The following is a 144,179-nucleotide window of genomic DNA, read 5'->3' on the forward strand; positions in this document are numbered from 1 at the left end:
TTTTCAAATAAATAAATAGTCATATGTGTGTGTGCACATAGTATGCTGTGAGAATGATGGAGAAATTCACTTGATTGTGGTTCTAGAATTTGCCTTAGTTATCTTTGAGGAAAATGAGGCCAACGGGTGAGCATGCACCAGTACTAAAATGGCAAGCTCACTTCTAGTGCAACGTCTCTGGCTCTATGCTTGGGGTAGAATTGTATTCCACTAGGGGTAGAATTGTATTCCACTAGAACACGCATTCATACTCTCTATCCTTCAGTTCTGTTTTTATTTAATGAAAGTCTTTGCTAAGGCTAAGATAATAAAATAAATCTGTCTCTCTTGCTGCAACTTTTAGGGTGAGCTACTTTAAAAATACCATTATTTAGAACCTATGATTAATCATGAAATGTGTTAATTAAATTTCATAGAAAGATATGGTAAAGAATGAGATGATAGATATGAAACACAAAATTCTTAAGAAAATTATTAGTATAGCAGGTTTCTGTATACATCTGGGTAACTCTCTTTTCCTGATTTTAAACTTTATGTATATGAATAATTAAGAAATTGTGATTTGTTAGATTTATTTGTAGAGAGAAAAAGTGGTGTTCAATTTTAAGTATTAAAAATGCTCACAATGTAAAGCCAAATAAAGAGGAAGGATTAATCTTGTATGAGATAGCAAGAGTGTCTGGAAGAATTTATAGTTTACTTCATCTTTGCTGATGTGAAAACAAGACTGAAACACCAGACTATCAGCAGGCTGCCCACACACTAGCATGAGAGAGAGAGAGCTTTGGGGTAAACAGACCCTGGCCGATCGCTAGCTGTCTGGATTTGGGAAGGTATTTGTCTTTTCTGAGCCTCATTTTTCTCTGCTGTAAAAAGGGAATAGTACTGTCTAATCCACACTTAAGTCACATAACAAATTGCTTAGCTATTAGTGGGTGCTGAAATGTTGGCTGTGGGTGCTCTGGGTCCCACATCTGTGGTAGAAAGCACTCAGCAGAATGAGAAGAAAAACAATAGAACTGTTCCTTCAGAGAATACTACATTTAAACCAGAGAAAACCTCTTCTAATCCACTTTGTTACCCAGAAGACTACTGTCCACAGTAGCCTCTCTCAGAGAGAACATTTGGTTGTGAAATTTCCTTAAGCAAACCCTTACATAGAAAAAAAAAAAAAATAAGGAATCTATTTTACTCCTGCTGAATATACATTAAAATTTACCCTCTTTTATTTTGCTTATATTATACATATGGCTTTACTTTCTGTTAAAATAATAACTATTGGGAAGTCAGAAGCATGCTTTGTGAAACATTATTTTGTATTAAATGTTCTCTGATAAAAATGCTTACTCTCAGGAAGAAAACTAGATCTAATTCAAGAGATAAAAGGCAGATCTCTGACAGACAATGGCCATTTAGACAGTATAACTTATTTCAGTCTTTCACATGAGGGTGGTCTTTGAAACATCAAAGCCTGACAAAACCCTAAGAGGCAATTTTTAGATAAAATGTATGTCTGACAGAATGATTGATTTTGGTATATTTAATTATATAAATACATGTTATTTCTTCTAAAATGGGAATTTTCAGTTCTAAGAAAGTCTCTTCCCCCGACCCCACCCTACCCTCTTTTATGTGATTTTTTTCTATAATAGCATTTCTGTAATTTAATCAAGTTGCAGTGATTTCTTGAACAGAAAGAAACAGGCCAGGACAAGTAAATTTATAATTTGGTTCTTATTCTATCACTCATTAATTTTTATTTGATTGTCCTTACCCCTCCTCAGATTCCAGCAGATGGGTAGGCTGCACAGGGGGGCAGAGTTTGGAATTTGCAGATGCTGGGTGTTTGTGGGAGCTGCTGAAGGATGTAGCTCTTACAAAACCTATTGTGCTCGGACCCAGGAGAACAACCAAACCAAGCCGCATCCTAACTCACCTCTGGGCATCATTTGTGTACTTACTGGGGAATATGAAAAAGAAAAAAAAAAGGCTTTTGAATTTTTTCCTCATCATTAGAGTGGTTCAAGTTACTATTTTTAAAAGCAGTTTATATAAATCTTTGAGTAGCTACAATATAACTTTTCTTTTAGGAAAAATGGCAAGCATTCTCTTACTTAGATAGGCATAGCTGCAGGGTTATTGGTAACTCTCTGTTCCAAGCTTCTGTAATAGATGACAAGAAAGGGGCTCAGAGGGCTGAGTGACTTGGGCAAGAGCAGGAGCTTAGCCAGTGGCAGAGCTCACACTCAGATCTGGAAGCCTCACTTTAGGGCTCTTTCCTATGAACCACTGCCTCTCAGAGTGGGGCATTTTACAGGAAAATGTATATTATTTGGAGAAAAAATGTAAGGTCTGATGAGTTTTGGACAAAAGATATTATTCTGGAGTTAGAGTAGTACAACAAAGTCTTGGCTCTGGTCTTTTCTTAAAAAGTCAGCTCTGTCATTCATTGTTCTTAAAAGCCTCAGTTCCATTCCTAGCACAGGCCAGGTCTGTGCTAGGTCTTGAAAAGTCAAAGACGAGTAAGACATATTGAGGTTGGCAAGGAGCTTATAATTCAACACTCATCTCTAACTACCCTTCCTCCTACACTGAGGCGGAAAAAGAGATATTAAAACCTTTAATTATATTTGTTTCCTAAAGAGTAATAAAAATAGTAGATTTAAGAAAATTTTAGCATAAAGATCAAAGTAGCCCATTTAAATGACTTATAAATCAATATACTTACATTGGAGATGTATATACAATTTTTTTTACTAATAGGGATGTGTGACCAAAAATGTTTGGAGATACCGTACATTAAGAGCAATAGATAAGCATAATATATTTGGAGACTGGTGTGGGGAAGATATTTTTCATTAACTGGTTTTAATATTATAAAGTACTGATTCTCAGATTAAGAGGGAGAACTCCCATAGTAGGGCATATCGTATATATTTTTTAAGGGAAGTATACAATTTGGAAAAAGTAGTATTTTGTCCTGTTGCTTCAACCTATTTTTGAAATTTATACTTAATATTTAATATAATTATGGGATTGGATGGTGAGAACTTGTGTTTATTACTAAGAGTTGTTGAACAAAACTAATAAGAAAGAACTATTAAGTGAGACTTAGAGGAAGAAAGATGAAGTTTGGAATCAATCATTAAGTATTTCACATCTTTGCTGGCAACCTTGGTCAAGTCCTTAAAGCTGAGGTGAACTCAGTTTCTTCCACTGTAAAGTGGATATAACAGAAACAGTTATATAGCAGTAACAGAGAATTAAAGTAAAATAGTATCTCAGCATGTCCATACAGTGTCTGATAGAGCTAGAAGAGGCAATAAATATTAGAATTCTTCTTTTGAAATGAGACATCTTTAAGGGTTAAATACACATCTTAATGTTAAACATTGGCTCCTAAAGATTAAAATTCCATATGAACCCTTCAGTTCTTTATGAGTGATTTTTGCGCTGCCTCAAGTTATTAACTGTGACTGTTGACATTTTGCTAAGATCTTCACATTTGTTCCATAAAGAGTACACAAAGACATAAGGCAGCATTGTGGTGACACATGAAATTCTATTATGGATTTAGAAACACGCTGTGATATTAGTAAAACAAGGAAGAGAAAAGGCAAGTCAGAGCATGAAAAGAAATTAATTGTACAACATCCTTGCCTTCTACACCGGGACTTGAAATATTCATATTTTCAAAGAACTCTCTGACAAGCAGGGCTGAATGGCAAGATGGCTAACGTGCCAGAGGATAAATTACTTAATGAGGGCAAAGATGAGAAAGGATCTTTAAAGACTCCCAGAACATACTGAGTAAATTAGATAATTGTGGAACAAACATAGTTAATTGAGCTAAAAACAGCAGGTGAAATTCAGCTTTTGATAGTGTGAAGAAGGGCGCACTCACACTAAAGAATAGGACATAAATTACTTACACCTTGTACATTTCTAATTGATTGTCAAACCTCTCAGGGAAGTGAACTAGCAGATACTGTGGGTCAGTTAAAGAAGCAGCTTTCTTGGTTCATGAAACCTTCCATAGGTTAAAAAAGCATGTTCTTATTGAGAGCATTACTTTAGTTCTTAAAAAAATATATATTTGCATTCAATGTAGAACATTGCAAGGAAGAATGGAAAGTCGAACTGGGGTGGAGGTAGTGGGAAGACACATAGATAGCATTTGTTGGTTACCTAACGTGTGCCAAGAATTGGGTTACCATAGTAAATTGCACTATTTTTACCAATTTTTGCCATCCTTTGTATCCAAGCCCTTTACTCTCTGGTTTTGCAGTTTCTCCTACCAGAGGTGGGTGTAGTCCGTGTTCCATTCATGTCAGGCTTGCCATGTGGCTTGCTTCAGGTGGTAGCAGACAATGTGAAGACATGCTTAACCGTGCTTGCGCATAAAATGCGCACGTCTCCTGTGTGTGTTTCTGCCACTGATGTCAGATCATGCTGGGGAAGGGCAGGGGGAGCCACTAAGGAGGATGACTGCTCTTTGTAAGCCAGGGAAACTCTGTAGTATAATGATGATTAGCTTTGTGTGTCGACTTGACTGGGCCGCAGGACATCCACATATTTGGTAAGACATTATTTTGGGTGTGTCTGTAATGGTGTTTTTGGAGGAGATTAATATTTGAATTGGTAGACTAAGTACAGGGGATTGCCCTTCCTAATGTGGGTGGGCCTTGTCCAATCTATTGAAGACAAGAATGGAACAAAAAGGTCAGACTTCTTGGGAGTAAGAAGGATCTCTTCCTACCTGACTACATGAGCTGGAACATCAGTCTTTTCCTTCCTTTGGACTCGATTTGAAGCATCAGCTCTTTTTGGGCCTGAAGTCTGCCAGATTTTGGATTGGAACCTACATCTAAGTCTCTAGTTTGCTGACTTCAGACCTGGGGACTTCTCAACTTTCCTAATTGTATGAGCCAATTCCTCATAGAAAATCTCTTGATAGATAGATAGAAAGGTAGATGAGAAATAGATAGATAGAAAGAGAGATATCTCATATTGGTTCTGCTTCTCTGTAGAACCTAATGCAGTAGTTTTTTGTTACATGGCAATTTGTTACATTAGCATTGAGTTGACACAGTTACAATATTTATATGTTGTTATGTCACTTAATTGCCATGATTATGCCTTGTGGCAGAAGTCTTCCCTCCTTTTTTACAGATGTGAAAACTCAGGTTCCAAGTGGTTCAATGACTACTCCAATGTCATATGGTAAGGTCATAACACATGGGGGCTTTGGGATTTAAACCCAGGTCTTTCTAGTTTCAACACCTCTGTTCTTTTCAATATGCTGCTATGTTTTCCAGTATCCAGGAGAGATCACAGAGGATGTTAGAAAGTCTGCTATGGTACAACAATTCTTCTTGAAGAATTGCTCTAGGCTAGGTTCAGTATCAAGCTGGGCATCACTCACTCTCAGATGCTCCAGATGTGGGACCAGTAGCCTAGGCCAACCCAGTGACTACCCCCATTGGTCTCAGAAATCCTAGATGAGCACCTAGCACCAGAGCAACCTTCTACCTAAATGATACACAAGAATAATCTCTCCTTCATTCCTATCACTGTCTATTCTCTATATTCATGACATCACTGAAAGGATCACATGTTTTCATTTATATCCAAGTGACTTTTGGAGAGTTGCTATTAGGAAAAATGAATGTTTCAGGCTACTTAGTATAATCCAAAGAGCTCCCTTCCACAAATCTGGAAAAGAAGAATACTAACCTATTTCAGAGAATCCTGACATTTTATATCCTGTTCATTATCAGCCTATATTCTACTCTAGACTAATTAGAGACAATGTCAGCAAAAGTGTGAGTCTCTCAGTAGACGAAATCCATTAACTTTCTTTGTCTTTTATACTTTGCTTATATTTGGCCTAACAAATTAGGTTGCTTAATTCTAGATTTAAGAAAAGTGTCTCTTCTTCAGCTTAAGACTCCTCCCATATTTGATAGTTTTTTTTTTGTTTGTTTGTTTTTGTTTTTTTTTGTCAGGGGTTAAGGCACAAGATGCTGGCAACATGTATTAAACCATAAAATTAAAAGTAAAGTCTTGGTTTTAATGTTTGGTGATGGCATTAATTTAATGGGACAGTCTTGTATTGTTGAAGCTCATGTTTTCTATTTTGACACTTAGTGTTTTCTTTCTCTCAAAGGTTTTCTCTATGTCCAGATATATTTCTCTATCTCCTTTAAGTATGCAGAAATCGGTTATGGAAGAAGACAGGTAGAATGTGCTTGATTCTATCAGGTATGTGAGAATAAATAGCTCATAATTTATAAACGGAACTATGAGATCATTGATTTTTGCACTGTGCTCCACTGGAGTTTAGTTAAGTGTGATTTTTAGTCAGTACAAGCACATATAAAGTAGACCTCTTTCTCAGAGATATTATTTAAAAAGTCTTGTCAAGAATTTATAGCAACTTTTTGATCACCACTTTATTTTTTAATTTTTTTATTGTTTTGCCTTTCTGTTTGTTTATAAGCACAATATATGTTTATCATAGAAAGCTAGAAGACAAACTGTATAAAGAATAAAAATTGCTCGTATATTCATAATTTAGACTGAAAAACTGATATTTTAATTATTTTCCTTGTATCTTTTTTCTATAAACATATATTTATATACATTCCAACCAAAAATTTATATCTTGCTTTTTCCTTTGAGGGCATTTTCTGAGCATTTTCCAATGTCTTTATAAACTCTTTGAAAAGATTTATTTATTATTTTTTGATCTTCAATTTTGCCTTCTTGGGGGATGATTCTCAAAGCTTATCCATCTATTTATATTTTTATTTTTTTATTGAATTTATTGGGTGACATTGGTCAAGAAAATTATATAGGTTTCAGGCGTACAATTCTATAACATGTACTTTTATAGCATATGTTGTGTGTCCACCACTCAAAGCCTCCTTCCATCGCTACTTATTTCCTCTTTACCCTCTTCTACCTCTCACCACCCCCTTGCTCTCTGGTAAAAGCTTATCGATTTGATTTCAAGCTACCTCCTTGCTGAACATTTTGACCTGGACAGTATTATACTTACTTAAATTCAACAGTCCTTAAACTCTCCTTACTTATTCTTCTAGAATATTTTCCTTGTAATATACCATTTTCTCTGTTAATGGTGCTTAAAATCACTTGTTAATGTAGCCTGCCAATTTTGAGTCTTCTTGCATTTCTTTCTCTCCAGTTACTGTTTCTAATCAGTCACTACACTCCAGCTGTGTGATCTTGGCAATGTCATTCACATCTTTTTCTTCCTTCTCAATCCCACTTGCACAATTCTGTAACGAAGGCATGTAGCAGAGCGGTGTGTGTTCCATTACTGCAGACACTACTTCCTTCTTCCAGGCCACTGTCCTAATATAGGCTACCGTGGCCCTCTTCTGGATTATTATATTTTTAACCAGACTCCAGCTGAAGCCAAGGAAGACTCAACACCCTTGCAGAATTTAGAATATCAATGCTGAAGGAAGCTTTGATCTAGAAAGGAAAATAAGGTCTAGAGAGATTGAGTAATTTTCTCAATGTCAAATAAGTGAAAGTGGCACTAGCACCAATTTGTCCTCGTATTCTAGAATTCTTTCAATTTTGTCCATATTTTCCAGAGTCTTCTTATTTTTTAAAGATTTTATTTATTTATTTTTAGAGAAAGGGGAAGGGAGGGAGAAAAAAAGGAAGAGAAACATCAATGTGCAGGGTATAAATCATTCAGTTGCCTCTCCCACACCCCCAACTGGGGATCCGGCCTGCAACCCAGGCATGTGCCCTGACTAGGAATCGAACCAGTGACCATTTGGTTTGCAGGCCAGCAGTCAATCCACTGAGCCACCCTCGTCAGGGCTCCTGAGCTTTCTTAATGTGTATCAAATAAACACCAAAAATCTTTAGCTAGCTGTTTGAGGTCTTCCATAACCTGACTCCCAGTTCACACTTACAGCTTACCTTTCCTTGTCCCTTGAACACCCATCATTATACCATATTGCTACTGCTGTTCTCCATGTATGAAGGACATCACTGACTACACACATCTCTACTAAGGGGGACTCCAGCCCGCAAAGTCTCCCAGTTTGCCATGGATGGAAGAATGAGTCATTCCAGACACCATTTGCCTGTCAAGGAAAGAGGAAGGCAATTCTCTCTGAAGAAAACCCTTAGCCCCTGTGCTCAGTGACTTTTGTTGAGAGGATTAAAAGTGAGAGACAGGTAGCAAGAATGTGTAGGTAATCTAATTACATCAGGAATTTAAGCTTACAAAGAATAGGTGTTTATAGAAGACAATGCTGGGGTCCGAGTTCAGCAAGCATTATGGCATGAGGTGGGATTTGGGTCAGAGTCCAGGCATTTTCTAAATTTCTTTCTCAGTCATGAGCTCTTTATTTGGTATAAGATTATCAGAGCTTGAGGGTGAGACAAAGTATGCTTCAAGGAGTAGAACTTACTTCTAGGCCTGATTTTCCCTGGGGGCCCCCGGAGTTATTACTGCATCCTGCCTATCAACTGCATTACCAGTGTTCCCACCAAGGCTTACCGGTCCTCTCCCAGGCCCCAGCTTGCATGGGACTATAGTTCCCAATACCACTCAAAGCGGCCCTCAACACTCTACCATTTGAAAGCCGCTTATGAGTCAAAGTCAAGGTATAACCCGACCTCTTCAGTCACATCGTTCTTAAAGACTCCTGTTGAAATGATCTTTCATCTTTTTTCTAAACTCGAAAGCATTTGAACTTATGTTGTTATCACTTCATATTAATACATAATTTATATAAAATCATAGATTTCAATATCCCTATTAAGTTCTATGCTCTTTAAGGGCAAGAAAAAAGAGTTCTTAGTCTTCATTTCACTTGAAGCATGTAGAGCACAGCCTTCTGTGTAGTTCAGGATTATGAAATCTGTTTTTTGAATGAATAAGTCATCTGTTTAGATAGAGATAGTAATTATAATTATACTCACAAAAAGTTTAATAGTATGAAAATTTTAACAAAATGGCTAAATTAATTTTGATATTCCATGTTAGAGTATACACATCAATTTACCTCTCCAACCTTATTTATCACTATAGTTTTGACTTATCCATTATGCCAGCAAGCCCGAATTAATGGCCCTCACTATGACCTCCTCCTGTCAGTCCTACTGTGTTCGGCTCACTGTTGTTACTTCCTTCTTTTGGATGGGTGTGGCTTCAGTCTCTGCTTTAGGTCCTAGCCCTGCCCTTCCTGTCTCCAGTTGCTTCTTCCTTGTGAAATTTCCCACAGTTCTGCTCTCAACCCAGATGCAAGTACAGCTCCTTCTTCTGAACTCCCAGAGCATTATATCTTTGCTTCTTTAATAAGTTGATGGCTTATATTATATTACTCAGCCATAAAAAAGGAGGGACTTTTACCCTTGGTGACAACATGGATGGACCTGGAGAACACTATGCTAAATGAAACAAGCCAGTCAGAGAAAGGCAAACATGGAACGATTCCACTCAATGTGGAATCTAATGAACAAACCAAACTAACAGGCAAAATAGAGACAGGCTCCTAGAGACCAGACTGACAACTCTGGCTTAGTGGGCATGGGCTGGGGTTGCAGAGTGGAAGGATCCAGCGAAAAAGAAAAAAGGACAATAGAAGTGCACAACAGTATGATGATTGCAGGGGTGAGGACTGTGGGTAGGGGGCATAGAGGTGGAAGAGTTCTAAGGAGGATAAATGGTAATAGAAAACAATACAAAGAATAAACTTAAAAATATTTTGTCCTGACTCTCCTGATTTTCAAATATTTCTAAATTTGTATGCATGAATTTAAAAATGTAAATATCCAAATAATTTTCAGTTAACTGACTAAACTCTAAGTTCCTTGAGGTAATATTCATAGTTGCTCCATTTTTACAGCTCTCCAATAGTGGTAGTGCTAACATTGAACGTTGGCCATAATACAAAGCAAATATTTGTAGTATAAATAAGTGTATCAGATATCTTGTAATATTTTTCTTAGACACTTCTTTTACAGCTTTCTTGTATGTATTTGTATCAGCTCAACTAGCCGTCAATACATTTCAAAGATGGTCTCTCAGAGTTGAAAAGTAAGAAGTTACTCATGCTCCATAATTCTTCATAGAAGAAAGGATTTCAGAAGTGTCAGTGTTGTTAGCTACTGCTCTTGTTTTTTTTCCTGAATGACTGCTTTATATTGTCCCATTTACCACCAGGACATCATAGCAGAACAAAAAGATTCTAAGAAATATAACTATCAAGCCATTGGATATTTTAAGTTTTTGGGGGGAGTAGGCTATAATTATTTTGCTTTGCAGTAGACTAATCATAATGTGCTTTTATAATTTGCATATTTATATAATATATCATTGATTTGTATTATAGGTTATATTATATTTTAATTTGTATTCTGTTCTAGATTACAAGTTCCTTTTGCGCAACAATATTTATTTCAGCTCATGTCAGTTCAGCTTCTCTAGGAAGCAGAAGCTAAAACTGTAAGAAGTACAAGAGATTTATTGGGGGTTATAACTATGAAAGATAAAAGGGAGACATAGCAGGAGTAGACAGGAAGAGCCTTCAGATTGGGGGGTAGTGTTTGTACAGCAAATGCTTTGACTGGAGAGTGTGAAGTGGGGAGGATTGTGGTGCAGCTCCAGGAAACCTTGTCTAAATCAATGGAAGCTCTGCTATAACCATGGTTCATAGAGAAGGTCCACCTTGGGCAGAAATGGCTGGGCCCCTCATGTGCCTGTGCTCAGTCATTGGCTGGAACTGAATGCTCTGGTGGATGCCCTAGGTGTGTACCAGGGTGCTGCCAGCCACCTGCACTTCCTGTAGCAAGTTATGTCTTGAGGGGAAAGCTCAGTGGCTCCCTCCATGTTTAGTGCTACGTTAACCATGACAGAACATATGGACCTGGAGAGAGTAGAACTTTAAGAGCATGAGTGTATAAATTGCAAACACGTAGTTTTCTCCAGTGTTTCTATGAATGCACATGCTATGGCCCATTTGTAGATGAACAAGTCTTTCTGCGAATAGGTGTTGCCCAAAGTCAGAGACTTAGCACAAGCTATGACTGCATTTTTCCTAGCATTTCCAAGTGCCTTTAAAATTTGCTCACAAATCATTGACTTTAATGACTAAATAATTTTCTGCACTTAGAGAGTGCTTATTTTTCCTTGGATTTAAGCTATGGCTAAATTTAAACACACTCTCATATGAAAAAGTTGTTAATAACAGCTCCAACTTGCTGGCATGACTGTTGTGTACACTTTACACATGAGTGCACATATTCACCCTTCACCCTATAAACCAGTATTATCTAGATTTTATAGGCAAGGAAGCTGAAGCTCATCATAGGGAAAACTCTCAAGTTAGGTCACCCTCTAATTTTTTTCCATTGGCCAAGATGCTTCACCTGATGGTTTTCACACAACTCACTATATACAGAGGTTAAAACTTAAGGTCCATGGAAGAAACAAAGTGGGGCGGGAGCTAAGTTTTATTGAGTCTTCCTTTCCTATGTCACTGTGTCATTTCAAATATTTGAAGTTGGAAGTGATGATCTCTTTAATTCCTATCACATAAAATTTAATTGGAGAATATTAGCAAGGTTTTATTTGATATCATGCTAATTAGAATAGTTAATGTGTAATAAATGAAACAAATATGTTTTATTCATTTTTGTTGAAAGAAATAGCTATATGCTTTTCTTCCAGTTGGATAAGGGCTTTGGACATTTATCTCTTCCTTTAATAATTTAATATATTTGTGTCCACTGATAGGCCCTTAAATTCATATCAAAAGAAGCATTTCATAAGAATCTACAAGTGTGTGGTGTTAAACAGAGTTTGTACTTAAGTAAATTAAGGGTACTGTTTAGAGATTATTAAGTGCAATTTTGTCCCATCAAGTCAGGAAATCACTCTACATTCCTAATATTCTGTCCAAAAAATGATGTTTTGAAACAGATTTTGGCTTTTTTGGTGACAGAGACAGTTTAAAAATTACAGATTACTGGTAAATTCTTAATATTTTTATTTTGAAATATTTAAACTTTAACAGTGTATTACATAAAGAACACCTGTATATCCATCACACTGCTCTATCAAATTCTAACATTATGGCTTTCTTGCATCCCATGTTTCTTAAATTAGTATGTATGCAGTTGAAGCACTTCTTGTAACTATCCCAAATATGATTCTCTTCCCTCACTTTTTAAGGGGTGACTTCTGTCATGATGTGTGTGTTTATCATTCTCATTCACATGTGTATACTTTGCTCCATTTATATATATTCACAAACTCTTAAGTCATATATATTGCTGCTTTGCATGTTTTCAAAGTTTTTGGATATGGATATAAACAGCATCAAACTACATATTATGTTTTGGAGTTATATCTATTTTGATACATGATACATAATAAATGCTTTAGAGGTCATTCATTTTAGCAATTATGTAATATATTATTGAATGAATACTGAATATACTGCATGGTAAGAATCCATTCTCCTTGATAGGTAAAAGGTTGTTTCTAATTTTCGCCATTACAAATAATGTTAGTATTATCATCATCTTTTATGGTCCTTGGTCAGTGGTAGGAGAGTTTCTCTAGGATGTACACCAAGAATGGAGCTGCTGGTTTGAGGTGTATGTGTATCTTCAACTTTTACTAGAAATACCAGTTTTACTTCAAAGTGGTTGTTGCATCATGCAGGGCCTGAGTTACTGTTTTCTTGTCTTGTTATTAAAAAAATGGAGTTTTTAGATGTTTTCACTTTTTCTAATATAATGGATATAAACTAGCATAATATTTTCTTAAATTTTATTTTCCCGATTACTAGAACAATTGAACAAGTTTTACATTTTTATTAACCACTTACATTTTATCTTCTGTGAATTGTCTGTTGATATCCTTTGCCTACTTTTCTATTTGGTTGTTTGCCTTTCTTTTTACACATTTGAAGAAATTCTATAAATATACTATGCCTTTGTTATTTATTTCATTACAAATATGAATTAAAAATGAAAAAAAAATCAGTCTATTGCTGTCCTGGAACTTTGATTACAGATCCCTTTCTTGAAAGAATAGCTTTTACTGTTAAGTAACTAAATTGATCATTTTCCCTTTATAGTATGTGCTTTTGTTGTTTTTAATAAACTCTATTTACTCTGAGGCAAAAAATTATATTTTTTCTAAATTCTTGAATTAATTTTTGGAGTAAAGTGAGTGGGACTCTAATTTTTTTTTCACATGGATAATTATTTGTCCAGTGTAGCATTTAGAATAGCTTTCTGTTACTCCACTATGATGGTTAATTTCATATGTCAACTTCGATAGGCCACACTGCACAGATATTTAGTCAAATGGTATTCTAGAGATTTCGGTGAAAGTATTTTTTAAGTATGAGATTAACATTTAAATCAGTAGAATGTGAGTAAAGCAGCACACACTCTATAATGTAAATGGGCCTCATCCATTCACCCCAAGGCCTTCCTCAGAGGAAGGACTCCTGCCAGCAGTCTGCCTTCAGCCATGAACTGTGGTATCTCCAGCCCACGGGTCTACCCTGCCAATTTTGGACTGGTGACATTCCACAATCATTTCACCTAATTCCTTAAAATCAGTCTGTCTTCCTCTTTCTCTCTCTGTTTCTCTGTTCTGTTTCTTCTGTGGAGAACTTTGACTAATACAAATACACCCTATGCTTTGTATACTATTTATTTACGCACAGCTAGAAATCAAGTTTTGGTGAATTATTGGATCTTTTGCTCACTCTCTATTCTGTTTCATTTGTCCATTATTCTGCTCCTTTCCAAATTAATTGTTATCTAATATGTGGTAGGGTAATTCTTGCTATTTAATTCTCCTTCAAAATTGATGCTGACCTCTTGTTCTTCTAGGCAAATTTTATGACTTGCTTGACAATTTTATTAAACACCAAGCTCAGATTTTTATTGATATCACTTAAACTTTATTGATTAATATGGTGAGAATAAAGTTTTTGTGCTATTGAGTCTTTTTATTCACGAGCAGTGTATCTTTCTACTAATTCAAATTTTCTATTATATTCTTAATAATCTTCAATAATTGTCTCCATCTTTTCCCACTGTTTTTGTTTTCTCTTGGTTGCTTTTTTTTACGATTTACTCATATGTATCCTATTATATATTATTATTACTATTAATGGAGCCTTTCTTATTAATTTTAATGGGTTATTACTCTTGTGTTGCTATCTTTATCTTCTATCTATCTATCTATCTATCTATCTATCTATCTATCTAATCTTTTGCCTACCTATGTTACCTAGAACTATGTCAATACTATGACATCAGCTTTTGGGAAAAGGAAAGACTTTGTTCTAACCTCAGCTGGTGAGGAGAGAGGAAGCAAGGCTCAAATCTGTCCTCAACCAAAAGTTTTTGAGTTACATTTAAAGAAATGGGAGAATTTATGCATATTTCAGCATAATTACATTATTTCAACATAACGAGGGCTCTGTGTGCAGGCACTAAGCGATCACAGACTTTCATGTGTCCAATGTCTGAAGTGTAAGGGGTTGGGTTAGTATGTAATCCCCAGTAGATTTCCTCCCGGTGATACTGAAAAGTTACTGCAGGGAGAATTCGTTCTTTGATGTGCATGCCCAACTGCACAATTTGTGGCCTTATTCTGCTATCTCTGAAAAACAACTCAGCATCTTATTAGAAACTGGACCAGGTGTTTTTGGACTGGTTCTGCAGCTACACCAACCTACCCATTTATTTTAGTAGGGGAATCAGTTGACTTAACTGGGAAGACAGTTGCCTGGAACAAAGAGTGCATTTCCTAGTTGCACTTGAAACTGGTGGCGGAAATTTGATTAAGTTCTGGCCAATGGTATATAAATGAATATGTTCCATGAGGCTTTGCAGAAGTGCCTTTCAAGGAGGGGTCATATCCTTTTCTTGTTCCTCCTTCCTGTTGACTAGGATGAGAACGTGGCGACTAAAGCATTAGTCAGGTGGCTTGAAGGTCCTGTTCAAATTCACTTAATACACTCCCTGGTTCTTGGAGTTTCAGGACAGGATGGCAAAAACTGGAAGTTCTCTGGTTTTCAAAAGAATTATAGTTGTTTCCTTTTAACAAAAACCCAAAACCTTAAGACTGAGATAACCATTTTCATTCATTTTTAAAAACATGCTATTGAAATTCATGTGCTATTATTTATTTAGTATTTTGAATACATGCTCATAAGTGAGAAAGATATAAGTTTTTTTCCTGCACTGTTACTATCCAGTTGTGGTATGCAGGTTATATTGGCATTCCAAAAAGAGGTAAGTGGTTGCTCACTTTTTCTGGTCACTGAGACAATTTCTATAAGATTGACATTATCATTTATTTCAAGTTCTGGTCAGAATGGCCATCATAAACAAATCAATAAACAAGTTCTAGAGAGGTTGTGGAGAAAAGGGAACACTAGTACACTGTTGGTGGGAATGCAGCCTGGTGCAGCCACTGTGGGAAACAGTATGGAATTTCCTCAAAACACTAAAGATATAACTGCCTTTCAATCCAGTGGTCCCACTGCTGGGACTATATTCTAAGAATCTTGAATCACCAATTCAAAAGACCCTATGCACTTCAATGTTCATAGCAGCATTATTTACAATAGCCAAGTGCTGGAAACAATCTAAGTGTCCATCAATAAATGAGCAGATCAAAAAATTGTGGTACATTTACACAATAGAAAGAAGGACTCCTACCCTTCGTGACAGCATAGATGGAACTGGAGAGCATCATGCTAAGAGAAATAAGCCAGGTGGTGAAAGATAAATACCATATGATCTCACATATAAGTGGAACCTAATCAACAAAACAAACAAATGAGCAAAGTAGAAGCAGAGACATGGAAATAGAGAACAAACTGAGAGTGAGCAGACTGGTGAGGGGAAGGGGGTGCTGGGGGAAAGAAGGGGAAGGGGCAAGTCAAGGATCAGAAACAGAGGACTCATGGGCACGGACAATGGGGGGATTGACTGTGGGAGCAGGGAGGGGGCACAAGGAAGGAGAGTAATGGGGAAAAAGGCAGGATAACTGTAACTAAACAACAATAAAAAATTTTTTAAAAAGTTCTGGTAAAACCACCAACATAATCGTCTAAGTCTGCTGTCTTTATGTGGGAAAGTTTTGCTTACTAATTCAGTTTCTTTAATGGTTATGTTTTTATCTCAGATTTCCTCACTTTTTATATCTACTTTCCCTCACCTTCAGCGAGTCTATCCTGCCTTTCCTGGACTTGCCAGCCTCATTAACCTGTATCATTTTTTTTCCATCCAGAATTCAAAATGCAGTTTTCCTGGTTGTTTGGAGCTGCCTCTCTGCTGTGCCTAAGAGGAGACAGGACCAAACAGACCCCCTCTGTCCCTTTTCCACCTGGTATCTTTAGTCTCACCAAGATTGGCACTCTTTGTAGGGCAGATATGAGACTTCTTTACCAGAAGGCCAGTCCAGTTATTTTGGAGTTTTTCATTGGGTCCCACAGGGGCAGCTCACTGAGGTCAGAGGTCCTTTAAAACACAGGGGAGGGCATCCCTGCTGACACTTCCTTTTCTTATAACCGGTCCTCAGATTCTCCATTCCCATGCCTGGACATGCCTGTCCTCTTCTTATCTCAAAATACCCCTTTCCCAAGTAAAATATCTGGTTCCTTGGATCATTTTTCCTATTCGGTGAATCTTGCTGTGTGTATTGCATATGGGAGTGGAAAGGTTTCAGTCCCGTGGGGTGGGTGAAGTAACTTCTGCAATTTAACATTTCCTTTTTGTAGTTCCTGATTATGATCTATGAATGGTGGACTCTTAAACTGTAGACCTAATAAAGGAGGCTTATCTTCCAAAAGTAAATTGTAATGTTGGTGAAGGGGTTGTTTGTTTTACATTTTTGTTTTTGTTTTTCCTAAGAAGGTAATCAATATTAAAGCTTTAGACTTGCTCCCGGAGACAAGAGGAGTGTTTGGCTTCTATTAAACTAATGAGGGGTATTTGTTTTCTTTCCTGCTTATGAGAAGCCAACTTGCTTTACAAAAGAGCTTCAATAACTTCCAGTGACTGTTCTCTACCCCCCTGGAAAGAGTAGTCCTTATCAAACTATGAGAGTCAGCAGTCCACTTACATGGGGAGAGAAAGATGGGGGGACTTGCAGTTCCTTCCATCTTACAGTTTTAAAAATAAGAGTGTGACTTCTGTTCTTCAAATTTCCATAAAGCATAAGGAATATAATGGTGATAATCATAATAATGATAAATATGTGTTCAGCTGTTCCAGTCTTGTGCCAAGAACTTTATAGGCATTGCTTTATGTAAGCCTTACAACAATCTTATTAGTTACAATTATTGTCTCCATTTTATAGTTGAGAAAACTGGTTTAGATCACTAAGAAGCCTATTCAAGATCACACAGCTGTAAGTGGTGGGACCAAATTGAGTCCCAGGTCTAATTCCAGAGACCACATTCTTGGCCCCCAAGGCAAGAAGTTCTTATACAGCAAATAACTTAAAATTTCTTGCCAGAGAGAAATTCCTCCTTACAATTAAAATGCATGTTTCTTGAAAGAGGAAACCACCTGAACTGAGCGGCTCCAATATCATCACCAAGGAGGCACCCTGTCTGCGTGACCACTGCTACCACATGCTACTGTAGCTGAGGGAGCCCTGTTTTCTCTGTAAAGTTCCACCACTGACAAAGGCTGGGGTGAAAAGACATTTGCTTTGTTCAATGCCAAGGGAGAACATAAAGAAAGCAAACCAGGAAACACACCAAGCACAGAAACTGTTCAGCATTGGTTCTATGATCCTACTGTTGTCTGTTTTCTCTCAGGGCTAGGGATTCTGGCCCCATCCCACCCTCTGCAAGGAGCTCAGAGGACCGGGGCATCATTTTGCCCATCTAATCAGGGAATGAGTTTCCAGCTTCAGCAGGCAGCAGGACAGGAGCTGGCATCTTGCTTCCCTCCTCCCATAAGGTTACTCCTGCCCCAACCATTTTGCTCCTGCTTAAGACAGCTGGCTCTGCTGTTTACCAGTGTCTCTCACCAAGTTGATCTTCCAGTCTGAGGAGCCTCCTCTTTTTCTAGGAGTTGGCAATACTCTGGTGATCAACACAAGAATGCAATGTTCTTCCAGGTACAGGCATATGCCTTGAGCCTGAAGGCCAATGGCAGTAACATCTCCAAACTCAATAGCACAAACAGAAGTGGCAGGAACTGGGTGGATTCACTTACTTTGCTATTTGTCACATAAGGTAAAGCAGTAATAGGAGGAAATTCACAGCAAATTGTTTGTTTGACAAGTAAATTGTGTTGTAGAGAGTTGAATGCATTACTTGGCCATGTGCCCCAGTAGAAGCCAGTGCACTCAGTTCCTCTGGGTGAGCTCTACTTGTCTACTCCCTCTGGTCCCTCTCCACTAATTAGCATGGGGCCCAACCCCACCGATTGTGAAAAGAGATGGAGCTTGAGAAGTAGAAAAAGATAGGTATGGAATTTCTAATAGTGTTTGTGCTTATTCTGAAAAAAGACTGCATGCTATAACTTATTCCTGACCTTCCTCATTTCTGACCCTGACATCTCTTGCTACTTTGACACTCACCACGCACAGCTGAAAAATGAAACCTCTTTCTCAGGGCAATTGTCCCACGTATACATTTTTTGACATATTTATTGTGGGTTCAGACTTGGGCATTAGATTATTTCCTAGTGGTGGTTTTTATTTGTGGTTATAATGTTGCTAAAATTATTATATTATAGCATTTATCTCCCCAAGACACTCATGACTTTAGAACTCCATTACCCTCCATTGAGTTGCATTATTACTTTTAGATCATCAGTATTGTATATGATAAAAAAAATCTTATTTTCTAGAGACTGAGGTTCTGAGAGAATGAGTAACTTACAAAGTCGAGTCTGCTGTTTGTCATCAGAGAATGGCCTTTTTCTTCATTTCTTTCTTTCCTTTAATATCCAGACTCTTTGGAGTTAAGAATTTAGCCATGGATCATAGAGTAAAAGGAATCGAGAAAGTTCAGAAGTCCATTAGGAAAGTGTATGTGTTAGTTAGGAACAAGAGTGTGAGGTTAGGAACCCTGTCTGTAGAGAACAATGCTTCCCAGGTCATGATTGTTGTTTTTTCTTTTTCTTGGATCTCAAGAAATTCTTAAGAAGCTCCAGCTTTTTCTCACACTTGAGTTTTGGTTTATTGTAATTACCCAGATTGCTGAGTGTCAGGAAGAACTTGCTCCAGGCAGTCACTGGGAAGAAGAAAGGCATCTGGAATGGATCTGGTCCCAATGTATACTTTGGAGCCAACCTACAGCTTGGAGCAGACATGCCACCCAATATAAAGACCTGCTTGCAAGAAAAATTGATGCTTACATTCTAAAAACCTGGGCTTGGGGCACTTTGTTATACAGTATTACTGCAACACTAGCTAATTGATACATCACCCTTCTCATTATACTTTCTCCACCTCTGGTTCTGCCTCCGTTTCTCTGGATCACTTAGGATCTGTCTTTCTCTGGATTACGAGAAAGATTCTAACATCTCATTTCTCTTCAGGACCTCTGTCTTGAAGCTGGTAAACAATACAGTCTCTTTTAGGATGTAAAATATTGTGAACCTTAAGATAATGGAAACTGAGTGTGCTCTGTGTGTAATCTAAGATGTCAAGCTATAAAGCTAAGTGGTTAGACCTGTTCTCTGAGAAGCCATTTTTTTCCTACTGTTTCCTGTTTTTTGGAAAAGCAGAAATAATGGCTGTTTAATCTCAGGATGATTGCACAATGAACAGGCAGGCTACTTGGTGGTTCAGTGGAGTGCTGACTCTCTCTCTGTCCCTCTGGTGAGCTAAACACTCCCGATATAGCAGGATTCATTTGATTAGATCTTGCTAAAAAGAGTTATTGAGTAGCTATCGAAATCTATATGTGGCACTTTATAATTTTCACGTTAGAACTTCTCCACTATTAAGAATGTAAGGAATGTGTTAAAGATAATCTGGCTTAATCCACATGTCTCTACTATGAATTACCTAAGTGGCCTAGAAACACTGTGATGGAAAAAAAAACAAACAGTAATTTGAATAACTTTCATGATACCTTTGGCCAAGAAATTATGAGGAACAATTCCATTCTCAGTAGGTACTTGCATGACTATATTAGATTATGGAAAGAGAAAGCCATGAAAAAAAGTAGTATTTAAATATCACATTTCTCCCTAGAGGACCCCATACTGAGAACTCAGGCCTGCATCTCAGCTTCTGGTTTCCCTCTGCTTCTTTTTTTCATCCACAATTTACTAGTTCTTCTTGGTCTATCCTAAGTCCCACAGTCCCCCTTCTTTCCTGACACACTTGACTTTTTTCATTTAAAGTATTCAGGTACTAGACCCATGGGAGCAGCATTCTTATTTCAATGTGCTCTCAAACCCATCTACAGCTATATGTGTATTCTCAATGGAGGCTAAAAGTAAAATCGCAATCACATATGATGAGGTCTGTCCATAAAGTATCTAGCCATTTAATATGAAAAATAGAGACATTTATTGAAGATACAAGATACAAGAAACATTGTCCTATGTACGTGAAGGGGACAATAATGGTCCCCTTCAAAGTAGGCACCTTGGGACCTCACACAGTTCTTCCAAGTGCAGCATGATGTCCCTTTTGCTCTGGTAGTGAAGCCATGGAACAAATTTTGCCACAACATGTTTCATGCCAAGATTCTGAGTCAAAATCTCAGGCACAGTAGTTTCTGGAATCCCCGGATCAGCTTCTAGTTCTGGTACTGTCCATTGCCAATCGTTGTTGATTGCAGCCTGTGCATGTTCAACATTCTCAGGTGTTCTGTTTGTTGCAGGCCTTCCAGAACATGACCGCTTTCAACAGATTCTCAACCATCTTTGAAGCATTTGTTCCACAGTTTTATTTGTGCTGCACTCATTGCATTGTCCCCAAAAGCCTTCTGAATCACCTGAATAGTTTCTGCAGAGGAATATTCAAGCTTAACACAAAATTTGATGCAGATTCATTGCTCTGCTTGCTCAGTCATTTTGAATACGATGGCCACACAGTACACATGCTCATTCAACTGCATCTACTGCCCCCATTGACTAGTACAGTGAAGTCATCATTGTTCACACATGCACATTCCTGTCCACTCTCCTTGGCTGCCACGTTACATCAATGTTGTACAAACAGTTCTCATTATGTTAATGATGGCTGAATTTTTTCCAGACAGACTTCCTATATCTCCCTGCCCTACACACGTCCATGTACAGACACACACATGTAAGAAAAGGTCCTTAAAGACTGCACATGCAGCTGCAAAGCTTGTATCCAGTTAACTGTACTCGGCCCTAGATCCTCATGCCCAGGAGGAGAACCTTTTATCTATAGTTGTATAGGCTTGTGTTAGTGACATTCTCAAATTATTCCATATCTGTAGGACTTGTCCCCTTGACAAGACAAGCTCCTTGAGGAAAATCCTTAAAAAGGACATTTTAAAAATAACTACCAGAGTTAGACACAGAATGATAAAAACAAAATGAGCATGTCCTGATTAGTTCACTTTCTCAGTCACCCCATCTTATGGTCACTGGATACCCACACAGAGGCTCTGCTCCAGTGCCACATCCTTCGGCTCCTGTGGGAAGCCTACTTGAAGGGTCATTGGGAAGGTACACAACACATTTTTCTCCAAAGAATAATTAGTATGCCTCTTATTTCAGTTATCAAAAAATAGAAAAGAAAACTCTGTCATTGGCTCATAGAAGTAAAGTATGTGTGTGTGCGCGTGCGTGTGCAAGCATGCATGGGTTCTTTGTTTTAAGACAGAAATGCTCAGAATGACAAGATCAAATACTCCTACCACTTTAGCACTATTCCTGACAGCAGTAATGATCTGGACTAGTGGATGGCAGAAGGATCCTGGCATTGACTGACGTTAAAGTCCTGTTCCTGCCCCACATATAGGGAGGCAGACTGGGTGAGGACAAGCCCCTGTGCTGAGCCAGCAGTGCTGGCGCAATGGGTTGCATCCTTGCTTTTCTGCTGCCTCTTTCATGTGCTTGTGAGGCCCTGACTAAGCATTCCCTCACTGGGGAACAACTTTACCTTCCTGCCGGTGTTGTTGTGAGCACTAAGTGGGTTCACACACCTAAACCCTGAGAGTGGTGCCTGCACAGTGTAAATACTCAGTTCAGTCTTAAATATTGCTTATCGTCTCTTATCACTGTGAAATGTGGCACTGATTTTTTTTTGCTGCTTCTGAGAGATTTCTCTCAAACACTGAGTTCTTTGCTCATGTGATCTGATGGCAGAATCATTTGAGGTACATCACTTTAGGCCTCATAGTTAAGGAAAAGATGTCAGACTCTACCTTTGACAGTCAATCAAAGGGGCAGTGCCAGAGAAGGAGAGGTGGTATAACTCCGAGGTGTGCCATGGGTCAGGTAAATTCATCGAAGGAGCCATGCAAATGCTCCTCTCCTGGCCACACTGACACTCATTTCTTAACAGGGGAAGCACACAACGTAATGGCACCACCTTGTCACAGACCAAAATCCCATGGCTACTTTTCAGTGACACCTCCCTCCCTTTACTTTTCTTCTCACTGCCATGTGAGCTGTCAGGGTCCACCAGAGTGGGCGGGTACGTGCCTGGGACACAGCCTCGTCTCATTCCCCACAGACTTCTCCTGACTCTCTGTTAAGTGACCTCTAAGTCAATATGCTGACCCCTGTCGGTGTACCTATGGCCTTGCTATGCCTGTGCCATTTGAAATTGTTGAAGCAGGGCAGGGGGTTACCCATGATGGTGATTACTTACACCTCAGCTGGCTGCCTCTTTAACACAGGTTAGGGATGAAGGTCCCAGAGTTCCTGACTCTTAGCCTCTGCAGCCCTGCAGGTTCTATAGCTTTCTGTTTTTAACCCCCATCTGCAGGTTCTGTCCTAGGCTCCTGTTTGTCAGCTCTCCTTCCCTGTCTCTGTGCCTCCTTCCCTGGCATCTGCAAATACTTTGAATGCCAACACTGTCAGACAGTTGGATGTACCAGTGAATAAATTCCCATCCTATGGAGCTTATATTCCAGTCTTTAGGATAAAACCAGACTAAGGAAATTTTACTACGTTTATAATTTTTCTGAAGTATAGTTTTAAAATTACAAAGTAATTCATGCTTGTTATGGACTGAATGTTTATGTCCTCCTAAAACTCAAATGTTGAAGCCCTACCCACCCCGCCAGGAAGATGGTATTGGAAACGGGGCCTTTGGAGGTAATTGAGTTAGATAAGAGTGGGACCCTCATAGTAGGATTAGTGCCCTTATAAGAAGCAACAATGCAAACCTTGTCAGCTCTCCCCCTTACATGCAAATGGAAGAGGGTGTATGAGCACACAGGGATTGGTGGCCACCCACAAACCAAGAGAAGAAGCTTGGGAATGATAGTTCATTTGTTATCACCGTGACCTGAACTTCCTTGCCTCTAGAATAATATTTAATAAATTTCTGTTCTTTGTTTTGTATAAAAGTGAGCGCCTACTAATGCAATGCTCACTGTAAAACATTCAGTAAAAGAGAAAGTGTAAAGTAAAGATCCCAAATGGAGGGTCTGCAGATAACATCAAGCCTGCAGATGTATTTGTGTCTGGCTCACTTGCTATTTTCTTTAACAGTTTTATTGAGATATCATTCACATAACATACAATTTACCCATTTATATGTACAATTCAGTGACAATTAGTACATTTAAAGAGTTATTCACCCATGAACACAATAGATTTTAGAGCATTTTCATTACTTCAGAAAGAAACTATACCCATTAGTGATACCTTCCACTTCCTCCCAGTTCTCCCATCCTCTGGCAACCACTAATCTGCTTTCTGTCTCTAGAGATTTGCCTGTTCTGAACATTTCATACAAGTGGACTTATGCAATATGTGATCTTTTGAGATGTCTTTCATTTACTGTAATGTTATGAAGTTTCATTCATGTGGTAGCATGCGTTAGAACTTCATTCTTTTTTATTACTGAATAGTATTCATTTATCAGTTGATGGACATTTGGAAAGTTTCTACTTTTTGGCTATTGTAAACATTTGTATATAAGTTTTTTATGTTGATGTTTGTTTTCATTTCTCTTGGGTACATTCCTAGGAGTGGAATTGCTTGACCCCATGGTAACTCTATGTTTAACCATTTTAGGAACTGCCAGACTGTTTTCCACAGCAATATATGAGGGTCCAATTTCTCCACATCTTCTCCAGCACCTGTGATTGTCTGTCTTTTTTATTTTAGCCATCCTAACGGGTATAAAATGGTATCTCATTGAAGTTTCAATTAGTTTTTCCCTGAGGGTTGATGATGTCTTTTCATGCATTCATTGTCATTAGTATTTCTTCTTTGAAACAATGTCTATTAAGATCATTTTACATTTTTAATTGTATAATTTATCATTTTAATATTTTCTTTAAAATTAGCTATTACTTAAAGATCAGAAGAGTTTACATATATACCTGTATTTCAGATGTCTGTGTGAAGATAACTCCACATCTCGTTTTTCTGGGCTCCAATTAAGGATTTCATGGACTAGTTTTTATTATGAAAATTTGAAGCAATTATCTATCTACTTATTAAGTTTAGGAAAAACCTATGTGCATTGAGGTAACCTAAATCCGTTAAATTAACATTCATAACTTTAAGTAAATGGGGTGTGTATTTGGTAAACCAATGCTTCTGTAGACTTTGTTGTTTTTTTTTAGAAGAAATATATTTTATATCAGCTTGATTCACTTGGTTTTCTTGCCTGCCTAGCCCTGCAGGTATTTATGATTTCAACCCCTGGGACCCCATCTGCCTGATAAAACTACTGTTCAAGTTTTCATGTATATTCTTTCTGCTTGTGTCTATGCATAATTAGGCCAAAACATTTGGTAGTTCCAAGACAGCCTTCACTTTGAGCAGATTGATCTACAAGGGCAGAAATTGTTTTAGGGTAATACCTGCATGTTAGTGGGGAAAAACAGTAATGGGTTTGTTTAGTGGCCATGAGAAGAAAAGAGTCAGGGCTCAGCTGGAAAAAGGAACTTGAGACCAGGAAGAGACAAAAATTTCTCTGCGTAGTAAATTAGGTTACTTTCACCATTTCTAGACCTGCATGGGAGCGAGTGTGGGATCTGTAATGAAGAAAGCGCTGGGTGTGAAACAGGAGATGTGAGAGAAGGCCCAGGCAGTAAAGGGCTGGCGAGGAGAACTCATGGGACGTGGAGAAGGAAGGTTCCATGTCAAAGCGCACCCTGTGAATTCAGCGAGAGTGAGTGATGCCTACTACTCATTCTCACATGGTTACAGCTACTAAGCTGAAGTGACCCTTCGTTGTTCACAAGTATTCAATTAAAATGTACTGCACAAAATAGCTTTTTTTAGGTGGCGATAGAGGGAATGAAGAAGGGGGACCGCCCACGCTTGTGATCAAGTGATGGGGGAAGAGGATAGAGATGTGCTTGGGTGAGAGTTAAGAAAGAACTGAGCAGAAAATTGGAATTAGAGGTCATAGGGAACCTCTAAGGGAATGTAAATTTTTTCTCCCTTTGAAATGTTCTTTTTCCCCAACCTTGAAAAAGTTGAGTGATTCTGGCTAGAGTTTTTAGGTTTGAATATTTAAAGAAAAAGAATAAAGACAGGAGGACTTGGGACATCAAGGTAAAACTTAGATTAGATTGGACTATCCATACTATTTTGCAAGCTATTTTTTAAAATTAATATTCAATCTTTTATATATTCAATAAATATTTATCAAACAACTGCTACATGCCACACTCTTTACAGGTACCAAGGATAAAGTAGTAAGTGAAGCAAACAAATGGCCTTCTACATAAATTTACAGTCAGAATAAATAAATAAGCCACAACTTTTAAATAGTTGTCAAGTGTTGTATTGTATGGCTGTATTACAATTCAATTAACCAATTATCCATTGATAGTCATTTAAGTCCTCTCCCCTCAACTTTTATGTATTAAAAAGACCACTGCAATAAATAGAGAGAGAGAGTTTAAAGCATGCCCCGGGTGCAGGATCTCACCACTTGTGTTCCTCTTCTGCATGTTACTTTGCGCCCCATTCAGTATCTGGTTGGGCTAGCTGGGCCTCTTTTTTGCACCTCTGCCTGTTTTCCTTAAAGTCCATGGAGCTTGTGCTGAACTCCGTGTGCAGATGGAGCTCTGATTCCTGCTTGGCCTGCCCTGGCACTGACTACTGGCCCTCCAGGCACTTTGCCTTGTTGAATATGTTTCAAAATAGCTTTTTGATGCTCTGTTCCAACCCCCTACTAAAACCTTTTCCCCCTGCTTGCTAGCATGACCAAGAGATCAGGACTAGACATTGGGTTTGTGATCTGACACTGTGTTTCTAGCACTGATAACCACTGCAATCCTTTATCAACCCAAACTTTTTTTATTAATAATTTTTGTTTTGAAATATTCTCAAACTTACCAAAAAGATGAAAGTACAGTAAAAGAACTTTGTTTTTGCCAAAGCATTTGAGGGTAAGTTGCCAACCTGATGCTTCATTATCTCCAGATATCTTAGCATATAAATCCCACTGACAAGAACATTCTCACAGATTGACATGATACAACCATCAAATTCAGGAAATTAACATCCACACATTGTTAATATTTAATCCTGAGATCCCATTCAAATTCCTTCAGTTGTTCCAATAATGTATTTGTAGTTAGAAGTATTCAGTTCAGACACTTATGATGCATTTAATTGTTTCTTTAGCCTCCTTCAGTCTGGAAGAGTTTCTCCGTCTTTCCTTGAGTTTTATGACTTTAAGGTTTAAAGATTATAGGTCAGTTATTTTGTAAAGTGCCCCTGAATTTGGGTTTGTCCTTTCCTTTTTAATGATTAGACTGAGGCACCTTTGACAGGGCTACCTCAGAAGTGATACTGTGTTCCCATTACCTCCTGCCAGGTGGCACATGATTTCAATTTGTCTAATGTCTGATGATGTTTGTTATGATCACTTGATTAAGGCTGTATCTGTCAAGCTTCTCTACACTAAAATTATTTATTTCCTCTTGCAATTAATAAGTAATTCTTGCAAAAGTAGTTTGAGACTCTGAAATACTGTTTTGTATCAAACTTTCTATTTATTGATTTGTTTATATACTTTTGAACTCAGGGATTCCTATTTTATTTAATGAGTTATGATCCATCACTTTTATTATGTATTTCAATACTCAGATTGTCCCAGGTGAAGTCAATGGGAGCCCCTTTGTGCTCAGAGCCCATACTCCTAACCCTGGTCCATGTTGCCCTCCACTCTCAGCCTTACAATTTCCCTACATAGTTGGTAAATTCTTCTATTATCAACTTGTTAGCTAGCAGTGGTTTTGTCACCACTGAAAATTTACTGATTTTCATTCCAGAAAACTTGGGTAAATTACTGAAATTAAGCACTGAATTTCAGAGTATCAATTTTTTTTGGCTCAAGTCGATGTTTATCCCTGAATATTTTTATAGTATACACATTAAATTATTTTAAAAATACGTAACATACTTTAGCCACTGAGTGTTAATATCCCTTAATTAAATGCAGTCCGCTATGAAATAATCAGGTTTTCATCTGTTGTTTCCCAGAGTTGGACATATTTACAACATTTATGTACAAGTTGCAGTGCAGTTAACTCAAAGAAGTATTTGAGTGTCTTGATAAAATAACATGTTCATGAAATAGAGTTAAAATAAGAAAGTAGAAATAGTAACCATTATAAGAGGAGAGTAAATAAGCTCATACCCCTGGCATTGAGCAACCACTAATCTGTTCTTTGTGTCTATGAATTCATTAATTTTTTTTTAGATTCCACATATAAGTGATATCATCCAGTATTTGTCTTCTCTGTTTGGATTTTTACTGAGAATACTATCCTCAAAGTCCATCCATGTTGTCACAACTGGCAGGATTTTATTTTTTTTTAAAATTTAATCTGTATTGTATTTTTTCCATTACTATTTAGTCCCTTTATACCCTCCTCCTCCCAGCAACCACCACACTGCTGTCCATGAGTCTTTGTTCCTTTCTGCTCAATCTCTCTACCCTCTAATCCCCCTAACTGTCACCTTAATCTCCATCTAGGAGTCTGTCCTCATTACCCTTGTTAGTTCAGTTTGTTCATTAGATTCCACATATGCGTGAAATCAAATGATATTTGTCTTACTGTGACTGGCTTATTTCACTTAGCATAATGCTTTCCAGGTCCATCCATACTGTCACAAAGGATAAAATTTTCTTTTTTTCCATAGCTGAGTCGTATTCCATCATGTAAATGTCTCATAGTTGTTTTATCCACTCATCTACTGATGGACGCCTGGGCTGCTTCCATATCTTGGTGTTTGTAAATAATGCTGCAGTGAACTAGGGGTGTTTATATTCTTTTGAATTAATATTTTGGGTTTCTTTGGATATATTCCCAGGAGTGGGAGAGCTGGGTTGAAAGGTATATCTATTTTTAATTTTTTGAGGTGTTTCTATACTGCTTTCCACAGTGGCTGTACCAATCTGCATTCCCATTAACAGTACAAAAGTGTTCCCCTTTCTCCACATCCTTGCCAGCAGTTGTGTGTTGATTTATTTTTATTATTTTTTTGAAGATTATATTTATTTATTTTTTTATGAGAAAAGAGAAGGAAGGGAGAAAGACAGGGAGAGGAACTCAATGTATGTTTTCCTTTTGCACGCCCTCTACTGGGGACCTGGCCTGAAACCCAGGCATGTGCCCTGACTTGGAATTGAACCGGTACTCTTTGGTTTGCAGGCTAGCACTCAATCCACTGAGCCACACCAGCCAGGGCTGTTGACTTATTGATGATGGCCATTCTGTAGGTGTGAGATGATAGCTCATTGTTGTTTTAATTTGCATTTCTCTGATGATTAGTGACATTGAGCATCTGTTCATGTCTATTGGCCATCTGTATGTCCTCCTTGGAGATGTGTCTATTCAGATCCTTTGTCTTTTAATTGGGTTGTTTTTTCGGTATTGAGTTTTGTAAGTTTTTTATAAATTTTGTCTATTTATCCCTTATCTGATGTATCAGTGAATAAGTTCTCCCATTCTGTAGGTTGTCTTTTTTATTTTTTTGATGATTTACCTTGCTGTGCAAAACTTTTTCAGTTTGATGTACTCCCATTTATTTATTTTTTCTTTTGTTTCCCTTGTCTGGGGAGATTCATCCAATAAAATATTGCTATGTACAATGTCTGAGATTTTGCTGCCTATGTTTTCTTCTAGGATTTTTGTGGTTTCAGATCTGACATTTATGTCTTTGATCCATTTTGAATTTAATGTTGTGTGTGGTGTAAGAAGGTGGTCTTTTAATTTTTTTGCATGTATCTGTCCAATTTTCCAATGCTATTTATTGAGTAAACTATCTTTAGCCCATTGTATGTGCTTGCTTTCTTTGTCAAATATTAATTGACTATAACGGTGCGGGTTTATTTCTGGACTCTCTATTCTGTTCTGCTGATCTGTTTGTCTGTTTTATGCCACTACCATGCTGCTTTGATTACTATGGCCTTATAGTACAGTTAGATATTAGGTAGTATGATTCCTCCAACTTTGTTCTTTCTCAGGATCTCTGTTGCTATGCAGGGCCTTTTGTGGTTCCAAATAAATTTTTGAAGGATTTGTTCTAGTTCTGTGAAATATATCACTGGAATCTTGATAGGAATTGTGTTGAACCAATAGATTGCTTTGGGTAGTATGGACATTTCAATGATGTTAATTCTTCCTGTCCATGAACACAGTATGTGCCTCCACTTATTTGTATCTTCTTCAATTTCTTTCTTCAGTGTCTTCCAATTTTCTGAGTACAGGTCTTTTACATCCTGGGTTACGTTGATTCCTAGGTATTTAATTTTTTTCATAGCAATTGTGAATGAGATTGTTTTCTTAATTTCTTTTTCTGTTAGTTCATTATTGGCATATAAAAATGCAACTGATTTCTGAGTATTAATTTTGTACTCTGTTACTTTGCTGAATTCATTTATCAGTTCTAGTAGTTTCTTGGAGGAATCTTTGGGGTCCTATATGTACAATATCTTGTCATGTGCAAATAAAGACAGTTTTACTTCTTCCTTTCCAATCTGATGCCTTTTATTTCTTCTTCTCATCTGATTGCTGTGCTTAGGACTTTCAGTGCGATGTTGAATAAGAGAGGTGAAAATGGACATCCCTGACTTGTTCCTGATCTTAAGGGGAATGCTTGTAGTTTTTGCCCATTGAATATGATTCTGGCAGTAGGTTTGTTATATATTGCCTTTGTTATGTTTGGTACTTTTTCTCTAATCCCACTTTCCTGAAAGGTTTGATCTTAAATGGATGCTGGATTTTATCAAATGCTTTTCTGCATCTATTGATGTGATCATGTGTTTTTTACCCTTCATTTTGTTTATGTGGCAAATCACACTTATTGATTTGTGAATATTGTACCAACCTTGCATTCCCAGAATAAATTCTACTTGATCATGGGGTATGATCTTTCTGATGCATTGCTGTATTCAGTTTGCTAATATTTTGTTGAGTATTTTAGTGTCCATGTTCATCAGGGATATTGGCCTATAATTTTCTTTCTTTGTAGTGTCTGTCTGGTTTTGGAATTAGGATAATGCTGGCTTCACCAAATGAGTTTGGTAGTCTTCCCTCCTGTTGAATTTTATGAAACAGTTTGAGAAGGAGAGGTGTTCGTTCTTGGAATGTTTGGTAAAATTCACCCTTGAAGCTATCCAGTCCAGGGCTTTTGTTTGTTGGGAGTTTTTAAATCACTGCTTCAATTTCAGTAGATGTAGTCTGACTATTCAGATTATCTGATTCTTCCTAATTTAGTTTTGGAAGATTCTAAGTTTCTAAGAATTTATCCATTTCGTCCAGGTTGTCCTGTTTGTTCGCATATTTTTGTTCATAATATTTTCTTAAAATCCTTTGTATTTCTTTGGTGTCAGTTGTTATTTCACCTCTTTCATTTCTGATATTATTTATTTGGGTCCTCTCTCTTTTTTTCTGATGAGTCTGGATAAAGGTTTGTCAATCTTGCTTATCTTTTCAAAGACTGAGCTCTTGGTTTCATTTTTGTATTTTTCTTAGATGCTACTTCATTTATTTCTGCTATGATCTTTATTATTTTCTTCCTTCTACTCACTTTGGGCTTTGTTTGCTATTCTTTTTCAAGTTCCTTTAAGTGTAAATTTAGATTGTATATTTGAGCTTTATATTTTGCTTTCGTTTTTTGAGATAGGCCTGTAGTGCTATGAATTTCCCTCTTAGCATTGCTTTGCCAGTGTCCCACAGATTTTTGGTACGTTGTGTCCTCATTTTCATTTGTTTCAAGGTCTTTTGATTTTTTCCTTGATCTCCTTGTTGACCTGTTCATTGTTTAGTAACATGCTATTTAGCTTCCATGTCCGTGTGTGTTTTTCAGTGTTCTTCTTATGATTCATTTCTAGTTTCATAGCATTATGGTCAGAGAAGATGCTTGATATGATTTCAATCTTAAATTTATTGAGACTTTTTTGTGTCCTAACATGTGGTCTATCCTAGAAAATGTTCCATGTGCACCTGAAAAGTGTGTATATTCTGCTGCTTTGGGGTGAAATGGTCTGAAGATATCAGTTAAACCCATTTGATCTGGTGTGTCGTTTAAATCTGTTGACCCCTTGGTATTTTCTGCCTGGAAGATCTTTCCACTGAAGTCAATGGGGTGTTAAAATCCCCAACTATGAATGTATTTTTATTGATCTCTCTCTTTATATACATCAAGATATGCTTTACATATTTATGTGCTTCTATGTTGGGTGTGTAAATGTTTTCTAGGGCTATATCCTCTTGTTGGATTGTTCCCTTTATCATTATGTAGTGTCCTTCTATGTCTCTTACTATAGCCTTGGTTTTAATGACTATTTTATAGGATATAAATACTACTACCCCAGTTTTTTTCTTTTCCATTTGCATGAAATGTCTTTTTCCAACCCTTTACTTTTATTATCCATTTATATTTCTATCTGAGATGGTTCTTTTGGATGCAGCATGTATATGGGTCTTGGTTTCTTATCTATTCAGTTACCCTCTGTCTTTTGGTCAGACCATTTAAGCCATTTACATTTAAAGTGATTATTGATAGATATGTGTGTAATGCCATTTTATTGTTAGACTATTTTCCTCTGTTATTTTTTCTTTCTCTTTTTCTCCTTCTTCTTAAAGCAAGCCCTTCAACATTTGTTGCAATATTTTGTGTTAACAAACTCTTTTAGGTTGTTTTGTCTGTGAAACTCCTTATTTCTCTTTAATTTTATATGATAGCCTGGCTGGGAAAAGTAGCCTTGGTTGTAGGTCCTTATTTTTAATCATTTAGACTATTTCATGCCACTCCCTTCTGGGGTGAAATGTTTCTGTGGAATAATCAGATGCCAATCTAATTGGTGCTCTCTTGTAGGTAACTACTTGCTTTTCTCTTGTGACTTTTATGATTTTCTCCTTGTCTTTAAGTCTTGTCATCTTAATTATTATGTGTCTTGGTGTAGGCATCTTGGGTCCAACTTGTTTGGGACTCTCTGAGCTTTCTGGACTTGTGTGACATTTTCCTTCACCAGATTAGGGAAGTTTTTGATTATTATTTCTTCAAATAGGTTCTCTATCCCTTGCTTGCTCTCTTCTCTTTTTGGTATTCCCATAATGTGGATGTTGTTACATTTCGTGTTGTCCAAAATATTTCTTAGGCTCTCCTCATTTTTAGGCTGGCACTCAATCCACTGAGCCACCCCAGCCAGGGAAGCTCTCCTCATTTTTAAAATTCTTTTTTCATTTTGCTGCTCTGCCTGCATATTTTTCCTACCTTTTCTTCCAAATCACTGATTTGATCCTATGCTTCATATAACCTACTGTTTATTCCTTCCAGTGTATTCTTTATTTTAGATATTGCATTCTTTATTTCTAATTGGTCCCTTTTTATGGTTTCTATGTCTTTTTTCATGCTGTTGAATATCGGTATAATCATTACTCTAAACTCTCTGTCTGATAAATTTCTTGCCTCCATTTCATCTAGCTCTTCTTTTGAAGAATTCTCTTGTTCTTTCATTTGGGGTCTGTTTCTTTGTCTCTCCATTTTGGCTGCTTCTTTCTATTTGCTTCTGCGTATTAGGTAGGTCTGCAAAGACTCTGGTTTAGGTCTTTTTCAGACACTGCTTGTGACTGGCCCTGGTCAACTTGTTTGGAGCTATCAGTGATCCACAGTATGAGGCTCCCTTTGCTGGACCTTTTGGGTGCAGAAAGACTGCATTTTATTCTTATTTAGGGCTAAATAATAATCCACTTGTAAACATATATACCATATTTTCTTTTTAAACATTTTTTTATTTCTTACTTTTATTTATTTATTTTTCAACTTGCTCTTTCTCCAAGATCTCTTCTGGAGTTGTGGAGGCCAAAATCTTTAGCACTTTTTCATTAGATTTATCATCTTTCTCTGAGACCACATTGTTCTTGCTGAGTTCTAAGACTTTGGAGAAATACCAGCAGAGATCAGTTAGCCTCCCTGGAGGTGCTGCAGTAACTACATTTATAGCTTCAGCTGTCAAATCTGCCAGAGCATTTTGTTTGGAACCAGGTTTCACATGGGCGGCACTAGTGACATAACCTTTTGGACCAACTGCCATAGGACCTAAGGGGTCTCTCTATCTCCTTGCTCCAGCTTTCTTCAGCATATCAGCACCCTCAGAGAGATGGGTGGAGCTCCTGCATGAGGTCCTGCCCTCAGCAGACTCAGCTGGCAGCCAAGCCAGAGCATCCTATACCACACCTTCTTTGTTCACTCATCTGTACGTGGACACTTAGGTTGTTTCCATGTCTAGGCTATTATAAATAATACTGCAATAAACATGGGGGTTCAGATGTTTTTTTCAAGACAGTGATTTCATTTCTTTTGAGTAAATACCTAGAAGTGGAATTGCTTGATCATATGATAAGTCTATTTTTAATTTCTGAGGAAACTCTACACTCTTTTCCACAGTGGTTGTACCAATTTACATGCCCACCAACGGTGCATTAGAAATTCACTTTTCTCCACATCCTTGCTAACACTTATGTTTGTCTTTCTAGTGATAGCCATCCTAAATGGTGTGAGATAAATCTCATCTGGTTTTGATTTACATTTCCCTGATGATTAGTGATGTACCTATTAATCATTTGAATATACAAGGTGGGACAAAATTAATTGTTAGTATAGAAAATAATACAATAATTAGATTTTGCATCCCTGCACAACTAAAAGAGGGATAATAACAAATTTAAAAGCAAAGAAAACCAGAACTGCCAGAAAACTGAACTGTATTGAAGTCCATCAAAGGAGAATTTAAAGAAGAAACATTCACCCAGACTGGTAGGAGGGGTAGAGATGGGCAGACGGGGTAGAGAGGATGTGTGGCAAGGCAGTGGCTGGAGGACTGGGCAGAATAGATGGTGGTTGGTGGTCCCACATTTACATGCAAATAAACTGGGAAGGACAACTGGGGAGCTCTTGGGAAACACTCTGTTTTGTTCCAGGAACTGTAGTCCCTCCAAAAGGCAAGCGGGCCACAAGACTGGAACTAATCAAGGAGGCCTTGGGAAAACAGGCCACTGAGGAGACAAAACCTGTCCCCCTGCCCCTCCCAACATAACAGGTGTGCCGAGGCAAAGAAATATGGTGCAAATGAAAGAACAGATCAAAACTCCAAAAATAGAACTACGGGATGAGAACTACGGGAAAAGTTAGCAACCTATCAGATGCACCGTTCAAAACACTAGTAATCTGGGTACACACTGAATTGGTTGAGTATAGTCACAAAATCAAGGAAATAGTAAAGGCTATGTAAGTGAAATAAAGAAAAATACACAGGGAACCAACAGTAAAGGGAAGGAAACCGGTATTCAAATTAATGATTTGGAGCAGAAGGAAGAGATAAACATTCAGCCAGACAGAATGAAGAAACAAGAATTCAAAAAAAAAATGAGGAGAGTCTTAGGAACCTCTGGGACAACTTTAAACGTTCCAACATTGGAATTGCAGGGGTGCCCAAAGGAGAAGAGGAAGAGCAAACAATTGAAAACTTATTTGAAAGAATAATGAAGGAGAACTTCCCCTATCTGGCAAAGGAAATAGACTTCCAGGAAGTACAGGAAGCTCAGAGAGTCCCAAAGAAGTTGTACCCAAGGAAGCACATACAAGGTACATCATAATTACATTACCCAAGATTAAAGATAAGGAGAGAAAAGCAGCAAGAGAAAAGGAGACAGTTACTTACAAAGGAGTTCCCATAAGACAGTCAGCTCATTTCTCAAAAGAAACCTTGCAGGCAAGAAGGGGCTGGAAAGAAGTATTCAAAGTCATGAAAGGCACCTACATCCAAGATGACTCTATCCAGCAAAACTATCATTTAGAATGGAAGGGCAGATAAAGTGCTTCCCAGATAAGGTAAAGTTAAAGTCTGAGTTCCTCATCACCAAGCCTTTGTTATATGAAATGTTAAAGAGACTTATTGAAGAAAAAGAGGATCAAAAACTATGAACAGTAAAATGACAACAGACTCACAACTATCAACAACTGATCCTAAAAAAAAAAAAATAGGCAAACTAAGCAAACAATTAGAACAGCAACAGAATCACAGAAATGGAGATCACATGGATGGTTATCGGTGGGGAGGGGTGGGGGAGAGAATTGGGGAGAGGTCCAGGGAATAAGAAGCATAAATAGTAGGTACAAAATAGACAAGATGAGGTTAAGAATAGTATAGGAAATGGAGAAGCCAAAGAACTTATATGTATGACCCATGGACATGAACTAAGGGGAGGGGGAAATGCTGTGGAAGGGAGGGTGCAGGGTGAAGAATAAAGGGGAGAAAAAATGGAACTGTAACAGCATAATCAAGAAAATATACTTTTATAAAGAAAATAATACAATAATAATAATATGTGAATGGTTTTATGCACTCACAACTGTAAACCTACTTTTGCCCCACCCTGCATTCTTTAGAATTTTTATTTTTAACAATTTCCATATGATGCTGATACTGCTGTCCAGGAACCATACTTTGAGAACCACTGCTCTAAACAAATTGCCTATTTCATATACCTAAAACTCACTATCCTTCTTTTTTCTTCCTCTTATTATTATTTAACCACTGTCCCTTTCTCTGGACACTACTCCTCACTATCTTCATCTATCAAAATTCAATACTCCTCCTTCATAGCTTATTTCAAATATGTTTCATCAATAAATTGCCTGCTCTTCCTCTTAACCACCTGGGCTCCATCATTCCGTGAGCCCCCATTACTGCTCTGACAATAAAATCCTTTTTCTTTTTATTCTATGAGACAATACACTGCTTGATAAAAAGGGACCAAACCATAATCCTTTAAAATCCATTTAAATTGGTTCTCCAGGAGCTTATAGCATGTCTCTCAAGTGCCTTCAGGTATACAATTATATCTGTGGTACAGTTTGGCTGTTTCTTCTACCTTCATTTGTATAAAATCTAATATTAACTATGGAGACGCCCAGCATGTACATTTCCCAGGTTTTCTCATACTGGGAGCCAGGCTCATATTTGACCTATTATATCAAAAGTGTGCTGTTTGTTCAATGGTTTGTGTAACCCAAATATTTTCTTTAGCATTGTGCTTAGTCTTCTAAAACAGATTGTGACAAGGAAGGGAATTAAATACTACCAAGCTTAAATTTATTAAAAATACTTATGTTAATACTTTGGATATTCAAAATGAATGCCCAACATTTTAAAGTATAGATGAAATACATTTTAAATATTGATTGTATTTTAAACTGCAATGACAATCTCAAAGTTTTTTAATATTGAAATATATCTCCCTGATATATAACATAATAAAAAAAAGCAAGGAATGGCTCTTAAATAGTCCAAATTTACTTAGAAACACTGGGTGCTAAAATCTGATATTTTTTGAGAGAGTTCCGTCCTATTCTTTCTGTAACTGATTCTACCCTTTCCTCAGTCCACTCGTTCTTTTTGGACATTTCTCTCTATCAGCTATTAAATCCAGGGGCTAAATTCACAGAGATTTCATTTGTCATGGTAGCATGTGGCTTTGGGCAGTTCGTTGAGCAGACATCTAATTACCAGAGCAATCTAATAAGTTCATGGCTGCCTGAGGCATTCACTGGAGAGGGGCTTTGGAGACTTATCATCTGAAAGCCTTGTCTGTGTGTCACCTGCCTAGACACAGAAAGTCCTGTACTCACACAATTTCCCCAAAGAAGGGTAAACATGGGGGTTTCCTTGGAGATAGCTTTTCCCAGAGTTTAAATGCTTGCTTTTCCCACCCTTGTCCAAAGAGACAAATTGCCAGAATGTTACACAGGGCTAGCTTCTTGGTTATCTACTAAGAAAAAAATGTCCCTAGATTGTAACTGTGGGAAAATATTAGAAATAATATATTTTAAACTCTGCTTGAAGTTCTGTCACCCATATTGTTAATTTCTTTAAGGCAGGCAAACTATACATTTTATTTGGAAATTAGCTATACATTTTTTTAAGGAAGAAAAGTGAATTGTTTGAAGTTGTTTTATATTTTACTTGCAGAAAGATTAACAGATTAATAATCTTTATTAGTTAATTACCCCTCTCATCAAATCATCCCAAATGGCGTGTTTTTGTTCTTTGACAGAAACTGGAGTTGGTTTACTACACGTATAGCCTTTTGGTTCTGTGACCTAATAAAACTTTTCTCAGAGCCTGGAAGTGCAATTCTGAATGCCTTGGATGCCTTCTCAGTGCAAAAACACTATTTCTACCTATATTGGTGCCAGATATTTTTAAACTCCTTTGTCTATTCTTCAATGAGTTAGGACTAGTATATGGAAAGTAAATGAGAAAACAACACAGTCATATCTAGGAAGATTTTAAAAGTTGTTTCATATACTATATAGAGTTTGTCTAAAAAATAATGGAAACAATCTACACATAAAAGTGATTAATTGAATTATGATAAAGAATGTGATTTGAAAGGAAAAAGAGGTTCTAAAAAGATCAAATCTCAAAAGTCAGAAAAATATACTGTGGAATACTTAATAGAACTGATCATTGTCTAGGACTTAAACTTTCCAAGTTACACAGTTCCCAAGACAACGTTCACATTAGAATTTGAAAGTGGTTGGAATGGACCACTAGGAAAAGAGGCTGAAGGAAGAAAAAATTAAATGAAACTCCTTGTCCAAAACAACCAATGTAAGTTACTTATCCACAGAGAAGAAATAACTTCACTAAAAGCTATGTAGAGAAGTATTGATAAAAGATAGGGATGACCAGTTACTGGGTCAGTGTTGTCTGGATGCTAAGGCCTTTGGGTGATAAGGTAACTCAGAACCATTTCATGTGGCTGGTGGGGACAAGGAGGCAGGTGGGAATGGAACGGTGTGAAAGGCGATGTGACACCATGTGGGCTGTGTATATGTTATACTGGGTTGTGTTTTTCCTGTGCATGAAGCGATTCTCTGGTGATGCTCTACTTAAATGGATCCTTTTTGGCCTTTTCACAGTGGCAGCTTGATGGGAATAGCCTTACCAGTTACACTGCGTTCTTTTCTCTGCTGAGGTCACTCCAAGGCTCTATTAGCTATTTATGCATCATTTTGTACCAGAAACTTGTTCCACTGGAAGCTAAGTAAACAGAAATGAAACAGAAACATTCTGCTTTTTAAGGAGCAGAGCAAATATTAAATGCCACTGCTGGGATCAAAATTAAAATTCCAAGAACAGTTAAGCTCTGGGTACCTTCTGGATATCTTCAGGATTTCCTCAGCTTTGCAGTCTTTTGTTGGTTTGTTTGAAATTTGTCCATCACAATCATTAAAGGAATTACGATAATAAATTCTAATATGAGGCTTCTCTCCCCTATCTAATTTTTAAAACTATTTATTGGGTATTTATAAGAATACTTTACATAATTTTAGACTAATTTTCATAATCAGTGAATATTGAATTTGAATTGGTGGCAGCATTGAGTAGTGAAAAAAGTATGGATTTAGGAGCCAACATTCAGAATGTGGTTTTGTTCATGAGACCCATGTGACCTTGGGCAAGGTGACTAAACTGCTTGACCTGCAGCTTCCTTATTTGTAAAGTTGAGAGAATCACATCTCACAGAGTGATTCAGCTCACAGAATGGTCTCTCAGATGAAATGCACAGGACATGGATGGTCAACATTTAACATCATGCCTGGTTCATAAATAGCTTGAAATCAATATTAGTTTTCTTTTCCCTTGTATTAGTAGCAAAAGCTAAATGATTAAATATTTTCAACTTTGCTGTTGAGAGCTTTTTTAGTTGGTTTCTGTGTACTTTTGACATGCATTCATCATCATGTTTTGTTTTTTTAATTTTTGAGCACTTTCTTAATTTTCGATGTTCTAAGATGCTGCAGGTTTTATTTCTTGCCTTAGTCCAGGAATCAGCCATTTCCTCAAGGAGCCTTTGGTACTAGAAACCAAGATATGGTATTAGATGTGTTCACATTGATTATTCTTATTGTTATTAATATACTTTATCTTTTATAGCAGTTTCAGGTTTACAGAAAAATTGAAAAAGTAGTTCAGAGAGTACCCACATATCCCACAATTTTCCCCTCTTTTTAACAGATTAGCATGGTATTTTCATTATGATTAATGAACCTTTGTTGATATATTATTAACTAAAGTCCATACTTAATTTAGATTTTCTTAGTTTTTACTTAATGACTTTTTCTGTTCCAGGACTCCACATTACATTTAGTTGTCATGTGTCCTTGGAGTCTTCATGGTTGTGACAGTTTTTCAGACTTTCATTGTTTTTGATGACCCTAACGGTTTTTGAAGAATTTTGTAGGATGCCTCCCTAGTGAAATTTGGCAGTTTTCTCATGATTAGACTGGGGTTATGGATTTGGGTGTGTAATATTTAGAGTACAGTGTTATGCTCATGACATCATATCAAGGGTACATGCTGTGATCTTGGCTTATCAGTATTGATATTTACACAATCACTTGGCTGAGGTGGTATTTGTTGGGTTTCTCCACCGTCAAGTTACTCTTTGGTTCTCCCTGTCCATCCAGTGCCCTTGGGAAGGAAGTCACATGTGCAGTGCACAGGTCAGCAGCGGACGGTGTGCACTCCCCTGCGCTAAGGGCAGAGTAACTACATAAATTATTTGAAATTCTTTGCATGGGCTCTCTAATCATTTTTTTTTTGTTCGTTTGTTTTCTGATAGCTCTTTTTCAAAGCTAGAAGTGAAGTGTGTGTTTATATTGAACAAATTCTAATTAAGCAAATATATAGTCTTTGACTAGTTAAATATTTAGAACAATTAATAATAGAGAAGCATACTTTTAATCTACCTTACTTCTCAGTTATTAAATCTGTGGTAACATAGTAAGCTTGACTCTTTTTACTACTGGAATCCTCATTTCTTAAATATCACCATTTCAGCTGAATTATGTCATAAATATCACTAATAATTCCAACTTGTTTTAATTTTTAATGTATCTCCTAATTTCTACATGGTGAAACATTGTTGAATTTTCAGATGGTTGACCATAGAAAATTAGGCTCTGATCTTATTTCAAAGAATAATTGGCTTCTATAAACACAAGGCAAACTAGACATGCTGTGAAGAGCACACTTCCTACAATAATTACTAGGCTGTTTCCCAGTAAATGGCAAAGGTGTGTGGCATCCTATTTAGTATGAAAATACATGGAAGATGAGAGGAGTTTAAGGTTAAAAGGAAAACATAATGCTCCCTGGGGTTTTAATCACTAATTACAGGTCTATAAATAACCATTTCTTGGATTCTGAAGGCATTTGGTCTCCTGGATGATTTAGGTTGGCATATGGGCCTGCCATACTTTTTTTAAATTTTTTTTCCTTCTTTCATTTTTGAACAGCTTACAATGGCTGGAGAGGTCAGACATGAAGACAGGTGGTGAAAATGTTCATAGAGGAAAATACAAAGAGTAATTTTCTGGACTTGCCAGCAGTTCTGTGTAGTGACCTAAAAGGAGTTGACCCAGCACTATATTAGATTCTGCAAGATGGTATACCACAACATGCTGTTTACAGACCCTCATTTTCTGAATATCTATTGTGTTTTCACTGAAAAGATTTATACAGGGGTGTTGCAGCACCTGGTTCATGTAATGTATAAGAAAACCACAGATAGATGATGAGTTAATACTCAGTGAAAACAACCCCAAACCAGGGAGACATATAGCTATTTTCTCTTGTTTGGAACCAAAAATTTCTCAGCATTTAAAAGTCAGCAAGATTTTAATACATCTGTGATAACAAACATAGTTGGTTCTTTTGAGAAAGGTGATATTTTAAAATTGAATTTGCATAATCTAAATAAAGCCTTGTATAGTTAATATCCAATATTTGTACTCCTTGTTTTATATATCATTATTCTGTGTAATTTAAGGTTATGTCTATTTTTAGGGCTCTGCTGGCTCTAGGATTGTTATCTATTTCCTACTATTTAAAGGAAAATTAACACCCAGATGTTAGTTCTATCAGCTATTTTAATAGATTCTAAATTCATGTAAAACATAATTAGATTGGTGTCAAGGCTCTTCCAAAAGAATCAGAAAATCTCATCTTGTACTTCAAAGGCATAGGTGGTTGTTTGTGAGTTAAAAGTTCAACCCCAATCAGAAAATAATACAGTTCTTTTACTTTATGAAGTTCAATTCTCCTCTCAAGCTACTCAATGTTTTACAAATATTATTTTATATTTTTGAAGGTACTCCAGAGTTTAATATTTTTGTTTTTATATTATTTATTAGAATAGGATCTCAAGGCACTGAGAGGTTTAAATCAATGGATTTGCCATAGACCAAGCATTTTGAATTTTAATCTCGGACTCGTTCTACCAGGATCTTATGCTAAGTTTCTGAAAACTTACAATAATATAAATAGGACAATAATCTTCCCTAACATTCTCTTTGCTTCTTTCTCCCAACACACTCTGGACTTCCAGTTCTACAAAAGACACCATGGAAAATATGTCGATTAAGCAAAGCTAAGTATGGTAGACCTTCTATGGTAAAGGAGAAGCCCATTTTAAGAATATTAGCAGTGTCTGAGCAGAGAAAATCAGGAAAACATTTATAGGGTTTAAGACCCTGGGCTGTCTAATTTTTAAGGGGGGGTCTTATAAGGTAAGGAACTCGTGATGAGTCAGAGTTTATGGCACAACTTCACATAGTTTGGCTAGGTAGATGTGTAAAGGCTATAATGTTGAGCCTGTTAGTCTAGATGAGAAATCTATTTATTTGATTCCACAGTCTTACCTTTTAAGGAGCAAGTATTTTGTCAAACAATAGCTCAGTTATTTCATGTTTGTTCTAATTACTGTTTAACATAGAGGAAGGACAATATGCCTGGTCCCAGGATTGTTTATCACAGGGACAGATATTACGTTGTTTTCAGTCCCCAATATACACCATCCAAGCACTCAGCAAGGGCAGTGGGCTTCCCTTCTTTCATCCCTGCTGCTGCTACTCTAGTTTAATCACCAGCACCTCTCACCCCTCACCTGCAATGCCTCAATAACTCCAAATTTTAACTGCTTTTTAAAAAAATTGTCTCAAATCCATTCTCTAAACAGTGGCCAACTAGTCACTTTGTCACCCACTTGAAATCTTCCAGAAGTTTGACATTGTACTTGTCAAGGGAGCGGCATGAGCTGTCTGTCACCAGAAGTAGAAGTCTGAGCATGCATCTGGGCATCAGGGTCACCTGGGAAAACAACACAGTCATGCACTGGAAAGCAGCATTTTACTCACACAGGGAAGAGACAGAGCAATATCAGCTGCAGTGGTGGGTGCTGGTCCCCCTTAGCCAGCAAGTTCCTCTTGGCATCTGACACAGAGCAATTGGCCTGCAGGCACCCTTCTTGTGCTGTAGCAGAAGGACCCTGTCCCCTCCCCACAGGAGACAGATAATAGTAGTAGGATTGCCAGATGCCAAATGACACACAGAGACACCTAAGCAAAACAAAGGAATGCACACTGAGTCTGAAACAGGGAAACATGTTCCCACACAAGGTGATAAGCCCAGCATAGGTTGTGAAGTGCTAAGGACTCCAGTTTTTGGTAAGGAAGAGTTACAGGCACAAGGCCCTTCTTAGGTGGCTAGAGGGGGTTGAAAGGCTGCATGCGTGAGACTGCCTTTCCCAGGAGCACTCAGAATAAAACAAAATGTCTTGCATTGACATAGAAAGCACCTGCTGTTCTTTCTGATTGCAACTTGTACTGTTCTCCTCCTAGATCTATTACTGTGTTCTGGCCACAGGGACCTTTAGTGCGGTTCTGCCTTGGGGCCTATGGACTATTTCTTCAAGCTTGTCTGGTAGGGCTCTGCCCCCAGTCTTGGGTTAGTTGTCTCTTTTTTATAATTGAGATCTCATCTCAAATATCGTTTCATCAGAGAAAACTTCCTTGACTCCTGAATCCAAAGTAGTCCCCTTTGTCCCCATGTATTATGTGATCTAATTCTACTCTCTTCATATGATTTACCATTGTTCAAAATTATTTTGTTCACTTAGTCATTTATTTATTGATTTCTGCTTTCCTTCCTATGGCATGTAGGCAGGAATCTCTTTCTTGTTTAGGAAGCTTTCCATATTATAATGTTCCCGGTTCCTAGAACATTGCCTTGTACATAGTGGATATTTAAAAATATTTGTTTAATTGTATTTATGGAGATTTAGAGAAACAGTCTCCTACGTTGTGGGTGCAAGTATAAATTGCTGCGGTTCAGCAATGGTTATTAATGTTAGAAATGTGCATTCCCTTTGATGCAGTATTTCTACATCCAAGGTATTTATCCTACAGGCATGTCTGGAAATGTGAAAATCAGGTATATGACAAAATATTCCTTGGGCAGAAAAGAGTTAACACAGCAGGTCTGAAGCTGCTGATTTAGAAGGGCTTGCTGACAACACCAGCCCTCGGTTGGCATCTGAAAACTTGGCTGGTAAATGGTTCCCTGAGCTGTTATGAAACTTCTAAGTGATAAGGATGCTTTACCCACTTGGGGAGCTGAACAACTGCTTTCCTCCTGGAAATTTAGAATTTTGGTAGTTGGCAGGCAGGGAGGATCTATATGGCCAGTTTGCAATGAAAACCTTGGCAGTGAGTCTCTCATGGGTTTCTCTGGGCAAAAGCATTGCTCATATGACTGTATTTTGTACTGCTGAAGGAATGAACACACTCTGGATGTCCTCTCATAGGAGGAAGAGAAAGTAGGAATCTATGGATTTCTCTAGACTTCTGTCTGCCTTGCTAATCCTATTATGTATCCTTTAGCTGAGAGAAATCTTAGCTGTGAGCACAATTATATTGTGAGACCCAAGGGCCCTTGTGATTATCTTGGGGACTTGTGAAATATTCATTATAAATGATCTTTGCAGCAATATATTAAAGCAAGCAAAAGGTCTGTGAATAGGGGAATAGTTTTGGCAGACACATAAAAAGGAATATTCTGGAGAGCTTGTGTATGAGGCAATCCTATATTCTGGTAAGGAAATATTGACAAAATATCTTAAGAGAAAAACTAGGATGTGAAGTGGTTTGTATAACTTGTATGCTGCTGTGTGGGCACGTACATACATATCTACATTTGTAACGGTACAGAATATCACCGGAAATGTGTTCGAAAATCTGATCATGGTGGATACCTCTGAGGAGAGGAACTTGGTGGCCAAGGGGAGAAACATAGGGAGAGTTTTCATTATCCTGCATGATCCAAAAAGTGGGGCACTACTCACTGTAGTTATTTAGTTTAACTTAATTAAAATTAAATAAAATAAAAATTCCATTCCTCAGTTGTACTGGCCACATTTCAAGGCTTAATGTCCACATGAGGATAGTGGCGCCTTAACTGGAAAGCACAGGTATAGAACATTTCTACTATAGCCAAATCATGCTTTAGATAGCACTGATCTTTTATTTATTTATTTTTTGACCATTTAATACTTATAATAGATACATGTTTTATTTTTCAAAAAATTTGCTAAACAAAATATTAGTTGAATGAATACAGAATAAAAAGTTTTCTACTAAGATTTCTCAGAGCTAAAGGATACATAATATTTTGAGAATCTCAATTAAGATCAAGTCACCCATTGTTGTAGAAGTTCACATCTAGTTAGGTAGTTTCAATTCTAGGTATCCATTTCTGAAAGCAAATCTTCAACCTAGAGGCTTGAAGCCAATTCCAGATCTTGGAAACCCTATCAATTTAACCAAGGAGGATGCCAAGGAGCACAGAGTGGGATTATTGGATTTTCCCCATCACCAGCTCCAGCACTTAGGCCGTAGGCATTTGGCTAGCTCCAACATACTATTAGGCAGACTAAAACAGACCTCCTTGCTGATTTCTTCATCCTTCAGTGAATATCTTTTGTAATTTTATGTCCAAAAAGAAATTATAATCAATTTTATATGCTTGAATTTAGAGGTGTCAGTAATGGTACTATTAGCACTTTTACAGTTTAGTTCAGTATTTAATTCCTAGCCAATAATAAATGACATTTGCCTTTGAGGTCCTTAGGGTCTGGTATGGGGTATGAAGAAGGGAACAGATTGTGTTGATATAATAGCATGAAATGATGCCAGTGTAAAGGTTTGCTCAAGGTGCAATGGGACATGGAGGAAGACTGTCTGATCCAGCCATGAAGACTGTGAAAGACATTGCAAACACAGAGGGTGAGAAGAGTGCTTTAGGCAGAGGGATATAACCTTGGCGAAGGCAAGATAGTGTGAAAGCGCATGGCTGGATGAGAGTCTGGTGGGATTTGAGTGCTGGAACCCAAAACTACAGGTGGAGGCCAGAATAAGAGGTGACAAGAAAGGCAGATAAGGGTTAAGTGGACAGAAGTCTTACGCTGAGTGTTAAGTAGAACGGATTATATCTGCTAGGGATCTGGAAACATGAAAATTTTTTTTTTTTTTTTTTTTTGGTGGGGGCGGGTGTCAAATTTGTGTAGATTTCCCTAACTGCATGTTGAAGGATGGACTTAGAGAGACAAAACCAGGCAAGGTTACCTGTGAGGGGATTGCTGTCACAGTCCAGATGAAAACTGATAAGGGCCTTTTTTATTAATGTCTTCCTATTAGCATTTCTCTATTCCTCATCTCACTTATTTCTACTTCCTAACATGTGCTTCTTGAGATTCTCTTTTAAATTGACTCCTTGAACCCGAATCCTTGTCTCAGGGTCTGCTGCTGGAAGAACGCTACCCAGAGGACCAGTGAGCTAAGAACTGGAAGTCTCCCAGTGTCCTCCATATGGAAGGCATTGCTAACTCTTGTAAAAGCTGTTTTGGTGAGGCTGTGGCAGCGGAATCCCAATCGCAAGGGATGATGGAGTGTTTTAAGGTGAGAAAGAAGGCAAATGCATATACATGAAGCTTTCAAAATGTCTTGCAAGTGATACTGGGAGAGCTAGAAGGAGACACAGGTTAAGGGTCGGATTTTCCCAGAATTTAAGAGTTTTTAAAAAAGAAACATGTCAGATAATATTGCAATCCTATCCCCCACACAACTGCTTCTCAAATAATCTTACAGGGGCTGAAAGACACCAATGTAGTTAAAGAAGGACAGGAAGATAGAAAAGAGTTGGATATTGATATTATGATTTGAGCCCTTGGATCTAGTTACGCTTGAAGCTTCTAGATTCCCCGCCCCTGCAGCTGGACATTTAAGTGAGGAAATTCTCCATTATGCTTGAGTAGGATTGTGTTAGGTTTATTTGCTGTGAGTAATACAAACCTTTCTTCTTTAGGGCTAATTGGACTAGTTTCTGATTTTAACACACGAGTGCACACATACACACACACAAACCATAGACTCTCTCTCTTTTTCTCAAAAGTGCTGAAAGGGAAGGGTCAAGTTGAGGAACCTGTATAAAGGACCAATGGACAAAGACAACGGGGTGGGGAAGGATTGAATGTGGGAGGTGGGGTAGGCAGAGCAGGGGAGAGTAATGGGGGAAAAATGGGGACAACTGTAATTGAACAACAATTAAAAAAAAATATTTTTTTAAAGTGCTTAGAGGAAGAAAGAGCCAGCAGGGAGAAAGTAGTATAAGACAGGAACCAAAAGTGGATAGTTGATGAAACAAGGCCCTTCAAAATGTGGTGGATGATGAAACCCAGAATTTGAATGAAATGATTACTCATAAGTGTTTTTAATTTTACCACATTTTAGAATAAAAATTTTAAAACATGCAGTAACATTAAAAAATTGTGAAGTTAGCAGTCATGTATCTATGGCCTATATTCTATAATTACTATTTTTCTACATTTTCTATTTTTGTTTTGTCACATATCTCAGTTACCCACCTTTCTATTCATCTTTCAAAGAATCTTGTATTTTATGCATTTCAAAAGAAGTTGCAGATATTAGTACTCTTCATCCCTACAAATTTAGCAGGCACATCATTAACTTGATTTCAAATTTGTTTAGTTATATGTACCTAATATATAGAGAAAATTATCTACAATACTTCCATGATTCTAATTAGCTATCTCTTTTGTCTTTTAAAATTCCAGCACTATCATTATTTTTGTGCTGTTATCACTTGATAGGACATTTTTTCAGATATATTTTAAGGAGTGATCCATTAGAAAAATTTCTGCAAAATATAAACTACGCTTACTCAAGTAGGTTTCTAACATGTTGCATTATAGAGGAGTCAGAAGTCATGTATAAGAAGATGAGGTTAGACACATGTCTACTGTGGTCTTGAAAATCAATTGCATACCACTGGCTCTTCTATTTGTATTGCTACATTGCCTACGGCTTGCAGGTGACCATGGCTGAATTTCAATTAATAGCCTTTCCAATAGCATGTTGGGCCTGGAAGGAGAGCATTAAGAGTCATAACAAGGCCTGGTAGAATATTTTTGGAGAAAATATAGATTTTTTTCATACTGATAAGTATTTGCTGCAGATAAATATTTTTGTACAGGAATCTACCTTGGTTCTTGTCCTAGTCCTTCACTGTATCTAAGTCCTTTGTTCTCCTGATATTATAAATGTTTGCTCTCTGAGTTTAATTTCTGGATGTATGTATATTTTTTGGTCTGGCATTTGATAAATTGCTGAATCCTCTTGGTTGCTCAATAATCCATCACTGCCACCTCCTCTCCCTGACCTCACAAGGATTCTTTCAACAGTGGCCTAATGTGGCTCTGTCAATGACATGCAGGAGACTAGGTTACAGGCTGGCAGTAGGGGGCTAAAAAGAAACTACAGCGCTGGTTTATGCACTTTGCTCACATTTATGTGATTTGTTTAGTTAAGTCATATGTGTTCTGTGACACAACAAAAACGTTCTGTGGATTGACAATATTCAGGGTGGGGCAAAACTAGACTTATAGCTGTAAATGCTTGAAATTGATTTTATTCTTATTAGTTATTAATTATTATATTATTTTCCATACAAAAAACTGTACACCTACTTTTGCCCTACCCTGTGTCAATAGCTTTTCTAGAGAAGGGCCCAGAAAAGACTCTTTCAGATCTGAAGGAGCCTCTCTTCTTGGTCCTCAGCTGTGCCCTGGATTCTAGTTTCTCCTCTGTGGAGCTTGTACTGACCCACGTTACCTTGCTCTCCCAAACCATCAGAGTCACCCTTTCTGCTGTCTACTTCCTGTCAGTTCTTAATGATGCACAGATATCACTTTCTTTAAAATTGAAAAAATCCTTTTTGATTGCATATTTTTGGGGGGAACCATTTACCTCTCATCCCCCCTTGTCCCACAACTGACCCACACTTGGCATTTCACCCTCTTTCTCTCTTTCACTCCTTAGATCACTGCAGTATGATTTCACGTCTCACCCTCCAACGATAGAGTTATTTTCCCCAAAGTTGCTAAGTTAATGGATATTTTCAGTCCTAAACCTACTTAATTTCCTTTGCAATGTAATAGCTAATACTTATTGAGTATTTACTGTGTGTTAGGCCTTAATGGAACTGCTCACTTCAAATCAACTTATATGGCAAGTACTATTTTTATCTTTATTTGTAACCCAAGGAAACTATTGCAAAAGAGATTGGGAAAGGCCCTCAAGCTCACTGAATCCTAATTGGTGGAGCCAGGATCCCAAGCCAGGCAAATGAGCCCAGAGCCGCTGAGGGGATGTCTCATCTTCTGATCTATGGACGTGCTCTTGATTTTATTTTCTTCTTTCATGCTGCCTAGTTTTTTCCACCTTGTGCCACTATCCTGGTTTACAAGACACTCATCTCACTAGGAGTAGTTAAAATGCTTCCTGGCTAGCCACTCTGCTTCCAGGCTTGCCCTGCCCAGCCTATTTTCTGGACCACAGGGTGCAATCACAGCGATTTCTCTGCTTAAGTCCCTCAGTGGCTTACTGGGCTTTAACCAAAAACACAAATCCCTTTATATGGCCTAAAAGGAGCTTCAGATCTGAATCCTGTCAAATTAACCTCAGTTTCACCTTTGGTGACTATTCATTTGCTCTGAGGACCTGAATGTACTAACTGAAGGCCCCTCATGCTCTCTCCTGCTTCAGGTCTTTTTTCTGGTTCTCTTTTTCACTCTTCCTGGAAAGTGGAGTGAAGCGGGGCTCTCAGCCCCTTCAGTTTGGTCTCATTTTAGACATTGCGATGAGGAGCCCCACCCTGGTCCCTATCTACGAGTTACCTGGCCCTTTTGGGCCCCACAGCTCACTCCCTGTACTTCAAGCTTAGGGCTTTGCATTCTGTTTTCTAATTACTCACTGATGGTTGCCTTTGCCAGGAGGGTGTGTCTTGCTCATCAAGCCCAGGGGCTGACAAATGGTAGGTGCTCATTATATGTTTATTGAATGACGAAATGAATGTCAATGAATGAATGTATTTTAGAAACTTTGAATAATACTAAAAGATAGATCCCTAAATGTATTTTAGTAGGCTTCATGATGCTACTTTCTTAATTATGAAATGGGAGTGTCACAGTTATCATAGTTTATATACTTTTTTTGGTGAGGGCACAAAACTTATGTAGCACAAATTCTGTCTCTCAAGATCTACAGGAACTTCTTGTTATTAAAAAGGAACAACAGAAATAAACATTTTGTAGACATTTATGTCCTTCATGTTCTTATTTTCTGATATCATGGGTTTTATTTTTTTAGAGAAATGAATTGGTTAAAGATGAAAAATTAAGTAGTTGGCAATGTGGTTATTTTGTCTGTATAATAGCAAACATGATCCTATGGCTTTCAGTTGGTAATTCACAGGGAAAATGACAGTAGAGTCAGAATAATGAAATGGTGCATTTTATGCATAGAACAATGTATCAAAAGTAAGAAAATTGTCTAAGTGCTTATGAAAAGACATTATTCTGTGTACTATTTTTACTTTGCTTGAAGAACTGTAGCAAACATAAAGGCATTCTTATCTATTGGCTTTAGGCATGTAGCTCTTGATGCACCTTTTCCATCCTCCAGCAGATTTTTCCCCCTAAAATGCATGAGTTCAAGGCTGCTTTGCTGTCTTTTGGTTGTTTACATTGATCACTTCTAACTGTTCTAGGACTCTTATGGCCCTTGTATCTTCTTATGACTTTTATAATGTACATTTGATTTCTTGAATGGCCAGTAAAAGCCTCATTTGATCATGAAACTCACGGACCAAAAAGAGTCACATGGCTCCACACATGGGGAAACCTGGAAGTTCCTGGAAGATGGAGAACTGGACATGCTTGGCAAACTATGCTAACTACAGTAATGTGTCTCTGATGTCTTCATTTCTACAATAATTTAACTTTCAAAAATGCTTTTTAACAACCTCTGAGCATTTCCAAGAATAATCCTCATTAATACCATGCCATATTCCAAGCAAACCTGTTTATCTTATCCTCACACTCTTTGAGCAACACTTCTACACAAAGGCACAGTCTCTGTGCTGCCCATCGTCCCGTTCCTATCGCTGTTTGTCTCCTGCAATGACACTGCTACGTTGCCTGCAGCTGGGATCTGGGACTTGGTTTTTCATTTCTGGTCTTTAAGACCTCACTTCTGCATCATACGCGCTTCCTTCACTCTCCAAGCATCTGAAAAAGATGGGAAAGGGCCATTTACAGGATTATATTTAGACACGTGTAAAGGAACTTCTGGATCACAGAATTTTAAATTGGTTGCACTACTTAAAGGGAATGCTTCTTGAGCCTGGCTCTCCGTACCTAAGGGTTCTAATTAGAAGACAGTCAGCGCCAGTGGAGCACGGAGGTATGGCACTGTAATTAGAACGGGGCCTCACTCCAGAGGCTCGCCACGGTCAGGGACCACCCACGCGACACAGCAGCCCCGCAGGGCGCTCGACTTGTCGGTCTGTTTTCTTGTTTGTTTGTTTATTCATGAATGTATGGCTGTATCCTTCCTTTCATTAGCAAGAATGTTAAGATTTTTTTATGTGGTTATTTTACTTATTTATTTATTTATGTTTAGCACCATTCAACACTGAGAGTGAAAAAATGGACTTACAGTTGGCAATTTGGTTACTTGCACTCCAGCTGTGAATGGCGATTGACTAATTACAGGGGCTTTTTCAAAAGGATCCTAAAGTACTGGGTGCTAGGCAAACCATGACTTTAGACAGTTTTGTACGCGTTTGATTACAGGCACAATGCTCAAAATGGGAAGGGGGAAAGCCGGTTTTTCAAAATTTTTCATGTTACTTTGGGGATCTTTCTTAAAATACAATAGTCTTCTCAAAATCCTTCCCATTTTTTTAATAGTCATGACATGAGTTTAAAAAAGGCTTAATATTTTCCTCTACATACAAGTTTGCCAAAATTTATCTTTGCTTTCATCAATAATCAATTATATCACCTATGAGTGCAGAGAGCCAGTGAAAGAAAAGAAAAAAACAACTCCATTAAGAGATTGCTATGGATAAGATCCTCACTGGGACTCATTTCCTTTTCTTTTTTCTGACAGAAACTGGAAATAAATGTGGAGCACGGAACAGAGTATAGCAGTGACAGCAGTGTGCCTGCTGCCTACCGAAAGTTAAATTCTGTCTCAGGAATGATAATGACCAGCTCCGAAGCAGACACATTCTCTAACTCTGTCCTGATTACTAACTAATCAGTTGCTAAAGGCATTTAAACCATTCACCCTGTGTCAGCCATGAAATTACAAAGGGATGCTTAAGATTTAAAGGGATACTGAGTCCTTCTCCCTAACCTGCACCCCCCAACACTTCCAAAGGTTAAATGCAGTATTAAAATAATGCCCTGTTAGGCGATATGTGTGTGTGCATGCATGCATGTGTGCCTGTGTGTGATAATTTGGTTTATTCTTACTGATGCAGAACTCAACAGTGTGTGGTTTTCTGAAAGTTCCGAGGTTTTTACATTGTATTTTTTCCATTACTATCTACCCTCCCTATATGATCTTCTCCACCCACCTCCTACCCATACCCCCTGCCATCATCACGCTGTTGTCCCTGTCTGTGAGTTCTTTCTCTTTGTTTTTCTACTCTGCTCAATATCCCTCCTAACCCCCCCTCTCAGAGCTGTCAGCCTGCTCTCCATCTATGGGCCTGTCTCTGTTTTGCTTGTTAGTTCAGTTTTGTTCATTAGATTCCACATATGAGTGAAATCATATGGTAACTGCATTTCTCTGACTGGCTTATTTCACTTAACCTAATGTTCTCCAGGTCCACCCATGCTGTTGCAAAGGGTAAAATTTTCTTCTTTTTTTGTTTCTATTTTATTTTATTTTTGAAAGCTCCGTATTGAACTATAGAATGATGTCCTTGGAAGGGTTCCTAGAGATCATAACACTTTGTCTCCAGTTGTGAACAAGATTTATTGTAATGGGTTGTTTGTTGTCATTTGAATTGTTTAGGTTCTGCCTTAGGTAATATACATGTTCATTGGTAAAGATTTTTATAATTATGGAAAACAATAAAGAAAAAAATTCCTCAATGTAACTACTCTACCCTTTGGTATTGATTTTTCACACGTACATGTTTTTTTATTGCTAGGTTATCTTTTTAAATCACACTGTTTCTTTTTTATATAACCTAATATTTTTATAAACATTCTTGTGGCATTAAATTTGCTTTGTCATATGACCTGATTCCTGGAGAGCCGTCAATTGAATAAAATGTACAACAGTACTTATGCCACCCCTATTATTGGACATTTAGATTGATCCCAACTTTTACTCCTGTAACATTGCAATGAACATCCTTTTACATAATTATTGGTGGATATCTTTCATTAATTCCTAATGATAAATAATTAGAAATTAAGGTAGTAGGTAAAAGGATATGCATTTTTAAGGCTTTTGACATATTGCCAACTTGCTTTTCAGAAAGTATGTGCAGGTTTTCATGAATATTAATATTAGCAGCATATAAAAGGACCCATTTTCCTAACCCTCAGCAATACTGAATATTAACTTTTTAAAAGATATTTTTCAGTAGACAAGCTAACATGGAATTGTACTGTCTCAATTTGTGTTCCTTTGCTTTCTATTAAGATTAAACATTTATCAAGAATTCGTATGGATTCTTTTTTAAATTGCCAATTAATGTCCTTTCTCTATTTCCCCTTTGGGCTGTTTAACTTCTATAACGATTAGTTGGGAATTCTTTATTTAATAAAGATATTAGCTTCTTCATCTTACATAATGCAAATTTTGGTTCTAAATTATGGTTTATACTAGAATTTCTTTTGTCTTTTTCTGTACTTTGAACTGAGACTCTTGACTTTCAGTTATAATATTTCAATGTGTAGCCTAAATAGAGAAGTTTAATTTTCCTGGGACTCAGTTGTTGCATCTCTGAAATGCGTGCGGGAGAAAGAGATGGAGGACATCGGGAGGGCGAAACGACAGAGAATGGATGAAATGACCTGTTACAACTCTTTCGGGTCTAAAACTCTATGACTTCATTACTTCCCAATTCTATCCTAATTGCTGATTTTAATCAAGTCATATGGTAATTTTCTGATCTTGTATATTTTGGGCAACCATTACCATTGCTGATTAAATCACAGTGCTACAAATTCAGGGTTATTATTATTTTTTTTAAATGAAGAAACTTCTGTATGCCTCCAGGGCTTTTTTCTTCTGTTAAACTGTTATGAATCACTTTCACTTAAAAAACATCAGTAGCTTTAATGAGTTACGCCTGCCACTTTCATAGAATTGCTGCTAAGGAATGATTTTGCGGAGAGAAATGGGCAACACAATTAAAGTTCCCCAAGTTTCTGACTATGAGCCAAAATTACTTTTCAGAAAATCTAACAACTTTTCCAACATGTGCATGGACGCACACATGCAGCCTCTGAAAATAAAATAATGTACTTGCGGCTTAAGTATTACTAGAAGAGACAGACTGTTTACACCTGATACGATCAGCCATGCTATCTGCTTATTAGGAGACTCAGTGGCTCCTTGAAGGGTGGTTCTCATGGTGATTACAGCTGTTAAGAGATGTCTGTATTTCTAGAGTTATGTGTTCTATGAAACAGTCTCCATTTTTTTATTTTACTGAGAGTAGCCCGGGGAGTCCCAGAACACTTTCCCTGTGTCAGACAGCAGGCTTGCTTCATGGCAGTGGCAGAGTGTTGAATAGACAGACCACGAACCTCTGCGTGTGGCCAGCCTTGAGAGCTCACAGGAGGCCTCTGCAATGAGCCAAGTAATTCTATTTTTTAGGCTAATTTTTTTTTAAACAGCTTATTGATCATGAACTCAGAGACTGGCCTTTCTGTAGAAAATGTCTGTAAGGAACGCTGACTAAAGGTTGTTTCTCATGAAGGTGCTTTGTTTCCTGTTTTGTTCATTGTAATTAGAAAAATCCATTTTTGGCCAATTTTCCCAGAAAACCTTAGTTTATAATGCCTGGAACAAGCATTTTATTTCTAATGAAAATGTACCCTTTTTCCCCAATCTATCATTGGAAGAGGGTCTGGGAGTTGCTTTTCAGAAAATCACTTCCATGAGCTGAAATATACTGGATTTCTGCTACTTCTCTGAATTCCAGCTCCAACACAATAGAGTTGTTTTTACTTTTTTCCTTCCATTGCTGAGTATCTGAAGATAGCTCTTAATATTTTTTAGACTATAAAATAGTGTAATATGTATGATTTGTTTGAAAGCTTCTTAACGTCTAATTGTTAGTTCTCTACTCCATCCACCATTGCAGCATAGCCATCAAACTGGAAGTGGCAGATATGACGCAAGGGAAGGAAGACAGGAAGGGGAGATAAAAGGAAAGCTCCCGCTGGCAGTTTCAGAATGACTGTGGAGGAGGAAGAGGTGAGAGGTGAGGGGCAGGATGAGACAGAGCCTCATTCCCTTTCTTTGGCTCAGGCCTGGGCATGGTGATTAGAGAACCTAGGGGAACAATGTGGGCAGTTTTCCCTGACTCATTCTGGGATTCTACGAGGAGGCTGCCTCCCAGTTCGCTCTCCTACTAACCTGTAGCTTGTCACAACAGAGAACGCCTCATGGAATAATCTGAGAAGATCTGAGGTTAAATCTCTGAGCTTCCTCAGGCTTGTGTAATCCACGTGGGGTCTGGAGGTCTTCGCATGCTCCCATGGGAGGGGAAAATAAAATGACTTGTTGTCTGGATACCTTCTTAAAACAGCAATTAAAACAATAGTAATAAACACTCATATAGCATTCAAAGCAACTCTGAGAAATAGATAGTATTATTATTACTTGTCTCCACATTTTACAGATGGGGAAGTCCAGGCACAAAGATATTACATCAGTTTCTCAAGGTCACAGATAGTAAGCAGTGATTTGAAAACAGACAATCTGGTGTCAGAGTTTGGGGGTTGATCATTGTGAAGAGTGAAGTGGTTTTATAACCAACGATTATGGCGCAAACTGCCTGGACCAGACCTCAGGACATCTGTAACACCAACAAGAGTCAACTAGAGAAGCCTGTGGACCCCTGATTTGATGAAGAGGTAATAAGTGATGGACTCTTCTTTAACTATTGGATAGCAGCTTCTAGAAGGCTCAGTGATGAGGAGAGTTGCACAAGGAACAGAAATACATGTATGCTACCCCCTTCCCCTGCTGCTCCAAGAGCACGTTTAGCTCTGTCATATGCTCATTGTCATCTTGAGGAAGAAAGGGAGAAAGTAAAGGGTAAAGAATAGTCTTTATTGGAACAAGACCATGTGACTGACCTAAGCTGATGCTTCAAGCATTACACTGTTAAACTAAAGTTTATTTACTTTTTCCTCTGCCACCCTGTAGATGGGGCTCAGGAGGGAAGCTGAATAGGTGGGAAGCTGAATCTGTTTTAGGTTAGTTAAGAGAGCAATGTTTTCCCTGCATATCTAAGTATAATGTAAATACCCAAAGAACTGGAAGTATTTTTTTTTTCTGCCTTTTAAAGACACTGGTGTGTAGTTTTGTCACCATCCTTGGGGGGCAAATAAACCTTGCATGTATTACTATCATTTTTCACTAAGAAGAATGAAGTATGACTCAACCAAAATTATCTAAGTGTTTTTGTTTTTGTCTTCTATGTAAAAATTACTGTAATTGCACATCTCATTAATCATTTAAGATTACCTAATGACATTTTCTTTTAAAGTGACCGTTAGGACACAGGTGCCTTCAGCCACATGATTTACTCTGATAGCTAATGTAGAGATCAGTTACGTTTCTCCTTCTGGAAGGATAGGGAGGAGTAAGATCATGTAGGACAACTGTTTAATATAAGAATTATATATGTTTGCCCTTGACAAAGATGATCTTGACTATATGCAAGTGGTCCAGGGAGTGGGTGGACGATTTGGTTCAGGCGTGCCAGAGCCTGACTCAGCAGAATGGTGTGAATGCTTCAGTACCTCCCACGTGGACAGAGGCCCTTGATAACACTTTGGGATTCTCAGGCAGAATCTACTGGAACTATGTGAGAGCAATTTGGGAATTACACAGGCCTGGAGTTGAGGTTTTAATGTTAATTGACTATAGCCTGGGAAACTTTGGGTGTGGGTACAGTCTTTTATGGACTTCATAGAGGTTCCTATCTTTTTAGTGTAATATGTTCCAAAAGTTAAGCATTTGAGAACTATCTTCATTATGACCACCTATAGTATTATTTATTTAATACTTCTGTTTCAATTGATTCACTAGGTTTATTTACATTTGTTTAAGAAGAAAACTTTGTATGGTTATCATGCATGGTTAAAAAAGAGTAACCTTTGCCATAATAGGAAGTCATAATCAATATAAATATCATTAGACTTTCTTCTTGATGTAAATTGGATTGAAAGATAATTGAAAAGGCAATGAAAAGTCCTTGTGCCACTGAAAACTGTCAGCTCTATTACTTAAAATCATCCCAATGAATTTTTTTGACCACAGAAATACCAGTTGAGGAGAAAATATACATTCTTTTGTCTGGGACAAGCTCATCCTTGCTCACCCAGCTGGAGGCTCTGGGGCACTGCCGGACCACCCCATGAGGAAGGGCTTATGTGCAAAGGGGAGCAAGGGTTTCCAATGGAATCCAGCCACACGCCGACGCCTCCTACATGAGCTAGTATATCATAAACATTGAGGATTTTCTCTTTATTTTAAGGTGGAAAATATGCAATTAAAGGGGAAAAAAACACTTCTTACTTGGAGGTTGCAGCCAAAGTGCACCGCATATTATGGCAGAGACAAGAGGTTGACTTTGTAAACAGTGAAAGAAATTGTGAGTGGCTTTGAAAGGATGGTGACTAACGTCTGGTACCAATGAGAGATGTTCATGAAGTTAGGGAAGTATTAGTTTCCTTCAACTTCTGTAACAAATCACCACAAACTTAATGGCTTAAAACAACAGAAATGTGTTCCCTCACAGTTCCGGAGCCCCCAGTCAGAAATCAGTTTAACTGGACCAAATAAGGCACCAGCCAGGCCTCCCTTCCACAAGCTGCTGCAGGCAAGAATGCCTCCTTGCCCCTTCCTGCTTCTGGTGGCTGCTGGCATTCCTTGGCTTGTGGTTGCATGATTCCTATCTCTGCCTCTGTGGTTATTGCCGCCTCCTCTTCTGTGTGTGTCTTCTCCCTTTGCCTCTCTCTTATAAGGACATTTGGGATGAAGATTAACCCAGATAATCTAGGAAAAGCTCATCTCAAAAATCTTTAACTTAATTCCATTTCAAAGATTCCTTTTAGCAAATTGTTTTCATTTAGAGGTTCCAAGCATTAAGATATGCATCCCTTTGGAGGGGTCATTGTCAGCCTCCCCTGGTGGGGTGGAGGGTGGTGAGGGAAAGTTATTTAATTTGAATGGGGAGATAGGTTTGAAAAGTGCCTTCTGTGAACCAGACACTGTCCTGAGTATTTTGTGTGCTAGTTTCTTTACTCATGTCAACAATCTCATGAGGTATCATCGTCCACATTTCATAGATGATGATATTGGTAAAAGATTAAAAATGCATTCAAGTGGCAGATGCTTTAACAGTCTTAATGCTCAGCAGCCACATCATATTGCATTTATAACCTCACTGTTCTTATGTTATCAGGTGAACAGGAACAGCTCCCCTGGATTCACTGACCCACCTGGGGTCTGCTCAGTCTCCTTGTTTCCAGCCAAAGGTAACTTTACCATAAGCTTGTCATGACAGACTTGACTATACTAAATTCATGGGTGAATGTAGACTTCCTTAAAAACAAACAAACAAATCCACATAACCTGGTGGCTAAAGCATATCAAATGTCTCCTCATGTAATACCTTTATACCCAAGCTGCTTCAGAGTTAGTCAAGTTTTCAGTTTTGTTGAACTGATCAACCACAATGATATGTTATGTTGCCTACAGGAAGCAGAAAGTTCTCACTTTCACATGCACTTTGTGTTGCTCAATACATTATTTTTAGTAGTTGCAGTAATTGCTGCTCAGAATGGAGTTTACCAAGGCTCCTAACTATCAGACAGTGTTACTTTGATAGAGGTCTCGCCAAGGTTATGAAACAAACATTCGGGCAGGAACAAACTTGCCTAGGACACTTCATTTAAGGTTTAGGCTTGGGGAAAATTTTAGCTATGACTTCCATGCGTCCTCCTTCAATCCAATTGAAACTAGAAAGTAAATTATGATGAAATCTTTTACTATAATCTGGTCAAATGGGGTTTTTGAATTGATTATGTCATGGGCTAAGTGAAATGCTAAGTGAAATAAGCCAGTCATAGAAAGACAAATACCATGTGATTTGATTTATGTGTAGTCTAATGAACAAAATAACAAAAAAAAAAAAAAAAAAGAGAGAGAGAGAGAGAAAGTGGCAAGAAACAGGCTGGAGGAGGTGTATTGACGCTGTTTAGAATGCCTGTCAAATCCTGGTTTCTGAATCCCACAGAGAACGCTGCTTTCCATGGGGAGTGGAAAAAGTGAGTTGGGGTGACCATGTCAGGTTTTTCTTTTAACACCTGAGAAATAGATCTTGGGAGGAGTGTTCTAGGAGCACTTTCAGTATTTTGCTCCAAATATAGAACTTTGACTGCCATGTGTTTATTTTTGCCAAGGTGAGTTTAAAACACACAAATAAACAGATCTCAGCGATGTTGCACATCGGGAAAACAAACTTCATGCTTAGGATGCTGAGCTGCCCGCTGGGGAGCGCTGTGTTTCCTGTTGCAAGCGGAGTGAACTGAAGGTGGTGTCTTTCCAGGTCCCCTTCCACCTACCTCCCAAAATTCCACTCCAGGCACTTTCCTGTGACAATGAACAGCTGCTCCCTTACCATTCCTAAAAGCTTGTCTCCTAGCTCTCTGGTTTAGTCTGTGTTTATTTTGGACACTCCTCTGGGTTGAGCTTATTGTTCTATTGTTTTGCCACTGCAGAATTTATTAAAAAAAGGAGCTGCTGCTGGCTGTGAGCTATGAGTGGTAAATCTGGAGTTTCATAATCTTCATGAATTAGGGCACCAGATGCATAAGTAAGATAAACCTGTTACCCCTGTAGCCTTTGGGATGAGAGTTCTCTTCTGAATATATCTTCTGCAGTGTTAACAATTTAGATTAAATTAGTTCAGAACAAAAGACGGCAATTTTCATTTGTAAAGGGATTAGGCTTTTTTCTTCTTAGGCTAGACCAACAATTTAAACACAAGATAAATTGAAACAGAATTTCATTTTTAATTGGCTTTCACTAATACAAATAATCGTGTGAAAGGAAAGCTATTTGGGTGATGCTGAATAGCATCTGATCATGGTATTTTAATAACTGTAGATAATAAATTTAAGGTTTTAATTTGTGATGCTGACATTTTAACTGCTTTACAGAAATATACCATTGTAGACTGATGAGACCCATTAGGACCCTTCCTCCAGGAAGTCTCATGGAGGTATTGATCTATTGGGTCCTATGATGATATCTCAGGGCTGCACAGAAGTGAACCAGGAAAGAGAGAGTCTTCGTTTAGTATAATTTACATTCCTAATACATTTTAGTCTTGAAAACATTTGGCTGAATGCTTTATACTGGGGAAACTCCTATCTATGCTATAAAATATAAACAAATGCATTTCATGGTAATGAACTACTCAGGTTTAATGAATTTTTTTTAAATGTGGAGTTAATGTTCTATTTTCAAATTACTTTTGTCGAGTGAGTATTTAAGTGAATTATTATTCTTTTAAATATTCTATGGAGTCTTTCATAGACACTAGGAAATAAAATGTTAGTTCCTCATTTCTACTTGCTTAAAAAGTACAATTATTAAAAATAAGCACTATGGAGATTCTGATATGTTGAGACAATTCACACTTTTCTGCAGTTCGGTGACTCCTGAAGGAATTTGCACAGCCTCTGGTAGCCACCTGCTCCTTCGGTCCCAGATTAACACCACGTTGACCAAGCATGAAGGCATGCTGAGGCCATCTGCCTTCACACTCGGGGGTGTCGGCTTCCTCAAGCTGAGGTCTGACTAACTGAATGGCTGCACTCCCAGTCCATAGTCGTCCAGCTGAGCTGCATGACCCGCTGACGTTGATGTCAGGAATTCGGTACTTGTCTCTATATAACCACAACTATGTAAGCTTTCTGGTAGTGGTTAAAGCATTGGGCCATCTATATAATTTAAATGATAGTTTTGACCTCTTTTCTCTGTTTATGCAGTAATAGGATGTCAAATAAGACCTTTGCCTTTGTCTTTGTACTTTGATGTGGTGCACAAAACTGAGAAAAAGATAATAAGAACTTCCACTTTTTCAAAATTAATTTCATTTTCTATTCTCTGCTCTAAACCCTCACTTCCCTCTCCCTTCACCATCCAGCCTCCATCACATTCACCGCCAGAGTCATCAGAGCTGTGACCACTGCTCTCTTCACCAAGATTTCTTCATGTTCTGGCCTTTTGATGCCAAGGAAACAAGAGCTGACTCTATGGATGCTAGAGAAGGATGCCCCACTGATCTCGTATCTATACTGTCAAGGTTCTTAAGACAGTAAGGGCCCAACCCTTTGCTAACCTTTCTCCTTCAGGGTATGGAGTGGTACCTAATGCCATCATCATTGGTATTCCAAAGGAAGCCCACCAAGCAGCTAAGAGGTGGGTGCACTAGAAATGACACCATTCCAGCAATTAAAGGACTTAAAGGATTTATTTTTGTTCTCAATATAACTAGAATGGGCCACTTAGAGAAAGCCATTTGATCTCACAGTGTTTTAGTTTTTTCACTTAAAAAAAGAAGAGACTAGAATCAATGGTTTACCAATTATGCTATAAAATTTCACAGTGATGCTGGCTAGACCTTACCTGCACTGTAGCCCCCACCCCCTACCCCCCGCCCCTTTCTTCTTCATCCCTCTTGGAGTAAGACTGATAACCTGGCAGTGAAGGCTGCTACCTTGTGGCCATGAGGATGAAGGCCTGCACATTAAGGTTTGTGGAGCTGGGTTCCTGATGATGTCACTTATGTGCCATCCCTGCCCTGACTGCCTTTTCTCAATGTCTTGTGTGGAACCATACACTTTCATATGGTGAAGCTACTCTTAGTTGGTTTGCTGTTGCAAAGAGCTGAATGCAGTTGGAATGAATGTAGCCTTGAACTAGTGCTGCTCATCAGTCAGTTAATGACCCCGCTTAGCAGTCAGTTAGCACTTTGAAATCATATCCAGAATAAGCTCTGTTTCCATCAGATACTTGAAGCTTTTTTTCCTTTAATGGGGGAGTTTGTTTTTTTTAGCATCCCTACAGATAATATTGCTTTAATGTTTCTTTAGAAATGTCTTATTTTCAGATGACAAAGTCTGAGAAAATATTTATAATCTACCCCTTCCTTATATACCAATAACAGAAAAAGTGATTTCATAAATCAGAATGTGAAATATTAAACTGGACATACTACTCTATCATTGACAAATAGTGTAATTTATCATAGTGATTTTTTTACACTAAAATAGAGGGTCCTTCTTTTATGCCCTAAAATAACTAACCTCCTTGCTAATTTTTAGATAAACATTCATTTCTTTTTCCCTTTAATAAAGCAAATACATTATTTCTTACAAAACTGAATAGCTGCTTATTTTAACTTTGAAATAAAACTTGGATCTGAATTGCATTTCAACATAAAATTAACTTAATAAGCAAATACTTCTCTTAAAATTTTTAATTGACATATTTTAGTCTTTTATATATTCATATCTTGATAAATATCAGTAGATTACTAAAATAAATTGACATGCAACTTTAGTCTTTAAACAAATACAAAAATCCTTTGGGATAAGATTCTAGCTTGAAATTTGAAAATATTGAAGACATATTTGGTTGAAAAGCATAGTAGAAACATGTTACCTAGGTTACATGAATTTATGATCAAAAATCTAAAGTGGATCTTCTAAAAGCATACACCCCATCCTCCTTTAATTTAAATATATCTGAAGTCTGTTGCCAATTTAATGATTCCTGCTTTATAACATCACTCATATCTTTGATATCAAAGAGAAAACATATTTCAAGGGAGTAATTATTCCTATTCCATAAAAGTAAACGGTTTATTTATATATGCTATTTTTATCATCAGTCACTTGAGAGAGAAATCAGGCTTTCTTTGAAAGAGTTTAGAATGGAAATAAAAACCTTAGTTTAGATTTTTTATTAATGCAGTAAATTCCTATAAATTAACTTACATTCATGTAACTACGAGTATAGAATAGAGTAATGAAAGGGATGTGGCCTTTGAAGTCAAGCAGGCTTGTGTTGGAATCCCGGTTCTCCCAATCAGCCTGTGGCAGACACTAGCTCATCTAGCAACCGTGCTCAGCCTCCTTCTCTCTCCCCACATTTTCACAGGGAGGTCAAGCAAGCAAGAGTCTAGCTTTCTCAGCTCCCCTCCCAGCTAGGCTGTGTGCCCCAGGTCTGCCCACCTCACTCTAACGGGAAGCCTCCAGGGCATTTCTAGGAGGTCTTTTCCTCAAAAAAGACAGAACAACATGGGGAGAAAGTCATTTTCCTTTTGCCACAATATACTTCTTCCTATATTGGATCTGTAAATGGATAAAACCCTTGTAGTTATCATCTGACAAAGAGAGGGAGGCTAGTTGGATGCCAGAACCTCAACCTAGTGCCCCTACCTGACTGAATCACCAACCCATCTCTGACATCAGGTTTCTAATGTCTTGTAATGTAATAAAAAAAAATATTTTCATTGCTTGTAGCCAAAAACATTCCTTACAGATACATGATTTTTATTGTGATGGGCAACTAATTTAACTTGTCTGAGCTTTAATTTCTTTTTATGTAAAATGGGAAAAATAGTACCTAATTCACAGTCTGTAGTTATTCTTTTGTAAGGATTCATTGAATAACATATTTGAAAAGACTAACATAGTAGAAACTCCTATTAAATAACACCTTGTTTATGTTATTGGAGCTACATTGCCTTAACCAACTTGAAGAAGATAGAATTTAACAAGAATCTACTAGTTTGCCAAAACTACATAATATGTTTGAAGTTATTCTTTTCATTTAATTCTTCCAAAAAATCAAGGAAGGTGTGATTTCCTATTTACATATAAGGAAACTGAAGCTTAAAAATAGAGACTCTTCCAAGGTCATATAGTTTGAATGTGTCAAACTGGTGTTTGTCCCCTGACAATCACCCTACGAACCTTGGGGAGATAGAAGAACCCTAACTGGGATGATGAGAAGGAACCAAGCTAGAAAAGTAGTAGATTTCAAACTTACAGAGACCTGAGGTGAGTGCCAAAGAGAGATACTGAGGGTTCTGGAAGGTGTGTATTTATATATCTGAGGATGCTAGTAGGAGGTGGAGGGAAGGTCTTGGGGAGCAAGCGGAATGAGTGCAATAGCTGAGCAACAGAAGCCAAGGCTCCGAGTCCAGAAAAAGCTGGTCGCTGACTCACATGCCTTCCTGAGCCAAGTTTGTCACAGAAATACATGAGTGTGCTGGAAGCAAGACAAAAATGGATGGACAGGACTGAATACTGGAGAATGGGACATGCCTCAACTAAAGTCACTTTAAAAGATTTTAAACAATGTGTTGACCAAATATGACATGTCTTTGGAGAGTATGTGGTCACTGGTCTGCTGGTCTGCAAACTGGAAAGTGATGTAGTCAAAAACTGATACCCAGGTGGCAGATAACTTTAAAGCGCAGGCTGTTTTCCTTACCACCTATTATTTGATATTTATTTACTCCTTCATTCGTTCATTGATTTTACCAGTTAACAACATCATTTGGTGGCTTTGGGCCACATAATATACTAGATGCTGGAGTTATTGAGACCCTAGAAGGAACAAAACACAGTCCTTGTCCTCAATAGAAAGAACATCTTATTTATAAATTGTAATAGTCCACTATCACAATTTATAAATAAGATAGGCCTAAGAGTAGCTCTTTTACAGAGTGCATTGGAGCACAGAGCAACTAAATCTGCTAGGAGTCATCATGGGGGGCTGCCTGGAGGTGATGAGATTTCACTGAATCCATAGGAATAAGTAGAAATTTGCTTTTGTTACAAGGTGTGCATGAAATGAGGGCAGTGGTTGGAGTGGAGAAGATTAAGAAGAAATTCTGATTTTGTGACTAGAGGAGAACAATTGTATTTTGTATTTCAAAGTTTCTGGTTTAAGCAACTCATTTCAGGCAGAGGGAACAGCATAAGCAAAGGCCAAGAGACATTAGAATGGGGGAAGAGTTGTTGCTAATTCAGGTATAAAGCCTTGAAAGAGGGCCAGATAATAAAAGCCTTTTTTGACAACAAGTTGGGAAATTTGGATTTTATCCTGCAGGCATTTGAAAGATTTTAGTTAGGCAAGTTAGCATTCATTTAGAATAATAACTCCAGACTGTGTGCGGAGGGTGGATGAGGAAGGGAGAAAGATTAAAGCCAGGGAGGCCATAAAGAGGTTTCTTCCATTGCATGGATGAAATAGAATAAAGTATTAGATTGAGGTATAGGAAAGAAGGGGCCTGATACAGTGGGGAGATACAGTGATGGGCTAGGCTCATTTTTCAGAAAAGGCAGGAGAGAGAAAGAGACATTTAGGGTGGTGGCTGTTAAACTCTAGCAAGCAGCAGAACTACCTGAAAGGACCCTAGTTTTTCTGGGCCAGGTCTTAGTTTGCATTTTTAACAAATTCCTAGGTGCTGCTGCTGCTATGGCGGCTGCTAGTCTAGGTAGCACACTTTAACAAACTCTGGTCTAATAACTTGCAGGGCTCAGCCTGGGGAAGGCAATGGTTTAAATCTGTTCTTTCATAAGCTTCAGAATTTCAGGTACTGAATAGGCAGAGTACCTTATTAACAAGTTATAACAAATAATATCAAAATAAGTGTTCAGATAGGAAGTTCATGATCTGCCAAGTCTCTGATTCTAACATGGACTAAGATCAGAAGGTTTTAAACACCAAAGAGTTTTATTTTCCATGAATGATACAGTAATTGAGGCAGGGGGAGGTGGAGGGAATTCATTAATTTAGACTTCTGTAATTAGGAATGTAGAATAATTTGGATAGATGATTCAATGAAGTTTCTAGTATTTATCAAAAGAAAAGCTTGTAAATAAGCAAATAACAGAAAGACTGAAATAATAATTCATACCTTATAGAAAATTTTTTTTAAATAAGGAAACATAAAAAAAAGTTACTATTTTCTCAGAATAGCAACCTGGAAGCAAAGTTTGGCTGGAAGACAATAAATGAGCCTATTATTTCTGGAGGTTTTTATAGATTTCTACTGTTCAAGATATCCTCAGTTTTTTTAAATCACTTTCTTTTTTTTCTTATTTGAGAGGGATAGATGGTGTTGTTCCACTTATTTATGCATTCATTGGTTGATTCTTGCATGTTCCCTGACCAGGGATGAAACCTGCAGATTTGGTGTTTATTGGAACGATGCTCTAACCAACTGGGCTACCCAGGCAGAACTCCTCAGTTCTTTTATTCCACTTCACAGTGGGTTAGTCTAGCCCCTTCAGACACATCTGGGTATTAGATGGTGCAGCTGCGGCCCCTGAGAGCAGTGTTTTAAAAATCTAATCCTAGTACCTCCACCAAAGATGAATTGAAATCAGAATTTCCAGATGGAGCTTGGACTCTATGTTAAAAATATCCTCAGTTGATTTACACTCCCATTGAAGTTTGAGAATTAATAGCATATATATTTGGCTTCCAGGAAAAGAGGTTTTCTCTCACTAGGTGTTCTTACACTTTTGTTGATCTAGCTTATTATGACTCCATTGTTGTTGTTGTCTCTTTTATCCTTCTCTAGTTTTACTGAGATATGATTGACATATAACATGTGTAAGTTTAAAGTGCACAACATGATGATTTGATACATGCATGTATTGAGAAATGATTACCACAGTATGGTTAGTTAACAACCCAGTATGAAAGATCAACAAGGAACATGTATAAAGGACCCATGGACAAAGCCAGAGGCGGGTAGGATTGAGGTTAGGAGGTGGGGCTTTGTAGGGAGGAGGAAAGTGGTGAGGGAAAATGGAGACAACTGTCCTTGAACAACAGTTAAAAAAAACAAAAACAAAACACAACCCAGTAAGGTTAACACAATATGGCTTATTTAGCAGTTAATACATAATTACTTTTGTGTGTGTGTGTGGTGAGAACATTTCAGATCCATTCTCTTGGCACTTTGAAATACATAATGCAGTACTGTTAATATCATCCTGTAACAAGCAATTGTGGTAGGTAGGTATTCATATCAATCCACAAACTCTGGTGCTTAAAAAAGCAGCTCTCTTTCCCCTTCTTCCCTCCTGCCCTTCCCTTCTTCCTTCATTCCCATATCTTTGTTTTATTTTCCCTTGGTTGAAGCTTGGTTACTCTCAGTGGGAATGGGGGAAGAGAAGAGGTATAGATTTCATTTTAAGCAAATGGCACTGATGTTGCACATAACACTTTTGCTCATGTCCTGTTGGTGAGAACTCAGCACATGGTGACTCCTGTGTGCAAGGGAACATGGGCAGTGCAGTCCTGGCTGGGCAACCTCATGCCCGACTGACCTTTCATAATCTGGAAGAAGGAAGGAATTGATCATGGAGGAATAACTAGCAAGCTTTCACATTTTATGTTTTTTTTCCCTCCTAATTTTGGCCAGCCATCTCTCCACACACTTACAATTTGGCTTATATCGAGTGGATTTTCTCAAAGCTTGAGCATTATTATTTCAAGCTTCTTTTTATTTTTAAGGATTGAAGAGGTGCCTAGGAAAGGACTTAACCTGTATTTACTGCCAACTTTAAGAAACCTCTAGGCCTGTAGGGGAGCTGGTGAATGTCCCAATAGAAGTCTGTATGCAGAGGGGATCTTATCCTAAGGCAAGAAGCCTGCAAGGCAGCCAGGCCTGATCAAGAGGTCTTCTGCCTCCAGGAGGGTGATTGTCACCTAACTACTGATAATAGCTTTGGGTCTTTGGGAGGAAGAGCAATGTGTAACTAACAGCCAAAAGACTATTTTACCAAACTTTTTAACATTTTTGGACTCAAGACTACTTTTTGGGAACATTCCAATAGTTTTTTAAAAGCAAATGGGAAGGCAGAGCTGCTTTCCTTCCCTCTTGCTATATGACCACGCAGTCTGGCACCTTGCACACCCAGGAGTGCATCTGGTCAGGACTGTGGAGTCTGGGGAACTGTGGTGAGGGCCCCCTCCAGGTGGAAGTGAGGCAGCCTGTGTGTTTGGAGGAGCTGTTAGCATCACAGCAACAGCATGACCCATGTTATTCTAGTGAAAGCACCTCTTATTGTCCAGAATATTTTTATATAAAAACTAATATTTCTATTACTGCTTAGAATTTCTTTCATTTAAAAAGGAAAACTTAAGAGAAATCACTTACCTTGACAAAGCTTTTTGTTATTAAACACTGATACTTTAACTTTTGAATCTGCGATCAAGCACTTGAAAGCAAGAATAAAAATAGTTTATTAGGAAGTTTTGCCAAGAGTATTTTCCACAACTATAAAATAAAATTTCAATGCTATGGCTATAAATCTGCCCTAAATTGGTAATACTAAAATTTTTTTGGCCCTAAGGACAAAGCACTGGATTGCAAATTGGAGCAAATGCTGACACAGATTTCTCTTGTCGAGGAGTGTTTAAAGCACAGGTCGGAGTTCCATGACTTCCCGTGGAGTGGCCAGAACAGGCATCCTTTGGGGGTCCACTGGTAAAGTGGCATTTATGAGTTGGAGAAGCCCCTCTATGGCACAGCAGTGCATTCTGTAGGTAGTTTTCCAGGAGTCTTCAGTGGCACCCACATAAAATCCAGTGCCAGTGTCCCATTCTTACCTCCTTCTTTAATATAGAGCTACAAGGTCTGGTATCTGGAGCAGTGACAACAGGGCCATGTTCTGGGGCAGCCTGATGATGACCAGATTTTGATAATAAAATTCTGTTCTAGTAAAACCATACAGCCAACACAGTGCAGGGCATTTTCCCGTTTCTGCCTTTGGTGGTCTATAGTAACAAGTTTCATTTTGCAGTTCAGTTCAGCACTGACATGTTCAAAAACTTTCCACCAACCCCAAACCACTTGCTGCTGGTCATCTGTTTCAGTGTCGTTCCTTCCCTGCCCAACTGCGACTTGTTTTTGTCTGCATCAAAGGGTCATGTTCCTCCCGCGGCGGCGGTGGTGGTAGCAGGAGCACTTCATCCTGCGTGGATGCTGGTCTCGCAGTAAAACTCTGTCCCTTTTAACACTGCCTGGCATCTGAGTCCCAGAGGGACTCAGTTGACACACTGACATATCCTATTCTCCACTCCAAGGTTTACTGAACTCTATCATGCATTGTCACGTGTACCAGAATAGGGGTTAGGCGTTAAACCAAGTTGCAAATGGGCCTTTGTACTACAAAGAAGTGTAGATTAGAAAATCTCTTCAGATTTTAAAATTTCACCTCCTTTCACATACTTAACAAAAATTAATTTGGTTGAATCAATGAACCAATATTTACCATGAAGAATTTATCAAAAATACACAGCTGTGTTGTCATCCACCAGGATAACACAACCACGAGCGGGACATGAAATAGTTGGAAAAAGATTGAACTTTAAACTGTTTAGTCAACAAATATTTACTGAATGCTTACTGCTGTCATGCATTGCTAGGTTCTGAGGATATCTTAACATTTCTAGGATGTTAGTTGCTGTCTTTCTTTTTTTGTTTAATTTTGGTTTATTTTATTTTAATATATATTTTATTGATCATGCTATTACAGTTGTCCCATTTTTTTCCTCCTCTTTATTCCCCTCCACCCTACACTGCCCCTCCCCTCAGCACCCCCTCCCCTTTTTGGTGCATGTCCATGGGTCATACATATAAGTGCTTTGGCTTCTCCATTTCCTACACTATTCTTAACCTTCCCCTGCCTGTTTTGTACCTACTATTTATGCTGCTTGTTCCTTGTACCTTTTCCCCCATTCTTCCCCGTCCCCTCTGATCTCCTTTTCTATGATTCTGTTTCTGTTCTACTTGTTTGCTTAGTTTGTTTTCATTTTTGTTTTTTTAGGTTCATTTGTTGATAGTTGTGAGTTTGTTGTCATTTTACTGTTCATAGCTTTTGATCTTCTTTTTTTCTCTTAGATAAGTCCCTTTAACATTTCATACAATAAGGACTTGGTGATGACGAACTCCTTTAACTTTACCTTACCTGGGAAGCACTGTATCTGCCCTTCCATTCTAAATGTTAGCTTTGCTGGATAGAGTAATTTGGATGTAGATCCTTGTCTCTCATGATTTTGAATACTTCTTTCCAGCCCCTTCTTGCCTGCAAGGTTTCTTTTGAGAAATCAGCTGATAGTCTCATGGGCACTCCTTTGTAGGTAATTGCCTCTTTTTCTCTTGCTGCTTTAAGATTCTCTCCATATCTTTAATCTTGGGTAACTTAATTATGATGTGCCTTGGTGTGTGCTTCCTTGAGTCCACCTTCTTTTGGACTCTCTGAGCTTCTAGGGTCTCCTGGAAATCTATTTTCTTTGCCAAATTGGGGAAGTTCTCCTTCATTATTTGTTCAAATAAGTTTTCAGTTTCCAGGAGGCAAAGTATATCTACCTACACCCTCATCTTGGCCAGAAGTCCTGGGGTTTTTCTGCCTTCTTTCTATTAAAGTAAATGTATGTGTATGAGTGTGTTTATCACCATAAGGTAACTAAAACTGCTGACCTAAATTGGTTTTTCAATATAAAACTTGAAAAGAACAAGGAGTATGACAAAATTGCTCAAGAAGTTTTACCTGATATACACAAATGTCAATGCCTACTGTGAAAATGTTATCTGAATTGGATCTTTAACTGGAATGTCACATTGTAAATAGAAGAAAAACCTCAATTATTTTAGTTGTTTTAATTTAGAAAAAAGTTCCAATGAAATTCATGATCCTGAATGCTTCACTTGTTTATGTCTGTACAAGAGTCTAAACATTTTAGGAAATTCAACAAAAACTAATTCATAAAATGGCATCTTTACATATTCCCTGCTTTGTCCATTACCTTGGTAGTTAAATTTACTCTAACACTGCATACAAAACTTATGTCTACATTTAGGGCCAGAGAAATGCTGCAACAAAGAAAATAAATGGACTTTTAAAGCGTATTATCAGAAAAATCCCTATATTACACAGTGACTTAATAAGGCTCTGTTAAGTCACATTTCTCATAGTGGCAGAAATGTCCATTTTGACAAGACCAGATAGCCTCCTAAAATTAAATTCTAGGTGGTCAATCTAGATATGCAAATGCAAATACTTTGAACACCAAACACCTAAATTAATGAGAAATGCATCTATCGTATATATTTATAATTTTTAGGAAAGGCCAACAAGTGTGTATTAAATATAAGAATATGTCATGTACTAATAAGCATATGAAAAGATGCTCAATATCCTTAGCCACCAGGGAAATGTAAATCAAAACCACAATGAGACACCACTTCATACCTACTAGGACAGTTACAATCTAAAAAAGAGATAACAACAAGTGTTGACAAAGCACATGGATAACCTGGAACCTTCATACACTGTGGTGGGGATGTAAAATGGTGTAGGAACTTTGGAAAACACTCAAGCAGTTTCTCAAGTTGAACACAGTTACCATATGACCGAGCAATTCCACTCCTATGTATATACCCAAAAGAAATCACAACATATCCACACAAAAACTTGTATACAACTGTTCATAGCAGCATTATCCATAATAGCACCAAAGTAGAAACAATCCAAATGTCCATCAACTGACAAATGGAGAAACAAAATGTGGACTATACATGTAATGGAATATTATTCAGTCATTAAAAGGAAAGAAGTATTGATGCATATTATATGATGTAAATAAAGCTTGAAAACATTATCATAAATGAAAGAAGCCAGTCATCAGACTACACACTGTTCGATTTCATTTATATGAAAGGTTCAGAATTGGCACATTTGTAGAGGAAAAAAGGTGATTCGTGGTTACCTAGGGTTGTGGAGTTGGGGGAAAATGGGAAGTAACTGTAAAAGGATACTTGGTTTCTCTCTGGGATTATAAAATGTCTAAAATTAACTGCATCAATGGATGCACAATTGTGACTATACTTTAAACAGGTGAATTGGGTGACGTGAATTATCTCAATAAGGCAGTTATTAAAAATATGTCATACAAACACAGAGCTTAATGGAGCTGCATGGAATGTAGCTAACTTGGAAAATAAATAAAATATTATGAAAACCTAAAGATTTATTCAGGTAGTTAAGAAAAATAGTAACATTTAACCTAATCTTACTTTACTTACATGATCTGAAATACTATTAATTTGAAGGATGGCTAAATGAAGTATCCTATATTCTGTAATGGGATACGAAGCAAGTACTTTAATATTAGAGAGTCTAGAGGACTGTATTTTAAAAATACCTCAATGGGCATGAAATATTTTAGTTCAAGAATATTTTATAATATCTACTAATAAATTATTTTTAGATGAATTAGTAATATAGGGTCATGGTTAAAGATAATTATTTAGAAGTATGAGTTTACATTGAAAAATATCTCCCTAATTCCCGTCCTTGTTCTCTCCTTTTCTACCCAGAAGTAATCACTCTTTCCGGTATCTTACATCATCTTCCAGAGATGTTCTAATGTGCACAGGTACACTCAGTAAGAGTACCACACACACTATTCTGCATTTTAGTTTAAAAAATTGTTATTATTTAATAGATTTAATGGACATTTAAACTATTTTTTTGCCTACTGCATCAACTATTTATGCATATTTGTGACTGTATGACTGTATCTTAGGACACATTTGTATAAACAAACAGGTAAACATTTACAATTTGATAAATTACTATCAAATTCTACGCAAACAGATTGTAGCAATTGTAATGTTCAAGACAACTTGGTTTCTCATACCCATGTCAACATAGCATACTATCTAACTCCTTAGTCTTTGCTAATGGACCAGCCGAAGGTGAACCAACTCCATTAGTTCTGATTTTAATTTCTTTAATTATGAGTGAAGTTAAAACTTTTGATTTAGGGTTACGTATTTTTTCTGTGCACTCACTTTATCTATTTTGCCCATTTTTCTACGGTTTTTCTTAATGATTTAGTGGGGATTTTTCTTATTTAGAAAATTGGCCACTTATAAGTATGGAAAGTATTTTCTTTCAGTTTCAATTTTGAATGTTCGCATTTTGTTGCCATGAAGAAGCTCTTTATTTTGTAGCAAAATGTATTAGCTTTAAATTTTGTGACTTCTAAATTAAATAACTCTGATATAAGGAATTAAATAGAAATCTAAATTTCCACCCTAGATGGCTCCCGAGTTGGTCCAACACCATTTACTGAATAATCCACCTGATATGAAATACATCTTCTAAATATACAACATTCTCTTAATGCATGTTTGACTATATCCTGTTCTAATTCACTGTCTATTCTTGTATTTAGGAGGGTTAATTCTCCCCCTTCCCCAACAATCTGTTATTCTTTTCTAATATCTTACTGTTGTTCTATCTTTCCAAATACTCAAGTCATCCTTTTATTCCCCTTAATATTTAAAGTTTTCCTTTATATAGATATAGATCTTTCACATTTCTTCCCAAGTTTATTCCTAGCTCATTTACTCTTTTTTGGCTCTTATAGATGGTGTTTATCATTACATTACAGTTTCTAATTAGCTGCTATTGAAATATGTTATGAAATTTCTGATGTTGCTTTTTATTCGATGCCAACCATCAGAATACAAAATTTTGTAGTGTAGCCACTACAGCTACATAAAAAAAAGTGTCTAGAAGAAACCATGGAAGAAAATATATCAAAGTCCTGAGACTGGTTTTACAAACAAAGCGAAATGAAAAATATTCATCAAGTTTAAAATTTGATGCTATTCAGATTTACAACTATTCTATCTCATTCACAAAACAAATGAACGTAGTTCTTTATGCCATTTTTTTCTTTGTAGTGTCACCATAATATCCTGGCTGATGCTCTCAATAGCATCAACAATGCCAAAAAGAGAGGCAAACACCAGGTTTTCATTAGGTCATGCTCCAAAGTCATCGGTCAGCTTCTAACTGTGATGATTATGCAAGGTTACATTGGTGCATTTGAAATCACTGATGACCATAGAGCTGGGAAATACGTTGTGAACCTCCTGGGCAGGTTAAACCAGTGTGTAGTGATCAGCCCCTGATTTAATGTGTGACTCAAAGGTCTAAAAAAAAATGGCAGAAATATCTGCTCCCATCTAGTCAGTTTGGTTTCAAATACTGACAACCTCAGTGGACATAATGGACCATGAAGAAGCAAGAGGAAAACAGGAGAGAAAATTCTGAGATTCTTTTTCTAGAGATGAATATGAATACACTAACAAATATTTGAAACATCGCCTACAACAAAAATTACTGGGTCCCCTAAAAAAAAAAAAATCACTGAAGGAACAATATTCACACACTTAAATGTTTCATTTATCTCCGTATGTATTAGTTATGTACCCAGTAACTAATGCCAAAGAGCATTAAGAACATTAAAAATTATTTTTCTTCCGTCAGAAGGTGCCCATATATCTCTCAAGTTGAAGCCATTTTGTTCACAAAAACAGAGCAAATAATTATGCAAATAAAATACCTCAATGGGCAAAAAAAAAAAAAAAAAAAAAGTGAAGGTAAATATTTGGGAAATCAATTTTCATCCATGAAAAAAAGATCTGGGAAACAAAAGGATCTATTCTCATTAATCCTCACCAATAAAGGAGATCTGGCATTGACTTGTGACCAAATCACTAGTGAAGAGTGTTTGATTTTAAAGGCTATAATGAGAAGGGACGTTCTGCAAAGGACAAAATATACTAGAGTAACTTGATATGTTACTCTACTAAAATGTTTTATTCATTAAGTTAAAAACATACACATTTTCATGTGCTTTATTTTTTTTTCCAATAAGAATCCCTAAGACTGAGAGATTAAATGTCACAAGGTTACTAAGTAATGACTTCAAGAAACATCTCTACCTTTGGGACTTCATACCAGAGCGCATATAAGACCAAAAGATAAAATGAAAGCTTTTATTCTTTAAGGACTTCTTTTCAATAAATTTGTTAATTAAATAGATAAGACTAAATAAAGTAATTTTTAAAACAGTAAACCACACATTCATGTCTAAAGATAAAGCAAAAGCTAACCTGTGGTACAGAGGCACATTTGTTGTGCTCATGAGTTGTGGCATTATGATGGGTATATCTGGGTATCTTCCTGTCTGTCTCCTTTCCATTCCCTTCTTGTCCTGTGATGCAATTGTCCCTGACTAATTATGCTTACCTGCTTGGTACCCTGGGCCTTTCCCTAACTCAGGGGATCAGATAATTTATTCACCAAACTTGTCTCCATTTATATCACAAATAAATATGACCAAGAATACACTAAAAATATTTGAAATATTGCCTATAACAAAAATTAATACCCCCCCAACAAAAAACTGAAGGAACGATACACACATTTAAAGATTTCATTTATCTCTGCCATTTTATATACACAGTAACTAATGTCAAAGAGCACTAAGAACATTAAGAATTATCTTTCTTGCATCAAAAGTTGTCCATATATCTCTAAAGTTGAAGCCATTTTGTTTCCAGAAACAGAGCAAATAGTGAGAATATCAGTTACCTCATCTGTAAAATGGAATGAGGTAAAAGGAAAATAGAGTTAGTCTTAAATCACACATTTTCAGTGTATTCAGTTAGGAGAAAGAGACTCAGAGGTACTTGGGTGGGGGACGGAGGGGAGACTACCCTTACAATCTTTAAGTCTTGCCTTTATCTATTCAACAAATCTTATTCTTAGAAAAGAAATTCTTTACTTCATAAAAATGAGATACTATAGCCCAAGCTATCTATATTTTCTGGTAGAGTGAGAGGTTAGTACAACTTAATCTTACTGATTTGATTTAAAACATTATTATAAAGTTGCCACGGGCTGGGGTGGGAATGATCTATCAACTTAAAAAGTTATCCAGAGTTCCGTGTGATTGTTTTGACCGTTCAGGATAGTTAACTCCAAACAATTATATAAACCAGGCTATCAGAAGGATTTAGTAAAAACAAAACAAAACAAAACCAAAAAAAAAAAAAACACAACAAACCTCACCTATTTTCATGTGGCACCTGTTTTTAGTATAAGGCTAAAGTAACATTCTAGAAGAATAAAGGTATTGAAGATATGTTGTACATTAATAAAACCCAAGTATCAGTGTTTCAAGAGAGTAGTAGAAATGGAAACATGGGAGCTATACAAGGAAAGAAATCACCCATCTAATTAATAAAGCTTCAAGGAAAAAGTGACATTTCATTCCAAAACTGAAGAGATTAAAATTATCCTTTATAGTAGTCAAAAAACTATGATAAAAATGTCCTAGTGTCATTATGATTATACTTTTCATAATGCTTGGCAGTTTCCATAACTCTTTAACTTACTTTCCAACCCATGTTGCTCTTTGCTTTCTTGTCCTGCTACTTACACAGTCAAACTTTTTAAAAAAGAGTAACTAGTTTATATTTACTTCCTCAACTTTCTTTCCTGCCTCCAAGTCAATGGCTGTTCAGCCAATGCAGTATGGTTTTACATCTTATCACACTTTTATCACACTACTAAAAATAACTTCTGTAGATCATCGATAAAGTTCACGTTAATTCCAAATTTACTTTTCAGTTACGTTTACTAAAGCTTTTAGCACTGTTTACTATTCTTGGAAGTGTATTCTCTTCCTTTGGCTTCTGTATTTCTCACTGCACTTTACTAACCACCAAGAGCACTGGTGGCACAGTGGTGAGCACAGCTGCCTTCCTAACTTCCGCAGCTTCAGAGCTCAGTTCAAATGTCCATCTCTGTGTGATGTCTTCCCTGATCCAAAATGAGGTTAGGGTTCTCTCCACCGTGTTCCCACAGTATCATGCCCTATCAAAGCATTTACCATTCTTTCTTATATGAAATTTTACTTATCTGCCCAGCTAATCTGTGTATTATCTGAAGCAGGCATTTATACCTTTATTCTCTGTAGTGTTTCTAACACTTAGAATAGTGCCTGTTGTGTTCAATGAATGAATGGATGAACAAATGGTGAGTTGCCATCATCAGTTACAAGTGCAAGCAAACTTTATACTTCAAATCTTCAGTCATGATTTTCAGTTTTTAATTGGCTGAGACTAGTAGACAATACCAAAGACACTGAGAAAATTACCGGGGATATTTGTAAGCCGATAGCTTCAGTACTCAAATTACATTGAGATTTAAACTAAGGAGGAGCTGTCTATAAGAGAGCAGGAGGAAAAACGCCAAGGAGTAAGAAAATCTTGTATAGCCCAGGACAAATTATTTGCATCTCGGTATTACTTCACAGACATTTATAAACTGTAAACACTATATAAATATCAACTGGCAAAGAGAATATGTTAAAGAAAGATAATAAAATGGTCAAAACATGAATTTAATTGTCTTTTTAATACTCAAGGTAGAGTTGTGATTTAAGGAGACAGAATACATTAACTTCTCAGGCTGAAAGGTTTGAAAGAATATCTCATTCAATCCATTTGAAAGATAAAACTGAAACCTAATGAAAGTAAGTAATTTACTACCCAAAGTCAAATACCTAGTGTTAGAGGCATGATCAACACTTGAGAATTTAAAAATCAATTCAGCACTTTATCAACTAAATTATTTTAACACATGATTTTTCTATTTTTTTCAGAGTTCTCAATTAACTTTCTTTTAAAGCCTCTTTCCTAAGAACTTGTACAAGTGAACAAATTAGTTCCTAGCAAATGGGCCTCTTTAAAGATACACACATAAAACTCTATAGTGTAGCCCTGGCTGGTGTGGCCCAGTGGGTTGAGCACTGGCCTGTGAACCGAAGAGTCACTGGTTTGAATCCACTCAGGGCACATGCCTGAGTTGCGGGCCAGGCCCCCAGTAAGAGGGGTGCATGAGAGGCAACCACAGATTGATGTTTCTCTCTCTTTCTCCCTCCCTTCCCCTCTTTCTAAAAATATGTAAATATTTTTAAAAACCCTATAATTGTTAGAAAAAGCTGTTTATAGTTATAATTATTGCAGAATTAAGTGATTGCTTAGATATCTTCAAACATCTTAAGTGGTAAATTCCAAGTAACTAAATATATCTATGTCACAAATATAATTTTCCTATGGTTATTAAAAAAGTAAGGCCTTCATAGGAAGATTATGTTTATCTAAGCCTAAAACTTCTTTCCTAGACTTGCTAAAGTAAATCATCTAAATTAAACAGATTTTAAGGGGAATGTTTTTACTTAAGAGAAACAATTAATTAGTCCTAGTATCTGCTCCCACTCTGTCATGTACTTGCTGTATTTAAGAATCTCCATTAGAATGGATCTGTATCAGGTGAAAATCTTTTGTTATGAAGATCCCAAAAACTCCCAGGTGAACTAGTATTAGAGACATTTTATAAAAGCTTTGGATATATTGATATCTTTTAAAAACTTAGTTTTAAATTTATTTAATTTGGATGAAAAATAAGTCTACTCCCTGTCTACCTATTACACAATACTCCCATGGTGGTAAAATAAACTCAGAAAAAATTTAGGTGTGTAGTGACAACTTGGATAAATTGCTGCTTAAAAAAAAAACAACCAAAAAACAAACTGGGGAGAAGAGGGCTAAAACAGGCTCTTATTATTTCTTCTTTTCCTTATCCTTAATATATTAATAGGTTACTGCTTTATACAGTCCCAGACTCCCAGATCTTTCTTTGTCTGAGTAATGAAAGGTGATTTACTCTCTGAAATACAGCCAGTGCTAGCCTTAGTTTACCAGATACTCACTGAGTTAGGGTAGTTTCAGTAGCAGATCTGACAAGGCATATCCTGTGCTGATGACCTTGTATTCATTCGGCATGTTTGAGACTTTTTTACTTGGATTAATTACATGGCACTCAGTAAAGAGCTTCTCCAGGTTTCCATCAAATTACTTGCATTATTTAAACACGAAGGATGAGAGTCCAGCAATAATGCACTGCTAGAGCTCTCCAAAAACCTGGCTTTCTATAGGGAAAAGCTATGAACTGAATTAAAATAAACCAATTAAAATACATTTTTTGTTCAGAGGAAATAAATTGTATGGCTATAAATCGTGGCCAATTGCCCTGGCTGGTATGGCTCAATTGGTAGGAGTGTAGTCCCGTAAAATGAAAGGTTGTGGTACATATCTAGGTTTCTAGCTTGGTCCCCAGTCAGGGTGTGTCTGACCCACACTCTGGGTCAGGGTACGTATCTAGGTTTCTAGCTTGGTCCCCAGTCAGGGTGCATCTGGGAGGTAACCAATCAATGTTTCTCTATCACATCAATGTTTGTCTCTCTCCCTCCCTTTGCCTTTCTCTAAAATCAATAAGAATATCCTCAGGTGAGGATTAAAAAAAAAGTGTAACAAATGGAAGTATGTAAGTATGAAAGTAGCCTGAGTTTTTGTTGCTATTTTGATATTTTTTACTTTGCTTTCATCCTAGGGAGTTAAGCTATTAGTACTTTGACAGTATTACACCTTAAACTTAAGAATGAAAGTTGTACTATCTGTAGTGGTACTTTATAAGGAATAATGTTATTTTTAAAAGCTAGGTTATGTATTTTACAAATAAATTCATTTTATTAATAATTTAGTTATACCAGTTTTAAGTATACTAACAAGTAAATGACCAAGCACAACTTCCCCTACAATCATTTAAAAAATGAAATCATTACATGACTCTTATTTTATAAAACAGAATTGCTTTCTAAACTTTTTTTGAAATAATTTTTAATTTACTAGGAAAGGGGAGGAAAGAGAAACAAAAAGTATATCTTAAAATGTTTCTGTATCAAGTAGTTTATATATTACACATATCTAAATATACAGAAGTACATTAGTTCACTGTTTAAGTTACCAAGAAGCATGACATACCAAGGTTTCAACTAAACTTCAAATGGCTTGACAGAAGATAATGGTAAATACTTAGCACAATATTTTCCATTAATATAGCTGAGAAATGGTCCCTGATCTTGAAACATGTCTTAATATTTTAAAGGGAAAACAATAGGGTAAAAAATTTGAATCTATGAAACAGTATAACCAACAAAAATATTAATGTGGGTTTCCAGTCAAGATGGTGGCATAGGCAGACACGGCTCACCTCTTCACACAATGACATCAAAATTACAACTAAAATAGAGAACAACCATCACTCAGAACCATCAGAAATCAAGTTGAATGGAAGTCTGACAACTGTGGAATTAAAGAAACCGTATCCATTGAGACTGGTCGTGGAATGGGCTGGTCTCTCACTCATGTGTGGTGGATAAAAATTCGAGAGGGCTATCTCAGGAGTGAGGAGTTCCAGCCCCACACCAGGCCCCCCTGGCCCAGGCTTCCTGTGCCAGGAGGATAATCCCCACAATTTCTGGCTGCAGAAACCAGCGGGGATTGAGTCAATGGGAGAAACTTTTGGAGTCCCAAGCAGTTCCTCTTAAAGAAGTCATACACAGGCTCACCTACTTAGGCTCACTCCCTCTGAGCTCCAGCACTGGGGTGGCAGCTTGAAGGGTACCAGTTACCAGTGGCATACTGGGATAGCCTGAGGTTTCTAACATCAAGACAAGCAGAGGCCATTGTCCCTTTACTGAGCCAACCGCCCCCTCCCCCCACTCCATCCTGAGTCATGGAGCTGGCAGGCTGATGCTATATTTGAGACCCCATCAACCTGGTTAACACTGTTTGACCTACTTTGGAGATCCCCAGAGACCCCACCCTACTCAACATATGGGTCCACCCTAGCTGCTTCCCTATGAACCTCTGGTCTTGGCTCATACTTCACAACTTACTAAATCCTATCAAACAAGCAACAGCTGGCCTCAGTGAGCTCTAGACCTAGCACCAGAAGCTGCCAGATTAGTTTCACAGCTTGCCTTCACCCGGGTACCTCCAAGCCCATAACAAGTATCAGCCTTCACAAATTGCTTTATAACTCAGGAAGGGTGCCCCTGTACAAATCACAGGTTGGGGCTAACCTTGGCCTATACCACTTAGGAAACCCCACGGCCAGCACACCCAATGGACAGCTACATGCCACTTCAGAGCACCATCACTTTACCTCTGTACAGCTGAGTCTCCATGGAAGGTGGAGGTTGCTGGTAAGTGGTCACAGACAACCCTTCCAGCTGACTGGCTTGGGTAAATCTCTCCCATTGATCTGCCAGTAGCAACCAAGGCTCAACTACAAGAGGAGGGTATACTCAGCACAAATGAAGGATGCACCTCGAATACCCAGCTTGGGTGATAGTGGAGGCTGTGCTACTGGACCCTGTAGGACACCTGCTATTTTAGGTAACACTACCAAAACATGGAGTCAAAGCAGCTCTACCTAATACATGGAAACAAACACAGGGAGGCTGTCAAAATGAGGAGACAAAGAAACATGGCCCAAATGAAAGAACAGATCAAAACTTCAGAAGTGGAGTTAACAAAACGAAGAAAAGCAATCTATCAGATGCAGAGTTCAAAACACTGGCTATAAGGATGCTCAAGGAACTTAGCAAGGACCTCAGCAGCATAAAAAAGATCCAGTCAGAGACAAAGGATTCACCAATTGAAATAAAGAACAATTTACAGGGAAACAACAGTAGAGTGGATGAAGCTGAGAATCAAATCAATGATTTGAAACATAAGGAAGCAAAAATAACCCATCAGAACAGCAAGAAGAAAAAAGAATCCAAAAAAAACGAGGGTAGACTAAGTAGGCTCTGGGACAACTTCAAGAGCTCCAACATTCTCATCATACAGGTGCCAGAATGAGAAGACAAAGAGCACGAAATTAAAAATCTGTTTGAAAAAATAATGAAAGAAAACTTCCTTAATTTGGCAAAGGAAATAAACATGCAAGATCAGGAAGCACAGAGAATCCCAAACAAGTTGGACTCAAAGAAGGTCACAAGAAGACACATCATAATTAAAATGTCAAGAGTTAAAGATAAAGAGCAAATTTTATAAGCAGAAAGAGAAAAACAGTGAGTTACCTACAAAGGAGTTCCCATAAGAGTGTCAGTGGATTTCTCAAAAGAATATTTGCGGGCAAGAAGGGTCTGACAAGAAGTATTCAAAGTGATGAAAAGCAAGGACCTACAACCCAGATTACTCTATCCAGCATAGCTATGATTTAGAATGGAAGGGCAGATAAAGAGCTTCCCAGACAAGGTGAAACTAAAGGAATTCATCATTACCAATCCAGTATTACATGAAATGTTAATGGGACTTATTTAAGAAAAAGAAGATCAAAACTATGAATGTTAAAATGACAACAAATTTACAACTATCAACAACTGAATCTAAAACATAAAAACAAAAGCAAAAACAAACTAAGCAAACAACCAGAACAGGAACAGAATCATAGGTATGGGGATCATTTGGAGGGTTATCAGCTGGGAAGGGGAAAGGGAGAATGGGGGAAAAGGTGTAGGGATTAAGAAGCATAATAGGTAGGAACAAAATAGACAGGGTGATGTTAAGAATAGTATAGGAAATGGAGAAGTCAAGGAACTTACATTCAGGACCCATGGACATGAACTAAGAGGAATGGGCATTACTAGAGGGAAGGGGCATACTGGGTAGAGGGCAACAAAGGGAAAAAAATCTGGGACAGCTGTAACAGCATAATCAATAAAATATACTTAAAAAACAAAAAGAAAATCTAAGGGGGAGTATTGAAAGTACTATCAGGCATTATAGCCAAGAAGAACACTTACAAAAGGAGGCCATGCTTCTGGCATAAGGGAATATAGCTGCCTCAGAAACCCCTGCAGGGCAAGAGGGCTTAAAGATAATAGAGGGACACAGGCTAAATACCTAGAAAAGCTGTGAATCCATGGGTTGATAACTGGTCAGAAGTGGTCCCTCCAGTTCTGGGTCACTACTCTTCTCTAATAAGCTTGTGGTACAATACAAAGATCTTCTCATAACTTGTAGAGATATTGGGGACAAAAAAGTTAGTTGAAGAGGAGGTTGATAAAGGTGTGCATTTTATATGTGGGTTGTAAAGATGGAGAGTTGGACACTACAGTTATAAACCAATAATAATAGTGAAAAATATTAACGTGGATTCTGGTCAATTACTTTTTAACTTCTAAAGACTAGGCTTCAGTAACTACAATGTTCTTTACAAATACAAAGTTCTCAGATTAAAAAATAATCAATACTCATAAGAGATTTCCAATAATTTTAAAGAAGATCTTGTTCAGGCTTCATGTCAAAGCACATATTATACCTCCAGAAAAATCATTCAAATGAGAACAAACTCTCCTAAGACTAATATATGTCTTTTCTATAAATACGTGCTTTGACTACAGGATGTTTCAATGAAATGATTAAGTTATCAATCAAGATGTCAACACATTATAAAAGGCAAACCCATATAAAGTTAAGGTTGTCCTTATGATTCAGCTAATCAAAATATATCCTACAAATTTTATCTCTGAGAGAGTCTAAGATGCTAGGTTTTATCTAAATAGAAAGTGTACAAAGCTAACACTAAATATAATTAGGTGAACCTTAATTGTTTAATTATACTTTTTATAAAAAATATTCATGCTCACAAGACAACACAAACTTCTATAATCCAAAACTTGACTATATAAAATTAGTGACTCCTAATTCTTTGGTGGAAATTCTAGATAGCACTCTATGCATCCACGCAATAGAGACATGTACCCATAATTTCATAAAAATAATATTGTATTCCAGATTTATAACCTGCTTTCTTAACTACTCAATATTAACAGGAAAATTTGTCAATGAACATAGGTCTGTGCTTTTGTTTTTCATTGCTGTGTAATACTTTACAGTAGGTACGTACTATAATTTACTTAATCATATACTGAGCGACATTCTGCTGTTCCATATATAAACAATCCTAGATTAAAATCCAGGCCCATCTGGTAGAGGAAAATATATCTAGACTTAACTTGCATTTCTTTATTAGTGAGGCTGAACATATTTTTCTCTGAAGATCTTTACTATTATTTTATGAGTTTATCAGGTAAATAGGAAGAATAACCCTTTGTCTCGTGGGTTGCTTCCATCCCTCAGTTTTTAATTAGCTTTTCAACCTTGTATAATGGTTTTTAATCGCAACTTTTAGGTTTTTTTTTCATTTTAATCCTCACCCAAGGATATATCTATTGAATTTAGAGAGAAAGGAACAAGAGAAACATCAATCGGCTGTCACAGATAATCCTAAATCTAAATTATGTGGCTTGACTGGGGATTGAACGTGCAATCTTTGGTGTATGGGATGATTCTCCAACCAAGTGAACCACCTGGCTAGGGTGCCACTGTTAATTTTTATGTAGGCAAATTATCTTGTAACCCTTTGTGATTTCTAGATTTCATATCAAGCTTTAAAAGATGTTATTTTTATATCCAAGAATTATAAAAATTCATTCATGATTTAAGCCTTTCTTTTGAACTTTTTCTATCAAAATTATTGATTTACATGAAATTATTTTTATGTAATAAGGAGTGAAATAGGAATTCCATTTCATTTTAATACAAATGGCTAACCATTTTACTGAAAGGTGGTCTTTTACCTTTAGGTCTCAGCTTGAACCTCACTGCCTCAAATAAGTCTTCTTTGATAGTTCCGTATACCTCCCTTACTCCCTCCTCCAAATTAGGTGAGGTTCCCAAGTGTTACATCCTCTTGCTACTTTGTACTCCGGCCAACACCACATTACTTATTCTGTAATCACTATTTATTTTATGTTTTCCCTGCTAGAATGTAAACCCCATGAGGACTATTTTATCATTGCCATAGCCCTAGTGTCTAGAAGAATCTTATAAGCATTCAATTTCTTTTTTAAAAGTAATGAGAGTAACTTCTTAAAGATAAATAGCAGTAATAAATCTGAATTCCTTTGCTTTAGGCATATTACTTAAAGATAGATATATTGGAGTTTATAGCTTTTTGATCCATTGTAGAAGCTACCACAGAACTTTCAAATACTTCCCAGATAAACAGAATGGGAATTGAAGTATCTACTTATATTGTTGGGCATAGTAGGCTTCCAAATCTTTTTTCCTTTTAGGATTAAGTTCCATTTTAAAAGTAATATAATATTAAAAATTTGTTTTAGTTTTGCTTTTGTTTTTATTTATTACATATCTGTCCCGCAATGCTCTGCAATATATGGAGGGTATACATTTATGTTTTTATTAAACATACAAAATCAATGCTTAAACCTATTTCTTAATTTTTCAACTTTAAATGACACATTGATTGCCCTTATATTAAATAACCCTACACATAACCCTCAAAATTTGGATGAAAATTCCTGGACTTTTTCCCAGCTGACTTTTTATATATAGATTAGATATAGATATAGATATAGATAGATATATACACACATATACATTTATATATAATATATTATATATAATTTTATATTTTTTCACTAATTACATTATTTTTACAGTATATAACTTTTTTCCAATAATGATAACACTTTTTGTTTCCTAAACTTCATTATCCTGATTACTTAGACACAAATCGAACATATACATGTATTCAAATGCTCACTTTGGCCAAATCCCTCCCCCACTCACCCCCCAACTCCATGTTCTCCCATCAATATTCTCTGTACTGACAACATCTATTTTCTTCTGGTACCTGTCGTTAGTGAAGTCCGTGGTCAAAATAATTTTTATTTTTCAATTCAAATCCTTTTGCAACTGGCACATATATAGGGTTTTTTTTCCCCTTCATTTTTGAAGTTTTTAGTAGTTCCATAGAGTTTTTATCCTGGCATTTAACTTTCTCTTTTGAAATGCTATCCAGGTCTGAATTTCTTCAAGATCCTTTAATTATTACACTGTGTCCTGCTTGATTTGCACCCAACCCAGTCTTTGTTAATTTGCCCTCTGTGTCTACCATCTGCTAATTCTTTGTCCTTTTTATGTGTTACAGGCCTCTATTTTTCATAATACCTGCTGTATTTCTTGCTGTTGCCAATGTGGTTTTAGGTTCTGCAAGATTATTATCCCTTCATTCTTTTTTCAGCTCTGTGAGCTTCCCTTTCATTGTCTTCTTTTGTGTAATCAATTCATTTTTGATTCATCATCTCTTAGTGTCTTTGTTTAGTTTCCTTAAGAGGACAAAGAAGCCCCTCCTTCCAGTTATGATAGTTTTATTAAGGACTACTATGCTCAAGAACAAGAGTGGATTTTAACGTCCCATACACTGTTTACCTTGTCCCTATTTGCAAGCTCCTTCAGTTTGCTGGCTTTCCTGTACACCCTTCCATGTGAAAAACAGGCCAAAATGAAGAGACTGATTCAGTGAGAAGCACTGCAGGTCAGATACCTTGTTTAACCAGCTAACACACATTTCTGCTTCACTGACTTTGGTAAACAGCTTCAAAGCACTTCCTGGAATGTTGCTTCCCTCCTTTCCTGCAACCCTTACCCATCCTCTTGAGAAAACCGTATTGATGAAAAGAAAAACAGCATGGCACTGTGGGTTTCCCTTCAGTCCAGCCATTCCTCAGGAGGAGAAGGGCACAGTTAGAGAGCCCCCTCCCCGCCCCCGTCATCTCTCAGGTGGCCTAGATTTCTCAGCAGAGGTTACAATAACTCTTCTCTCTCTAGAGCTCTTTCTGCTCAGTTGGTATGTTTGCAGAAATATAGTTAAGCAAGCTAACACTTAGTCAGCCAACTTTCCAGAATATCTAGAGCTTATATTTTCATTTTTTTTATTGTTAGGCAGATATATACCAAATAATAAAAATTACCTTTCAAGGCAGGAACAGTTAGAGCCAAAAATCTAGGTCTGGCTGTGGGGAAGAGACTGGTTGATAGGGTACAGTATGAGCTAGTGTTTCCTTTTGAATTCTGAATGACTGGCTGTACAATCATTGTTTGCATGAAAATCAATACTTTTCCATTAGGAATTTATCTTAAAAGCCACTGGGGCTTAATATTTCATAGAAAGATCACTGTTAAATAAAGATTGCTCATTTTTACAGCAGAACGGACAGTGACTACTAAAGGGAATGAGATTTTTTGGGGTGATAAAAATGTTCTGGAATTGGTGGTGATAGTTGCACTGCCTTGTGAATATACTAAAAACCACTTAATTGTACCCTAAAACTAGTGAATTTACAGTATGTAAATTATATCTCTATAATAAAAGCTCAACAAGATAACAATCCAAATTAAAAATCAACATAATGTTTGAATGAACACTTCACATTATGAAATTATGCTCAACGTCATAGTCATCAGGGAAATGAGAAATAAAATCAAAATGAAGTGTCATTATACATCTTTTAGTATGTCTCAAATTAAAAGGACTGCAATGCACGCACGCTAACAGTACACCAAATGTTGGTTAGACTGCAATCAACTGGCCCCTCATACACTGTTAATGGAAATGTAAAATAATTCAATCATTTTAGAAAATGTGTCAATTTTATAAAAATTTAATTTCATTTACCATATGATTCAGTCATTCCACAACTAGACATTTGTCCAGGAGAAAGGAAAGGCTGTGCTTGTACAAAGACACATACATGAATGTTCCCAGCTGCTTTATTTGCAAAAGCCAAAAACTGCAAACAACCCAAATGCCAAATGTCCATCAACAAGATGGACAAACTGCAGCATATAACATTCAGAAAAAAAAGGAATTAAGTATTATACAAGAACAGCATGAGTGACTTATAAAATAATCATTATGCTAAGTGAAATATGCCAGAAAAAGAGTACATAATGTATCCTTACATTTTTATGATAATTTTTGATATAAAATAAACTATAGTGACAGAAAGCACATCAGTGATTGCTTTGATGTTTAGCAGGGATGGAGGGATTACCAAGGGCCACAGAAGAAACTTGGAGAGTATTGATTTTGTTCATTGTTTTTATTGTGGTGAGAGTTTCACATGTAAATACATGTCAAAATTTATCAAACTGTACACTTTAAATATATGCAATTTTTTCTGTGTATATCAATTATACCTTAATAAAGCTGTTTAGAAGAAAAGTACAATCTTAAAAAACCCACAACATTATGAATGTGGGTGATTCAGCTAAAACAGTTCTCTAAGAAGAAAGGATGTAGAGTAGTAAAATGCACAACTTGGGAAAATTGGGAGAGGCAGCCATCTCATAGTCAGAAGCACAAAAAAGAGGGATCATTTATGTTTGGGTTAAGTAGAGAAGATATAGCAATTACACAAACTTGAAGTGGAAAGTAATAGGTTGGAGCAAAAATAATTTCTGGTATAAAAGTAGCTATTTCTACATTCTCAGTCTTTAGTTGGGAATGTTCAGAAAAATAAAATGTCTCTAATAAATATTACTTTTTACACGTAAAAATATTTTCTAAGGACAGAGTCTCCTCATTCAGCTACAAAATCCACATGAATACTGAAGAATACATGTTTTGCAGAACTGAGTGCCTTCATGCCCACAGTATCTAGACCCACCGGGCCAGGGTGCCACCTGGTCTGGGACAGCCCCATGGCTTCAGAGATGGTGAGGGCTGGGAGCCCAAGAGAATGAAACTGCAGGACCTGCAGCATTGTCACAGGCACATTGCTAGCTTACCACCAGCATCTGTGGGAAACAAGAGGCACAAATGTTAAGACACCACATTCCTTAGAATTATGACGCCAAGAAGAGCAGGTATGTGAATTAGGTCTTGAATGAGTTGTGCCAACCTGGAAAGTTGCTCTAGTGCAGCTGGGACTTATCCCTGAAATGCTGACCTGGAGCCACTGAGACACCAAGACAATCTAGAGAGTTATGTGCAGGTGACTGAGGCCAGGGCTGCCATGGGAACCCTGCCTTGGGCAAGGACGCCAGGGCAAAGATTCTAAAATTGACTAAATAGTAGCAACTGTCAGCCTATCCCTAGGCAAAGGGAAAAGTGGGAAAGTATTTCTGGTGCATTCTAATGGTCACCCCCCATCACCACCTCTGGCCTTCATTCCAGTCCTGCGGCAGGTGCTGCGCCACCCAAACGGCATATTGTGCAGTTGAAGACTTGACACTGGGACAGAGATAATAGTAGAAGCTTCCCATGTGTCCTCTCATCACAGTGATTCTAAGGTCAGCAGGGCTGCCAGCCCCATTTTACAGCTAAAGAAACTAAAGCTCCATATGGAACTTTACAGCTTTAAACCGCCTGCCCCACAGAGCCCTGAAGCCTCAAGCAAACCGCATCTGAGCTGCAACCACTTCCAATGTCCGTAACTCCTGGTGCCCAAGTAAGAACGAATGAGAAGTCTAGGAGCCAAGACCACCGTGGTCCTCCCAGCCCTGGGACGGGAGTCCCCTGGCCCCACTGAAAGCAACACCAGGCGGCTGAACATGAGATAAGGTGTCGGGAGGACTGTGGGTCAGCTGGCCACCAGAGGCCAAAGGGCTGGCCTATGGGGTTGGGGCACAAGAGGCAAGTCCTAATTTGAACCTGGTCTACAGTCAGGACACTTTCCCTCTGTGAGGCAGCTCACAAAGTGGCAACTGCATCTCTGAACCAAATATTGAGACACAGGCTTTGACAAAAATAAATAAATATATATATTTTTTCATCTGTGAGTTAATTTGGGATATCCTAAAGAGGTTGAAGAAATCATATGCATTTGTTAATCAGTTTTATTACAAAAATAAAATTTTATCAATTCAGAAAAGAGCCCTTCAGTCCCAAACCTATTCAAATATGTCTGCCAAAAAAAAAAAAAAAAAGTGTGCCAACCACTCCCCTGTAGCCTTTGCTGGACCTGGTCTCTAGGGCGGGGCCTTACAGGTGCTGAGGCAGGCTGGGAGACAGTTGAACAGGAACAACATTTCATTTACAAAGACATTAAAAGCCATGAAGAAAACAGATTTAGGTGATGTGACTAGGGCGTGATAGGACAATATTAGTTTTCTATTGCCGTCCTAACAAATACCTCAGCCGGAGTGGACTATACCGCAAAGTGTGCGGTCATAAGTTCTGTGAGTCAGAAGCCCAAGGCGGCTTCACTGGGCTGTGCTCCCCCCACCCAGGCCCCATTTCCTGCTAATGGGGTGCTGGCACAATCTGCTCCTTATGGGAGTTCTCTTCTGTGTTTCTGCTGAAGCCATGCCCAGCTTCCAGGGGTGGCCCCCAAACCTTGGCCCGTGGTGCCTTCATCCAGCCTCAAAGCCAAAGCTGTGGGTTGAGTCCTTCCCAAGTGGACCCGCCCTCTTGACCACTTCCCACTTTCAAGAACACCTGACTACCTTGGCCTACCTGGCAGACCCAGTAGCCAAGTGGCCAGCTTACTTCTGTGACTTGTCTTACCACAATGACCTGTTGCCATGTGATACCCCACAGAGATTGGTTGGAACCTCTGTTGTAACTCCCCAGCAGGCTCAGGGAAGGGCTTTCCAAGATCTTGTCATATTTAAACTCAAACTTAGCTGTTGAGACAGCTGGCCACATGGGGAACTGGGAAAGTCATACTCAAAGGGACAGCCAATGCCCACAGGCAGGGAGAGCCAGGCTGGCTGGGATTCAGGGCAGGGCGCGTGGGCAAATAAAAAGCCCTCAGGTGAGTTGACATGCTGTAAAAACCGCTAAGATTTTTAGGCACAGGAATGGCATGATCTGATTTATATTTTTTAAATGTCACTCTGTGGTTTTGTAACTGGGGACCCTTGCCCCCGGAACTGAGGGAGGGGTGAAGTGGTATGCTGGGGTGTACAAGGGATTCTGGAGGGAAGATTCATTTTTAAAAGAGGGAAGGAACATGCAGAAAAGTGACTCCTATTGATCTCCCTCCTTCCTGGTCACGGCGGCGGGAAGTCTGCGCCCCGGACATTAGGGAGGGAAGGAGGGGAGGGGAGGGAGCTCAGGCCTGTCAGCGGCAGGCCATGCACCCCTCCCCCAGAAGGGGCCTGTCAACAGTCATGACAGTTGCCTTATAGGCCTGGGAGTGGCAGTAGGAAGAGGACAGTGTACCATGAGTAGGAGGCCTGGAGGCACTGGCTCAGAAAGATGCCTGAAATTACACGGTGACTGGAGACCAGCTAAGCCACCTACATTTAAGATACTTTTTGGTAGGAGAAGAGGTTCCTGGAACAGCCTTGAACTGAGCTGGCTGAGAGTTACAGGGTGAATGACCTCACCATGCTTTCGCTCTCCCACTGCATCCCAGGTGACCCATGAATCGCCCACAGCAGAGAGCAGCTCCCTGGCCTCTGAGAACCCATGAACCCTCTCAGGAGCCCTTGAGCTCACGCAGCTGATCTCAGACTAGGGATGTAGGACACCTTAAATTCTAGAATATGGTCTGTTTTGACTTTTTAATTCCACTCTTACAAAGAAAGCCAGGTCTGGGTCCCTTGTATATAGCTCTAAGGTGTGTAGGCACCCAGTGGGTGGCAGCTAGACCTGGTATACCCTGGGACATTTGCTGAGTGGCCTCAGACCTAGCAATGACTTCGAGTTTGAACCTGTGTTAATCTGGTGAACACCATTCATCCCTATCTGGTGACTCACTGAGAACCTTCCTCATGCAACTCAAGTACCAGCAGAGTCTGTTTTAATGGCTGACCCTAATAGGTAGAGGCAAATAGAAGCAGATGTCGGGTTGCCTTGAAACCTTTGCTGACCTGCCCCGAGGCCCAGTGCTGGTAAAAACCAGCCTTAGTGCACTGCTTGAACTTTCCTGTGCTCACCCTGGCCCAGCGAAAAACTGTGGATCATTTTGTTATTCCAAACAGGTTGTCCAGGGTCAGTCACAGGCAGAGTCTTACATTGGTTTGCACCAGAGTCCCTCCCAAAAGACCCCAGAAGCAACACACCCAGTGGCCAGCTTCAGACACCATCAGAGGAGCATCCAGTTCACTTCACAAGTGACATAGGAGGACCCACATAAACCACACATGGGAAATTTCTGGAGCACCCAGCTTAGGTGATCAAAGAGACTGTGCCACTGGGGCCCACAGAGAGCCTACTACATAAAGCCACCTTACCAAAACTGGGAGTCATAGCAGATCTACGCAATACATAGAAACAAACGCAAAGCGGCAGCCAAAATGAGTAGACAAAGAAACATATCCCAAATGAAAGCACAGGAAACACTTCCAGAAAAAAAGTTATGAAACATAAGCATGCAGTCTACCAGGTATAGAGGTCAAAACAATGGTTATAAGAATGCTCAAAGAACTTACAGAAAGAATGGATGGAGTCAGTGGGAACTTAAAGAGATAGTAAGCATGAAACAGAACATAGAAACCATAAAAAAGAGCCAGTTAGAAATGAAGAATACAATATCTGAAATAATACACTGGAAAGAATAAATAGTCAGTTGGATGAGACAAGGCATTGAATCAGCAGTTGGAAAGACAAAGTAGAAAAAAACCCCTTCCCAATCGAAGCAGAAAAAAACGAATTATAAAAAATGAGGATAGTTAAGGGAACTTTGGGACTACATGAAGTATAACAGTATCTACATTGTAGGGGTACCAGAGCAGAAGATCAAGAACCCATTGAAAGATAGTGTATGTATACATACATATATATATATATATATATATATATATTTTATGAAAAGATCCTCAACATCACTAATCATCAGAGAAATGCAAATTAAAACCATGATGAGCTATCCCCTCACACCTGTCGGAATGGCTGTCTTCCATAAACCAATAAACAAGAAGAGTTGGCAGGATGTGGAGAAAAGGGAACCTTCAGGCAGACTGTTACAGACACTGTGGAAAACAGTATGAAGTTACCTCCAAAAAATTAAAAATAAAACTGCCTTATGACCCAGGGATTCTACTTCTCGGAATATACCCAAAGAAACTTGAAAATAATTTGAAATGATATATGTGTCTTGCATTGATTGCAGTGTTTTAACCCCAAATAATTTTTAAAAATATTCTATTTATTTATTTTCAAAGAGAGATGAAGGGAGGGGCCTAACTGGGACCAAACCCACAACCCAGGCAGGTGCCCCGACCAGGTATTGAACTGGCGACCTTTCATTTTGTGGGACGATGCCCAACCCACTGAGCTACACCGGTCAGGGCTTAACCCAAATAATTGATTCCATATGATAATTGTGCTATCAGAATAAAATTGTAGAATTTACTTTCTAAAGTACTAACTCATGGGGCTGTGTCCACTATGTTGGTGATGTGTTCACTATGGGACATACATTAAAAGCAGACAGCATCATTGTTCAGGGCTGTCAGTGTCTTGCTGGGACTTTAACTTCATCTGGAAAAGAGACCAAAGGTCTAAATTTAAGGCCATGAAGTTACAATGGAAGAACTCCCTTCCTGAGGCACACACAGACGCACATACCCACATTCATACCCACCCATTCACAATCATTCATACATATTGACATTGACGTTCACAGAGTCATGCACATTTACACACATGCACACGCCTTCACACCCATGTACACACATTCACAGTCATATGCACTCTTTCATACATTCATGCACAACCATATCTATTCACACACACACACACACACACACACACACGTATTGTGGGTGGCTGGGGTAGACATCCATCACTGCTGCACCTGGCGGGCCTGCATCTGGAGTTGGTCACAGGGGGCCGTTCCTTCTGCTCATTCCTCATATCTGGGCTGACAGAAGGATCTCTTACTTGGGAAGCATCATTCGTGGTTTCCTTGGGGTTCCTTAAATTCCCTCCTGGTGCAGCCTTTCCAGCTTGAGTCCAGCATACCTGCATGCCACTCCCCCAGACTGTCAGGCCACTCTGTCAGATGATGCACAGCATGACCATCATAAATAAATAAATAAATAAATAAATAAATAAATAAATAAGAAAGGGACAGAAAGCTAATCGTGAAACCCACATTTCATAAGATTATTAAGAGTTTTTAAGAAAATGCAGATCTCTGCAGAATCTTCAAGTCCCAACCTCCTTCTTCTTCATGGATAATTTTCTTCCTTTCCTTTCTAATCATCATGTAAAATGAGTCTTCTGTGAGAGGAGAGAAAAAGTTAAGAGCCTAAATCCCGCAACAGGCTGATGGGAGGGAAGTGATGCAGCCTGGCTCCCTCCTCGGGAATGTGCCCACGAGTGTCAAGGTTTCCCCAGTAGATTCCCTCCCTATTTCCTTTCACGTGAATTTCCTTGGACAGGTCAGGGCTGTACACTCAGATGTAAGACCACGTTTCTGACACAGCACATGCCATGTGCTGCATCACTGTAGCAAATTGCAGACTGATGCATCAGTGACAGTAACAAGAAAGGCAGAATAGTTATATTTAATATGTGTCTGTCCACTGTAGTAGTAAGGGATCAAGAGGTATTAAGGAAGATGTTTCCATGCTTGTGGTTCTATTTTGTTTGTTAGTTTATTTTGTTCATTAGATTCCTCCTATAGGTGAGATTGCATGGTATTTGTCTTTCACCAACTGGCTTATTTCATTTAGGAGGGAAACATGGAATAGACTGAAAGTGACCAGAGAGGAGGGGCAGGAAGATAATGGTGGAAAGGAGGGGAAGGGACTAGACAAAGAACACATATGAATGACCATGGACATGGGCAACAGCGTGGGGATTGACTGTGAGAGTCGGGGGTGGGTTGGGCAGAGGAGGGCAAAGGGAGAAAAATTGGGACAACTGTAATAGAATAACAATTAAAAATGATTAAAAAGTTTACAAGCATTAAAAAATCCAAGTGGGATTATAATAATTCTCTGAGTCATTTAAATTTTTTAGAAAAGCATCACTCAATTGCTTTGGAAAACTGTGATAAGGAATAAATACTTATCCATGTTAATAAATATATACACACACACAAGGGAAGAATATATAAAAATAATTTTATCATGAAAGCTCAAGATCTATGAAAAGACCTGTACTTACTGTTTTGTCATATTCCTTTCAGAATAATGGTGTTTTAGTATGCTTCATAACCAAAGTCCAAACTTTGAAGATACCAGTCCCATCTGACAGGGACACTGCTGTTTCCAGAGAGGCGTTGTAGAAGTGCTGAGCTGCAGTGCGGAGCAGATTCACAGCAGGGCCTGGGGAGAAGAGCTTGGGTGGTGAAGGGCGGGCTGGTGGCTGAGCATGAGTGAGAACTCTGTTCCTTGGAGTGAGACACTCCACCCAGAGAGTTTGCAGTAGGTCAGAGCTCTTGCTTATGTTGGTGGGTGCCAACATTAGGGTAATTTAGATTCCCTAAGATAAAGGCTTACATGACTTAGGCTAGGCGCAAAACATTCCCTTTTACTGTTAAAAAACAGCATTCATGAAACTGGAGAGCATTATACTAAGTGAAATAAGCCAGGTGGTGAAAGACAAATAATGTATGGTCTCACCTATAAGTGGAACCTAATCAACAAAGCAAATAAGCAAGCAAAATATAACCAGAGACAATGAAATAAAGAAAAAAACTGACAGTAATCAGAGGGGAAGAGGGGGGTTGAAACAGGGGAACAAAGGGGAAGGGTCATCAAGGAACATGTACAAAGGACCCATGCACAAAGCCGAAGGGGGGAGGATTGAGGGTGGGAGGTGGGGGTGGGTGGGGCAGGGAAAGCGGTGTTGGGGAAATGGAGACAACTGTACTTGAACAACAATAAAAAAATGCAAAAAAATAATAAAAGAATATTACGGCAGAAAAAGGACTTCTGATAACTCCATTTTTAAAAGCTCATTAATTAAAATTAGAAAATATCTCCTAATTTAAATTATACTCATTTATAATAAAAATACTTCTTTTACCTTAATGTGCATGCCTTAAATAATTTGAATTGGTAGAGAAAAGACAATGTTTTCAGATGGGACAGTATGCATAATGATAAGTAAGCCTAGAGAAAGGCCAACAAATAATCTTCCCTCCTTTGAACCCTCACAGTGCTTTGCATTTCTCTTTTAGTTCATTGCATTCAGCATTTTATTTTAAATTATATATAGATTGTTAACACTGGATGATAGCTCTGAGATTAATTAGTTATAGACAAGGGCAAGTGCAGCTGAGCTTGGGGTGACAGACGTGCCTGAGATCACACAGTGTCCCATTCCCTCCATCAGATGACGACGCCCTGAGTGGGGGTGAGTGGCTCACCTACCACGCCACTCTCTGCACTGCCCTGTGCCTGGTTCATGGACGGCGCTGTGTGAGACAGCTGAAATGAGCTCAGTTGGATCTTATTTATGTGAAAGGAATTTTGGAAAACAGAAATGGGACTAAAATCTTGTGAGAAGACATCCATTAATTTAAAGGCCCATTTCTATGTAACAAACTAAATCTTGGATGGGTCTTTTACTGGGTGAAGCTTAAACCAAAAAAAAAAAAAATGTATATAACAAACATTTATTTAATTCTTACCATGTGCCAGGCCTGGTTCCAAGTGTTTACAAATTTAAACTCCTTTGGTCTTTGCTAGTTCTAAAAGTTCAGTCCCATTATCTTCCATTTACAGATCCAGGGAGCAAGGCGTGGAGAGGCAGTGGCTTCCTGTGGATCACACAGTGAGTAAGGACAGAGCTGGGAATCAAACCCAGCCTGCCTGGCTCCACGCTGCTTGCTACAAAAGGACAATTTTCTCTCCCTCTCTTTAAAACTATTCCCAAAGTGCCAGGCGGCCTGTGGCGATTTCTGCAGCCTGATTACAAGCACAGCGTGAGATTCCAAGAAAGCCCCCGGGGGCAGCGAACACATCTTCATGTCTGTGTCAGCACAGGACCCATCACAGCCAAACATGACAATGGCTGAGGGTCTGGAGCAGGTGTCCCACGAGAATCCTTGGGCAGAGTCAGCACAGGCAAGACTCGGTGGCTTTGCTCACGCAGCTCGCCGACATAAGAGGATTCTGTGGTGGCCAGGGTGGCATGCAGAAGTTAAGACGTCAGGGGTTATGCCTTTCTTTGTGCATCTAGCAGAGCTTATAATTTATTTTGGGAAAAGTAATGGGACTTGGAGCGTTAGATCCATGTCCTTGAATAACTTTTCCTATCCAAGATTTGAACGAAGTACAAAAGTGGCTAAGTTGTTGTTTAGATTTGCCAGAGAACGGAGAAGTGACTGCAATAAGTTGCCATAAAAGGAAAAGTACTATTTCCAAAGCCTTTACTGAAATGATTGCTTTACTCAAATTTCAGATTTTCCCTGTAAGATACAAAGCTAGCCAGAGGCTCTTGGTTAAAATTGAGCTTGTTTTATCTTAAGGACATATGGGGATTCAACAGTAGAAAACAGGAGATTTTATACCTCACATGTAACCTAGAGCTGGTATTTAGAGGGATAGTGAGAAATAGATTGAGAATAAGTTATGGGTGAATACCAAAACTTAAAAATGTTCTTTGTTATAATTGTCATAAAATATCTACTTTCAATATTCTTATTTTAGCTCTTTTGAATTCTTACACTGCTATGATTTGGCTAGTGTAGAAAAAGGGGTGGTTTATTAATGGTATAGTAATTCCCCAGTCAAGGCGCTGTCTTGGGACAGACTGCTTGTCATCTGCTTAGTGCTTTCACGGAGATTCAATAAAGGGAGCATCTTTTCCATTATAAAAAGGTAATTTTATTATGAAAAGCCAGATAACTGCATAGAGTTTAAATCAACCCTGAAATAATATTGGAACCAGATCATATTCTGAGGTTAAAATAGATATCATGGGACACATTCAACAGTTCAATAACAAAAGCTCACATCTTGGGATTTATAGCCTGAGAGGCTTATTCAATTTAGAAACAAAGAAACAAAGTAAATGGAAAGACTTGAGCAGAAATGTGCAGCTCCCAACCCAACAACATAGGGCTCAGACATTTACCATACTTGTTTCAAAATCAAAATACATATTAAATTTCAAATAGGTGCCACGTATGCCGTTGTACAGTAAAAATGAGAGGCAGTCCTGACTGCAAGAAGTTTACAAATTAGATTAATTTAAGAAACTCTTACCAGTTGTTTTGGGGTTGTGAACTCTGGATGGGTCTGAATAAGATTCATCTGGACATGACAGAAAATCCCAAATAACTATGACTAAGTAGTAGCTTATTTCACCTTTCCACAAACCTGTCATTCTGTAACTAGAATGTTGCCTCCATGATACTCAAGGCTATAAACTTCTAATTTATTTTCCTGTCGTCAACAATTGACTTCTACCTCGTAGTCCAAGCTGGCTGGCCAGCCAGTCTCCAGCCATGGTGTTGAATGCAGGCGGATGGAGATCATCTCTTCCTATTTAGTAGCATGGCCTCATGTGGAGGCCTTGCTGGAATGGAAGTTGGATAATGAATCTTTATTCTGACATTTCTGTTCTCTGCTAAAAGTCAAGGGAAAAAATGGATATTGAAAGAGTTAACAGTTATCATTCTATGTGACAGATGCTTTTGAGAATCTTTTTTAAAATCTAAGACCCCTTTAGAAAAATTCACACATGCACACACACATTTTATATGATTTTAGGGTTTTTGCAGACTTTCCCTCCCCTGGAGTCTGATCAGGTTCCCAAAGGAATATGAAAAGATGTAACTGACTACTATCTGTAGTGCCACAGATAGAGTTCTCCGAAGCAGATCTAAAATGGAGTTGGAAATATCACCGGTTTTGGGCGGTAACACTTGTAGAAACGAAAGGGGAGGAAATAGGGTTGGGCAGGTGAGGGGCATCAGACTACTATGCAGAACTGAGGACTTTGAGATTTTTGAGCAAAGATTGCCTGTTAGAGGAGTCTCGCATTGACTGGCCAGGAATTGCAGTGGTCTTGCTCAGCCATTGACTGGAGGCTTTCCTGGCTAGAGTGAGACCCTGGCAGTAATGCTTAAGGGGGTCCTAGAGGAGATACAAGCTGGAGGCGACTTTCTGATCACAGCCTTTGCAGCTGGCCGGGGAGTTATTTCTCAAAGAGGACTGAGCGGTGCACCTTGATGCCTGCGATGACCAGCTACCATTCAGAGGCTTCAATCACTGAAGGGTCATCAAAGCCTCCTGTGATGTTAAGGTCATTCCTGTAAAATTGGACCTCTGTGTTAGCACTGAACTTCTTGGTGATCTTCCCCATTTGTTTATTTTGCATGTTGAATTGATTATAAAGCCATTTAACAATGCCTATTGACTGAATCCCGTTGGCCATTTGTAACTAATGGCATAAGGGAGAAGCAGGACAGCATCACTAGGATAAGGAAATAAACGCGAAGCTTCAACACCTGAGCCATCTGGGGCTGGAACGTCATCTCTACCAATGTCTCTTAACCTGAGAGGAGCTAATTGTGCTCAACAGTTTGCGCTGTGGACACTTCCCGTGATCTGAGAGCAAGTTCAGGCTTCAGAGTGATATGCCAATGTTCTATGCACAGTTCAAGGAGGAATAACGTAGATTCTTTGAGGAGAATGGTAACGAAAGAGCTTAATTACTTACAATGATCAAAATGGAGCTCAGTTTGTGTTGTTGTTCAGTTCACAAATTCTTGATTATTCAAATAACTTATTACCTATTATAATTAGGAAGTTATCAGCAATTGATGTGGTATAACAGTCACAAATGTTGAGCTGGCTCAATGTCAGGAAGGCTCCACCATGAAAATATGCCAAGCATCGAGTGAAAATGTGAATTTAAGATATCCAATGTTATTTCTACTTGTCCCCTATTGAGCAGCAAGTTCTCAGAGTTCATTTAATTATACTCTTTATTTCATAACATACTAACTCATTGTACTGTGTAAGGCTTCATCCTTAATTTAATTTTCTTTTTCACCTATTATTCTCAATTCCAGCTCTCTCCCCTGCATGGGTATTCACTCTAATATGTTTGATATATACCCATCAAAAGGTCTGTACCCTTGTAAAATCTGTAGGGTTATTTTGTGAGTATCTACTTTAAATTTATATAAACATTATTCTATAGATCTCCCTTAATTTTAAAAAACTTGACACTACTTTAGAGTTATAGCGATGTGGCTGTACATCCATCTATTTCTTTGATTCTAATTGCTGCCTAGGATTCCAGAGCATGTACCCACACCATTTTATTGACCCCTTCCTTAGTGACAGATCTCTTAGGTCACCTGTAACTCTCTGATGCCACCATCAGTGCCTTTGAGAGTCACATCTCCTGAGATAAGATACATGAAATGTAAGCAGCAACTCAATGTCTTTAAGGGATTCTTAGAGTTGGAACTACAAAATCTGTTTGCACAGCAACAAATCTTCTAGCACAGGGGTACTCAGCAGGGGGATTTGGCACTCCTGGGGTCAGGATGAGTATCTGGAAACAGTTTTGATTGTCATGACTGTCACCTGGTGGGTAGAGGCTAAGGATGCTGCAATGCAGGACAGCCCCCTATAGCAAAGAATTATTCAGTTTAAAATGTCAGTAGCACTGAGATTGAGAAATCCTGTTATAGCAGAATTATTTTTAGCTCTGAAGATATATTTTCTTTTTGCACTCTTTGAGTTTTGACCTGATTTGGTTTTCTTTCTCCTTCCTTGCTGTACTGTTGTACTCACATCTCTTCTCCCACTTGTCCTGCTTATATATTGGCTTTGACCCATGCTTTGTCTTATGCTTTGATTGTGTTCACCTGTTCTGATTTGGCTCCGTTCTTGGCAACTACCATTTGCGTACCTGCAGTCAGCTCCTACTTAATTGCTTGACTTGACTTTCCATCCCACCTCTTCCTGCCCCTTAAAATAATACAGTAATGTTTTTCTATGTAAATTAATAACTTGATATTCTGATTCATATATTGGTGAAGAGATGCTAGTCACCAAATTACTTCCATTCTTCACTTCACCTTACTAATTGAACCCTAATTTTATTCTAGGTTGAATCAGTAAAATATTAAATATCCAGGCCTTCTTTTCAGTTATTTGTGACATGTAAACAATAGTTTTGGGGTACATCTCAATTCTGTTACTTAAAAAGCAGACCAACAAATATAATGCCTCCTTTTAGCTCTCTACCTCTTCCTTATTTTTCCTGGAATGTGGACATCATTACTCGACCTTCAATAGCGATCTTGGATATTAAAGTAACCTTGATGATGGAAGTAAGTAGTAAGAATAGTAGGGATAGAGCTTGGGGTCATGGGGACAGTGCAACCCCTATAGCAACCCTGGGTCTCACCTCTGGACTTATGGTATGTAAATAGGAAATATACCTTTCTCTATCTCATTTAACATTAGTGTGAGCTTAGCTCATGTGAGTTTCCTGTTTTTACCCCCCAATAAGAGGAGATGATTTTAGTGTACTAGCAAAATGAAGTTTGAGCCTCAAAAGCTAAAAATACTAATCCTAGACCATGCTGGACTACTGAAAGTAAATTCTCCTCGGTAAGTCTTCCACATGTCTGCTACCACACCCAGGTGATGGACTTTGACCTCACCTGACTTCATGCCTCAAGATTCACACCATTACAGGCCTTCAACATGAATTATCCACCCATGAAACCATCTTTTCTATTTCTAGCAAAATATTATTTTAGAAGATGTAATACTTTCAGGTAGTCTTTAAAATATTAACAGGAAGCAATGCCTCATGATCTGGAAAAGATAACTGAGCTTGAAACCTGGAAATTTCCAAATTTCCAAATTGACCAAGAAAATTGTTTAGAATCATAATTGATTTTAAAAAAGCATTTCAAATTTTTCAAGGGGATACCCAGAAGATAGATTGCTGGGTTGTGTGGGAGTTCTATTATTAATTTTTTAGGGAAATCCATATGTTATTCTTTTTTAAAAATATTTCATTTATTTATTTTTAGAGAAGAGAAGGGAGGGAGAAAGAGAGGGAGAAAAACATCAATGTTTTGCAAGTCCCCTGCTGGGGACCTGGCATGTAACCTATGCATGTGCCCTAGACTAGGAATTGAACCTGTGACCCTTTGGTTCTCAGGCTGTCCCTCAATCCACTGAGTCACACCAGCCAGGGCAAAATCTATATATTTTTTATAATGGCTTCAACAATTTACATTCCCACCAGCAGAGAATGAGGGGTACCTTCTCTTCACAACCTTTCCAACACTTGTTATTACTTGTCTTATTGGTAATAGCCATTCTACCAGGTGTGATGTGATATCTCATTGTGTTTTGTTTTGCATTTCCCTTATAATTAGTGATGTTTAACAATTTTCATATATCTGTTGGCCATCTGTATGTTTTCTTTGGAAAAGTGTCTATTCAGGTCCTCTGCCAATTTTTTTAATCAAATTATGTTTCTGTTGTTGTTGAGTTGTATGAGTTCTTTATATATTTTGGATATTAGTCCCTTATTAGAGGTGTTGTTTGTAAATATCATCTCCTATTCAGTTGGTTGCCTTTTTGTTTTGTTGATGGTTTATTTTTTTATTGTTTTTAACCCTCACCTGAGGACATGCTTATTGACTTTGGAGGGAGAGAAAGGGAAGAAGAGAGAGAAGGAAAGAACCATCAATGTGAAAAACTATAATCAGTTGCCTCTTGTACATGCCCCTCCTGGGAACCAAACCTGAAACCTACTCCTATGACCTGACTGGGAATTGAATCGGTGACCTTTGGTTTATTGGACAACGCTTAACCAACTGAGCCACACTGACCTGGGCTTGTTGATGGTTAATTACGTTTTGCAGATGCTTTTTAGTTTGATGTAGTCACATTCATTTATTTTTGCATTTTACTTCTCTTGCCTTTGGGATTGAGTTCACAAGGATCCCTCTGAGACCAAGGTCTCTAAGTTTAGAACCTATCATTTTTTAATGTATCTTATTGTTTCAGATCTCACAGTGAAATCTTTAATCCATTTGGAGTTAATTTTTGTGTATGGTATTAGTCTAGTTTCACTCTTTTGCATGTGATTTTTCAGTTTTCTTAACACCATTTTTGAAGTTTTTCTTTCTCTGTTGTGTTTTTTGCTCTAAAATTAGTTGCCCATATATGTGCAGATTATCTCTGGTTTCTCAGTTCTGTTCCATTAATCTGTGCGTTTTTCATTTCTACCAATAGCATGCTGTTGTGTTTACAGTCACTTTGTAGCATAGTTTTTTTAAATGATTTTTTTATTGTATTTTTTCCATTATTGTTTGGTCCCATTATACTTCCCTCCCCCTGCAATTGCCACATTGTTGCCCATGGCCATGAGTCCTTTTTCCTTTTTGTTGAATCTCTTCACCCCCTCCCCTCTTCCATCTTTTAGTTGTCATCCTGCTCTCTATCTATGAGTCTGTCTCTATTTTGCTTATCAGTGTGTATATATTAGATCCCACATATGAGTAAAATCATGTGGTATTTGTCTTTCTCTGAGTGGCTTATTTCACTTAGAATAATGTTCTCCAGGTCCATCCATACTGTTACAAAGGGTAAAAGTTTTCCTTTTTCATGGCCAAGTAGTGTTCCATTGTATAAATGTCCCATAGTTGTTTTATCCACTCACCTGTTGATGGACAGTTGGACTGCTTCCGTATCTTGGCAATTGTAAATAACGTTGTAATGAATGTAAGAGTGCTTTTCTTTTTTCAAATTAGTGGTTTGGGTTCCTTCAGCTATATTCCCAGAAGTGGGATCACTGAGTGAAAAGGCAGGGCTATTTTTAATTTCTTGGAGTATATTCATACTGCTTTTCACAGTGGCTGCACCAATCTGCATTCCCACCAAGAGTACAGAGTGAAGTCAGGGAGCGTGATACCTTCAGCTTTGTTCCTTTTTCTCAGAATTTCTTTGGCTATTTGGGGTCTTTTGAGGTTCCATAGACATTTGAGGATTTTTAGTTCTATTTTTGTGAAGAACAACATTGGAATTTTGATGGGGATTGCATTAAATCCATACATTGCTTCAGGTAATATGGTCAGTTCTTCAATTCCATGAGTGCGGAATACCTTTTCATTTCTTTGTGTCTTTTTCAATTTCTTTCAACAATGTCTTGTAATATTCAGTGTACAGGTCCTTTACCTCCTTTGTTAAATTTATTTCTAGGTATTTGATTATTTTTATTGTAATTGCAAATGGGATTGTTTTCTTGTCTTTTTTTGATATTTCAGTCACTCACATGTGTACTATAAAAACAAAAAGGAACAAATGAACAAAACAAAACAAAAAATCTCATAGGCAACAGAAAGATGGTTACTGGGGGGAAAAGGGGTGAGGGGAGGACAAAGAGGGTCACAAGGTCAACTATAATTATTGGAAGGAGATGAGACTTTGGGTGGTAAGGCACAGAAGAGTATACATATGTATTATAAAGTTGTACATCTAAAATATGTGTAGTGTTATTAACCACTGTTACCTCAATAAATGTTATTTAAAAAGAAAAACAAATGCAAAAAAGACCATTTCGAGGGAAATTTTTTTTCTAACATGCCATCCCAAAACGGTTTGCATTTTTGTGAAGAAATATGTGAACTTTATTCAAGGAAGCCAAAATGCCAGTGCTCAGAGGACCTGAACCAACGACTGTGTTAAGTCCTTCGTTGAAGGCCTGCTGAATGATTGATGAGTTAACACTGCAAAACTTTCCTTTATATATTGTGTCTATCCTGTCCAGGAAAAGACATATCATATACTAAAGATGTATTATGGAATTTCTGGATCTATGCCTGTTGTTTACATTGAAATGAGGTCATATCATTTTATAGTTTATGTCACAGAGGGCCAATATGAAGGTGACATTGAGGTCTTCCTCAATTATGATGTTATTTTTATGAGGCTGGATTAACAATAACATTTTTAGTATCCCTCTCTTCCAAAAATATCAAGGGTTAGTATTTTGACTGGATGACTAACATTCTAAGGATGTTCAGAAACTGTAAGATGAAAGTGTTACAACTTAGGATGCTACAACTACTAAAGTGCAATCAACTTCATGTGTTTGGAAATACCAGTGTGACCACCTCAGACTAGGATATCCACTTTTCATATAAATATTTTGGTAAATCAAGGTATAGGGGTATTCCAGGAGCTGGCAGCCTGGGATTTACTGTTCCTAGTTCTGGGGTGTTTCTAGGCTATAGTCTTCAGCCTAAAAGATGACTTCATTCCTCTGTATACCTGAAGTACTGGGGCAGACCCAGTGCTTGGGGTGGACTCTAAAGAGATTGCAGCTGGAAAGAGTTAGTGCTGAGTCACTTGCAATTACTTAAGGGAGCCTGAGCAGTGTCTTTTTTTTTTTTTTTACAACTACTGACATGATTTGACAGAAGGCATGGGAGGAGTTAGAGAACACACACACACACACACACACCCTAATATATATATATATATATATATATATATATTTTTTTTTGAATGGATAACCTTAAATTGTTCGTTCTCTTGGGACAACCTTATTATTCAAGATTTAATCATATTGCTTCGAACCCCAACCCTTGATCTTTCCCAATACCTCCAGAAATCTCAGAAGCTTATTTTCCTGATTCATTTTATTTTTAATTTTAATTATATTTTATTTATTATGCTGTTACAGTTGTCCTCATTTCTGCCACCCCTTGCCCCTACCCACCCAGCACCCACCACTCCCTGAGGCAATCCCCCCACCATTGTCCATGTCCATGGGTCCTGTGGGTAAGTTCTTTGGCTGCTCCATTTCCTCTGCTGACTTTACATCCCCATGGCTGTTCTGTAACTACCTATTTTTACTACTTAACTCCCTCACGTCTTCATCCATACTGCCACACCCTTCCCCCAATCTGGCAACCATAAAAACGCTCTCTGTAACCATTATTCTGTGTCTGATTTTGTTTGCTTAGTTTGTTTTTTAGATTCAATTGTTGATAGATATATTTTTTTTATTGTTCATAGTTTTGATCTTATTTTTCTTAAATAAGTCTCCAATATTTCATATACTAATGGTTTGGTGGTGATGAATTTCTTGTCTGGGAAGCTCTTTATCTGCTCTTAGACTATAAATGATATCTGCTGGATAGAGCAATCTTAGCTGTAGGTCCTTGTTTTTCATGACTTAGAGGATTTCTTGCCAATCTTTTCTAGACTGCAAAGTTTCTTTTGAGAAATCAGCTGATAGTCTTATGGGAACTCCCCTGTAGGTAACTAACTTAATTTTTCTTGCTGCTTTTAAGAGTCTTCCTTTATCTTTAATCTTTGGAATGTTAATTATGATGTGCCTTGGAGTGGGCCTCTTTGCATCCATCATAATTGGGACTCTCTGTGCTTCCTGGACTTGCATGTCTATATCATCACCAAATTAGAGAACTTTTCTCTTACTGTTTTTTTAAATAGATTTCCAATTGCATTTTCTTTTCTCTTTCTAGCACCCCTATGATGTGAAGTTTGAACCTCTTGAAGGTGTCCCCATGACTGCTTATACTATTCTCATCTTTTTTGGATTATTTTTTTCTTCTTCTTGTTCTGATTGGTTGTTTTTTGGTTCCTTATGTTCCAAATGATTGATTTGATTCTTAGCTTCATCCACTCTACTGTTGTTTCCCTATAAATTGTTCTTTATTTCAATTAGTGTATCCTTTGTTTCTGACTGGATCTTCTTATGCTCTCAAGGTCCCCATTAAGCTCCTTGAGCATCCTTATAACCACTGTTTTGAACTTTGCATCTGACAGGTTGCTTATCTCCATTTTGTTTAGTTCTTCTTCTGGAGTTTTGATCTGTTCTTTCATTTGGGCCATGTTTCTTTGTTTCCTGATTTTGCCAGCCTCTCTCTGTTTGTTTCTATATTTTAGGTATGGCTGCTTTGACTCTGTGTCTTGGTAGTGTGGCTTCAGGTAGTAGGTGTCCTGTAGGATCCAGTGACACAGCCTCCACCATCACCCAAGCTGGGTACTCAAGGTACACCCTTTGTGAGGGCTGAGTATACCCTGCTCTTGTAGTTGAGAGTTGGTTGCTGTTGGCAGATCAATAGGAGAGATTTACCCAGGCTAGTAAGCTTCAAGGATTGGCTGTTACCACTGACCACCAATCTTGACCTTCCATGGAAGATCAGCTGTGCAAGGGTAGGGTGCTGGTGCTCTGACATGGTCGGTAACTGTTCACTGGGTGTACTGGTCTTGAGGTTTTCTGGGTGGTGTAGGCCAAGGTGGGCCCCAGCCTGTGTTTTTCCTCAGGTGCCCTACCTGAGTTCTAGAGCAATCTGAAACACTTGCTACTTGTGCTGGGCTTGGAAATTCCCAGGTGAATCAAAGCTGTGAATCTAAGCTGGCTGCTAGTGCCAGGCCTGGGGCTCACTGAAGCCAGGTGTTGTTTATTTGATAGGATTTAGGAAGCTGTGAAGCATGAGCCAAGACCAGCCATTCCTATGGAAAAGCAGCTAGGGTAAGCCTGTAAGTTGGGTGGAGAAGAGTCTCTGGGGATCTCCAAGGCAGGTTAAACAGTGTTAGCCAGGTAGATGGAATCTCAGGTATGACATCAGCTTGTCAGCTCTGTTAGGGGAGGGTTTAGAAAAGGTACAATGGCCTCTGCCTGCCTTGATGCTGGACACTTCAGCTTCTCCCTGTATACCACTGGTGCCTTTCAAGCTGCTACCCAGGTGCTAGAGCTTAGAGGGAAGAATGAGTCTGAGTAGGCGAGTCCATGTGTGGTTTCTTTAAGAGGAACAGCTTGGGCCCCAGAAATTTGTTCTACTGACTCAATCCCACTTGTTTTTGCAGCCAGAAGGGACTTACTTTTCTTGCACTGGAACTCTGAGCTCAGGGCCCTGGTATGGGGCCGGACTCCTCATTCCTGAGATATCGCTCCTGAACTTTTATCCACCATACAGGGGTGTGGGACCAGCCCATTCTGCATCTGCACCCCTCCTACCAGTCTGAATGGATGTGGTTTTTTTTAATTCCATAGTTGTCAGGCTTGCATTCAATTTGATTTCTGATGGTTCTGAGTGATGGTTGTTCTCTATTTTAGTTGTAATTTTGATTTCATTGTGCAAAGAGGCAAACATGTCTGCCTACACCACCATCTTGACCAGAAGTCCACTGATTCACTTTAGTTTTGAATCCTAACTTATGAATATTTCTCTGCTGTGACTTTCATGTACAGACTCTACAGTCAGAATGACCAGGCTGGACATTATCCCTTTCTTTTTCAAAGAATGGGAAATATAAGCCATAAGTAGCCACCTTCCTGCAGGGAAACTGAACTATAAAGTGGTTTAGTAATTTGCTCAAAGTCACTCAACTAGTAAGTCAGAAGATTAAACATGGACTGTGTTCTTTGGGAGCTTACAGTCTTATGACAAAGCCAACATTGACCACACAGTGATAAAAAGTGCTGTGATAGATCATTGTAGGGTGGTTGTAAGTTGCTTTGCCTGGTAGAGCAAGTACGCACTCAAACAGGAGGCACTACACTTGGGTCAAAACCTGAAAGATAAATAGGCACTCAAATTTGGGGGAAATGTAGAAGGGAGGGAACCTGGGAACCCAGAGGTAGGAGAGCATGGTGGTACCCTAATTCACAAATATGGGAAGGAGCCATGGTAGCTAAAGGGCTACTTAGATAGTAGTGTGCCATGCTGAGAAGGTGAAGTTTTATTCTGTGAACAACAGGAGATAACTGAAGGATTTTGAGCAGGAACATAATACGATTAAATTTGTAGGTTATGATGTTTCATGAGCCCTCTGGTCACTGACAGTGTCCTTGTTCTCTATTGAAACCTGTTACTGATGTGCTATTAAAGAGGTCTATGTAGTAAAGGACTGTCCCAGCTATGGGCAGAGATGAATGTGTCCAGTGAATGCCTGATGAGAAATGGTGGTGCCCTTCTGATCTGATGATGCCCAGCTGATGCCTGGTAGGAAGAAATACTCACAATTTGTGTCCAGGGATAAGCAGACATTTTCCAGAGCATCTCTTCTAGAAATAGTTTAGCTTATTTTCAGGTAGATGGAGTTCAGCCTGATCAGAAAAGGGCCAAAAGATAAAGTGATCTGGATTACTGTTGCTATGACTTCTTTGAGGCTGGTAATTCTAGAGTCCTATAACTGCGTGGTATTTTTATTGGCTTTTTAGTGAGGTATGCAGGAAAGAGAGCTGGGCCTGCAGCCAGAAGTCCTCCTGGAGCCAGCTCAGTTCTGTTACTTACCAGGTACATCGTCCTTTTTTAAAAAAAAAATTGAGGTTTAGCTTCTTTATATATATGATGATGAACATTATATAACCCTACAAGCTGATTTTATAGATTGAATGAGATAAAATATGAAGTACTTGACACCAAGTAGTAGTGAACAGGTTTATTAAATTGAGTTGCCTGGGCAGCAAGACTCATGTAATTTTATAAGCTTTACCATGACTAGCTGTGTCCACTTCAGCAAATCTTTTATAATTACTGACTAGATTTTGTCTTCACACAACCTGTCAATCAATCCTACCAGTTTCTCTGATTCATTTCTACCTTGCTTAGGCAGCCAAATGTTCCATTTTTAAGAATTTCTCTTGTAATTTATTGCTAATAGGGACGGGTTGTGTGATTGCAACCTTCTTGCTGAGGCAGCATTTTGAGTGAACCCTCACAAGGCTGCTGGGAATGGGAATCTGCTGGACTCATGCTGCTTCAAACAAAGAAGACCATTTCCTAAGTGATATTTTCCAGAGGATCTCTGGCCTCATCATCTTCAGAACAAACTTGGGAGCCAGGATACCTATATATACACTATTGGACCAAATTCCTAGTTTATAAAAGAGAAGATGAAGAGATGGTGGTGAGTGTGAGTTTAAAAAATGTAGTGCCTCAAGGCTAAGGACAAACAGTGCTGAGAAGAAATGGGTTGGTTTACCCTGAATTAGATCCCCCAACTTAAGCAAATGTTAAGCTTGTAGTAGAGTAAGTTATGAGAAATTAATTGGCACCTTTCTAAAGGTTGTATGTTCTTTCTAAAAAAAATTAGAGGGTTTAAATTGGGTTTCTTCCCAAGGTTGGCACTCTCCTCACTCTGAAGGAGAATGAACAGACTTCTGTGAAAAAAATAGGACCTGAATAGACACTTCTCCAAAGAGGACATACATATGGCCAATACGCATATGAAAGGATGCCCAATGTCACTAACCATCAGGGAAGTGCAAATTAAAACCTCACACCTGTCAGAATGGCTAGCATCAATAAATCAATAAACTACAAGTGCTGGTGAGGATGTGGAGGAAAGGGAACCTTCATGTACTATTGGTGGGAATGCAGACTGGTGCAGCCACTGTGGAAAACTTTGGAGATACTTCAAAAATTAAAAATGGACCTGCTTTTTATTAGTAATCCCACTTTTGGGAATATGTTTGAAGAAACCCAAAACACTATTAAAAAGAAGACAAGCATCCCTGTATTCATTGCAGCGTCATTTACAATCACCAAGATATGGAAGCAGCCCAAGTGTCCATCAGCAGATGAGTAACAAGTACGGGACATTTACACAATGGAACACCAGTTGGCTGTAAAAATGAAAAAAAAAATTACCCTTTGTGACAGTATGGACGGACCTGGAGAACATTATGCTAATTGAAATAAGCCAGTCAGAGAAAGACAAATACCGTATGATTTTACTCATATGTAGAATCTAATGAACGAACTGCACCAACTAGCTAATAGAGACAGACTCATAGAGAGCAGGCTGGCCACTCTGAAGGTGGGGTTGGGGGTAGAGGCATCAAGCAAAAATGAAAAAGGGTTCATGGATATGGACAACAGTGTGGTGATTGAAGTGGGGAGGAGGTATAATGGGGAGAAATGTAATGGGAAAAAATACAACAGAAAATAAAAGAAAAATAGCAGATGGTTTAGGCATACTAGGGTTGGCCCAAAGGGCATAAGAATACTCTCATGGTACTTTGTGTTCTCAATGGAGCCTAGCTTTATACAAGAGGTTGATGCCTCAAACACTGAGAAGGAAAATAGAAGTGTTGCAGGTGACTAAGTGAGAGTATGCCGAGACACAGAACTCTGGAGGTGGCAGGTCCTTGAAGCAAATGCCTTCCTGTGAGTACAGGGAGTAGACATAGTGAAGTGTGTCCTGGTGGATTTTAGTGCAGAGGCGGGGAACCACAGATCATTGAGAGGGTTTTGTAGGCCTGCTCAGGGAGCATCCTCATTATCAACAGGGTGGACTAATTACTAGGTGCCTTGTTCTTACATTTTCAGGTTAACATTCCAATATAATGAAAGTGAAGGTGAGGAAACTATAAAAATTTGTGACATTGGATGTCTCTTTGACCTTAGTTAAAGTGGCAGGGTTTTAGTCAGTTTAGTAAAAAAGGCAGGAAATATGACATGTCTTGTACACTGAGGGCTATTGAGCAAATTATCTATCACTAGTGCACCTCATCCTGAGATAAAGAACTCCTTACTTATTCCCTTAGGATGTATATACATGCCTAAATAGGGACCACTCACAAAATGCTTATTTATTTATGGGGAAATTTTCTTAAAAAAAGAAACACAAAACAAGCAAAATATCAAATCAGCATGTTAAAAATTGGGAATACTCTAGATGATCCTTGAACAGAGAATGGATAAAGTGAAGTTTTAATAAAATTAAATTCAATGTCAATATTTCTTACAATTTAGCGTGCATATAAATCATTCAGGAACTTGATAAAATATTCTGATTCTGTATATCTGGGTTGAGTCCTGAGATTCTGCATTTCTAACAGACTCCTAGGTAAAATGCTGCTGTCTACAGATACTACGGAGTAAGAAGGTTCTATCCAGCAGGTAAATGAACTAGATCTACACCTGGGAAATCAATAAATCTCAAAAAATGTAACTTTGAGGTAAAGAAAAAAGTTGTAGAAGAATATGTAGGATATAATTTACATAAAAATTAAATAATGCAAAGCAAGGTTGTATATTTTTATTGATGTGTGACATATATATAGTGAAAGTACAAAAACAAGCATAAAACTGATAAACATGAAATTCATAATAGTGTTATGTTTGGGGGATTGTAGAGAATAGAGGACATACAAGGGACTTTGATATCATCTGCTGTGTTTGTTTTTTAAACTTGATGGGGGTACAAAGCTGTTTGTAATATTATTTTCTATATTTTTGTATGCCAATATTAGGAATTAAAGGGGAGTGTATGTGTGTGAATTAATTGAGTGGTCCACTAAAGATTCTGTATAGAAAATTTGAGTTTTTTTCCCTGTGATCTTTTGTTTTGAAGATCCAATTAAAAAACAATCACAACTGATTTATTCTTTGATGATATGAAAGATGGGCAAAGGACAGTGAATAGTGCTATTTGGGAAAAGAAAACAAAATTTATTTAAGAAGAAATATGACATTTTTCTTAAGTATTGTTAGCAGAGGCTTCTGTTTTTTGTTGTTTGTTTTTTTAATGATAAGTATTTCATTCTTAATATTTAAAATTCACCAAAAAAATGAATGTTGACATTCTGGTAAGAGAGGAGCTCATAACAACTGGAAGAATGCTATTTAAAAGACAGATCAAAGAGGAGGGTTAGGGGTGGAGGGATCCAGCAAAAAATAAAAATGACTCATGGGCATGGACAACAGTATGGTGACTTGGGGGGGGGGAGGGACTGGAGGGGGGTGGAAGGAGGTGGAAGAGGGTATAAGGGCGATAAATGGTAATGGAAAAAGATAATAAAAATCAGTTTTTAAAAACATAAAAGCAGCTTATATTATTATCAGCATGTAACACTGATATACCTACAAGAAAACATTTTTCTGTGTAGTTATTTTATTTCTGCTTAAAATTAGTTGTAATATTTTTCTATAAAGGAAATTAAAAAAGAACTAGAGATTTTAGTGAATGTCACAAATAGAAAAAAAGTAAGATTTACAAGAGATAAATGGGCAAAGATACATATAAAATTCTCATAATAGAGGACATATAAATTACAAATATCTAGAATTATCTTTAAGTTAACCACATTTGAGTAAGTTCATAATAAACAGTTGTGAATGATGACTTTGCCCTTCTAACTAGCAAAAAGCATTTTTTAAACTGATATTTAGTTCTTCCAAGAATATGGTAATATAACCACTTTCACTTGTTACTGGTGTTAGAGTAAATTGGAATAGTTTAGAATATTATTTAGGAATATGTGTCAAGAGTTCTAAAAACATTCACATTGCCTGCTGAAGAATCTCTTTTAAGAATTTTATCTGAATTTCAGAAAAAAATGCATGAATATTTTCATCACAATTTTATACAAGGTGGGGCAAAAATAGCTTTACAGTTGTAAGCAAAAAAGTTTATTCTTGTAGAATTATTTATTCAGTAGTATTTTTCCATACATTTGACTGCAAACTTAGTTTTGCCCCACCCTGTATATGACAGTGAAAATTATGGAATAACCTATGTTCGTTTGGATCCTAAAAGAAGAGGATGTAAATACGAGATTATACATAGAAGAGATTTATTAGTTGACTCCTGTGAAAGAGAAAGAAGAGGGAGTAGGAGGTGGAAGTGCCTTCAGATTGAGATGCAGGCCTGATAACTGTGAAAGGAGAAAAGGAACAAATAACTCAATAGAAAGCCTCAGACTGCAGTGTAATTCTTGGACAGTCTCAGTTAAATTGATGAGGAGCTCTTGAACAAAGCTTGCAGGACTCCTTCTTCAGGTAGGGATATCCTGGCCCTAGCGCCATTCTGTAATCAACCATTGGCCAGGAGTCGTCCAGGAGAAGCCTGTCTTGGTGCAAACAGCACAGTAGAGCCAAAGGCACAGTAGCTGGGATGTCTGTTAACTACCCTTCCTGCTGCAGTTGCTCTTATAGGAGATCTTAGCAGTGTGCCTCCATGACAGCACTGTAACAGCTATGTCTAGAAGATACAATTTTAATGTAATCTATCCATCGGTCAGGACATATTAAAATAAAATTCTGTTCTTGCTCATGTCCAGTCCTATCAGGAATTTGGTAAATGGCCTTTCATGTGGTGATTTAACGGCGGAGATTCTTTCCATCTTCTGGGATTCCTGAGTCTTCAACTTGATCTTCTATATCCGGTTGAGAGAAGGAAGAGAGAGCAAAGCAAAGGATATGAAAGATTTTGGGGCTCCGCTTTGGAGTGATAGGCATTACTCTCATCTATATTCCACTGACTAAAATGTAGTTAATCTAACTGCAAGGCACCTGGAAATGAAGAGAAGCACATGAATGCTAAGTGTACCAATATCCTGGCACGTCCATGATGCATATATTCAGCACAATATTAGGTAAATATTTACAAGTATTTTTAAAACTCATTCTTAATTTTATTGAAAGCTACTGGTAAGTGTAATACAGCTTTAAAATTGTATATGTAGATACAGGGTGGAGCAAAAGTAGATTTACAGTTGTGAGTACATGTAGCTGAACTTATTCTTATTTTATTATTTATTAATTATTGTGTTATTTTCCATATGAACAACTCTAAACTTACTTTTGCTCTCTCCTGTATATACTATATATGTACAACTTCATAAAATATGTCTAGAAAGAGAATTCACTCAAGAAATTTTCTAAAATATTAATATGATTATCTTAGAACATGCCATCATAGAAGTTTCACTTTTATTTTTCTAATTGAAATTTGTTTCTTTTAAAATAGAAAAGAATGATAAATATTTTTTAACTGAAAAAATATATTATTTTAACTGTTATTTTTTGATCATTTTTCTCTGCATTTCTACATGTTGCTGTATTATGTTTTATAAGCAACATCTATAGCAGAAGATATAATGAAGTTAATTTCAGGCTGTTACTATTAATCACCCAAACATTGGGCTAGGAATGGGTAAGGATGAGCTGAGTAGCAGAAAATATTACAGCAAATGGAATAATATAGAAAAGTAAAATAATACCCTACAAACATTTAGTACAGAACGTTAGTAGAAGTTAAAGTTTAAATTTCAGGATGTAATATTGTTTATTTTTTGAAAAACAAGTTTCATTTTTATATATATTTTATTTAATTTTTATTGTAAATTAAATAACAGATTTTTGTATATATAACTCCCAAATTTTAAGGAATTTCTTTGTTGTGATCATAGGATAACAGTGGATACAGGCCTCTCTGATCCACTGAAAATCGGTACCCTGCCCCTCTCCTCCACCCCCGGCCTGCCTCCGCCTGTGCTCGGGGAGCAGCTCTTCCTGCTCACTGCTAACCTTCTGGCTTCTCCCAATAACATGTTCTCTCCCAGCAGGTTAGTGCAGTCTAACTAAACACAGCTTTAATGTCAACATTTCTGCAGCCTGTAAGCCATTGCTGATTAAGCAGAGTTTATGCCACACATGTAGTGAAACTAATGTTTTAAAACAAAGCAAAACAACGCTCATATAACTTTGAAAAATGCAGCAGACACATTTTAGAGTAAGTTTCTCCTCTCCTGAACATCCTGTTATGAAGTGTGCAAATTGTACATTTAGTTTCCTTTTCAAAACCAGTTATTTCCAAAATGAATTAATCAGACTATAGGGGTTTCCATTTTATAGTTAGTTTACTTCTGTTCATTGGCTTCAACCTTAGAGTCTCGATGGGACTAAGACCAGCTAAACTTCCTTTCTGGTAAGTTTGGGGTGTCTGTAACAGCTGGAGGCAATCTCTGGGGAATTTGGGTCATGTGGTTTCTTCCCCTTAAACAGAGTCTCACTTATCCTCCACCCTGAATTTCTAAAACTCTACTTACTTGCCATATACAAATACCACTAGCAAGTTGACAAAAAAATATTAACCATTGCTATTTATTCAGTGAAATCACCCCACAATCATTCTCATCTGAGCCGATTTTGTACTGATTAGTAGACTAGACACTGATTTGAAATACCTTTGAAAAAGAGATTGTAGGTAGCCCATTCACTTAAAATATCCAAACATAGTGCACCTACTTTATAATATGCTAGCCTGATTTCATTTCTCAGGAAAAGGAATTATTCTGGGTTCCCTCAGAAGCCTTGGAAATGCCAAAGTACCAGTGATAGTAGGTATTCTCTGGAATACACCTTGATAGTAGCCTGGAACCTAGTCTAGTCACTCCCGGTGGCTGTTCTTAAGCTTCGGAGTCAAGGTGATGATGATCAGTCTCATTAGATGACTTTAAGTATAAACACAACGCATCCGTAAGGACTGGAACATTCGTAACTTGTGAGCTTTTGTCTTGGGTATGCATTACAACCCAATCTGTTAATGTCCACAGTTCCAAATGTGGATGTTGGATGAGTGATTGCCGATAACTCTTAAGTAAGTCCAATGCATTGAGATCTTTTACTTTTGGTTGCTACTTATTTTACTCCCCCCTCCCCAATTTAAAGACTCAGATATCTGACTTAGATCCAACAGATGGTGGTGTAAAAATATTCTACTTTTTTTGTTCTTGGACTGCCGGTTCGCTGTTATCTATGCTAACACTGGGAAAACAAAGTCTCTCAGATTCATTCATTACTTGACTTAGATTTTTATCAACATGCTTACTGGATTGCTACCAAGGTATACTTAATAAATATCTGCTCATATCCAGATTATTTTCTTTGTTCTGTTCCTGACTTTCAGCAACTTTTTCTTTTCCCCCTATAATGGCAATAGCATAGTCTAGCAAAGCCAGGCATTGTCTATATACAAGTAAAACCAATACATGCTGATTTGGTCTCCCATCAAATAACCTCTTCATTAAAATTGTTTCTTTTTTTAATACCAATTTTTAAAACTGTTTCCTTATTTACTTTCAATGTTTTAATTCTTGCCTTGCAGTAATACTTTCTATTTCAATTGTGTGTATTCTTCCTGTTTGCACGCATGTTGAAATGATTACTTCCCTACTGGGTGCTGAATCTCCCCTCATGTCTGCTGGGCAAATACAGCACTAAACTCCTGTGCCCTCCCCATGAGTCTCAGTCCAGTTGGGCTCAGTGCAGGATGGAAGACCAATGTGCCATTTCACTCTGTATAGCCTTTGCAAAGACCCAGGTACACAGATATACTGAGACTTTGGGGATGGCTCCCCGCACGAGGCATAGCTCTCCCATGCACATCTTCTTCACTCTAGAGTTTATTCATCAACCACATGTATGAATACCTGCAGAGGTCTGAGAAAATTTATAAGTTGGATGCTGGGAAGTTCTTTAGATGAGGAGTACTTTAGGACTGTTAATCATTTATGTCAATGTTTTCACTTTTTTATTATGTGAAATTGTATCTATAGAATTTCTGATGACAATTTAAATATGCTAAAACAGTTTTGCTTTGAGGGAAAACATATAAAGCAGTTTAAGCCAAGATGTTGATGTCAAATATTTTCTTTCGGGACACATGGCTTAAGCACAAACTAAACCTAACCAAATCAAAACAAAACCAAATCATGCAAACAATAAGGTCTTTATCAATGGTCAATATATCTTAATGTGTCACCAATTATGGGAACATTTTATGTGCTTAATATTATGTGTTTTGAAGTTGCAGAAACTGGGTGCAAATTAAAACTTTGCCCCTTACTTGTTGGAAATATTGGGCAGTTATTTAACCTCTTCTTGGCCTCAGTTTTCTCATTTGTAAAATAGAATGCTGGGATGACTAAATACTATAATGTGTTTTTTAAAATGGTGACCCACTCAAGTAAGCGCTTAATTAGCCTTTCGAGCTACTATAACAAAAATACCATATACTGAGTGGCTTAAAAAACGAACATTTATTTCTCATATTTCTGGAGGTTGGGAAGTTCAAAGTCAAGGTGCTGGAAGATTTGGTGACTGGTGATAACCTGGTTTCTGGTTCATTTGGCCATCTTCTTAATGTCTCCTTAAATGGCAGAAGGGGTGAGCCTCTCTAGGGTTTCTTTCATCAAGGCATGCTGCTATCCATAGTTATTATGGAGCCAACTTGGGATAACAAGCAGATCTTTTGATTTCCAGGTACTTAGAAAAAAAAACAAAAACCCTAAAACATGCTCTAGGTAGAAGAGAAATCCCTTGAAGGAAGACTGAAAATGGAATGTAAGAGCTATTGTATAATAAAGGGCTGTAACTCCGCACACCTATTGCCACTCAATCAAGGAGTACTAAGAGGAGTTCTGGGTTCTATCTATGGAGAGGAATTTAAATGTTATTTGTTAGGACAGGCCATTTGAAATCTTTTTGGAGTGTAATTCTGCTCAGTACCTTCATATTGTAAGTATTTCCCATGCCTATTTGAAGGAAACTGGAATTTTCTGGATACTTGCCTCATCTACTTAAAATTTTACTGATGATATTCCCTTATCCTTGCTTAGTTCTTCACACTTTATAAAGCATTAGTCCTTTCATTACCATAATACCTGGGAGGGATAGTGTGAGCAGAGAACAGAGTCTCCATCTTACAAAGAGAACTGGAGCTCAAATAATTTTTGACATATGCACGCACACTGTGCTGAGGAGATAGAGGAGGTATTTCGTTTCTGGCCCAGGGATTTCCTCAGCATTCAATAGTTCATGATTCCAGACATATAGAGCTGGATAATAAATTAATCAGAAAACCATTTCCCTCTGCATTAGTCTGCTCTTGCTGCCATAACAAAGTGTCAGAGACTGGGTGCCTTAAATAACAGAAATTTACTGTCTCAAAAGTTCTGGAGGCTGGAAGTCAAAGATAAAGGTACCAATAGTGCTGGTCACTGGTGAGGGCCCTCTTTCTGGTTTGTAGATGTTTTACCTTTTGCCATCTTCACATGGCCTTTCTTTTGGCCTACTTACACAGGGAGAAAAAGAGATCTTTGGTGTTTCTCCTTATGAGGACATCAGTCCTATCAGATTTGGGTCTCACTGTTATGACCTCATTTAACCATAATTACCTCCTCAAGGGACATGATACAGTTCTTAACACCATTAGATATCATTGTGTGCTGAATCCACTGTTAATGCCAAATGATGTAATGGGAAAGAATGAGAATGATGAGATCCACTCCTACCCACACCACATGTTGGTTAAACTACTCTAGGCAATTTAACCTCCATGAGTCACAATGATAACAACACCTAATAGAGCTGTTGTGTGCAAGAAAATGAAATGACTTTGGTAAAGTGCTTGACATAAAAAGAAATAAAAGTTTAAATATTAATGCCCTATTTCTTTCAATGCCACTGATAAGAAATAAAATAAAATAGTGATTAACTTGTCTTGATCATTAAATTTTGATTCTAAGAGGAGAGAATTGTGAGGTTCACGAATAAAATTTTTAGACAAGATTTTTTTTCTAAATTTTTCTCACAAGTTCCTTGTTTTCAAACAGCATTTGCTTTTAAGCCATATTTTCATGATTTAAACCTTCTTGTTTAAGTTGAAGGATCCCTGTAAAACCCTTGTCTATGGGTGGTCTAAATCTGAGTGTTTTAGATGAAACTGTTTATTTTGTTAATTCAGTCACAATCCTGTTTGGATTTTCCTATCCTGGATAGTATCACTTTTTACAAACATGTGAGTGAAACATGCTGATGTAAAAAACAAAGACACCTGCATTTAGAACAAACATAACCTTCTAAAATCATGAGGATCAGCTACAGACTTGTTTATACAACCTGTCTGACTGCTGTCTATAGCTTATTTGGCTACAGCAATTGTTTGAATCATCAACATAGAAATATACAATGTTTAATTTATAATGTGCCACATTTTAATTTTTGTGTTGGGAAAGAAGTGCTGGACCACTTCGACCACATTGAAAGCAAAGCCAGTTGATTTGAAGTTAATGATTTTGAGTCTTCATCTTGATTTTGGACATTGAAAACTGAAGTAGGAGAAATGGTGGGTTCATCCCTTCTGGGTTTTTTTTTTTTTTTATGATTTTATTACATCACTTGCCCTTTTCCCTGGAATGTTTAAAGAAGTCATTAGCTTTTTGCTGCTCTTTTTTGCTTAGAATGTTGTTTGTAGATTGAAATCAACTGAGGACTTTTTAATATTGTGATGCTTAAAAAATTAAATCAGAACTTTTGAGGTAGGCGTAGGCATCCATATGTATTTTTTAAAGCTCTCCAGATGCTTCCAGTCAAGATTCAATCAATCGTAGTTTTCAACCTGGCTGAATATTGGGGTCACTTGGGAGAATATAGAGAAACTACCAATGCTTGGAGCCCCAGGGTATGCTGTTCTGATTTTTATCTGTTTGGGATTTTTTGCTATTAGCAACTTCTCTGTAATAAATTCCTAGAGCTAAACCCACAGCTCTGAGCTGTGAGAACAAAAGCAGGATGCTTCTTTGCTTGCCTCTGCCTATCTCAGGATGATGCTTAGATATACAATTCCTAGGTTTTGTTGTATTTTATTGAATGCTTTTGACTTCTATTTTCATAAAAATACTCTTATGATTAAGGAAAAAAAACAAAAAGAGATGAATATGTACTCCCAAAAGATGAATTGTGCATATAAGAGGACCATACATTTTTTCAAAAGCCAAAAATGTTAGAAGAAAACAAAAATTATAATCAATTATAGTTAACTTACTCTTTAGCATTTATAGTGCCAGGAACTATGCTGAATGTTTCTTATGTATATCTTATTTAAACATCTAACAATCTGGTGACATAAAGGCTATTGTTAACCTCATTTTTCAGATGTAAAAACGGAATGTCCATTTCAAGGTCACATGCCTATTGAGTAGCAGTGTCAGGTCTGAGGTTTTACCCACTTGTAAGATAACATGTTAGCCTCTCATAGTGTCATGTATGTTGGTAAGGGACATGAGATTCTTGGATCAAGAACAAAGGACACAGGAGACTGCATGTGTTTTATGTTGCTGTTGGTTACCCTTGCACCTCAAGTCCCTGGGTAGTAATGTGGAAGTAGACCCAGGCTGATGTTCTGGGTTTGCAACACTGGCTGAGGAACTCCAGGTTTAGAAAATCCAATCTTTTTAGTGAGTTGCATGCCAACTTGTCCAGCATTTGTCCTGGGTGGATAAATTGTCTTTAACCTACTGAAACACAATTAAATATGCTCTCTGTCCCATAGACACTTGGACTATATCTCTTCTGTCTGGGGTCACTAAACAAACAACTTGGAGAAAAAAATCCAGACTAGAGACTGCCAGTGCCTATGCTAGAAAGATGTGCAGATGTGTGAGAGAACCATGGAGAACTGCCTTCCAACACGATGTCATATTTTGAACTCAAACAGTCTGACTCTAGGCTGTGCTTTTAACTACCATACAGACTCTCCTTGATAAACTGGAATACATATCAGAAGAAAAGATATGGGAAAATGAAATTCAAAGAGATAGAGTGGGAGGCTATGGAATACGTGTTGAAACTGAGAGAAGAATTAACTAGTTGCGTACCATTTCCATTACTCATGTAAAAGTTACTAAGTTAGGGATATGAATCACTTTTACTTGGAGCTAATCTTCATTCTGTTTCCCTTTAGCTAGAATTTCTCAGGATAACTGAGATTCTTTACTCTCTCCCCTACTGCTGGCACCTTGAAAATTCAATGAAGAAGATATAGAGCTTGGGTGTGTTTGTTCTGCTAGAACATTATTCCAGGAGCTGTCTTAGGGCTTCCTCGAGGCTGGAATGGTTCTCTTTAGAGTATCAACATTGTACATAACACATCATCATTAATACAGTATTGTGCTGTAAGCAGAATGTGGGGTCCATAATTGTGTTCCTTTTTTATTGAATTTATTGAGGTGACATTGTTTAATAAAATTACACAGGTTTCAGGTATACAATTCTATAATACATCATCTGTAATTGTATTGTGTGTTTACTACCCTAAGTCAAGTCTCCTTTCATCACTATTTATCCCTCCTATATTGTATGTTTCTATGTGAAATGTCATTTTAGACAACAAGCCTTTGAATTAAATTTTGGAATGTAACTCACTATAAATGGGGAGTATTTCTGTAATATCAGTTGTTGTTTACATATTTTCTTTTAAAAAGGTAAGATTTGAAGCTTAATTTTCAATTGTTTCTTGAATGTAACATGACAGGTGCCATATATCTTCTAATCCCTCCTTAGTGAAACAATTTAGCAAAGGGCTGAGAGAAATTATCTCAGATACGGCATGGCTGCATGCATTCTAATATCGACTGGGCAAATGAACCAAACATATAGTTTATGGGTAGGATAATAGAATATAAACTAAAATGGTGCATATATTAACATAACGCGATTTATGTAGTGTTAAGATATAAAGTGTCTGTTCCTCAATTTACAGATGGATGCAGAGGTTCAGTGAGTGCTTTGCTGGCTTCCTACCTTTATGAAAACAACCAATGATTATCTTAATATCTCCTGAAATGATCTACAAGTAATTCAAATTGATGACAACTTGAGGGGTGCCAAATGGCTTGGCAGGAAGTCAGAGGCTTCTTTGAACACAGCCACTTGTGCTGACCTGCTTTTTAACTTGACATAATGTTATTTGACTGGTGCAGCATAACATCAGGCATCTCTTACAAAATTGGGAAGCAGCACTCTCTCCAACCTAACAGCATGAGAAAAATTATGGCTCTGAACAATATGTCTTGAAAGGGATTCGTTTTTTTTCTATGTATTTGCTAGTTTAACATAAGACCATTGAGTCTGAGGCAAATGGCATAGGTAAATGAGCTGGATGTGCCCAGAGGGATCCATGATGCTTCACCATCCAGAGATGGTCAACTGGCCAATAGATAACAGAGAGGTGAAAGCAGGCATCTGTTGCCCACCGTTTATTCCTGAATTCTAAATACCACTTTTTTTCAAGATCATTAATCACAACTCTTTCCATTCCTAGCCTTTATTGAGGATGAAAAGATAATCTGCTTATTGACTTGAAATTATCCCTATAACATTCTTAGTCATTTGATTACTCCTCTAAATACACCAACTTAACAATTTTTTTCCAAGGAAGAAATTGACATGGTTGTGGGAGTTGGAGACAGCATAGCAACTCTTCCGTCCTATCTTTTACCTGTAATAATGATGATATTAAGTGACCTTTTCAGGTCAGCATGTATCACATGGGTCAAACTTTTCTATTTGTTACAGTCCTCTGCATTAACTGCTATATTCTGAAGGATTTTTTTCAGGAAAAATGTTTTATTTTTAGCTTCTGAAAAAAGATAATGTCAATATTAGCAGTAAGTTCTGAATAGAAACTAATTCTTAAAATTTATTAATTTCACTTAATTTTTAAACAAATATTAAGTGTGTATTACTGTAACTGCGAATCAAGCCGGTGGGGGGCCATATCCTGCAGATAAAGAAATAAATTATACATAGTCTGTATCATTAAGAAATTGATAGCCCCACAGGTCTCAGAAGAAATGTCAGTTCTTGCAGGGTAAATCAGTTGGAAATTTATTTTATTTATTGGTCCAAATGTTCAAATGTAAGCTTGCTAAAAGTCACATACATCAAATACTATGCTATGCAGCCCAGGTCCCCATTATTCAAGTTGTCAGGCTTCAGTTCCAGACCCTTTCCTGGACTTGCCCTATGCTGCCTCTCTCAAGGATATGTCTCTTCCCTGGGGCATCAGGCATCCAGGGACTGGAAGACTGTGTAAAGTAACCCAGCCTCCTCATCTTGACTCAGGACAATTCTGCAGGGCCGTTTCAGCTCCGGAGAGCTCCCTATAGAATTCTTAAGTAGCTCGTGTAGGTATGACTTTCCTAAACTTTGTGATACAACTAGATGAACCATGTTAGATTAAACACATTATGTTTGATTCGTTCTGAAATCCTACTAAAATGACGTCAAAGGAATTAAAAAGACTTAAACAACCCACAGGAAAAAATAAATAATAAAAGAGAAGACTATAGTCAACTCAAAACTTACACCATTTTTTTAAAGGTTGGAAAGCTAAGGTACATGAGTGATGATTGACTTACAAACTATAGAAATCTCAAACCTAAGCCTGCTGGTGGGAGAGTCAAGAAAAACCAAGACAATTTGTGCTATGGGTGTCTGAAAGGCAAAAGAGTTGGTTGTATCAAGGATCTCAGGACACAAGATGTAGGACTGGACTGAAAAGAAGAAAGATCAGTTGAAAATCTTGAAGATATCAGACCACCAGGTCCTTTTCCTGATTACACATGATTACTTGTCTCCAGCACTTCAAGACGACTGGAGTAAAATGATTACAGATGTTGAATCAGATAAATTCTAATTTGGGAAATACTGAACACACCTGTGATGAGCCACAGTGGACCCACAGGAATTAAGAGAAAGGCTACATAATGAATTATGAGACCCTTACCCCATCCTTTCCCTGCTTGGTCCCCAGAATGTTCTCAGCTGGGTGATTTCCCCAGGCAAGAGGCTGGAAAATTTCTTTCTAGGGAAGCTGGCTGGTGTAAGAAAAAAGTCCTTTGTGTTGAATTAGGGACCTCAATAAAATTTCAGGGTTTTAATTTAATCATGCTACAATAAAGCCCAGCATTTGTCAAGATGAATCATATATATAGGCTTTCAGTCATCATTTTAGTGCCTTGTTCTTATATGTGAAGGGACAGCCCACATCACCTAACTTTCACAGAAACCCCTATAATGAGCAATGAAGGGAAAGAAGAGAAGAAGGAAGAGGAGAAGGAGGGAGGATAAAGTCAGGAGAAAGAGACAACACAGGTAGCAGGCAAATACACACACAACCACTGCTACAGACTGAATATATGTGTTCCTCCCACAAACTCATACATTGTGGGGGTGAAAAAATAAATTTCCTCCCCACTTGTCTAAATTCTTCTCTCTGGGCTAATAATCAAATTAACATGAGACAGATTAATAGGAGAGAATGACTGAATTTATTACATATATATATATATATATATATATATATATATATATATATATATATATATACACACACAAGGATTCCATAAGAATATGAGGTGCCCATGCACAGTAGACAGATGAGGTTTAAATGCCATTCTGGCTAAAGAGGAGACATGGGTTTACGATTTCAAGGAGAAAGTGGGCAATTCGCAGGTAGATAAGAAAGAGCAAACTTGGGATAAACAGATTCTTCCTGGGCCACACAGAAACAATGGGACACACACAGGAATCCACCAAACAGGCTTTGTTAGATTTCTCTTTGTCTTCCAGCTTAATTCATACGTGCTAAGGTGAATATGCTAAGGTTCCCTTCCTGAAGCTGGTTTTTATATATGAATTTCTTTAGGCAGGTAAAGGGGGAGAGTGGAAGTTTCTTCCTAAGTCTTCTGTTTCTTAAAAGTAATTAGCTTAAAATAATATTTTAAAAGGCAATTTTGGGGTGGCAAACTCTGGCCCCCCTCAAAATTAAATCCCTAGGTATGGTATTTAGATGTGGGGCTATTGGGGCCATTAGGTCATGAGGGTAAAGCCCTCATGAATGGGATATATCCTTATAAAAGACTCCAGAGAGCTCTCCCCCCATGCGAAGACACAGTGAGAAGATGATGATCTATGAACCAAAAGAAGGTCTCACCAGACACTAGATCTGCCATCACTTTGATCTTGGACTTTCCAGACTCCAGGACCATGAGAAATAAATGTCTGGTGTTTATTAGCCTTCCAGTATATGGTATTTTGTTATAGCCATCCAAACATATTAAGACACATACACATACATACAATCACATACATATACATCTTAATTAAAATTCTCATAGATATTGTACACAAGAAAAAATAACAAAGGGCTATAAATTAAAGAGAAGTCATATAATAAGAAAGAGCTCTTAGTAAAAAATAACATAAATGAAAAAAATAGAAGAGTTGGGAGGTAAATTTTAAAATATCCTTCAAAAAGTACAATAAAATAGTAAAATAAATAAAAAATGATAAACCCAGTAGGTCTGACGTAAGCTAATATGTGTTCCAGAAGGAGAGGGCAAAGTAAAGAGGTTGGAAAAAGTTATAAATATATATAACCTTTTCCAGATTCTCCAGTTTGAAACCCACCAAGTTTTCAGCAACAAATCTGAAGTGGCCAACAAAGTATGTCATCTGGATATTTGAAATGTCAAGGCCAAAATGAAGAACACAACTCAAAGATTCTAAAAAGAAAAAAAAATGTCATGTATACATCAATTAGAAAACATAATGGCATTAAGTAACTGATATCTAGAATGGGGAGTGGCGAACTATGGCCTGTTTTTATAAATAAAGTTTGACTGCACCACAGCAGTGCCCATTTATTTACAAATTATCTGTGTCTGTTTTTGAGTTACAATAGTAGAGTTAAGCAGTTGCAATAAAGATGAGAGAGGCTGCAAACCATAAAAATTTAATATCTGGTTCTTTATAAAAACATTTCTACCAACACCTGCGCTAGAAAACAACGAAGTAATGCTTTCAAAATCATGAGAAAATATGATTTATAACTGATAATTTGTTACCCAGCCATACTAAAAATCAATCAATAATACAGAATAGTGACATTTTTAAACAAGTAAAACCTTGAACATTTTACCTTCCAATCACCTTTTCTCAGAAAGCTCCAAAAAAAAAAAAAAATGAAGGGGGTTTTCAGGAAAATTAATTAAGGCAAATTTTAGGAAAAAATCTGTAGATCAAACAGTGCATTTTGAAATAGGTAGATGGAATATGTAGTAAGGATATTTTAATAAAAAGTAATATTGCTAGAATATTGAATAAATATATTTAGAGGAAAGTGGAGCACTTGTGATACATTTGTCTTTGATATACATTTTAATATATTTTAAAGTATACAAAATAGGAGGTAAGTACACCAGTAGAGAAGCAAATGTTTGTATAAGAAAGAAAATGTTATACTAGCATACTTAGCAGCTCAGCGATGAACAATATTTACATGGTCAAAATAATGTAAACGCTGAGTACTGATTTAATTCAAAAAGGCGATATAACCATATCTGAAGGCTGAGGATGAGGGAAGTGCATGTTTGTGTGTGTGCTCATGTGAGGGTAATGGCACATAAGGGAGCTAATCTTCCTCCCTTGTAGAAAAATAAAAGGATTAATAGCAGTATATTAGTTATTTTGAAATATAGATATAAATACCCCATGAAAAAGCTAAAAGAAATAAAAGTAGTTGCTTCTTTTGACTGAGAATTAGTTGTTCACAAGGATAATCTGTAGTGGGGACAGAGATAACAGTTTTAATATTAAGCTTAGTATATTCTTTGTTTTTATTTTTAATTGTGAGCTTCTTACTTTCATAAACATGAAAGCTAAATCTTAATTTAAAAAACTGAAGTCTAACCATTTAATAATTTGAGCCTACTTAAATTTCTTGAATTACCAGCTTTCATGTACAAAATCAGATGTTCATGGATGTTGAAATATTTTCAGGGTGAAATGTCACCATTTTGTAGATAAAAATTTTCCCCATTTTGATTGCACATAGCTATTTCAGAATTAAGGAACAGATACAAATCATTGAGAATGTGAAAACTGTTCGGCTTCCTAGAAACAGGTCAAATATTTAAGGGAAAAGTGTAAAAATGCAATTTCTTTCCAGCAGTTTCAGCAATCTGTAACAAAGACGGCCATTTAAAAGATTTTTAGAATGTAAAACTAACTTTAAGGCAGATGCATTAATGCGCTAAGAAAATTAATAATTCATAATTATAGGAGATGAGAATAAATATAAAAATGATGGTTACAAAAGTAGGCTCATTAGACTGAAAGATTAACCTACTTACATTTTGGAAATTTCAACGCCACTCCTAGATGAGGACCTGAATGCAGAGTAGCAGTAATGAGTGTGGCTTCTTTTATGTAGGACTAGTAATTCACTTCCACTGGTGGTCCTGATTTATAATGCAGTTCATATTTTGTAGGGGTTTAACGCATGCTTCCTTAAAGAAATTTTTGTCTCAGGTGTACTCTTGGAACTACAACCTGAAATTCACTCTCTAATGTTCTCACTCAAATGTATGGTAGCATAGTAGTGCTCTTAAAACAATTGAAAATATAGCCCAGCTAGTGTGGCTCAGTTGGGTGAGCATTAATCCACAAACCAAAAGCTGCCGGTACAGTTCCCGGTCAGGGCACAGGCCTGGGTTGTAGGTTTGTCCCTCAGCTGGGGTGTGTGAGGGAGGCAACCAATAGATGTTTCTCTCACATTGATGTTTCTCTCTCTTTCTTTATCCCTCCTTTACCCTCAATCTAAAATCAAAAATAAAAAGTGAAAAAAATTAAAAATACAATTAATTTGAAAGTCAAAGAAGAATAAAATGTGTGCATAATTGTCTGGAAATATAAGAAAATAACGAGAACTATGCAATTTCTAATACTTTCTATTCCCAAGTCTAGGAGAAACCAATGAAAATGATAAAGAATAAAGTGTTATATATGTAAAATAGTGAACAAGAAAAGAATCAACATTATAACATTGAAAGGGCAGTTATTTTGGGATTTGGTTGTTGGAATTCCTCATGTTTTAGAGTTCCATTCTACTGATTTTGTCTCAAGTTATTTTTGTAAAGTTGATGTGATGAAACCGCTAATAACTATTCTGGAGTTTCTCAGTGTACTTGAAATGCTTGGCACAATGTAATCCTTATTCTCAATTTGAGCTTCTCCATCCAATTCTCATGTACTCTGCTACTATACAGCAAGCTAGATGGGAAGATAGGAAATTGCAAAGCTACTACCACAGCTTTCTTGCTTTTTCATTTTAAAATTGATTTTTAAAAAGCTTATTCAAGTTAATTCAACTGGAAATAATTTCTCCAGGGAATTTTTGGGGTGATATTAGAAAGGAGATTTGGATATTGAAAGGAAAAAAGCTTAACAAATGTCCAGCACAACCCCTCCACTCCTGTGGCTGGCTGGCTGACAATCCTCTTTCCCAGGAAATAACCAGCCTAACATTGTGCAATTATTCTGTATGAAACCAGTGACAACCTGCTTCACTTTGCCTGGGGGAAATTATCCCTGAGATAGAGATTTACAAATTAATGGAGAATAGCTAATTGGTCACATGTTTGGAGAATTGGAAGGAATATAATTGGAGAAGCTGTGACAAGAAGTTCTGGAAGGAAAGTGCAGATGAATCTTATAAACTAAGTCCTCAAATGCTCATCTGAGCATGTATTGTAAAGGAAATTCTTAAACACCAGTCAGATAGGATGTCTACTATGATTTACAGTTAGCTGTTTACCACTGCCATCCTAACACGTGCTCAATGAACTTAAAAAGAAAGTGATCACTTTGGTAGGATGGATGTGGGGTCCATACTAGTGCTCAGGAACATTTGCTTCTCACCAGGGCTGACCTGGCTATTCCCACTGAGAGTTCAAATTTCAAGAAAGCAGCGATTAAGTGGGGGCTTTATGGTACGGCACAAATAACATCTTTCTTTTAAAAAAAAGATTTTTTATTACAAAATTATTAGCATGTAATTTTGTAACAGAGCAATATCACACTCAAGCACACCATATGATGTTTTAGGTGAAATGTTCAAATTAAAACTATAAATTATTCCACTCATATTGTTACCCTGTCAACCACATTCAAGCAGATGTTACTTCTGCCAGACCCTGTATTTTGTACCTCTGTGAGCACCCAGTCCTCTGCGAGCAGACTGATTACACGTGGAACTGCTTGCACTCCATCTTTTCTAAATTTGAATATGTTTTATCTTCACATCCTGGTCGTACATTGATAAAATTCCGTACATCCTGTCATGAATGATATTCTTCATTTTATCGCTTCTGACCAAATAATTTGATTTAAGGTAAAGAAGTAAAGAAACAGGCTAATGCCCATGAGATTCATTAGAGTTGTTAGGAATCCATTTGGCACAAATCATCATATGAAATTTGGTGTTTCCATAATACCAGAAAATATGGATTCAGTGACTAAGTAAAATAAGTGGAGAGAGCTGATGTTTGCTTTCTGACGCTATGACTCTTGCCATTCAAGTTTTAATTTTGTTTTCATTTGGAATGTTTCCTCCAATGACCATAGCAATGAGTCCATTGCATTTGAAATTTAGACTACCATCTAGTAATTTGGCTTTTGTCATGTAACTGGAAAATCGTGAAAAACAGAATTAGGGCATTAATAGGGGTTATTGACCCTGCTTATCAAGGGGACATAGGGTTACTGAGTTATTATTATGCATTGGGGACAGGAATATGATGTCAGGAACCTGAGAGACTATTTGGGGTACCAACTTGTTTCAGTATGGCTAGAAGAAACAGTTAATGTAAGACTATTACAATCCTATCTGTATAAGGCCATCAGGTACTCAGATCTCTAAAAGCGAAAGTCTGGATTACATCACAAAATAAATAACCTCTACCAGCTGGGATACTGGCTAAAAGCTGTAAGAATCTATATTAGGTAGTAGAGGAAGGCAGTAAAAAACAGCCTCATGACCAATAGCAGAAATGATGATATTAACATCTACCATTTGTTTTTTCTTTGTGCATTATGCACTTATTACTTTAAATCAATATCTCTTCTCCTTTTTCTCCCATTAACCTGCTATTTTATAAAGGGTGTTATGGTTGTGATTAAATTTTCCATTTAGTTTCTAGGTTGTAGAATTTTCAAATGGAATCATGAAGGACCTAGAAGAGGAAAAGATCAATGCCAGAAAATGTGGACTTGGATTTGGATAAATTTTGTTTGTTTCTTTGGGTGAATAGGTAGATTTATATTATACAAGGATACTGATGGAGTATATAGATGACAGTTTGGGTGTACAAATATTGTGTAGTCAAAGAAGTGAAATGTAGTGGAATTTGCTTTTTGCTGTCAATGGAGCATAATTTTCTTTTTTTAAATTAATTAATTAATTAATTAAAATACATTTGTCTCTGCCTCCCCCCACCACTTTCCCTTGCCCCCTCCCTCCTTCCCTCCCTCAGCTCTTCCCCTTTGGTTTTGTCCATGAGTCCTTGCTATATGTCCCTTGACTTTCCCCTTCCCTTCCCTTTCCCTGCCCGCCCCTCCCTCCTTCCCTCTTGTCTCTGTTGATTTCTTTTCCTTTCAGTGTTGCCGGTCATATTTTCCTTGCATTTTTGTATTGTTGGTTAGGTTCTGCTTATAGGTGAGATCATATGGTATTTGTCTTTCGCCCCCTGGCTTATTTCGCTTAGCATAATGCTCTCCAATTCCATCCATGCTGTCACGAAGTTTAGTAGTTCTTTTTTATACCAGCATTCCTATTCCTTCTTAAATAATTACTCCTCTTTTGAGTATAATCTTGTACATCTGTCTTAACTGTTATATCTTCTCTTAGACAAGGGGCAGCACATGAACCAAGATAGGTGAGTTGGATACTATTTTAAATCTTGACCAATGAAACAATGCAGCTGGCTGTGCTTGAAGGTAGATATCATCCTTGTGGTTGTGTATTGACTAGATTTTTCATGTCACAACCTAGTTTGTTTCCTACATAATTTCCACACTAGGCCTCTTATCTTCAAATTGTATTGTGAGACTCCAATAACTTTCCAGTAACTTCTCTTTTGTTTAAGTTTGCCAGAGTATTTCTGTTCCTTGCAATTATTTATTAATACAGAGGGAAAAAACATGTAGAGAGTGCAGAAAAGCATACAAAATGCTGAATGGTCTGAATCGTTTAAATGTTGTGGGAAATGAAGGAAATGTAAATAGAAGGTATATAGGAGACTCCTGACAACAACTTCTCTTGTATTGGCAATTGCATTGGATATTAGAAGGTGCACATTGCATTAAAGAAGGCAGTAAGGGGGTTATGTTGTTGGGAGGGGGACAAGTATTAGTGGTTAAGTTGAAGGATAGAAAATTTTGTGGATGGTTTACAAATAATTCCTATTGAGTGTGTGTATAAAAAGAAATTAAGAAGGAGTTTATTTTGAGAGTTTTTCGCTAGGCTATTTACATAGACATGTTAAAGTAGGTTTTAAAAATTGCTTAAAATGTTTTTTTAATGATCTTAATAATATTACATTATAGCCTGTGTAGAACAAAAAGAAAGATATCATAAAAGTACACTGAAAATATATGAAGTACCATGCAAAGGCATTAATATTATTATGATCATGATTGTTATTGTTATTTAAACACAGTCATATCAATTTATAACTTTTTCTTCTTGAATAATTTAAAAATTTCTAGGTGAAAAACAATGCTGTTAGATCACTGAGTATAGTAGTCTAAACACATAGTTAATTATTGGGGAGTTAAAAAATATATCAACAGGAAATATTCTATTGACCTTCTGGTTTTTTGCATATGAATGAGTATTGAGTATGAATATGCCTTTATGACTTTTTTCTTTTAGAGAATGCATTTTAATTGTCTTTGCTTATTGAATCCTTATGATAGAAATCTCAGTACGCTTGGAATCAGAAAATCTGGAATCAAAACTCAGTTTCACATCTGTGTGAGCCCTCTCAGTCATAATATTCTTCACTTTTATAAGGAGAATAATAATCCTTACTACCAGAGTTGCTATGATCATTAAATGAAACATTTTAAATGAAAATATTTGCAAAATATAAGGCAGCACAAATGAGCAATTTTCGTTAATAATTAATAGACATTTTAGTATATTGAATCTTGTTTTTTAGAAAACCAACAAGGTACAAAAATTCATTCTTTCATCCAAAAAATATTTACTGAGTTATTATTATGTGTCTGGTAGTATTCTAGGTAATAAATACAAAACACTAAGTAAAACAAAGTTTCTGCTCTCATGAAGCTTATGTTGATGGTAAGATAGACAGAAAATAAACAAAAAGCAAATAAATGAAAAATATTATTTCAGATTCTATTATCTTCCTTATACAGTAAAACAAAATAATGTGAAATAAGGTTATTGGGAGAGTTTGTTTATATTAAATCTTCAAGTAATGGCTGTCAGAGTTAAACAAGGGAGCCAGCAATACAAATCAATAATTTGTTCATGAACATGTTTAAGTAGGTATGTCAGGTAAGAACATGGTGTTCGGAGGTGAGGTTTATGCTCAGATACAAATTTGGGGGTTTTCAGCATCTGGAAGATGCCAAAAGCCATTGGGTAGCATGAAATCATCTAATGATAAAAATACATAATTCAAATTAAGAATGATTTCCAGTGTAAGCCTTGGAGAACTAATGTTGAGATTGGGTAGAGAAGAAGTTGCAAAAGTAAGACTGAATGGCCAGAGAGGAAAGGAAAATATCTCCAAGAGTATGATGTCATGAGGTAAGAAAAAAGAATGTTTCTGGAAGGAGTGAGGGGTCATCTATGTAAAGTATTGTTAAGAGTTTCAGTAGTAAGAACCCTAGCTGGTGTGGCTCAGTGATTGAGTGCTGGTCTGTGAACCAAAGGGTCGCTGGTTCAACTCCAAATTTAGGGCACATGCCTGGGTTGCAGGCCAGGTCTCCAGCAGGTGGTATGCCAAATGTAACCACACTTGGATGTTTCTCTCCCTCTCTTTCTTCCAACCTTCCCCTCTCTAAAAGCAAATAATAAAATCTTTTTAAAAAATGAGTTTCAGTAGTATGAAAAATGAAATGATTTCATTGGACTTGGCAATTTGGAGGATATTGTTGACCTCAAGAAAATCAATTGCATGTAGTGTTAGTTGTCAGAGAAATGAATGAGAATTGGAAATTGAATTACCAGTGTCACTTGAGAACACAATTTTTCAAGATGGCTAAGAGATGGATGCTGGGGCAAATCAGACTGAGAAATAATTGAGACATGAGAAAGTAGGGAACATGAATGAAAATTAGTGTTGATGAATACTTGAGAAGCATTGAAAAAATGTGCATTTACATGCAGGAGGGAAAGGGACTTGGGAGATATAAGGGACTAAATATTGTTACTACTATGTGCCAGGTACTTACAGATGTTGCACTTAATTTCTATAATCCTATAAGATACACTGCAATGTCTATAATTAGCTGATGTGAAAAATGACAGGGACATGCACAAAACCTAACAGACCATTTGAGTTCCTAATACTCTACAAAAATATATGCCCCTCATCCTTTTATTTGAGAAAAGAGAAAAAAATCACAAGGACATAAAAAGATTCAATAGATTCCAACAAACAATCAATCACTGACATCAATTAACATGTTTTCCCATGAAGAAAGATACTGCAAAAATCAGGACAAAACTTTAAAAATTTATTTGTCAAATAATGGTTAAGAGCACAAACTTTTGTCTAGAGTTCTGGCTCTGTCATGTAATATGCAGAAAATTTACATCAGCAATTGTTGATAAGCTTTCCTAAATTCATTCCCTTTGCTCCTTAACTTTGAAATTCTTCCCATTAAAGGGGCAGGGTATATTTCCTTGCTTCTTGATTTTAGGTTCAGCCATGTGACTTGACAGATCAATGATTGGTCATTTCCACCATAGGCATTAAGAGACCTTGCATGTTCCCACTTGTCCCCTAGTATCTTTGCCATCATCATGAGATGATCTTGTAGACTGGCTCATTGGTCACAGAAAAAGGAGGAAAGATACATGAAACAAAGCTGAACCACCTTAGGTAAGTCTACATAGATCAGTCAACTTCTACCCAAGACCCAGACCCTTGAGCAAGCCCAACCAAGGCCAGTCTAGATCTTTGTGATGTTACTATAGCTTTATAAACCCCAGGTTTCTTATCTATTAAATATGAAAAATCCAAAGGTATAATGCATGCAACTCTTATAAAACAGAGAAAGCATTTGATGAAATTATTTAATAATGCCTGAGACATAATTTACTAAAACTATTTTTATTTCTATTAAGTTAATAAAAATACCCTAAATGAAATTGAGAGAAAATAAATTGTTTTAAAGATGCCAAATGCAATAGAAAATACGATATGCACTAAGAATAGTGAATAAAAGTTTGAATGTTAAAGAAAAGCCATATTTAATATTCTAATAGTTTAAATGAAAGCTCAAATACTCAATTAGGGAAAAAGCACAAACAGAAGAACACAAGAGAAAACCCAAAAAGGTATATACATGGATTTGGTAGACCTAAAATGTATAAAGTAGGAATTCCAAAAGTTGACTAAAGAGGCAGAACAGAAGAAAAAAAACACATAGTAAATTAACTGAGCTGAAATACAGACTTGCATCTTCAGAATTAAAGGACTTATGAAGTAAAAGACATCTTTTAAATTTTTATTATGGAAAATTGCAAACCTGTACAAAGGTAGATAGAATAGGTTAATGAACCCCCATGTACACATCTGTCTTAGCTTATTGTGTTTCATCTACAAGCAAATTGATTTCTTTCAAATTATTTGGAAGTAAATTCCAGACTCCATATCATTTCATCTGTAAATATTTCATTTTTTATTTCTAAAAAAATGAAAACTTAAAAAAAACTATTAACATTTTTAAAAATTAAATTGATAAGAGCTCCTTAATATCACCAAATATTGAGTCTGTTTGGATTTATAATTGTCCCATAAATATCATTTAGTAATTTTTTTCTGCTATTTGGTTGAATTATTATTATTATTTTTGGAAGTGTTAAACAGATTTATGGCAAAGATTTGATGATAGTTTCAAAGGTGTATACTTATCTCCAAATTCATCAAGTTAATTATACACAGTTTTTCATATATTAAAAATAGAAAAAAATTAATTAAAAAACGTTTAAGGAGTTTATTACCATCAGAATCACACTAAAGGAAATTTTACTGGAGATATTTTAGATAGAAATATGATTCTACAGAAGACTGTTATACAATAAATACTTAAATAGAGCAGTAAACATGCTGAATTAATGTTTAAAAAACATATAACTCAACTGTCCCACAGTGTGTTCTGGATAAAGCCTAAAGCTCTTGGTTTGGCTTACAAGCCAAACTATCATGGTCTTTTCTCCCATGCTTGTTATTTGTTTCCCAAAGCGTGCACCATGGAGTACCATTTTTACGCAGTAAAAGAGTTGTATTAGAACAAGAAGTTCTTTAATACAATAAGTCTGGTTGCTCTAACCTTAACACCTATATCCCCCTACCTGCAGTAGTCCTTACCCCGTGCAAATGTAACTCCTAAAACCGATCACACTCTTGACATCCTCTCATCTTTGCATGTGTTTTTTCCTCCTCCTGAAATGTTCTGCTCTTATTCTTTCTCCTAGTTTATTTATAGCACATCTTCTTCTTTTTTTTTTTAAATTTATTTACTTTTAAAATACATTTGTCTCTGCCTCCCCCCCACCAGTTTCCCTTGCCCCCTCCCACCTTCCGTCCCTCAGCTCTTCCCCTTTGGTTTTGTCCATGAGTCCTTGCTATATGTCCCTTGACTTTCCCCTTCCCTTCCCTTTCCCTGCCCCCCACCTTCCCTCTTGTCTCTGTTGATTTCTTTTCCTTTCAGTGTTGCTGGTCATATTTTCCTTGCTTCTTTGCATTGTTGGTTAGGTTCCGCTTATAGGTGAGATCATATGGTATTTGTCTTTCGCCCCCTGGCTTATTTCGCTTAGCATGATGCTCTCCAGTTCCATCCATGCTGTCGCAAAGTTTAGTACTTCTTTTTTTCATTCTGCTGCGTAGTATTCCATTGTGTATATGTACCATAATTTTTTGATCCAAAAATCTACTGATGGGCATTTAGGTTGCTTCCAAGACTTGGCTATTGTAAATTGTGCTTCTATGAACATTGGGGTGCATAGGTTCTTTTGTATTGGCGTTTTGGTGTTCTCAGGGTATAGTCCCAGCAGGGGAATCTCTGGATCAAAAGGCAGTTCCATTTTCAGCTTTCTGAGGAAATTCCACACTGCTTTCCATAGTGGCTGCACCAGTCTGTATTCCCACCAACAGTGGACTAGGGTTCCCTTTTCTCCACAGCCTCGCCAGCACCTGTTGTTTGTGGATCTGTTTATGATGGCCATTCTGACCGGTGTGAGGTGGTACCTCTATTTGGTTGAATTAGGTTCAGATAAAGACCTCATTAAGAACTGGTTGTTATATGTCTTATGTGTTCTTATGGTTTTTCCCCTCCATCTCATTCTTTTGTTGTTGTTTTTACTGTAATTTGATATTTAAAAAATATTTTTTTAATCTGGAATTTTCCAGTCTGAGTTTTGCAAATTGTCTCCCTGGTGTGCTGAATAAAAATATCTTCTAACCTATATATTCCCTAAATATCCATAAATGGAGCTAGAGGCTTGACCACAGAAGGTTGAGAGTGTGTGTGTATGTGTGTGTGAGTGTGTATATGGCTATTTTATATCCAGCATATGTTACTCTGTCAGGATGCCCACAATGTCTAGGTTTTTGTCTTTTTGTGATATTAGAAGCAGTTGATGATCAATGCCTAGACCCATTAAAGTTGGAAAAATAGTGATGTTCTAATTCTATTACTCATTTCTTAGTTATTAGTTAGAATACTACTCAAAGAAATTTCCCATCATTACTACCTGGTTACTATGTGGTACATCTGTATAGGAAAGGCAGAACAGGTATATGATCTGTTTCCTTTTTTATTAGTTTCCAAAACTACAAGTTGGTTGACTAATGTCCTATATGTTTAATTTGTTATATCATAGAGACATTTAGACTTAAGAATTTATAATGAGTTTCAAACCACTTTATTTATTACCTTATTAATGCTGAAAGTTTCCATCTTTGACCAGTGTAACCCTCATTAGGTTGAGCTGTTTTTACATGACCCTAGCAGTCTTTGAGTTTCCTTGCTATGTGGTATGACACAAAATACTGGGCTCACCTTATAAAACTTCTGTTCTAGACCTGGAATCAATGCTTCCTCCTGGTTCCTTTTAATAAGAAATAGCATGTGGTGACCAAAGTCTAGGTATTAAGAGCATTTGTTATAAATGGGTTGGTTATTTTCCCTTGTCTTTTTTAACATTCAGAGTTAGGAGATACTAAAATGTGTTTTTAATTTCTTTTATTTCTTGGGTTATATTCTGCGAGGTTATATCCAAGCTGCTATTCTTTAAATCTAGTTGAAACAATCACTGTGCCATTAACTAAATGCACATTAAGTTTACTCCAAAACTTTCATTTTTCAGGGATTGCTGTAAAAATAATTTCATTTATAATTATGTAAAACCTAAAAAAGAACTTTATCCAAAAAATGTAGATTCTTTCTATTCTGTCTCATTTTAAAAGAACCACTCTTTTTTTTTGATGGTTTACTTTTCTGTTGCTTACTTTTTAAGATACGAAGGTACATATTTTTGCTCATACCCTTCCTTTCTGAGCTGAATGATAGCATATCATATGCAATTTTCTTCATCTTGTTTTTCTTCTTTTCTTAAATTAACTATTTCTTGGAGGTTACTTCATATTAGTATCAAGAGGTCTTCCTGACTTGATTTCAGAGTTGCATATTATTCTACCTTGTGGTTATAAACATACTTTAATTAACTTTATTGAAGGCCATTTTGGGATTTTACAATAAATAGCTTTATGCAAATGACTTCATACTTTTGCCAGGGTATATGGATTATGTATTCATATAAGCAATATATAAGAAAGCTTACTTCCCCATAGGTTCATTGACAGAAAATGTTTTTAAACTTTCAGATTTTAATAACAGGCAAAATGAAGAAAAATTACACATCTATAATATATTTTATTAAAATTTGAATTTTCATAACCAAAATAAAATCTGTACACATTTTTTTGTAGGTGCTGAAACTCCCTTCTTCCCAACATTACTAAACTAAAACAAGTTACCTAACAAGGAATTAAGACACACACACATACAGTGTCATTAAATTCCCTATACCATTAAATGCAAGAAACATTGGAATAGTTCCTTCAAAGTTTGAAGAGCATAATTGTCACCAAAGCATTCTAGAACCTGCCAGTTTGTATTATTTGAGTGAATGTTTTAAAAATAAATTTTAGACAGGAAATGATATAGAAAGCACCCAACCCAAATAGACTTCCTGAAAAAAAATTACTAAAAACTTTCTCTAATTAATAAATATAACCAACTAAATATCTAAATTATGCAAAAAAGTTATTAAACTATGTCTCAAAATATTTTTATTATTTTATTTTATTATTTTATTTTTTTAATCCTCACTTGAGGACATTTTTTCATTGCTTTTAGATACAGAGGAAAGGAGAGTGAGAAAGAGACTTTCATCCAAGATGGCAGAAGAGTAAGTGGAAGCTCCACTAATCTCCCAGGACCAATCTGGAATTACAATTGAATTGTAGAGAAATCACCCAGAATAACCAAGTGAACACTAGCTTGAGAGAAGCCTTATAACCATGAACAGACAGAAGAAACCACTTCATCACAACATTACTGGTAGGGAGTGTGGAGGAGGCATGAGAGTGCAGGCTGGGCTTCCATGGGTGGCAGCTGAAGTGCTGGAGGGATATTTCAGTGGCTGGGGTTCCCCCTGAGAAGAGTGGGTCTAAACCCTAAGCTGAGCTCTTCAGCCTATAGCACCAGAGCAGAGCTGGAAAGAAACCCAGATAACATTCACCTGTGAGAAGCAAAAGGGGTTCATTCAGCCAGGGAGAGATGGCTAGAGACACAGAGAGCCTCTTAAGGGCTAAAGCACAAAACTTCATTTGTAGCTACTTATCTTGGGCTCTGGCAAAGGGAGGGTAGGGTAGCCTGGAGACCCTTGAGGAGAGTCTGGGGTTGTGGCTCTGGGGAGAAAATGAAGGAACAGCCACCAGGATCCCTGTGCTGAGTCATTCCTTATACTGCAGGAGCCATTATTCTCAGGCAGAGCACTCCTCTCTGAACGGCATCAGCCTGAGGGATGGCAATACCTCTGCCAACAGGAATTACTATGTCTCACCCTGTGGTACTTAGTGCAGACAGCTGATTACAGCTTGATTAAATTAACAGCTGATCACTTTAATGACTGATTAGTTTAACAACTAAGGTGGAAAATACAAAACCGCCAAAATGGGAAGACAAAGACAGACCCCAAATGAAAGAACACATGAATTTTCCAGAAGGACTAGATGAAATAGGGGCAAGCATTTTATCAGTTTATTTTATGCTTTTAAAGATTTTATTTATTTATTTTTAGAGAAGGGAAGGAAGGGAGAAAGGGAGAGAAACATCAATGTGTGGTTGCATCTCATGCACCCCCTACTGGGGACCTGGCCTACAACCAAGGCATGTGCCCTAGTCTGGGAATTGAACTGGTGACCCTTTTGTTCACAGTCTGGTGCTCAATCCACTGAGCCACACCAGCCAGGGCCAGACAGGTTAGAATAATGATTATAAGGATACTAAATAGCATGAAAAAAATACATAGGGACCATAAATAATGAACAGTCAGAAATAAAAAATTCAATATCTGAAATAAATAATATCCTGGAAGGAATAAACAGAAGTTAGATGAAGTAGAAGATAGAATCAGAGTTTTGGAAGACGAGGTAGAAAAAACACCCAGGCAGAGCAGCAAATGGAAAAAGAAATTTTAAAAAATGAAGAGAGCTTAAGAAACATTTTGGACAACATGAAGTGTAACAATATCTACATCATGAGTATATCAGAAAGAGGAGAAGATAAGCAAGTAATCCAGAACCTATTTGAAGAACTAATGACTGAAAACTTCCCTAATCTGGTGCAGGTAAAAGTAACACAAGTCCAGGAAGCTCAGAGAGTCCCAAACAAATTGGACCCAAAGAGGTCTACACCAAGACACACCATAATTAAAATGACAAGGTTTAAAGACAAGGAGAGAATCCTAAAAGCTGAGAGAGAAAAGCAGGGAGTTACCTATAATGGAGCACCAATTAGACTGGTATCTGATTACTCAACAGAAACATTTCAGGTCAGAAAGGAGTGGCATAAAATATTCAAGGTAATGAAAAACAAGGACCTACAATCAAAGCTATTTTATCCAGCAAAGCTATCATTATCAAAGGAGAAATAAGGAGCTTCACAGACAAAAAAACTAAAGAGTTTGTTAATAACAAACAAACACTGCAACAAATGTTAAAGGGCTTGCTTTAAGAAGAAGAGGAAAAAAACAGGAAAATAGTCTAACAATGAAATGGCACTATATGCATATCTATCAACAATCACCTTAAATGTAAATGGCTTAAATGCTCTAACCAAAAGACAGAGGGTAGCTAAATGGACAAGAAATCAAGACCCATATATATGCTGCCTCTAAGAGACCCATCTCAGATTGAAAGAAACACACAGACTAAAAGTAAAGGGTTGGAAAATGATATTTTATACAAATGGAAAATAAAAAAAACCTGGGGTAGCAGTACTTTTATCCTACAAAATATACTTTTAAACCAAATCTACAATAAGAGACATAGAAGGACACCACATAATGATAAAGAGAACAATCCAACAAGAGGATATAGCCCTATTAGACATTTATGCACCCAACATAGGAGTACCTACTTAGTCAAAGTATGTCCTTGGTGGACATAAGGAGAGAGATCAAGAGAGATGCAGTCATAGATGGAGATTTTTAACACCCCATTGACTTCAATGAATAGATCTTCCAGGCAGAAAATCAACAAGGAGAAAGAAGCCTCAAATGACACACTAGATCAAATGGATTTAACTGATATCTTCAGAGCACTTGACCCCAAAGCAGCAAAATATACATACTTTTCGAGTACACATGGAACATTTTCTGGGAGATGCCACATGTTAGGACACAAAACAAGGTTGAAGGAATTTAAGAAAATTGAAATCATATCAAGCATCATCTCTGACCACAATAATATTAAATGAGAAATCAATCACAAGAAGAACAATGAAAAACATGTAAATACATGGAAGCTAAATAACTTGTTATTAAACAATGAATGGGCTAACAATGAGAAGAAGGAAAAAAATCAAAAGATACTTTAAAACAAATGAAAATGAGGACAAAACAATCCAAAATCACTGGGATACAGAGAAAACGATCCTAAGAAGGAATGTCATAGCATTGCAGGCCTATCTCAAAAAACAAGATAAAGCTCAAATAAATGATTTAACGCCACACTTAAAGGAACTTGAAAAAAAAAAAAACCCACAACAAACAAAGTCCAAAGGGAGTGGAAGGAAGGAAATAATAAAAAATTAGAGCAGAAATAAAAGAAATAGAGTCTAAAAATTATACAAAAGATCATGAATCCAAGAGCTGGTTCTTTGAGAAGATAAACAGAATTGACAAGCCTTTTGAAAGACTCATCAAGAAAAAAAAAGAACTCAAATAAATAAAATCATAAATGAAAGAGAAGGAATAATAATGGACACCAAAGAATACAAAGGGTTGTAAGAAAATATTATGAACAACTATATGCCAACCAACTGGACAAACTGGATGAAATGGATAAATTCCTAGAAATATACAATCTTCCTAAACTAAATCAGGAAGAATCAGAGAATCTGAACAGACAGACTATACCTAATGAAACTGAAGCAATAATAATAATAAAAAAAACCCAACCTCTCAACAAACAAAATCCCTGGACTGGCTGTCCTCACAGGTGAGTTTTACCAAACATTCCAAGATGAACTAACTCTTCTCCTTACACTACTTCATAAAATCCAAAGTGGGGTAAGGCTCCCAAACTCACTTTATGAGGCCAGCATTATCCTAATTCCAAACCCAGATAAAGACGCTACAAAGGAAGAAAATTATAGGCCAATATCCCCGATGAACATAGACACTAAAATCCTCAAGAAAATATTGGCAAACCTAATACAACAATGAATCAAAACTATAATACATCATGATCAAATGGGTTTTATTCAGGGAATTCAAGGTGGTACAACATTCACAAATTGATGAATATGATTCACCACATAAACAAAATAAAGGATAAAAACTACATGATCATACCAATAGATGCAGAGGAAGCTCTTGATAAAATCCAGTATCCATTTATAATCAAAATTCTCAGCAAAGTGGGAATAGAGGGAACATACCTAAACATAATGAAAGCTATAATAACAAACCTCATGCCAGCATAGTACTCAGTGGGTGAAAGCTACAAGCATTCCTTTCAAGATCGGGAACAAGACAGGGATGTCTGCTTCCACTTCTCTTATTCAGTATAGCACTAGAAGTCCCACCACAGCAACCAGATAAGAAGAAATAAAAGGCATCCAAATTGGAGAGAAGTAAAATCGTCTTTATTTGAAGATGACACAATGCTACACATAGAGAACCCCAAAGATTCCACCAAGAAACTACCAGGTCTGATAAATGAATTCAGCAAAGAAGCAGGATACAAAATTAATAACCAGAAATCAGTTGCATTTTTATATGCCAATACTGAACTAACAGAAAGGGAAATTAAGAAAACAATCCCATTTACAATTGCTTCAAAAAGAATAAAATACTTAGGAATAAAACTAACCAAGGATATAAAAGACCTGTGTCTTGGAAAATTATGACACTAAAGAAAGAAATTGAAGAAGATACAAATAAGTGGAATCATGTACCATGTTCATGGATAGGAAGAATTAACATCATTAAAATGTGATACTACCCAAAGCAATCTATAGATTCAATGCAATTCCTATCAAGATTCTAATGATGCGTTTCACAGAACTAGAACAAATATTTCAGAAATTTATATGGAACCACAAAAGGCCCCACATAGCAACAGTGATCTTGAGATAGAAGAAATGTTGGAGGAATCACATTACCTAATATCAAACTATACTATAAGGCAATGGTAATCAAAACAGTCTGGTACTGACATAAAAACAAATATGTAGATCAGTGGAACAGAATAGAGACCCCAGAAATAAACCCACAACTTTATAGTGAATTACAGTATTTTGCCATGCATAATGTGCAATTTTTGCACAAATTTTTGAAGGAAAAATAAGGATGCACATTATTCATGGGTAGTACTAATTCTGTATCTGTATAAATATTTTGAATTATTTTATTTATGCTTATGCATTAAAAGTGTAACTCTAGAAAGCATAATAATACCCACATGCAAAATAATACTCTGGAATACGATAATCGGTTTTGTTTCTAAATATAGCTACATAAATAAATAAAATAAAAAATTTAAAACAAAATAATTTTTTCATGAAAGTTTGGGCCAAAAACTTGAGTGTGCATTATACATGGCAAAATATAGTAATATTCTACAGAGGAAGCAAGCATGTACAATGGGTTAAAATTAGTTTATTCAGTAAATGGTGTTGGGAAAATTCAACAGAGACATGCAGAAAGATGAAACTAGATCATCTTCTTACACCACACACAAAAATAAACTCAAAATGGATCAAACACTTTAAATGTTAGACCCAGAAACAAAAAAATCCTAGAAGAAAACATAGGCAGCAAAATCTCGGACATTGCTCGTAGAAATTTTTTATCACTTATATCTCCCTAGGCAATGGAA

General features: G+C 37.4%; 1 pseudogene; it reads right to left on the reverse strand.

Moving 5' to 3' along the window:
- Window positions 1-68,640: 68,640 nt before the first annotated feature.
- LOC129079795 (S-formylglutathione hydrolase-like) lies at window positions 68,641-93,872 on the reverse strand (annotated as a pseudogene).
- Between the last annotated feature and the right edge of the window lie 50,307 nt (window positions 93,873-144,179).

Source organism: Pteronotus mesoamericanus, unplaced genomic scaffold (genome assembly GCF_021234165.1).
Source record: "Pteronotus mesoamericanus isolate MK-2021 breed Mesoamerican mustached bat unplaced genomic scaffold, CSHL_Meso_final contig_82, whole genome shotgun sequence".
NCBI lineage: Eukaryota > Metazoa > Chordata > Mammalia > Chiroptera > Mormoopidae > Pteronotus > Pteronotus mesoamericanus.